The 139,684-nt window shown below is 41.1% G+C and overlaps 2 protein-coding genes and 1 pseudogene across 4 annotated transcripts; 2 read left to right on the top strand and 1 right to left on the bottom strand.

Annotated features, from left to right (window-relative positions):
- The first annotated feature begins 32,798 nt into the window (after nucleotides 1-32,798).
- On the top strand, nucleotides 32,799-43,259 carry LOC121581508 (E3 ubiquitin-protein ligase RNF152-like). Of its 3 annotated transcripts, none has more exons than XM_041897004.1 (3): nucleotides 32,799-33,100; nucleotides 33,242-33,296; nucleotides 42,310-43,259. In XM_041897004.1, exon 3 carries the CDS (start codon nucleotides 42,525-42,527, stop codon nucleotides 43,065-43,067), a length of 543 nt encoding a protein of 180 aa, XP_041752938.1. In that variant the 5' UTR covers nucleotides 32,799-33,100; nucleotides 33,242-33,296; nucleotides 42,310-42,524; the 3' UTR covers nucleotides 43,068-43,259. The 3 variants fall into 3 exon arrangements, with proteins under 3 accessions (XP_041752938.1, XP_041752939.1, XP_041752940.1); XM_041897005.1 differs by having other exon boundaries at nucleotides 33,242-33,300; XM_041897006.1 differs by lacking the exon at nucleotides 33,242-33,296.
- A 12,017-nt stretch (nucleotides 43,260-55,276) lies between these two features.
- LOC121581304 lies at nucleotides 55,277-72,618 on the bottom strand (annotated as a pseudogene).
- A 30,468-nt stretch (nucleotides 72,619-103,086) lies between these two features.
- LOC121581305 (melanocortin receptor 4-like) lies at nucleotides 103,087-104,088 on the top strand. The gene has a single exon (XM_041896841.1). It carries the CDS (start codon nucleotides 103,087-103,089, stop codon nucleotides 104,086-104,088), a length of 1,002 nt encoding a protein of 333 aa, XP_041752775.1.
- Nucleotides 104,089-139,684: the final 35,596 nt, after the last annotated feature.

Raw genomic sequence — 139,684 nt, 5'->3', positions numbered from 1 at the left:
AAGTGTGGCGCTGCGCCACGGCAGAATCATTGCCGCCACACCAAAATAAACATCCTATTTCTACCAAACATAGTTTCAATAAAGTTTTGTAAAACACATTCACTTTTCTTGGTAAATAGATCATCTGTCTGGGTTCAACACAGTTCTGAAGATTATTTACAGTGAGGGAAAAAAGTATTTGATCCCCTACTGATTTTGTACGTTTGCCCACTGACAAAGACATGATCAGTCTATAATTTGAATGGTAGGTTTATTTGAACAGTGAGAGACAGGATAACAACAAAAACATCCAGAAAAACGCATGTCAAAAATGTTATAAATTGATTTGCATTTTAATGAGGGAAATAAGTATTTGACCCCTCTGCAAAACATGACTTAGTACTTGGTGACAAAACCCTTGTTGGCAATCACAGAGGTCAGACATTTCTTGTAGTTGGCCACCAGGTTTGCACACATCTCAGGAGGGATTTTGTCCCATTCCTCTTTGCAGATCTTTTCCAAGTCATTAAGGTTTCGAGGCTGACGTTTGGCAACTCGAACCTTCAGCTCCCTCCACAGATTTCCTATGGGATTAAGGTCTGGAGACTGGCTAGGCCACTCCAGGACCTTAATGTGCTTCTTCTTGAGCCACTCCTTTGTTGCCTTGGCCGTGTGTTTTGGATCATTGTCATGCTGGAATACCCATCAACGACCCATTTTCAATGCCCTGGCTGAGGGAAGGAGGTTCTCACCTAAGATTTGACGGTACATGGCCCCGTCCATCGTCCCTTTGATGCGGTGAAGTTGTCCTGTCCCCTTAGCAGAAAAACACCCCGAAAGCATAATGTTTCCACCTCCATGTTTGACGGTGGGGATGGTGTTCTTGGGGTCATAGGCAGCATTCCTCCTCCTCCAAACACGGCAAGTTGAGTTGATGCCGAAGAGCTCGATTTTGGTCTCATCTGACCACAACACTTTCACCCAGTTCTCCTCTGAATCATTCAGATGTTCATTGGCAAACATCAGACAGGCCTGTATATGTGCTTTCTTGAGCAGGGGGACCTTGCGGGCACTGCAGGATTTCAGTCCTTCACGGCGTAGTGTGTTACCAATTGTTTTCTTGGTGACTATGGTCCCAGCTGCCTTGAGACCATTGACAAGATCCTCCTGTGTAGTTCTGGGCTGATTCCTCACCGTTGTCATGATCATTGCAACTCCACGAGGTGAGATCTTGCATGGAGCCCCAGGCTGAGGGAGATTGACAGTTATTTTGTGTTTCTTCCATTTGCGAATAATCGCACCAACTGTTGTCACCTTCTCACCAAGCTGCTTGGCGATGGTCTTATAGCCCATTCCAGCCTTGTGTGGGTCTACAATCTTGTCACTGACATCCTTGGAGAGGTCTTTGGTCTTGGCCATGGTGGAGAGTTTGGTATCTGATTGATTGATTGCTTCTGTGGACAGGTGTCTTTTATACAGGTAACAAGCTGAGATTAGGAGCACTCCCTTTAAGAGTGTGCTCCTAATCTCAGATCGTTACCGGTACAAAAGACACCTGGGAGCCAGAAATCTTTCTGATTGAGAGGGTGTCAAATACTTATTTCCCTCATTAAAATACAAATCAATTTATAACATTTTTGACATGCGTTTTTCTTGATTTTTTTGTTGTTATTCTGTCTCTCACTGTTCAAATAAACCTACCATTAACATTATAGACTGATCATTTCTCTTGTCAGTGGGCAAACGTACAAAATCAGCAGGGGATCAATTACTTTTTTCCCTCACTGTAGCTCTGTGAGCTGTGGCAGGCAGCCTGCAACTCAAGAAACACAGCAAGCCAGTAACCAGTGTGCGAGTGACCAGTGCTCGATACAGACACTCTGCGGACGCTTGACTGGTACTGTATATATATATTTGTGTACATATGTGTATATACATACAGTACCTGTCAAAAGTTTGAACACACTTACTCATTACAGGGTTTTTCTTTATTTTTTACTATTTTCTACATTGTAGAATAATAGTGAAGACATCAAAACTATGAAATAACACATATGGAATCATGTAGTAACCAAAAAAGTATTAAACAAATCAGAATATATTTTATATTTGAGATTCTTCAAATAGCCACCCTTTGCCTTGATGACAGCTTTGCACATTCTTGGCATTCTCTCAACCATCTTCATGAAGGGAGTCACCTGGAATACTTTAAGACGTGAAGGTCAGTCAATCTGAAAAATTTCAAGATCTTTGAAAGTTTTTTTCAAGTGCAGTTGCAAAAACCATCAAGCGCTATGATGAAACTGGCTCTCATGAGGACCGCCACAGGAAAGGAAGACCAAGAGTTACCTCTGCTGCAGAGGATAAGTTAATTAGAGTTACCAGCCTCAGAAATTGCAGCCCAAATAAATGCTTCACAGAGTTCAAGTAACAGACACATCTCAACATCAACTGTTAAGAGGAGACTGTGTGAATCAGGCCTTCATGGTCGAATTGCTGCAAAGAAACCACTACTAAAGGACACCAATAAGAAGAGACTTGCTTGGGCCAAGAAACACGAGCAATGGACACTGTCATATCCTCACATGGCCTCTCCTATCATTGCTACGCAGACGACACACAACTAATCTTCTCCTTTCCCCCTTCTGATAACCACGTGGCGAATCGCATCTCTGCATGTCTGGCAGACATATCAGTATGGATGACGGATCACCACCTCAAGCTGAACCTTGGCAAGACGGAGCTGCTCTTCCTCCCGGGGAAGGACTGCCCATTCCATGATCTCGCCATCACGGTTGACAACTCCGTTGTGTCCTCCTCCCAGAGTGCGAAGAGCCTTGGCGTGACCCTGGACAACACCCTGTCGTTCTCCGCTAACATCAAGGCGGTGACCCGATCCTGTAGGTTCATGCTCTACAACATTCGGAGAGTACGACCCTGCCTTACACAGGAAGCGGCACAGGTCCTAATCCAGGCACTTGTCATCTCCCGTCTGGATTACTGCAACTCGCTGTTGGCTGGGCTCCCTGCCTGTGCCATTAAACCCCTACAACTCATCCAGAATGCCGCAGCCCGTCTGGTGTTCAACCTTCCCAAGTTCTCTCACGTCACCCCGCTCCTCCGCACACTCCACTGGCTTCCAGTTGAAGCTCGCATCTGCTACAAGACCATGGTGCTTGCCTACGGAGCTGTGAGGGGAACGGCACCTCCGTACCTTCAGGCTCTGATCAGTCCCTACACTCAAACGAGGGAATTGCGTTCATCCACCTCTGGCCTGCTGGCTCCCCTACCTCTGCGGAAGCACAGTTCCCGCTCAGCCCAGTCAAAACTGTTCGCTGCTCTGGCACCCCAATGGTGGAACAAGCTCCCTCACGACGCCAGGACAGCGGAGTCACTCACCACCTTCCGGAGACATTTGAAACCCCACCTCTTTAAGGAATACCTGGGATAGGATAAATTAATCCTTCTACCCCCCCCCCCCCCCAAAAAACATTGTAAAGTGGTTATCCCACTGGCTATAAGGTGAATGCACCAATTTGTAAGTCGCTCTGGATAAGAGTGTCTGCTAAATGACGTAAATGTAAATGTAAAAATTAGACCAGCGGAAATCTGTCCTTTGGTCTGATGAGTCCAAATTGGAGATGTTTGGTTCCAACTGCCGTGTCTTTGTGAGACGCAGAGTAGGTGAACGGATGATCTCTGCATGTGTGGTTCCCACCATGAAGCATGGAGGAGGAGGAGTGATGGGCTGGGGGTGCTTTGCTGGTGACACTGTCCGTGATCTATTTAAAATTCAAGGCACACTTAACCAGCATGGCTACCACTGCATTCTGCAGCGATACGCCATCCCATCTGGTTTGGGCTTAGAGGGACTATCATTTGTTTTTCAACAGGACAATGACCCAAAACACACCTCCAGGCTGTGTAAGGGCTATTTGACCAAGAAGGAGAGTGATGGAGTGCTGCATCAGATGGCCTGGCCTCCACAATCACCCAACCTCAACCCAATTGAGATGGTTTGGGATGAGTTGGACCGCAGAGTGAAGGAAAAGCAGCCAACAAGTGCTCAGCATATGTGGGAACTCCTTCAAGACTGTTGTAAAATTATTCCAGGTGAAGCTGGTTTAGAAGGCCAAGAGTGTGCAAAGTTGTCATCAAGGCAAAGGGTGGCTACTTGGAAGAATCTCAAATATTAAATATGTTTGATTTGTTTAACACTTTTTTGGTTACTACATGATTCCACATGTGTTATTTCCTAGTTTTGATGTCTTCACTATTATTCTACAATGTAGAAAATAGTAAAAATAAAGAAAAACCCTTGAATGAGTAGGTGTGTCCAAACTTTTGACTGGTACTGCATTTTAACGGGATCTTAAAACACACCTTTATAGCTTTGCTTTTCCTTAGGGTGCTTTTTTAGTCTTTTAGTTTACAATTGTTATTCTTTTTTTTCTTGTGTAGTAAATATTTTCATAGTTTTTTCCTGTGAAGTGCATTGTGTTGCATTCATGTCTGAAATGTGCTGTATAAGAAAAGCTTGATTTGATTTGATTTATTATTCTGTTCCAGAATAAATGGGTTTTGGATTGACCCAGGTCCTTCCTCCACTGCAGCCTCCACAACAGTTTATTTAAAAAAATTGTACTAACAATATTTTCATCCAGGCTTTGTGGCTTGGAAAGGGTAGTGACTATTAATACATTCATCTAATAATCAAACAGATGGGGTTTTGGAAAAGTAGGTACTTTAGTCAAAACACCTTCATCTAGTGGATGTATAGTGTCATTAGAATGAGTAGGAAATCATTATTCAAGACAAAGGCTGGAGGATCATATTGTTTCAATGAAAGAATGAATACACGATAGAGGAGATTTGTTTTCACATGGACTTATAGCTTTTTACTTCAGAGGCAAAATTGTTGATATCCAGACAATAGAAATTAATGTATTATCAGGGAATAACCTTTGCAAAATAAGGCAATTTATATGTTATTAACTTGAGATATGAAATAAGGTGTGAAATAATTGGTATGTTAATGACATCTTAATGGGTCCACCAATGGGTCTCCTTGTTCCCACAGAACAAGGAGACCCATTGGAAAAGTTTAATAGAGTCATCATTGATTTAGTGTAAAATCAATCACAGCAGCCTATTTTCAAGTTGGCCGCCATTCATTTCAATGTGGAGGAACTGAATAGATTTTTCAAAGCCATAAATGAATAAATAATTGGTGTAATAAGACTAATAAAGACTGAACATGTGTGTTACTGCGAGGAAAATGCTAAAAGATGGCCCAGAGATGAGTTACAGCATATGTATTTAGCAAAATATTACCAGAACGTCTGCTTAATTACTATAATGTTAATGTAATAATGGTAGAAATATGACAAAACGCCGAAAATAAGGTCAGATTAAAACGGGCTTACGAGATAAGTTTTCTTCTATGAGATAATATCAGTCATTTAACATGACCTTAATCAATTATGAAGCCTTTATGTGCTTTTTTTTCAATACATAAATGATCAACAAATCACAAAATGTGACATTAGCTGATGAAGATTATTTCATAGAACAAAACGTATAACATTTCCTAAGCCTGTATTTATCAAATAAGTAATTTTCGGCGATAATAAAAAAAAAACTACAATAGGCTGTCGAACAAAGCATGGCGGAGTTAGTGCCTACAAAAAGACGCCATTACTATTTCTCTCTATAGCTGGGACAGGGAGCTGGCTGGAAGTAGTGACACCCCCTACTGGCCGTGGGCGGGGGTTAAGACCCCTCCGGGGGTTGCCCCCCCCCCACACTGGGCACTCTCCCCCCTTCTCCTTGGGGCAGGGAGCTGGCTGGATGAAGTGGCGGAGGTCGGCCCCCCCTGTTTGGGGGTCGGCTCCCGCTCCCTGGGTTCGCCCAAGCCCTCTCTGGGTGTATTTAGTGGTGCCCCTTGGTGGCCACGGGCAGGTGTCAGGCCCTCTCTCCGGCTGTCGGGCACCCTCCCTGGGTTGGCCCATCCCTCTCTGGCCGTCTCCCCCACTCTTCCTGGTGCAGAGAGCAGGGTGGATGTAGTGGTGCCGCCTGGTGGTCGAGGGCAGGGGGTCAGCCCCCTTCTCCGGGGGACGCCCCCACTCTCCCTGGATCGGCCCCAGCCCACTCTGGCCCTCTCCCTCATCTCGCTGGTGCAGGGAGCTGGCTGGATGTAGTGCACCCCCTGGTGGCCGTGGGTGGGATCGGTCCCCCTCTCCGTGTGTTGGCCCCCCTCTTCCTGGGTAGGCCCCATCCCTCTCTGGCCCTCTCCCCTGATCTCCCCTGATCTCCCTAGTGCAGGGAGCTGGCTGGATGGAGTGGCGCCCCTTGCAGCCTTGGCAGAGGGCGGAGATCGGGCACCCTCTCCGGGGGTCGGCCCCCCTTCCCTGAGTTGGCCCCACCCCTCTCCAGCCCTCTCCCCCCTTTTCCTGGTGCAGGGAGCTGGGTGGATGTAGTGACGCCCCCTGTTGGCCGTGGGCGGGGGTCGGCCCCACTCTCCGGGTGTTGGCCCACTTCTCCCTGAGTCGGCCCAATCCCTCTCTGGCCCTCTCCCCCCATAGCTCTGGGGCAGGGAGCTGGCTGGATGTAGTGGCACCCCCTGGTGGCTGCTGGCAGGGGTCGGGCAACCTCCCTGGGGAAGGGAGCTGGGTGGAAGTATTGGCTCCCCCTGGTTGCTGTAGGCGGGGATCGGCCCCCCCTCCCTTGGTCGACCTCAGCCCTCTCCCCTCATCTCCCTGGTGCAGGAAGCTGGCTGGATGTACTGGTGGCTGTGGGCGGGGGTAGGCACCCCTCTCCGGGGGTCAGACCCCCCTCCCTGGGTCAGCCTCTGCCCTCTCTGGCCCTCTCCCCCCATATCCCTGGGGAAGGGAGCTGGCTGGATGTAGTGGTGCCCCCTGGTGGCCTTGGCCAGCGGCGAGGGGTAGCCCCCCTCCCCTTCCGGGCGTTGGCCCCTGTCCCCGGGGGTTGGCCCTCCCAGTCTCTAGACAGAGTCTCTGGGTTAGAGCATTAACATCACTTGTAAATGCACGCTGGACAGGTGTAATGAACACATGTAAAAATGACCATAACAAGCGTTCTAATCACCTGTAAATGCACACTGGACAGGTGTAATGAACATGTGTAAAAATGACCATAACAAGCGTCCTAATCACCTGTGAATGCACACTGGACAACACTTCCACGTTGTCGTGCTGATGTGCTGTTTGTTGCAACTTGGCTACCTGCCAAACTTTTCGTTTTTAACTTTTAATAACCGTTTAATAAAAACTCTGCATTTAACACATTTACCAACGTCTTAGTTTTATCCTCGCTCAACTTTTTTCATTCAACTTTTTCACCCCGAACGCTTTAGTACCTGGATACCAACAACCGAGCCAGGCTACGAAGAGATCAACTCATACAACGCTCTCTATAAAACTACTAAAGGAAAGTGCTAATTTCCAGCGTATGAGTGTGACTCCAATTGTTGGCCAGTAAATGCTGTAATTGTCTGTTTTGTATCCCCCACGACTACAGACACTGGGGACACGCCTGACACAGCTCTGAGAGGCTACACTGAACAGAAACACGCAGCAGGGTCGGTGCGTAGAAAGGAACAGCCGGCGACCTTCCATTGATAACCGACACAGACATCACCCGCCCCCCCTGCGCTTCTCTCTCGCTCTCACATTCAACGAGAGACAGACCACAACACAGTTTTGCGGGGGGCTGATGGGGGTGTCCATGGCCATGGAGGGAGCATCTTAGTCCCCGGTGGAGCCGGGAAATGTTTGTTCCCTTGGACTGTCGGCGTGCAGCAGTGAAAACTCATTTGAATCTGCTGGGGACTCGCGAGCTATTAAATGTATAATATGAGACATGTTCGTTGTTGTCACGGGGAAAGGTCCGATGGATACCTTCATTTGTGAAAAATGTATTGAACTTGATGCAGCTAAAGAAAGGATTATTACTTTTCATGAAGGAATCAAAAATTTGACCAAGCGCCTTAAACTGAATAAGGATTCTATGAGACTACCGGCAACTTTAAATGCTTCCTATCAAAACATCCAAAAGGATCATAATGGGACCTTCCTGGACTATGCTCAATTTCTGCCACTGCACCCCTCTACTAGCTTGAACTAGAAAATGGCTGCTAACTGGTCGACTCCAGGTGAGCGTAAATGGATGTGGGTCGGAACCAGAAAGAAGGAGTAGAATTGTTCTCGGCGTGCCTGCCTTCTTCCCCTGCGTCTGGACTTAAGACTTTCAAATCGCTTTGAGCCCCTGCACCAGCTGTCCTCTGCCGGGGGCTTGGGTGTTCCCTCCATGGCTGTGGATGACCCTCCAGCTACCTCTCCCTGTCCTAGTCAATCAACTGCCTGGGCATAGCCTGGACCACCACCGCCCCCTCCGCTGGGCCGTGCTCTCTGGATCAGAGCTCTGTCCCTTTGGCGGTTGTGGCCTGCATGCAGCCGGCATCTCAGAAGCCCTCTTCTCAGGTGAGTTCTGTGACTCTGGCCTCGCAATCTGCTTCGAGACACGGCAGAGGCCTGATCATTCCAGCGATTGTGATAGGGAGTTCGATGGTGAGGCATATATCAGTACCTGGGGCAAAGACTTTGTGTTTTCCTGGGGCAAAAGTTCAGGATATCACCAGGTTGATTCCCGAGGCTGTGAGTCAGTCAGCGGGGGCTGATACTGTCATGGTTCATGTGGGGTCAAATTACAATATGAAGGGCAGTTCAGAACAGCTGATGATGGATTTTAAAGAACTGATTGGGTCTCTACTTGACACCTACAAACGCCTCATAATATCTGGCCCTCTGCCCTCCCTAAATCGTGGCATTGAACGGTTCAGCAGACTTTTAGCCCTCCATAACTGGCTACGAGACTATTGCAGCTCTGTGGGTGTAACATTTACCAGCCTCAGAAATTGCAGCCCAAATAAATGTCACAGACACATCTCAACATCATATGTTCAGAGGGGACTGTATGAATCAGGCCTTCATGGTCGAATTGCTGCAAAGAAACCACTACTAAAGGACACCAAAAAGAAGAAGAGACCTGATTGGGCCAAGAAACACGAGCAATGGACATTACACCGGTGGAAAAATGTCATTTGGTCTGGAGTCCAAATTGGAGATTTTTGGTTGCAACCGCCGTGTCTTTGTGAGACGCGGTGTGGGTGAACGGATGATCTCCGCATGTGTAGTTCGCACCGTAAAGTATGGAGGAGGAGTTGTTATGGTGTGGGGGTGCTTTGCTGGTGACACTGTCTGTGATTTCAAGGCACACTTAACCAGCATGGCTACCACAGCATTCTGCAGCGATACGCCATCGCATCTGGTTTGGGCTTAGTGGGACTATCATTTGTTTGTCAACAGGACAATGACCCAAAACACACCTCCAGGCTGTGTAAGGGCTATTTTACCAAGAAGGAGAGTGATGGAGTTCTGCATCAGATGACCTGGCCTCCACAATCCCCCGGCCTCAATCCAACTGAGATGGTTTGGGATGAGTTGGACGGCAGAGTGAAGGAAAAGCAGCCAACAAGTGCTCAGCATATGTGGAAACTCCTTCAAGACTGTTGGAAAAGCATTCCAGGTGAAGCTGGTTGAGAGAATGCCAAGAGTGTGCAAAGCTGTCATAAAGGCAAAGGGTGGCTATTTGAAGAATCCCAAATATAAAATATGTTTTGATTTGTTTAACACTTTTTTGGATACTACATGATTCTATGTGTGTTATTTCATAGTTTTGATGTCTTCACTATTATTCTACAATGAAGAAAATAGTAAAAATAAAGAAAAACCCTTAAATGAGTAGGTGTGTCCAAACTTTTGACTGGTACTGTATGTAGCTTAAGAAACAAGGTTCATGAAATCAATCATTTGCTAGTAACAGATGGCATTCATATTCTGACAATATCTGAAACTCACTTAGATAATACCTTTGATGATACAGTGGTAGCAATACAAGGTTATAACATTTACAAGAAAGACAGAAATGCCAATTGGTGTGGTGTTGCTGTCTATATTCAGAACCACATTCCTTTAAAGCTTAGAGAGGATCTCATGTTAAATACTGTTGAAGTAATATGGCTACAGGTTCACCTGCCTCACCTAAAGCCCATTCTGGTGGGAAGCTGCTATAGACCACCAAGTGCTAACAGTCAGTATCTGGATAACATGTGTGAAATGCTTGATAATATATTTGATATCAATAGAGAGGTATACTTTCTGGGTGATTTAAATATTGACTGGCTTTCATCAGGCTGCCCACTCAAGAAAAAGCTTCAAATTGGAACGTGTGCCTGCAACCTGGTTCAGGTTATCAATCAACCTACCAGGGTAGTTACAAACAGTACAGGAATGAAATCATCAACATGTATTGATCATATCTTTACTAATGCTGCAGAAATTTTCTTGAAAGCAGTATTCAAATCCATCGGATGTAGTGATCACAATATAGTAGCCATATCTAGGAAAACCAAAGTTCCAAAGGCTGGGCCTAATGTTGTATAAGAGGTCATACAATACGTTTTGTAGTGATTCCTATGTTGTTGATGTGAAGAATATTTGTTGGTCTGTGGTGTGTAATGACGAGCAACCAGACGCTGCACTTTACACATTTATGAAATTGCTTATCCCAGTTACTAATAAGCATGCATCCATTAAGAAAATGACTGTAAAAACTGTTAAATCCCTGTGGATGATGAGGAATTGAAAAATGGTATGGTTGAGAGGGATGAGGCAAAAGAGATGGCAAATAGGTCTGGCTGTACAACCGATTGGCAAACGTACTGCAAATTGAGAAATCATGTGACTAAACTGAATAAAAAGAAAAGGAATCTACACTATAAAACAAAGATAAATTACATAAAGAATGGTTGTAAAAAGCTTTGGAGCACCTTAAATGAAGTTTTGGGCAAAAAGGCTAACTCCACTCCATCATTCATTGAATCAGATGGCTCATTCATCACAAAACCCACTGATATTGCCAACTACTTTAATGATTTATTCATTGGCAAGATTAGCAAACTTAAGCATGACATGCCAGCAACAAATGCTGACACTACACATCCAAGTATATCTGACCAATAAATGAAAGACAAACATTGTAATTTTGAATTCCGTAAAGTAAGTGTGGAAGAGGTGAAAAAAGTATTATTGTCGATCAACAATGACAAGCCACCGGGGTCTGACAACTTGGATGTAAAATTACTGAGGATAATAGCAGATGATATTGCCACTCCTATTTGCCATATCTTCAATTTAAGCCTACTAGAAAGTGTGTGCCCTCAGGCCTGGATGGAAGCAAAGGTTATTCCCCTACCTAAGAATAGTAAAGCCCCCTTAACTGGCTCAAATAGCCGACCAATCAACCTGTTACCAACCCTTAGTAAAGTTTTGGAAAGATTGTGTTTGACCAGATAAAATGCTATCTTACAGTAAACAAATTGACAACAAACTTTCAGCATGCTTTTAGGGAAGGACATTCAACAAGCACAACACTGACACAAATGACTGATGATTGGCTGAGATAAATTCATGATCAAAAGATTGTGGGGGCTGTTTTTTTAGACCAGTGAGGCTTTTGACATTATCGATCATAGTCTGTTGCTGGAAAAACGTATGTGTTATGGCTTTACACCCCATGCTATATTGTGGATAAAGAGTTACCTGTCTAACAGAACACAGAGGGTGTTCTCTAATGGAAGCCTCTCCAACAAAATCCAGGTAGAATCAGGAATTCTGCAGGGCAGCTGTCTAGGCGCCTTACTTTTTTCATTCTTTACTAACGACATGCCACTGGCTTTGAGTAAAGCCAGTGTGTCTATGTATGCAGATGACTCAACACTATACACGTCAGCTACCACAGCGACTGAAATGACAGCAACACTTAACAAAGAGCTGCAGTTAGTTTCAAAATGGGTGGCAAGGAATAAGTTAGTCCTAAATATTTCAAAAACTAAAAGCATTGTGTTTGGGACAAATCATTTACTAAACCCTAAACCTCAACTAAATCTTGTAATGAATAATGTGGAAATTGAGCAAGTTGAGGAGACTAAAAATACTTGGAGTAACCCTAGATTGTAAACTGTCATGGTCAAAGCATATTGATACAACAGTAGCTAGAATGGGGAGAAGTCTGTCTATAATAAAGCTCTGCATTCTTAACAGCACTATCAACAAGGCAGGTCCTACAGGCCCTAGTTTTGTCGCACCTGGACCAGTGGCGGCTCCTGAAAAAATTCTCAGGAGGGGCAATTTTTCTGATGATTTAGGTGACCTACACACATTTTAAAAAAGATATGTCCAGCAACAACATGAAGACAGGGGCAGCATATAAGTCAATACCAGAAGCATTTATTGACTGATCTGGGGAGATGGATTCCAGTTTCTGTGACAGATTATAAATAATCTCTGATGCCTTTGTTATATTAGCTTTTGGTTGAATGTACTGTCGTAGTAAATATATAATGTTATAGCTTGGTCTGACTAAAATCTTGTGCATGACCCATTTTGTGTTGGGCGTTTGTTTTCAATCAATGCTGTTCCTATCCTATAACAATGGACAAAAGAGTCCTATCTTGTCAGCCTTGTCAGCAGGTGGCCAAGGACAACACCCACGCCATAGGTCTCTCAGTTCTTCCAACTCACGAGTTCTTGCTCTGAGGACACACACACACACACACACACACACACATCATCACTGATAACACACACACACACACATCATCACTGTTAAACACACACACACACACACACACACAAAAATCCCCTCTCTTTAGGCTGAACATTTGAAGACAGAGAACCCGACTCAGAGCCAATGCAACAGTGGAGGGGACCTCGCCCAACTCATCAGGACCAATCAGAAGATCAGAACTACTAGATTCAACCTACATCATTTATTGTATAAAATGTCTGCACACAATGTTTTCGGGGCTCTCTTCTCCCTAAGAGTTTGACGAACGAGTCCGTGCACGCGATTCCAGATATCTTTACCTCTGAATAAACTGCCTTTATTATACCATATCCACCCTGTCCAAAGTCTCTACTTGGTCTCAGTTCTCCGAACAGTCACAACGGTAACAAACAATTGGGGGAACTCACGGGCAGATAGTAAGGTCGCAATGACACAGAAAGCAGTTCGAATGTCGGGGTACAGAGTCGCTCTCTTACCAGGATCGCGGTCCGCTCTGACCAGGGTGAAGCCGGCCGGCTCCACTTCTCTGTCCGGGGACTCTGTCATCCAGCCAAGTCTCCCAGCTGTATTGGGATTCCGCTGCCAGCAGCGTTTTCATTATTTAGTCCGTTCGTAGCGGGTATGTACACGATCAACAAGATCAGTCCAAAACCAACCACTGGAAATCCATGGTTGGCAGAATGTTTGTAAACTAAGTCTACAAATTAAAAACATAAAATAACGCCACACTGCAGGTCGCAACAGAGACGCTGCTAGCCGCTATTGTCTTAGTTACGTTCATGGTTACGTCACGTATGACCGAAAGCGCGTAAGTGCAAGCCCACAGACACCCATAGAGAATGTATTGAAAGCTTTGAAATTTTAAAAAAATAGATTTTACATGACAGGCTATGAGAGACTTCTGGGCGATTTTCAACTTGACTGAAATCGCCCCAAAAACGGGCGGGGCCATTTGAAGCACGACTTTAGCCTGATTTGACATTTAGTGGCTGGCAGATCAGACGTGAACACTGATAACTACTGTTGCCGTGATATAATTGATTAGAAAAAAAATCCCTTCCTTTTCCCGTTTGGCAGTGCGTCGCCCATATCGCCCTATTGAACAGGCCGTCCCTGACCTGGACTACTGTTCAGTCGTGTGGTCAGGTGCCACAAAGAGGGACTTAGGAAAATTGCAATTGGCTCAGACCAGAGCAGCACAGCTGGCACTTGGATGTACACAGAGAGCTAACATTAATAATATGCATGTCAATCTCTCCTGGCTCAAAGTAGAGGAGAGATTGACTTCATCACTACTTGTATTTGTGAGAGGTATTGACATGTTCAATGCACCGAGCTGTCTGTTTGAACTACTGGCACACAGCTTGGACACCCATGCATACCCCACAAGACATGCCACCAGAGGTCTCTTCACAGTCCCCAAGTCAAGAACAGACTATGGGTGGCGCACAGTACTACATAGAGTCATGACTACACAGAACTCTATTCCACATCAAGTAACTCATGTCAGCAGTAAAATTAGATTTAAAAAACAGATACAAATACACCTTGTGGAACAGCGGGGACTGTGAAGCAACACATAGACACATGCATACAAACACACAATAACATACGCACTATACACACATGTACACGTGGATTTTGTGTTATAGATATGTGGTAGTACAGTAGAGGACTGAGGGCACACCCTTGATATGTTGTGAAATCTGTTATGAATGTATTGTAATGTTTTTTAACTGCCTTAATTTTGCAGGACCACAGGTAGAGTAGCTGCTGCCTTGGCAGCAGCTAATGGGGAGCCATAATAAATACAAATACAAATGAAGACCTGTAACACACGTTCTAATCACCTGTAAATGCACACTGGACAGGTGAAAAAAGCACGTGTACAAAAAATGACATTTGACACTTGAAAAGAGCAAGTGAAAAAATATGAATTAAGTATGAAGACGTGTTCCGGGTAAGACGATTTGAACCTTTTGGCTTTCTATAAACTAGAGGGTCGGCGTAGCGCACTGCCAGATAATGGCTAGAGATGATGAGTGTGTGTATTGTAGAGAGATGTTGGCGATACAGCACAAAATCCCAGCGGATGGTATCTGTATTACATCCAGTCAGAGGTTCCTGTCAGTCTGTCTGGATGGCAATGCTATTTCAAATCCAAATTTATTGGTCACATACACATATTTAGCAGATGTTATTGCGGGTGTAGCGAAATGCTTGTATTTATTGGACGTGTCACTAATCCTTATGAAGGACTTCCTGGCAGAAGAAGTTACTCGACCAGTCATCAGCCGATATGCCAGTTAAATAATTGCTGACATTTTGCTTGATTATAAATTGTTTAAGGTTAATATCAGTAGTGGGTAGGTGCTCAATATATATAATCAGTATCCTATAACAACGTTTATCACCAGCGCTGTTTGGCGCGATGATAACACAATCACTTTTTGATTAGACGACCAGAGTTCGAATCGCATCTTGATTCGTGAAATCTCATTCTAACTAATAATGGGCCATGCTCATTATAAATACATTGTGATTTAATTTCGGTATCAGACTAACTGTTCTTATGATTTTGTTTGCAGAGCATACAGGCTGGCAGTTTATCGCCAGTTCGCCCTATGCACACAAGGGAAAATTGGACGAGGTGAACGGCGTCTCATCACTACGTGTGTTGTTTCTTCCTAAGGCGCGCATACCCAGAAGCAAATACATTTACATAGGGTTTGAGTTAGAATAAAACCAGTTAATTTAGTAAATCTAGCCTGCTGTAATTTTTTTCAAGACATAGACCTAATGCCTGCGCCTTATGTAAAAATAGCATTAGTTTCGCTTGTCCACTATACCAACACGTTCAAGCGTAACCAGATAAACTTGCTTTGAAGATAAAACTACTTTGAACGCGTACTAACCTCGTGTCCCATGTCGCTGGAGTAGTGACTTTAACTAGCTTTGGCTGCCATCTATTGGAAAGGAATGGTAACTACACTGGGCAGCTAGTTTGCAGAGTAACAGGATACTTTAATAATATGCCATCCAGCACAGCAAACAATAAATCAATCAAACGTATTTTACAAAAGCCCTTTTTACATAAAATCAAATCAAATTTTATTTGTCACATACACGTGTTTAGCAGATGTTATTGCGGGTGTAGCGAAATGCTTGTGCTTCTAGCTCCGACAGTGCAGTAATATCTAACAAGTAATATCTAACAATTACACAACATATACCCAATACACACAAATCTAAGTAAGGAAAGGCATTTAAGAATATATACATATATGGACAAGCAACGACAGAGCGGCATGGACTAAGATACAGTAGAATATTATAGAATACAGTATATACATATGAGATGAGTAGTGCTGTAAACATTATTAAAGTGACAAGTGTTCCATTTCTTAATATGGCCAGTGATTTCAATAGGCAGCAGCAGCCTCTAATGTGCTAGTGATGGCTATTCAAAATAATAACCACAGTGGTTATAGAGGGTGTATCAGTTCAACACCTCAGGAGCAAATGTCAGTTGGCTTTTCATAGTTGAGCATTTATAGGTTGAGCGAGAGTCGAAACAGCAGGACCAGGACAAGGTAGCACATCCGTTGAAATCTGTGGAAAAACAATTCCACTCCGATTCCCTTTATGGATGGGTGTATCTTTGAATTCGCTGTTGAATGGCCTGCTCCTTCTCCATTTTCGGAACACCAGCCCGCTCCCCCAAAGTGATCGATAGTATATCTTGGCTCGCACTGTGATGATTGTGATTCTGAGCTCTCAGGTTCATACAGCGAATTATGGTCTTCACTGATCTCACTCTCCGTCAGCTCCATCGCAGCACAGGAACACTCTGGCACCCAGGGGTCAGTTTGGCATGCTGTACTAACCATTCTTTCCTGTTGGTAGAAAACAATTAAGGCATCTATTAGGCTATAGTTATATTCAAGAATCACTGCATATACTGTATATTGTCCATTTTATATCCAAAATGGCCTCAGTGATGCCAGATTGTGTCTTGAAATAAACAATAGCCTTAGAAATAACATGGATTTACATGTACCTCTTCTGCCTCCTCCTGCACAGACTCCTCCAGGACAAAAACCTTTTCAGGGATGAAGATGTCATCCTGAAAACAAACAATCGTTTTATTAAGACAACTGAACCCAAATATATCAGTTGACATTAACAAGCTACCGGTCTTGTATGATTTGTCAACACACACACACACACACACACACACACACACACACACACACACACACACACACACACACACACACACACACACACACACACACACACACACAATACAGGGACATTTATTTTTCAGCAAACATGAGCTATTTCAACTTCCATCTAGCTAAATGAGGTGTAGCTAACAAAACATTACAAAAACAAATCTGTCAGCAAAATGTATTACAGTTCTTGACGATCTGAGGTGGAAGGTAGCTACAGTAACTACCTAATAACAGGGCTACACGGATAAACTGTTTTGCAATTTTAGTTGCAGTTGAGTTGCTTGCTAACGTTATTTGCTGGGGGGTGTTACACAAAACACTAAAGACGAAATTAGCTAGTTACCTTCAACTAGAGTTGCAACAAAGTTGTCCAGTGTCTAACGCTAGCCTAGTCAACAACAGTCATGACCGGTTAACGTTACCTCAGGCTCCATTGACTAGCTCCGTTCAGTCTGGCATTTGCTTGACTCCGAAGTCAGCGATGTTGATGATGGTTGGTCGGTAACCCCTACATCATAACCCTCAAAATTTAAAATGGAGGCGCAAGCAGAGGGCTTCAACGTAGGCCTATGACTCCTTTCCATTCGGAAACTCCCGGTTGCCGCATCGAAACTGCCCTTCATTGCGAAGTCTGCCTCCGCAAAGTGCTGTCTGCAGATGAAAGATGGCGCCAGAGGGGATGGCTGCCGTTTCATGGACTCTTAACCAACCGTGCTATTTTGTGTGTTTTTTCGCATTGTTTGTAACTTATTTTGTACATAATGTTGCTGCTACCGTCTCTTATGACCGAAAAGAGCTTCTGGACATCAGAACAGTGACTACTCACCTTGAACTGGACGAATAATCTTTCTTTAGTGAGTCGGACGAGGTATTTGCTCCAGACACCCGACAGGGCCCTCATCCCTGTCATTTGCAGTAGAAAGAAAAGGAGATATCACGGAAGGAGATCGGGGTGCTTGGTAAGGAGCCGGCGACGAGTGGCTAATCTGCTTTTGCCATTGATACTATTGGCCAATTTACAATCGCTTGATAATAAAGTGGACGAACTACAGGCACCAACGGGACATTAAAAACTGTAATATCTTATGTTTCACAGAGTCGTGGCTGAACGAAGACATGAAAAGCATACAGCTGGCGGGTTATACTGTATAGGCAGGATAGAACAGCAGCCTCTAGTAAGACAAGGGGTGGCGGTCTATGTATATTTGTAAACAACAGCTGGTGCACGATATCTAAGGAAGTCTCGCCTGAGGTAGAGTATCTCATGATGAGCTGTGGACCACACTATCTACCAAGAGAGTTTTCAACTATTTTCTTCGTAGCTGTCTATTTACCACCACAAACCGATGCTGCCACTAAGACTGCACTCAATGAACTGTATACGGCCATAAGCAAACAGGAAAACGCTCATTCAGATGCAGTGCTCCTATTGGCCGGGGACTTTAATGCAGGGAAACTTGAATCTGTTTTACCTAATTTCTACCAGGATGTTAAATGTGCAACCAGAGGGAAAACAACTCTAGACCACCTTTACTCCACACAGAGAGACACGTACAAAGCTCTCCCTCGCCCTCCATTTGGCAAATCTGACCATAATTATATCCTCCTGATTCCTGCTTACAAGCAAAAACTAAAGCAGGATGCACCAGTGACTCGGTCAATAAAAAAGTGGTCAGATGAAGCAGATGCTAAGCTACAGGACTGTTTTGCTAGCACAGACTGGAATATGTTCCGGGATTCTTCCGATGGCATTGAGGAGTACACCACATCAGTCACTGGCTTCAACAATAAGTGCATCGATGATGTCGTCCCCACAGTGACTGTACATACATACCCCAACCAGAAGCCATGGATTACAGGCAACATCTGCACTGAGCTAAAGGGTAGAGCTGCCGCTTTCAAGGAGCGGGACTAACCCGGAAGCTAATAAGAAAACCTGCTAAGTCCTCCGACAAACCATCAAACAGGCAAAGCGTCAATACAGGACTAAGATCGAATCATACCACCCTGGCTCCGACGCTCGTCGCATGTGGCAGGGCTTGCAAACTATTACAGACTACAAAGGGAAGCACAGCCACGAGCTGCCCAGTGACACGAGACTACCAGACGAGCTAAATTACTTTTATGCTCGCTTCGAGGCAAGTAACACTGAAACATGCATGAGAGCATCAGCTATTCCGGACGACTATGTGATCACGCTCTCCATAGCCGATGTGAGTAAGACCTTTGAACAGGTCAACATTCACAAGGCCGCAGGGCCACACGGATTACCAGGATGTGTACTCTGAGCATGCGCTGACCAACTGGCAAGTGTCTTCACTGACATTTTCAACCTCTCCCTGTCTGAGTCTGTAATACCAGCATGTTTCAAGCAGACAACCATAGTCCCTGTGCCCAAGAACACTAAGGTAACCTGCCTAAATGACTACCGACCCGTAGCACTCACATCTGTAGCCATGAAGTGCTTTGAAAGGCTGGTCATGGCTCACATCAACACCATTATCCCAGAAACCCTAGACCCAGTCCAATTTGCATACCGCCCCAACAGATCCACAGATGATGCAATCTCTATTGCGCTCCACACTGCCCTTTCACACCTGGACAAAGGAACACCTATGTGAGAATGCTATTCATTGACTACAGCTCAGTGTTCAACAACATAGTGCCTTCAAAGCTCATCACTAAGCTATGGACCCTGGGACTAAACACCTCCCTCAGCATCTGGATCCGGGACTTCCTGACAGGCCGCCCCCAGGTGTTAAGGGTAGGTAAAAACACATCCGCCACACTGATCCTCAACACGGAGGCCCCTCAGGGGTGCGTGCTCAGTCCCCTCCTGTACTCCCTGTTCACTCATGACTGCATGGCCAGGCACGACTCCAACACCATCATTAAGTTTCCCGATGACACAACAGTGGTAGGCCTGATCACCGACAATGACGAGACAGCCTATAGGGAGGAGGTCAGAGACCTGGCCGTGTGGTGCCAGGACAACAACCTCTCCCTTAACATGATCAAGACAAAGGAGATGATTGTGGACTACAGGAAAAAGAAGAGGACCGAGCAAGCCCCCATTCTCATCGACAGGGCTGTAATGGAGCAGGTTGAGAGCTTCAAGTTCCTTGGTGTCCACATCACCAACAAACTAACATGGTCCAAGCACACCAAGACAGTCGTGAAGAGGGCACGACAAAACCTATTCCCCCTAAGGAGACTGAAAAGATTTGGCATGGGTCCTCAGATCCTCAAAAGGTTCTACAGCTGCACCATCGAGAGCATCCTGACTGGTTGCATCACTGCCTGGTATGGCAACTTCTCGGCCTCCGACCACAAGGCACTACAGAGGGTAGTGCGTACGGCTCAGTACATCACTGGGGCCAAGCTTCCTGCCATCCAGGACCTCTCTACCAGGCGGTATCAGAGGAAGGCCCTAAAAATTGTCAAAGACTCCAGCTACCCTAGTCATAGACTGTTATCTCTGCTACCGCACGGCAAGCGGTACCAGAGCGCCAAGTCTAGTCCCAAGAGGCTTCTAAACAGCTTCTACCCCCAAGCCATAAGACTCCTGAACATCTAATCAAATGGCTACCCAGACTATTTGCAATTAACACATACCACTACTTTCCCCAATGCTACACATTCCTTTGTCTAATGCCCTTCTGCACACTTCTAACACCTAGGAACCTCCCTCCTACACACTGCTGCCACATGCCCATAAGCTTGACACCTGTAACAACGTAATGTATTTGTTACAAAAGCTCTTACAGGATAACATATATAGCCTAACATCACTTTGTCGGGCAAAGACTCAACATCAAAACTTGAAAGAACAGACAATGACTCTTCTGTTTCACCCCTCACGCCACACTGTCTGCGTCGCACCAAACAACGAGCATCACAAACACCGGGAATCTTCCCCTTCAGTTGGTCAACTTTTACATTTACTGCTACCCCAGTAATCACTCCTTTCAATGGCGCCCCCTTTTCTTGAGCGCAAAACAATTCACATCTCTTGCCCCCATTCGTTTAACGCAGAGGGCCTGCTCCCTCTGATGAGCAGAAACACAAACAATTATCACAAGACCCTCACCGATTCCACAGCACCCAACTCTGTTTTCACCCACCCTGAAACCACAAATGGATCAGCCAAAAGACAAGGTTCCACCTTCTCCAAAAACTTCACTCCTACTGTCACAGACTCATCTTTATCCTGACCCTCGGTGCAATCCTCGGGCTCCAAGAACTTCACCACACCTACCACCTCTGATACTCATTCACTTCCATTTCTCCTCCTGTTTTCAGCTCACTCGACTTATACTGTCTACCATTCTTCTTTAACAAACCATCTCCCTTTTTTCCGCCATTTTTACCGGTTCAATCTCACCCTCTTCCTCCCTCTCTCTCTTAGACCTCTCTTTTCCCCTCCATTCCTCTTCTGTATTCCACATATATGTCATGAGACTCATTTGCTACAGCACCTTGCTGCAACAACTGTCAACTTTGGTTCAAAGTTTGATCAACTCATTGTGAAGTGTTACACCTTGGAAACCGCAAATATCGTCTCGTCTTCTTGATCTAAATGCCCAGTCTTTAGTCAGATGTTGTTGTTGATGTAACATAGTAAACTAAATCCGGGACACTCCAATTAGTCTGATATGTTAGGTTTCGTATAGTATGTATTAATTTGTGGATTTCCATAATCTATTTCCTATGATATGTTCCGAATTGCAATTCGTACACTATGTTATGAATAGCAATTTATACAATATGTTACGAATTTGCAAAACATATAATATGTTACGAATACCAATTTGTTGTTGCTAATGTTGGCTAGATGGCTAATGTTAGATAGGCTAGGGGTTAAGGATAGGGGAAGGGTTAGTTAACATACTAAGTAGTTGCAATGTAGCTAAAAGTAGTAAGTAGTTGCAGTTACTAATTAGCTAAAATGCTAAAGTTGTCCGTGATGAGATTCAAACACGCAACCTTTGGGTTGCTAGACATTCGCGTTATACACCCACCCATCCACCTCGACCAACCACCCTATTTTGTTTTTGCCTTTAGTAACCCTATTTCTTATGTAACCATACCAAACGTTACATATCATACTAATTTCGAGAGTCCCAGATTTCCTTTTACTATGTTACGTCTAGTTTATGAGACCAGGCTGGTTGTACAACAACATTCTAAAACTAGTTAGTTTGATCTCGTCTCATCTCATTACAAAGTTAAACTTAACTGTGTCGTTACAGGAGCTGTATGATTGATTCCAGAATATATAGGCTAAAGAGCTCGCTGTAGCTCTTCAATGATTTCAAAGTCATATATTTATTTTTATTATCCATGAGCTACAAATATTGAAGCGGCTCAGGTGTAACCTAATGGCTTAATACTGTAGGTCTATCGATTGCACATACATGAAAGAGATGTCAATATGTAGCCTAATCTAGCTATCTTATAATTAGGTTATCTCGGTTTACTTATTTTTTATGTAGTGGAGAGCCAATGGCCATGGGTAGTTGAGCCAATGGCCACCATACCCCATACAAATGATGATTATATTTTGTCAGTTTTATGCAATGTGTCATGCATATGAACTCAAGATAGTGCATTTTTTATTGTTACAGAGCAGGCATCATCATACCCCGTGTATACAGATGTAAAACAAGCAGGGGTCTAGCCCCCTTGATGTTCTTGAGAGAGCAGCCAAGGAAGTGAGAGAAAGGAAGAAGTCAATTCGAGCACCAGCAAGAGATGAAAAAAAATAGACTGAATGACAGTGAAGAGGTACTGTACATTAACAAATAAGAAAATGTATATTTACCTGTGCAAAAGAGATGCTATGCTAGAGTAGCAGAGACACGGATGACATGGAGTCTGAGCTTGCTAAACATATCAAGATTCTCACGGACCAGTTTCATTATCTTTGTAGCCTCAAATGCAGAGAACTTGCCTACAAATTGGCACATTGAAACAACCTCCCTGTTCCAGACAACTGGTCAAGAACTGGAAGGGTAAGTGACATATCTGAATGTAGGCTTGCATTTAAGATATACTATACCCACATTCCATGAGTTACACTTTGACCTACCAGCACACCATCATTTTTACATTTACATCATTTAGCAGATGCTCTTATCCAGACAGGTTATCCAGACTTATCCTAACAGTAGTGAGTGGACACATTTTCTGTACAGGTCCCACGTGGCAATCGAACCCACAACCCTGGCGTTGCAAGCACCATGCTCTACCAACTGAGCCACACCCACTTACCCCAATGCAGCTGAATTGACCTGTCCCTATGCTCAATTTACCCCACACACGGGGGAAGTTATGCCAAGAGACCACTTTTTTTGGACAAGCTACAGTATGTTTTCAAAACTGTTATGTTTACATGAATTCTGATTATTTCCAGGGATACACAACATTCTAAAATATATGTAGATATCTTTGTTAGAAAGAATACTATATTTCACTTGAAGTAGTGGTTCTGAATGTAAAAATGGCTCAGATTACCCCACTCTCCCCTATCCTTGCTTCGCTTGATATAACATTGCAAACATTTTAGGCTATTAATATTCAATTATGACGTTTTTGGCGCTAATAATGACGGTTTTGCATAATGGATCGGAAATGTAAAGTTGCTGTTACGAAGGTTCTAACGATGAACTTAGCTTTAAGATGCTTTTGGGAAACCGGACTCAGAGCGGTAAGCACAGACGTTAGCAAAGTATTTTTGACCATGTTGTCTGTTCCATCATTGTTTCCCCTAGCTGGCCAAGAACAATAATGCTTTACCTAATAACAAAGTAGACATCCTATAATGCTAGGCATCTGCAGTGAACCCTTGACTTTTTCCACATTTTGGTACGTTACAGCTTTATACTAAAATGTATGGAAAAAAAATCCTAATCAATCTACACAAAATACCCCATAATGACAAAGCGAAAACAGGTTTTTAGACATTTTTTAGTATTCAGACCCTTTGCTATGAGACTCGAAATTGAGCTCAGGTGAATCCTCTTTCCATTGATCATCCTTGAGATGTTTCTACAACTTGATTGGAGTCCACCTGTGGTAAATTCAATTGATTGGACATGATTTGGAAAGGCACACACCTGTCTATATAAGGTCCCACAGTTGACAGTGCATGTCAGAGCAAAAACCAAGCCATGATGTCAAAGGAATTGGCCGTAGAACTCAGAGACAAGATTGTGTCAAGACACATATCTGGGAAAGGGTACTCAACATTTCTGCAGCATTGAAGGTCCCCAAGAACACAGTGGCCTCCATCATTCTTAAGATTCTTAAAGACTCTTCCTAGAGCTGGCCGCCCGGCCAAACTGAGCAATCGGGGGAGAAGGGCCTTGGTCAGGAAGGTGACCAAGAACCTGATGGTCACTCTGACAGAGTTCCTCTATGGAGATTGGAGAACCTTCCAGAAGGACAACCATCTCTTCAGAACTCCACCAATCAGGCTTTTATGGTAGAGTGGCCAGACGGAAGCCACTCCTCAGTAAAAGGCACATGACAGCCCGCTTGGAGTTTGCCAAAAGGCACCTAAAGGACTCTCAAACCATGAGAAACAAGATTCTCTGGCCTGATGAAACCAAGATTGAACTCTTTGGCCTGAATGCCAAGCGTCACGTCTGGAGGAAACCTGGCACCATCCCTACGGTGAAGCATGGTGGTGGCAGCATCATGCTGTGGGGATGTCTTTCAGCAGCAGGGACTGGGAGACTAGTCAGGATCGAGAGAAAGATGAATGGAGCAAAGTACAGAGAGATCCTTGATGAAAATCTGCTCCAGAGCTCTCAGGACTTCAGACTGGGGCGAAGGTTCACCTTCCAACAGGACAACGACTCTAAGCACACAGCCAAGACAACGCAGCTGTGGCTTCGGGACAAGTCTGAATGTCCTTGAGTGGCTCAGCCAGAGCCCGGACTTGAACCTGATCGAACATCTCTGGAGAGACCTGAAAATAGCTGTACAGCGACGCTCCCCATCCAACCTGACAGAGCTTGAGAGGTTCTGCAGAGAAGAATGGGAGAAACTCCCCAAATACAGGTGTGCCAAGCTTGTAGCGTCATACCCAAGAAGACTCGAGGCTGTAATCGTTGCCAAAGGTGCTTCAACAAAGTACTGAGTAAAGGGTCTGAATACTTATATAAATGTGATATTTCCGTTTTTTTTTTTTAAATGAATGTGCAAACATTTCTAAGAACTCATTATGGGGTATTGTGTGCAGATTGATGAGGGAAATTAAAAAAAAAATCAATTTTAGAATAAGCCTGTAACGTATTTTTTTTTTGAAAAAGTAAAGGCGTGTGAATACATTCCGAATGCACTGTATGTAGCTAAGCTGTTGAGGAAAATTAACTACCCAGGATTTTTTTCTTTTGAGTATTGATGACATACTGTCCCAATATTAGCCTACTGCACAGATATATTACTATGTTATTCCCAATTTGAGCTGTCTGGCTGAGATGTAGACAGACCTAGCCCAAAAGGTAGGCTACACATGTCTTGAGTATAAGACTGTAACATGACAAATAAAATGTTGATCCAAAAACAAAAAAAAGGCTAACATGACATTTATATTGAATGACTGGAAATATGTATTATTAATTCTGCCTAATAGCCTCCTTCTCCAATGATGAAAAAAAAAATGAACTCCCTTCATCTTAAACTGAATGTATTTACCCTGGAAACATCAAAGACAATTCTGTCATAGGCTGCGTTTACACAGGCAGCCCTATTCTGAAATGTATTCCACTAATTGGTCTTTTGACCAATCACATCAGATCTTTTCACATCAGATATTCTTCAGAGCTGATCTGATTGGTCAAAAGACCAGTTAGTGAAGAAATATCAGGATTGGGATAGCTGTGTAAATGTTGTGATATATGTAAAATATGTATATGTTAATTATTTATGCATAGTCACTTTAACTCTACCCACATGTACATATTACCTCTACTACCTCAACTAGCCGGTACCCCCCTGTATATATAGCCTCCCTACTGTTATTTTATTTTACTTCTGATCTTTTTTTCTCAACACTTTTTTGTTGCTGTTGTTTTATTTTACTTTTTTATTAAAAAAAATAATGCATTGTTGGTTAAGGGCTGTAAGTAAGCATTTCACTGTAATGTAAAATAAAATTTGATTTGATTTGATTTGAAATGGTAATATCTACTTCCAGATTAGGATTGGGATTGATGGAGTTTTTTGATTTGTGGTCTATCTAGGTCAGGGATGGGTAACCAGTCCTTGGGGGCTTGATTGGTGATACACTTTTGCACCAGCTGACACACCTGACTCCAATAATCAACTTATCATGGTCTTCAGTTTAGAATGCAATTAGTTTAATCAGGTGTGATAGCTATAGGGCTGGGGGAAAGTCGTACACTTATCAGGCCCTAAGGAAGGGAGTTGCCCATCCCTGATCTAGGTCTACATCTGAGCTGGAGTCCTTCCAGAACTACATTCTCATGTATGCAGTTTGCGATCCTCCAGTCTCTGGAGAAAAAGATTTGTATGATGTAAAACCAAAAACTCATTACAATATAATACTGTTATATTTTCAACAGATGTCCACTGATAGTAATGAAATTCTATAGACAAAATACTCACCATATATTATTATATCGTTAAGATACAGGAGACTTTGTCTACGCACTGAAAACTGCAAAGGACTACACCTACACTATATATACAAAAGTATGTGGACACCCTCCATAGACAAACATTGGCAGTAGAATGGCCTTACTGAAGAGCTCAGTGACTTTCAACGTGGCACCATCATAGGTTGCCACCTTTCCAACAAGTCAGTTTGTCAAATTTCTGGCCTGCTAGAGCTGCCCCGGTCAACTGTAAGTGCTGTTATTGTGAAGTGGAAACGTCGATGAGCAGCAACGGCTCAGCCGCGAAGTGGTAGGCCACACAAGCTCACAGAACAGGACCGCCGAGTGCTGTCTGTCTTCGGTTGCAACACACCGAGTTCCAAACTGCCTCTGGAAGCAACGTCAGCATAAGAACTGTTAGTCGGGAGCTTAATGAAATGGGTTTCCATGGCCAAGCAGCCGCACACAAGCCTAAGATCAACATACACATTGCCAAGCGTTGGCTGGAGTGTTGTAAGGCTCGCTGCCATTGGACTCTGGAGCAGTGGAAACGCATTCTGTGGAGTGATGAATCACGCTTCACCATCTGGCAGTCCGATGGACGAATCTGGGTTTGGCAGATGCCAGGAGAACACCTGCTCGAATGCATAGTGCTAACTGTTAACTTTGGTGGAGGAGGAATAATGGTCTGGGGCTGTTTTTCATGGTTCGGGCTAGGCCCCTTAGTTCCAGTGAAGGGAAATCTTAATGCTACAGCATACAATGACATTCTGGACGATTATGTGCTTCCAACTTTGTGGCAACAGTTTGGGGAAGGCCCTTTCCTGTTCCAGCATGACAATGCCCCTGTGCACAAAGCGAGGTCCATACAGAAATGGTTTGTCGAGATCGGTGTGGAATAACTTGACTGGCCTGCACAGAGCCCTGACCTCAACCCCATCGAAAACCTTTGGGATGAATGGGAATGCTGACTGCGAGCCAGGCATAATCGCCCAACATCAGTGCCCGACCTCACTAATGCTCTTGTGGCTGAATGGAAGCAAGTCCCTGCAGCAATGTTCCAACATCTAGTGGAAAGCCTTCCCAGAAGAGTGGAGGCTGTAATAGCAGCAAAGGGGGACCAACTCCATATTAATGCCCATGATTTTGGAAAGATATGTTCGACGAGCAGGTGTCCACATACCTTTGGTCAAGTAGCGTACATCCCAGATCGTTATAGAGCAGTGTTGAGAAGAAAGGTCTCTCAATTGTGGCTACCAAAGAGAATGATCCTAAGATCACATGACCCAAGACTTCCTGAAGTGCCACCACCAACATTGGCTGAGCTGCTACAACTTTGTTGAGAAGTCGCCACGCAACACAGAATGCAGTTAGCACACCTGCGCTTTCTCTGTTGTCAGACTTCCCAGGAAGTCTAAAAACCTACAGAGTACTCGGAAATGTTGTTGAAAGAGGTGGGCCTACAACCAAACATATAAATCATATGTAAATAAGGGAAGTTTGTGTGGGCAACAAACTTGTGTGAGAAACAATATTTGTGCATTCTTTATCTAGCATATAGGCATCATTATTTTACTTTTAGAATTATTTACTAAACAGTACAAAACAACTCGGTCCGATTACACAGATCAGGTCAAATAAAGTCTTATTAGGGAGACAAACAAGAATACAAGGTAGTCTCTGTAACCTTCTCCAAATAACTAAAGGACAGTGTAAGGGAAATATTCTGATAAAGTACTGAACTGATATCACCCAGACTAAGGAAAAAATAAACTACTCAAAGATACAGTATAACCAAATGGAATATTTTTCATAATTGGGATCCAAATGAAGAATAAAGTACAGTGTAGTCGTGGAATGTGTTAAACTTTTATGTAAACATACAGAGCATGGTAATACATAAATGGAATAGTGCAGCAGTGAAATGGCAGCAGCTGTGGGTTGTAAGGTCATGATCATGCACGCCACAAATTACATGTAACTAACTAATTAACTAGTTCCTTGAATTTTCTTTCGCGGGTGCCTCTTCATTATCTGGATAGACACTTGTGCTTTCTAGCTAACGTTACACCAATCAAAGCAGTGGAGCATGTAGTGAAGCAAAACTTTAGTGGTCAAAAACATTCATCTTGGGGCGACGAGGGGAGCGGGTTTGCAAAATGCTATCACATCAAGCAATTATACCATTTATAAAATGGGCAGATATACATTTGTTTAATAATTTTTTATTTTATTTGTATCCAATGGATTATGAAAACTTTCTGGTAAAAGAAATGGAGGTGAAAAAACCTAAGATTTCACCCCCTATTTCAATTTGCTCCATGACTCAGGTGTCCAAGTGGACACAAGGTTGTTTGGCTCATCTCAGTTGCGAAGTGGAAGAACTTTGCAGCTGTTTCTGATTAATAAACAATGCCATGCTGGTGGGTGGTAACGTTCAAATAAAACCCAGCCCTGAAATGAAACGTAAGCTAAAAATAATTTGTATGTCATGTCATAGAAAAAGACACCAACGCATTCACACAGATTTGCACGAAGTGGGCAGTTCAGATTTGGCTCATCAAGCCCAAACACACCTTCCTAATATTGAGTTGCACCCCCTTTTGCCCTCAGAACAGCATCAATTCGTTGGGGCATGGACTCTACAAGGTGTTGAAAGCGTTCAACAGGGATGCTGACCCATGTTGACTCCAATGCTTATGAAAAACCCAGAAGCGTTGCAGTTCTTGATGCGTTCAAATCGGTGTGTCTGGGACCTACTACCATACCCCGTTCAAAGACACTTAAATATTTTGTCTTGCCCATTCACCCACTGAATGGTACACATACACAATCCATGTCTCAATTATCTCGAGGCTTAAAAATCCTTTAACCTGTCTCCTCCCCTTCATCGACACTGATTGAAGTGGATTTACTATGTGACATCAATAAGGGATCATAGCGTTCACCTGGATTCACCTGGTCAGTCTGTCATGGAAGAATCAGGTGTTCCTAATGTTTTGTACACTTTGACTAAAACGATGACTTATTGACTTAAATCGTTGTGCAATATCATGGGTAAGCTCTGGCCATCGTCTTTCATCTCGAAAAAGTTTCAACTCATTAATTAGGCTATATTGTAGTAATGTTTGGCTGTATATTATATCCAGGTATTCACAGAGCCAATGTCCAAAAATGTTTACAGGTGATTATCAACTTGGGTTGTGTACATGTTTTTTTCTGTAGGATTCCAGTTTAGAAGAGCCGCTGACCATCCAGGGGCACAGGCAGGGCTGCAGAAAGGATTGGACAGGAAGACCGACTGCAAGGAGAGGCTGGCCGAGATGAAGGTTAGTAGAAATCTTTCACCTGTGGTACTGTTTAACCGTTTCACAACATTCAAATCATATCACACAACATTTGGCTGCATTCTGTAATTTTATGTTGCTTTTTTTCTTATCATTGCAGGATAAATAACAAGAACTGTCCTTTGAAGAAAGGGGAGAGTGTCAAGGGGTGCTGAAGGTGGGTGTGGTGCATGAATCAAGCGCAGGACGCAGAAGCTCAGTCCAAAAGACTTTAGTGCAATATTCACGTAGAAAATAAGCACAATAAGCCCGAAGGCGAAATAACGGCGCACACAGGCGTCAAACAAACGGCGCACTAACATGTGCGAAAAGCCTCTCCAAAACACTGGAGGGAAGTACGTAGCTCCAACACAAAACAGAAGAGCAATCACACACAAAGACAAACACACACAACGAGAACTAAATAGGACACTAACGAGGACTAACAAGACACAGGTGTACAACATCAAGACAAAACCAAACGAACATGAAACATAGATCGGTGGCAGCTAGTACTCCGGGGACGACGACCGCCGAAGCCTGCCCAAACCAGGAGGAGGAGCAGCCTCGGCCGAAACCGTGACAGAGAGGTTCTGGAGCTGGTTGCTTCCTGTCTACCTAGAGTGATTTTTGAGTAACGGAGAGGTATCCCAGGGTCTCCAGACATTCCAGACCACGGACAACCTCGCTGGTGCACCTGCCTAAATTGCAGGGAAACTCCTGCACTTTACAACACACAACTGCTGCCATTTCACCACTGTACTATTCCATTTATTTATTACCAATATGTTTACATAAAAGTTGAACTTTCCACCACTACACTGTACTTTATTCTTCATTTGGATCCCAATTATGAAAAATATTCCATTTGGTGATATCTTTATAAATGTTTTTTTTGGTGTGATTATTATTTTTCCCTCAGTCTGGGTGATATAATTTCAGTACTTTACTAGTTCAGTAATTTATCTGAATGTTTCCCTTACGCCAGGGGTGTCAAACTCATTCCGAGGGCTTAATGTCTGCAGGTATTGGGTTTTTCCTTTCATTTAAGACAACCAGGTGAGGGAAGCTCTTTACCAATTGGTGACCTTAAATAATCAATTAAGTACAGGGGAGGAGCGAAAACCCACAGACACTCAGCCCTCTGTGGGATGAGTTTGACACGTGCCTTACTGTGCTTTTGTTATTTGGAGAAGGTTACAGGAATTAACTTGTATTTTTGTTTATCTCCCTAATAAAACTTTATTTGACCTGATCTGTGTAATCGGACCGACTTGTTTTGTACTGTATTTACACCAGGGTAGTCCATCCATCTTTCTGTATATATACCCAGCTGTAGGTCTGCTAATTTGAAGTGAAAACTGTCAAGAGTATAGATATCCAGGAAAAGAGAACAGCTTAGTAAATAATTCTAAAACCATTCCAAAAGTACAATAATGATGTCTACAGTGGCTTGCGAAAGAATTCACCCCCCTTGGCATTTTTCCTATTGCTCCAGCTCCTTCAAGTTGGATGGGTTCCGCTGGTGTACAGCAATCTTTAAGTCATACCACCGATTCTCAATTGGATTGAGGTCTGGGCTTTGACTAGGCCATTCCAAGACATTTAAATGTTTCCCCTTAAACCACTCGAGTGTTGCTTTAGCAGTATGCTTAGGGTCATTGTCCTGCTGGAAGGTGAACCTCTGTCCCAGTCTCTCTGGAAGACTGAAACAGGTTTCCCTCAAGAATTTCCCAGTATTTAGCGCCATCCATCATTCCTTCAATTCTGACCAGTTTCCCAGTCCCTGCCGATGAAAAACATCCCCACAGCATGATGCTGCCACCACCATGCTTCACTATGGGGATGGTGTTCTTGGGGTGATGAGAGGTGTTGGGTTTGCGCCAGACATAGCATTTTCCTTGATGGCCAAAAAGCCCAATTTTAGTCTCATCTGACCAGAGTACCTCCTTCCATATGTTTGGGGAGTCTCCCACATGCCTTTTGGCGAACACCAAATGTGTTTGCTTATTTTTTTCTTTATGCTATGGCTTTTTTCTGGCCACTCTTCCGTAAAGCTCAGCTCTGTGGAGTGTACGGCTTAAAGTGGTCCTATGGACAGATACTCCAATCTCCGCTGTGGAGCTTTGCAACTCCTTCAGGGTTATCTTTGGTCTCTTTGTTGCCTCTCTGATTAATGCCCTCCTTGCCTGGTCCGTGAGTTTTGGTGGGCGGCCCTCTCTTGGCAGGTTTGTTGTGGTGCCATATTCTTGAAAAAATTGTATAATGGATTTAATGGTGCTCCGTGGGAAGTTCAAAGTTTCTGATATTTTTTTATAACCCAACCCTGATCTATACTTCTCCACAACTTTGTACCTGACCTGTTTGGAGAGCTCCTTGGTCTTCATGGGGCCACTTGCTTAGTGGTGTTGCAGACTCTGGGGCCTTTCAGAACAGGTGTATATATACTGAGATCATGTGACAGACCATGTGACACTTAGATTGCACACAGGTGGACTTTATTTAACTAATTATGTGACTTCTGAAGGTAATTGGTTGCACCAGATCTTATTTAGGGGCTTCATAGCAAAGTGGGTGAATACAATGCACGCACCACTTTTCCATTATTTATTTGTTCGATTTTTTTAAACAAGTTATTTTTTTCATTTCACTTCACCAATTTTGACTATTTTGTATATGTCCATGACATGAAATCCAAATAAAAATCAATTTAAATTACAGGTTGTAATGCAACAAAATAGGAAAAACGCCAAGGGGGTTTAATACTTTTGCAAGGCACTGTATATGCTGCATAAAGAATGCACAAATATTGTTTCTCACACAAGTTTGTTGCCCACACAAACTTCCCTTATTTACATATGCTTTATATGTTTGGTTGTAGGCCCACCACTTTCAACAACATTTCTGAGTACTCTGTAGGTTTTCACACTTCCCAGGAAATCGACAATAAGGAAAGCTCAGGTCCTTCCCCGCTGAAATATGTGCTAACTGCATTCTGTGTTGCGTGGCGACTTCTCCTCAAAGTTGTAGCAGCTCAGCCAATGTTGGTGGTGGCACTTCAGGGAGTCTTGGGTCATCTGATCTCAGGATCATTCTCCTTGGTAGCCCCAATTGAGAGCCTGTTCTTCTCAACATTGTTCTCTGAAGTTCTGGGATGTATATGTAGTCTTTTGCAGTTTTCAATGCGTGGACACAGTCTTCTGTAGCTGAAAGAGAATATATGGTGAGTATTTTGTCTATAAAATTACAGAACTGTAGTGTTGACATCTGTTGAAAATATAACAGCGATAACATGTATTATATTGTAATGAGTTCTAATAATTGACATTTGGGGGTTTTACGTCATACAAATATTTTTCTCCAGAGAGTGGAGGAGGGAAAGCAAATCTCCAGAGACTGAAGAAGGGAAAGCAAACCACGTATGTATGTAGCTCTGGAAGGACTCCAGCTCAGATGTAGACCTAGATAGACAACAAATAAAAAGTCTCTATCAATCCCAATCCTAATCTGGAATACGCTTTTAGCATTTGACAACTATGGCTGTGTAAAATGCAGCCTATTACAGAATTGCCTTTGAGGATCCAACCTTTCTATGTGAGTAAAGTACATGACTGATAAAAAATGTCACGACAGACCTGAGAGAAACAGCTAATGTGTTTGTAAACTTTCCAAATGTCGACAAAACAAAATATGCTAGACAAGGTGGGATCTTTTTGTGTTGGTTAAATTCATTATGCGAGAAATGCCGGTGGAAACGCTTTTATGCACAAATATTGATATAATAACCACCATGTAGAAGTAAACTTGGAGTCATGATATTCCACTGTGTATAGACGTCAATTCAACATTTATTCAACATTGGTTCAACGTAATGTCATTGAAATGACGTGGAAACAACGATTCAACCAGTGTGTGCCCAGTGGGATGTTGTGTGGTCCTCCCACTACAACTCGGGAAAGCATGCAGTTTATTAGGCTACAGATGAAATAAGTTATGATGAACTTCACAGGGTGGTGAAAGTGCACGGTGATGAGCTTGATGCTCCTTTCCAATAAATATCGCGGGTCTAATTCTGGCGACATGATCGATGCTTGGCTGCGATTTGACAAATACAAATAATCTCGCTCTTTTGTCCATAATAATCTCATAATGTACTGTAGGCTATACCCGCACTGTATCTGCGAGATGTTGGCTAGAGCGTATGTGCCAAGACCAGAGACTGGCTCATATAACGCAATTTGTTTTGTGATAAAACCATCAGTAGGGTTGAAAATGCGATGGAAACCCATTTAACTTGTGTTTTTTATTCAGTATATGGGAATTTAACCGCAAAAGTAATTTTAATGTGCACTACGTCATCACGCAAACACTTTTATCTGCAACAAGTCAATTTGATGGAAACACATCTCTGGTGGGAAAATTTGCATATTGTTTTTATGTGGATTTTAGAATATTCGCATGAAATCTGTCACCAATTGGATAAAAACATAGCTACCCACTGGGCACAGACATCAATTGAATGTCTATTCAACATGGGTTCAACGTAATTTCATTGAAATGACATGGAAACAATGTTGATTCAACCAGTGTGTGCCCATTGGGTAGTCTTAGATTTCCAGGGTATATACATTCAGTTTAGGATGAAGGGCGTTAGTCTTTTTCTTCATCTTTGGAGAAAGAAGCTACTAGGCAGAATGTGGTGTGATGGAGGCATTTGAAATTAAACATTTAAAATGTGGATGGAAATGGGGCTTATGATCAGTGAGGTATTTTGGACTCCTAATGATGACAGCTGAATTCTTTAAACACAACACTCCACAGAAGCAAGATTTATTCACTATCGGTTGCAAAAGGCACAGCAGATTCCTTGTCTAGTAGTCCCAAGTGAGGAATTCAAATATTCCCATAAAAATGGTCATCTAAAAAGTACCCAATACTCATCCTGATAAATAAGGCTGTGAAGTAGCCTACTCACCATGTGGTAGGTAGGCATGGCTAACTGCAGACAGGACAATGAGGGAGTTCTATTAACCTGAGACGCGGTGCACTGGTCTATGGCCCATTGACGTGAACTGGCAAAAGCAGTGAGGCTCACAACCGGGAGGCAGCCCGGTTCCGAAATTAATGCACTTTTCACCCTGTGCAAACTCCTCCCACCGGGGTAACCCGGGCCAGAATCCTCTCATTGTTTTGACTGCACAGGAGATCGAGGGTGTGTGTGTAACTTGAGCAAAACAAGCAGGCTACTACAAGAATCACCCCATCAAAACAAGGACCAGATGTTCTGTAGGAATGGCTCATACTGGCTTCACAAAGTCCGGTAAGATGGTCTGCATGTCGGTTCTTTAGTTGCTGAATGTTATGTGGGTTAGTTTCAGTTTGCATGTGAAATTCCTAACATTGTTCAGTAGGCTGTCTACCTTTAAAAGTTGTCTGTTTTGTATACTCGCCTCAGTTCAAGTTCAAAGCCGATTATGTCTGCATGCTCGAATGCCAAATTTCAAAACAGCAATTGCACTGCTTTTATCAATTGAAAAAGAAGCCTACTTTTTATGGCATTCAGTGTTTACATAACCTTTAAAGTAGAGACATGCCTTTCACTTTCAACTTCATGAATTAGGCTATATAATATTAATGTGTGGCTTCGTGTAATATTTTGCTTTCAAATTACAGCTCCATTCAGGTATTCACAGAGCCATTATCAGATGATTATCAACTTAGACTTCATATTTAACCATTAGAAGTTAGTGGCAAAGCATTATCTTGCGTATTGGAAAGTCCAAGGACTTTGTCCTAGAAGGCTAAGTTGGCTAATTAAAGTTAATGTTCTTTGTGCAAACCTTAGCACTTGGGATAGGCTACTGCAGTAACTGTGGTAACCAGGTTACAGCACGGTATCCCTACTGCTGCTAGAGGGATACTTTTACTATGCTTATGTGTCTTATTTAGAGAAGCTGGTGAACTGGTTTGGTTGGTATGTCAGTACTAACTATTTTCACATGCTTTTTGGGGGGGATGGACATGCATTCTGTAACTCACGACTGCTTCTTCAACTAAAAACTTAAACCTGGACTAAGCCCATAAGATTGCCTTGTTAAAGCTGCACTGCATGTGTAACAATGTGTGTACATGTGTGCAATTGTGCAAACGCCAATATACCTTAGAAGAACCCCAGCTCTCGGAGTAGCCTCCCGTGCTCAAAAGTGCTGTCTGCGGGAAGGAAAGATGGCGGAAATGTTTGATTCTGTTGGATACTGACGGAGTGTCAGGTGAAGATGAGAGCACAGAGAGTGAGAATGAGTGGTCTACAGTGGTGAAAAAGAAAGGAAATGAGAAGTAAAGTTGTGGTGGAAAATAGGAAACCCCTAGACTAGTTTTTAGTCAGAGTGAGGGTTCTGGACCAATTCGTTTGGCATCTCCAGGAAAAACTGGGAAGCGTTGGAGGATAATGTGGCAATGGTCAGAGTCACAAGAAGTGTTCTTATTTATATTTTTTGTGAGTCTGTGGAGCAGAAGAAGCGTGCTTTACATTTCAAAAAGATATCAGTATGGAATGTTTTGTGTATTGATTTTCAAAGCAGGGTGCCTATCAAGGGGGTTATCTCTGCGGTGTTCTAATTATCATTGCAGGCTAAATTGCAAGAGCTGTCCTTTTGAAGAAAGGGGAGAGATGCTGGAGCTGGTTGCTTCCCGGCTACCTGGAGTGATTTTTTAAATCATGGAGTACCAGAGAGCTATCCCAGGGTCTCCAGACATCCCAGACCACGGATAACCTCGCTGTTGCGCCTGCCTGAATTGCACATGGAGACTCCTGCACTTTACAACATACAACTGCTACGATTTCACCACTGCACTATTCCATTTATTTATTACCAAGTACCAAAGACTTTCCATGACTACACTATACCTTATTCTTCATTTGGATCCCAATTAAGAAAAATATTCAATTTGGTGATATCTCTGTAAGTAGTTTTATTTATTTTTTTCCGGGTGATATCAATTCTGTGCTTTACCAGTTCAGTACTTTATCAGAATGTTTCCCTTACACTGTGCTTTTGTTATTTCGAGAAGATTACAGAGACTACCTTGTATTCTTGTTTATCTCCCCAATAAACATATATCTATATATATATATATATATATATATATATATATTTGACCTGATCTGTGTAATCGGACCGACTTGTTTTGTACTGTATTTACACCAGGGTAGTCCATCTGTGTTTCTGGATATCTACCCAACTGTAGGTCTGCTAATTTTAAGTGAAAACTGTCAAGAGCGTAGATATCCAGGAAAGAGAACAGTTTAGTAAATAATTCTAAAACCATTTCAAAAGTAGAAAAAGTATGCCTATATGCTAGATAAAGAATGCACAAATATTGTTTCTCACACAAGTTTATTGTTGCCCAAACAAACTTCCCTTATTTACATATGATTTATATGTTTGGTTGTAGGCCCACATCTTTCAACAACATTTCTGAGTACTCTGTAGGTTTTCACACTTCCCAGGAAGTCTGACAATGGGGAAAGCTCAGGTCCTTCCCCACTCGAAGGTGTGCTAACTGCATCCTGTCTTGCGTGGCAACGTCTCCTGGAAGTTGTAGCAGCTCAGCCAATGTTGGTGGTGGCACTTCAGGGAGTCTTGGGTCATCTGATCTCAGGATCATTCTCCTTGGAAGCCCCAATTGAGAGCCCATTCCTAACACTGCTCTCTGAAGTTCTGGGATAGTCCTTTCTGGTTTTCAATGCGTAGACACCGTCTCCTGTAGCTGAAAGATAATAATATTGGTGAGTATTTTGTCCATAGAATTTCATTACTATCAATAGCTAGGTTTTCATCCAATTTGCGACGTATTTTCATGCGAATATTCCAAAAAAGTATGCGCATTTTCCCACCAGTGGTGTTTCCACCAAATTGACTTGTTGACTTGATGGTTATTATATCAATATTTGCTAATAAAGGCGTTTCCACTGCCATTTCTCGCGTAATTTGACACAAAAACATCCCAACATGTCAAACGAACAAATTATCTGTTGCCGTTTATAAATGTGTACCGAAACATCCTGTTTCCATCCCAGTTGTCATAAAAAAATGTTATACGTTGTGACTTTACTTTAATTAAAACTGTGGATGGAAACGTGGTTAGTGCAGAATTGTAGTGTTGACATTTGTTAAATTGTAGAGTTCTTATAATGATTTTTTTGCGGTTTTACATCATGCAAATATTTTTCTCCAGAGACTGGAGAAGGGAAAGCAAACCGTGTACATGGGTATGTAGTTCTGGAAGGACTCCAGCTCAGATGTAGACCTAGATCAGGGATGGGCAACTCCTGTCCTCGGAGGCCTGATTGGTGTCACACTTTCCCCCAGCCCTATAGCTATCACACCTGATTAAATTAATTGCATTCTAAACTGAAGACCATGATTAGTTGATTATTGGAGTCAGGTGTGTCAACTGGGGCTGGGGCAAAAGCGTGTCACCAATCAAGCCCCCGAGGACTGGAGTTGCCCATCCCTGACCTAGATAGACAACAAATAAAAAAAAACTCCATCAATCCTAATCTGGAATACGATTTTACCATTTGACAAGGCTGCGTTTACAAAGGCATCCCAATTCTGATATTTTCTTTTCACTAATTAGTCAAAGGCAGAATGAAGAATGAATGTTTACAGTCATTCAATATAATGAGAGGTAGGTAGCCTAGTGGTTAAGAGCATGGGCCAGTAACCGAGAGGTTGCTGGTTCAGAACCAACTAGGTGAAAAATCTGTCTGTGCCCTTGAGCAAGGCATATAAACCCTAATTGCTCTAGGGTCGCTGTCAATAATGGCTTATCCCTGGCCGTGCCCTCACTCTCAGGAGAGTGGGCCATGCAAAAAACGAATTTCCAATTCACATGTGTGCATGCCCCGCCCACCTTAGATCTGTCTTTTTCAGCCATATATTTCCTTGTTTTTATTTTACGCTTGCGACTCTTTCATCCACTTGCTTGTGGTTATCGTTTTTTCCCGTTAACGTTGCGACCTTGGGAATTTTTGTAATGTTCTGTCAAACACACCCCGGTAATGGCTGAAATGGGCTCAATGTCTTTTGTTGCATCTATAAGAACGCTAAAGCTTCATCAGGAAATCATTTAGTACAGTTTAAATGTTTACAAATTAGATGCGCTGAAATTAAAGCATCTTCCGAAAACGAAATATAGTGACATTATGTCTGATTTTGCCCAAAAAATAAAGTATGTCTAGATGGGTGTAATCTAGAGCCAAGCATGTAGATTTTTTATCCGAGGCCTTCCTGCTATTGACACACTTGTTGAATTAGGAAACAGAACGTGACAACAACAGTAATTAATGAGGCAGTCTAGACCGCGCAGGTGAGTGCAGGTAGGCCTAGACAGAGCAAGTTTTTGGTGGTTGCAACCCTGTTCCACCCATTTATGTTAATCTATTCAAATATGCAAATACACCCTTTATTTTAACACAACATATTTTGAATTCCCACCAAAATCCCTGAACTTCAGTCATTATTTGTCTGTGCCAGTAAAATGTTTTATGTGCTATAATTCAGTCAATATCTGATGGATTTTATGAATTCAAAAAGTTTGGAGTGTCTTCATCCATTGGACAATTGTTGCATTTATTAGAATTGTTTTAAAAACCTTTTTAAAATGTTGATGACTGTTTCCACTTGTACATGTGTGAAATAGGACAAATGTAAGCACCCACCTAATTGTATTATTATTATTATTATTATTATTATTATTATTATTATTATTATTATTATTATGTCATGTTACAGTCTTATACTCAATACATGTGTAGCATACCTTTTGGGCTAGGTCTGTGTACATCTCAGCCAGCCAGCTCAAATAGGGAATAACATACTCTGTGCAGTAGGCTAATATTGGGATAGTATGTCCTCAATACTCAAAAAGTAAATCCTGGGTAGTTAATTTTCCTAAACAGCTTAGCTACATAGATGCCTAGCATTATAAGAAGTCTACTTTGTTATTAGGTAAATTCTTCTTCTTCTTGGCCAGCTAGGGGAAACAAAATAAAAAATACTTTGCTAAAGTCTGTGCTTACCGATCTGAGACCAGACGAGATCAAACTACCATAGCTAGTTTTAGAATGTTGTGTTGTAGGCTACAACAGCTCAAGAAGATGAGCAGTGTTGCCAACTATTTGTGGCACAACTGCGGTCCTCAACGTAGCATTCCCCCCCCTCTCCCGCCGCACACTCCCTTCCCTTGTGCTACTCTGCCTGTGTGTGCACCTTTGCTGTGACTTTTGTTGCACAGAAAGCTTCTCCCACTTTCGTTTGCGGCAGAATTAAGTGGGAAAAGTGGCTAAATACTACAATGGAAACCCTCGGTGTCAACACTCCCCAAAGGCAGCCTTTTACCAATAAAAGTCGCTGGAGGGGTCTGAAAACTCGCTAAATATAGTGACAAAGTCGCTAAATTGGCAACATTGAAGACAAGACTTGCAGTTGAGACAGTTTGTAGTAAAGGAGTGTCATGAAATACATGCATTAGATAAATATCGAGATGCATCCAGCTGCAGCCCCGCAGCAGCCTGTGACTAAAACTAGCATCACTAAAACCAATACTATCGCCATCTACTGGCTGTGGTTAATCCCTACCACATAGATGTGAACTCCTTTTCTTTCCTAGATTCCTTTCCTCGCTCCCTTTCCTCCATTCCTAGCTTCCTTTCCTTCTTCCTTTCCTCTCTATTGGCCGTGGTTAATCATAGGAACGGAGGAAAGGAAGTTAGGAAAGGAGGGCAAGGGAGCTAGGTAAGGAATCTATGAAAGAAAAGGAGGAAATTAAAGGGATCTAGGAAAGGATGAAAGGAGCTAGGAAAAGGAAGGAGAGGAAAGGGAAGTAAGGAAGTAAAGGAAGCTAGGAAAGGGAGATAGGAAAGGAAGCTAGGAAAGGAGAAAAATAAAGAGAGCTAGGAAAGGAGGAAAGGAAATGGAGTGAGGAAAGAAAAACAATAAGGAAAGGAAGAAAGGAAAGTGAGCTAGGAAAGGTGGAAAGGAGCTAGGAAAGGATATAATGGAAAGGGATATGGGGAGGGAGGAGAGGAGAGGAAAGGAAAGGAAAGGGGGGAAGGAAAGGAAGCTAGGAAAGGAGGAAAAGAAAGGGCGCTAGGGAAGGAGGAAAGGAAAAAGGAAAGGTAAGGAGATAAGAAAAGGGAGATAGGGAAGGAGGAAATGGAGGTAGGAAAGGAAGCTAGGAAAGGAGGAAAGAAAGCTAGTAAAGGAGGAGAGGAAATGGAGGTAGGGCAGGAAAGGAAGCCAGGAAAGGAGGAAAGAAAGCTAGTAAAGGAGGAGAGGAAATGGAGCGAGTAAAGGTGGAAAATAAAGGAGGAAAGGAAAGGGAGCAAGGAAAGGAATCTGGGAAAGAAAAGGAGGATTTCACATCTATGTGGTAGGGATTAACCACGGCCAGTAGATGGCGATAGTATTGGTTTTAGCGACAGACTGGTTTTAGTCAGAGGCTGCTGCGGGGCTGCAGCTGGATGCTTTGTAAATATCTGCAAGCTAGGCTAGCTATGTGCAGCAAAAAAGCTAGCAAGATATTATATGTAGTTAACAATGTCTTACCTTTTCAGCCGAAAATATGCAAACTCTGGGTCGATTTTGAATCCCTTCAACTCTCCACTGTGTGAACGCAAATCTGAGGTTTACTCTTGTCTTGGCCTGGGCTCTATTGCTTTCCGTTTTCGCCTGTCTGCTCTCCAAAGTTCTCTGTTTCTTTGGCATAGATAGAGGAGTAGCTGCTGCTGGGTCAGGTCGTTGGCTCCTCGCGTCTGCCATGTCTGTAAGCTAGCTATCTCCGCTAACCAAGTGTGGATATGGACTCAGCTAGCTAGCTATCATACACCTACCAGTTAAAATATCCCTGAGCTACGGAAACACGTCACTCATTATGCGCAGCACAGAATCTGATGGGAAAATCCGACAGGGAAAATGTATACCTATGAATAGAGCGGTTGTCAGGCAGGCTAGAGGCACAATATTATTACTTTTGCTTCACATTGGATGACCACTAGAGACTTACTGGAGCAGAAAAATGTTACATAATGCAGCTTTAAGAAATGTGCAGCAATGTCATGCAGGAACTTTGCCTTAGGCTGCTGAGTGATAAAGATCTAGCGGACAACATTCTTGCCAGATCAGATACAGGCTTGCTCATTTGCTATGTTTCTTTTCCTGTTTTGGTTAATGACAAAATAGGCTTCTTGTGCTTTATTCTTATAGTCACAGGGCCTTGAAGCGGACACACACACACACACACACACACACACAGAGCTCAGTGGGCAAGACATGACCAAGTAGTCTTTTTGCTTTTTCAGTATGAGTTATTTAATGAGGATTACGGAATCACACACTGACTTGACAAATGTCTTCTCTCTAATAGGGTAGATGGAGCCGGACATGGATTAAACTAAGTACTGTGACACAACAACTGTAAAGAAGAGAGGAGGAGAGACATCAAGAGCAGAAACATCTGTAAATCTCTCTGTGGATGTGTAATGGTTCCCTAATCTGCATATTCATACCGCGGGAACAACAGACTGTTTGTGGTTTGACATCTTGTGACTGTCATTGACACAACAGACCAAACTCATCATAATGGAACCTCTCTCACAACAAGACTCCATTCTAGATTGTCAGATCTCACAACAGGACTCCATGTTAGAATGTCAGATCTGTTTGAACTACTACAGTTCATGGCGTAGGCCCAAGCTCCTGGACTGCCAGCACACCTGCTGCTCAGTGTGCTTGACCCAGATGAGGATGAGCCAGAGTGATCTGCGCTGTCCCTGGTGTCGCTGTGTCACCACCCTGCCCCCAGGGGTCTCTGTCTCCCAACTCCTAGATGACCCAGACACTATGGCCATCATCTCTGTCCCATACACCCCAGAATACACACCTGTCTTCATACGGCTGCCTTGTAACGCCTGCTACCTGCCCCTAGACAACCATGAGAGGGCTACAGGGTTGGAGGAGGAACATGGGATGAGGGAGAGGGAGGAAGGTAGTTGTAAGAGCTCGTTTGGGACCAGGTTCTGCTTTGTGGTTGTTGTGGGATTTGTCCTACTCTTACTTGTGTACATTATACTGCACACCATGACCTGCAGCTCAAAACAGTTCACCATGATATCCTGTGGCTGAAAGACTTGATAATAATAAGTTATTTAGGATCTTTCTGTCTCACTCCCCAGAATTACAGGACATTGTCACAATGCCAGCATTCAGGTTATTTCTCAACCAGGAATAGTTCTGCCATACTGATGAAGGAAATGGTTGTCATACTTTGTATCAAATGATTTCTCATGTCTTTGTGCAATAAAGAGTTAAAATATTTTTTGTTAAAGTCTTCCTTTTCAACTACAGTTGATGCTGTTTGACTTTTTAGTGACATTTAATCTTTAGGTCACACACAATCAAGGCTCTAAATTAATATTGTTCATTAGTAGCACTGATTTAGTTTAACAAGTAATACTTTTTTTTCTAAAAAGATAAGTGTCAAAATTATTGGCACCCATGTTTTCAATACTTTGTGCACCCTCCCCTTGTGAGGATAATGTCACTGAGCCTTTTTCTATAATGTTTTATGAGATTGGAGAACACATTGGGAGGATCTGAGACCAATCCTCCATAGAGGGCTTGCAGTTGACGTAGATCGCCTCCTGGCGGCCATGTTGGAAGACTGCATGAATTATTCTGACAACAACAGCCAAGTTGCTACCCCAAACTGCATGATAACAGTGCCTAAAACTAGTTGATTTATCACCACAGTCATTTTCTGTGGAGTATTTGGCTGATCTAACAAGATTCCTCGCAATCATGAAACACCATTGGTGACACCAATAAGATAAGACTCAAGAACTGTCAGAAAAGCGAAGAAACCTTTTTGCCTGTCAAGACCTGAATCAAGACAGCTGTCAATACAGGGTTTGCTACAATCATTTCATCACTGGTAAATCAAGTCGATTTCGAGTTTAGTTTCATCGAGTCCCCTGTAGCTCAGTTGGTAGAGCATGGCGCTTGCAATGCCAGGGTTGTGGGTTTGTTTCCCACGGGGGGCCAGTATGAAAAATGTATGCACTCATTAACTGTAAGTCCCTCTGGATAAGAGCGTCTGTTAAATGTAGTGTACGGTTATGCTAACCATGTGTTAACAACAACACTAAGTTACCCAAAATTAGTTAGCTGGATAGCTTGTAGTCTAGTCATTAGCATGTGTCACTTGAGTTTAAAGTTTTGGGGAAGACATTTTTTTACCATAAAAATGCTCCTTTATAACATGCCTCTAGCATTGCATTTGCAGACTAATGTAAGCCTACTATTCCTAATGTGATGTGTAGATTGGATAGGGATTATGTTATGATGTTTTCATAGTGTTGTGGGAACCAGGTTAAAGTTAGTAAATAAGTGGTTCTTGGTGACGCACAGTCTGGAGGCCAAGGATTCCATTATGTCAAGGGAGATTACTGAGGTTTATCTTAGAATGATTGATGGACATGATATACTGACTTGGGGTACAAGGTAATAACATCAAAGAAGGGTGTGCCACTGATGGTTAACAGATGTTATTGAAGAAACGTGTAACAGGGACTATAAGAAGAGAGATATTTTCTTTGTCTGGTAGTTCGAAAGAGGCGAAGCACGTGCCTTTTGTTAGACGAACCCGATATCGAATATTAAATATTGGTATGAACTCTCCATCTAAGTGTTAATTATATTCTTGCATCATGAATTAATTGATACCCAAGAAACTCATCGTAACAGATGATTTAGGCTATTAATAAGCACATAGTGGCATAGGTTTATAGGCTATATCAGAGATGTTTCTTTCCTTTGTACAGGAAACATGTGGCCTTTAATAAACATTTAATGCAATTCTACTACACTTTATATGACTGGAGTGTGGAGACATTATCAGAATCTTTTTTAATACGATGGTAGTCTAGGCCTACTCTACTCTACTGACACTGGTAACAGATCAACAAAAAACGACCTTGTCTTGAAAGCAACCATATAATCTGGGCCGAAAATGGGTCCTGGCTAAAAGGGATCCAGTTTTTGTCAAATTAACGTAAAAAGTTATATTTTTGTATTTTAGCGAACCCTAACTTTTTTCAGAACCTTATCCTAATTCTCCTAACCTGCTGCATAAATTCTCCTAATCTGCTATGGAATGTCAAATATTACGTTAATTCGACAAAAGCTGGATACCTTCTAGCCAGGACCATGAAAAGGCGAGAAGCAAATTGTACAATAGGACGTCCATATAGCCTGGAGGACATTATTGTACCAAAAAACTCCAATGGTAATAACCCAATGATAATTTGATAACTTTATTCATAAGAGGAGGGAACATTTATGGACATTACAGCATAGGACAAAGGCCTCAATGGGATATGACAACCTAATGTGTTGACTATTGGTTGATCCAGCCCAACAATATATTACATCTTTATTTCACAATAAAACACTTGAATTAAACACAACCAAACACTTAAGAGCCCTGATGGTATAGGTGACCTGAAGAAGTGATATTCTAACATCAGGTGTGCTTCTCATTTGTTTATGTAATGTAAGTTCACCAGCTGACCTACATCAACACACCCATGTCAATTGGATTCCCACTATGAAGATCAGCAATGTTGCAGCAGTTTCTACTTCTACTTGGTCCTTTTCCAGATATGAAAGGAGACATCCCTCAGTTATACGAGATGGTTGTCATATGCTGTGCTTTGGACAATCTGAATGATTCTGTTGTGCCATTTAAGTAGAGAGCACCTTCACCTTGTCGTCATGACTAAAGGGTCCCCTTAAACTGTATGAATATATATAATGTAATTTAGAACTTGTAAAAGACTATCGTTTATATTATAAACACACTGTACTTTAATAATAGGCTATATTGTTGTATGGGTGAAATGAAAAGTATTTAGTTATCTCTGCTTTGCCTAGCCCCATTGAATAAAACGTATTTCTTATAGCCCAACTATTGTCTTTCTTTTACAATTTAAACACATTTAGCATAGACAATGTAATTTTTGTGGTAGTCTTAGGCAAACCATCTTCATTATCACAGTGGCACCTCCAAGTGCCACTCAGACCATCTGGGAGAAAAGTATCTGGCATTGAACTTGGTAGTAGTAGTTGTGTGTTTTAAGATAAGGATCCCATAATCTCCTGCGTCCAGACATTTCACCACCTAGATTACAAGGGTTGGATTTGCACTAAACAATTTTGTGTCAGCACAAGGCATGCACAAAATCTAGCATAATGATTAGCCTCATACATTGTCTACTGGTATCATTTTTAAATTGAGAACATATAGCTGAACAATGTAAACAATGTGTGAGTTAAGTTATTCTCTACTTCAGATGCACAATGTCAAGGGGTGCATTGCAAATGTCCATAAGGCTAATGCCATCATGCTGTAGGCCAGTGGTTCCTAACTCCGGTCCCCGAGTAACCCCAACAGTACAGTTTTATTGTAGCACCGGACAAACACACCTGATTCAACTTGTCAACAATCATTACATTTACATTTACGTCATTTAGCAAACGCTCTTATCCAGAGCGACTTACAAATTGGTGCATTCAACTTATTTTATGGGAGGGGGGTAGAAGGATTACTTTAAACTATTCCAGGTATTCCTTAAAGAAGTAGGGTTTCAAGTGTCTCCGGAAGGTGGTCAGTGACTCCGCTATCCTGGCGTCATCGGGGAGCTTGTTCCACCATTGGGGTGCCAGGGCAGTGAGTAGCTTTGACTGGGCTGAGCGGGAACTGTGCTTCCATAGAGGTAGCGCGGCTAGCAGGCCAGAGGTGGATGAACGTAGTGCCCTCGTTTGGGTGTAGGGTCTGATCAGAGCCTGAAGGTAAGGATGTGCCGTTCCCCTCACAGCTCCGTAGGCAAGCACCATGGTCTTGTAGTAGATGCAAGCCTCAACTGGAAGCCAGTGGAGTGTGCGGAGGAGCGGGGTGACATGAGAGAACTTGGGAAGGTTGAACACCAGACGGGCTGCAGCATTCTGGATAAGTTGTAGGGGTTTAATGGCACAGGCAGGGAGCCCAGCCAACAGTGAGTTGCAGTAATCCAGACGGGAGATGACAAGTGCCTGGATTAGGACCTGTGCCGCTTTCTGTGTAAGGTAGGGTCTTACTCTGCGAATGTTGTAGAGCATGAACCAGCAGGATCGGGTCACCGCTTTGATGTTAGCGGAGACTGACAGGGTGTTGTCCAGGGTCACGCCAAGGTTCTTTGCACTCTGGGAGGAGGACACAATGGAGTTGTCATCCGTGATGGCGAGATCATGGAGCAGGCAGTCCTTCCCCGGGAGGAAGAGCAGCTCCGTCTTGCTGAGGTTCAGCTTGAGGTGGTGATCCGACATCCACACTGATATGTCTGCCAGACATGCAGAGATGCGATTCGCCACCTGGTTATCAGAAGGGGGAAAGTAGAAAATTAATTGTGTGTCATCTTCGTAGCAATGATAGGAGAGACCATGTGAGGATATGACAGAGCCAAGTGACTTGGTGTATAGAGAGAATAGGAGAGGGCCTAGAACTGAGCCCTGGGGGACACCAGTGGTGAGAGCACATGGTGCAGAGACAGATTCTCGCCACGCCACCTGGTAGGAGCGGCCTGTCAGGTAGGACGCAATCCAAGAGTGAGCAGCGCCGGAGATGCCCAACTCAGAGAGGGTGGAGAAGAGGATCTGATGGTTCACAGTATAAAAGGCAGCAGATAGGTCTAGAAGGATAAGAGCAGAGGAGAGAGAGTTAGCTTTAGCAGTGCGGAGAGACTCCGTGACACAGAGAAGAGCAGTCTCAGTTGAATGACCAGTCTTGAAACCTGACTGGTTTGGATCAAGAAGGTAATTCTGTGAGAGATAGCAGGAGAGTTGGCTAGAGACGGCACACTCAAGAGTTTTGGAGAGAAAAGAAAGAAGGGATACTGGTCTGTAGTTGTTGACATCGGAGGGATCAAGTGTAGGTTTTTTGAGGAGGGGTGCAACTCTTGCTCTCTTGAAGACGGAAGGGACATGGCCAGCGGACAAGGATGAGTTGATGAGCGAGGTGAGGTAAGGGAGAAGGTCTCCGGAAATGGTCTGGAGAAGAGAGGAGGTGATAGGGTCAAGCGGGCAAGTTGTTGGGCGGTCGGCCGTCACAAGTTGCAAGATTTCATCTGGAGAGAGAGGGGAGAAAGAAGTCAAAGCATAGGGTAGGGCAGTGTGAGCAGGACCAGCGGTGTCATTTGACTTACTAAATGAGGAGCGGATGTCGTCAACCTTCTTTTCAAAATGGTTGACGAAGTCATCCACAGAGAGGGAGGAGGGAGGGGGAGGAGGAGGAGGATTCAGCAGGGAGGAGAAGGTGGCAAAGAGCTTCCTAGGGTTAGAGGCAGAGACTTGACATTTTGAGTGGTAGAAAGTGGCTTTAGCAGCAGAAACAGAGGAAGAGAATATAGAGAGGAGGGAGTGAAAAGATGACAGGTCCGCAGGGAGTCTAGTTTTCCTCTGCCCGGAGCCCTGTTCTGTGAGCTCGCAGTGAATCGTCAAGCCACGGAGCAGGAGGGGAGGACCGAGCCGGCTGGGAGGATAGGGGACATAGAGAATCAAAAGATGCAGAAAAGGAGGAGAGGAGGGTTGAGGAGGCAGAATCAGGAGATCGGAGGGAGAAGGATTTAGCAGAGGGAAGAGATGATAGGATGGAAGAGGAGAGAGTAGCGGGAGAGAGAGAGCGAAGGTTGCGACGGCACATTACCATCGGAGTAGGGGCAGAGTGAGTAGTGTTGGAGGAGAGCGAGAGAGAAAAGGATACAAAGTAGTGGTCGGAGACTTGGAGGGGAGTTGCAGTGAGATTAGTAGAAGAACAGAACAGCATCTAGTAAAGATGAGGTAAAGCATATTGCCTGCCTTGTGAGTGGGGGGGGGGGGGGGGGGAGGCAGAGAGAAATGAGTCAAAGGCAGACATAGGGAGGTGAAAGTCACCCAGAACTGTGAGGGGTGAGCCATCCTCAGGAAAGGAACTTATCAAGGCGTCAAGCTCATTGATGAACTCTCCAAGGGAACCTGGAGGGCGATAAATGATAAGGATGTTAAGCTTGAATGGGCTAGTGACTGTGACAGCATGGAATTCAAATGAGGAGATATACAGATGGGTCTGGGGGAAAAGAGAGAATGTCCACTTGGGAGAGATGAGGATTCTTGTGCCACCGCCGCGCTGACCAGATGCTCTCGGGTATGCGAGAACACATGATCAGACGAGGAAAGAGCAGTAGGAGTAGCAGTGTTTTCTGTGGTAATCCATGTTTCTGTCAGCGCCAAGAAGTCGAGGGACTGGAGGGTAGCATAGGCTGAGATGAACTCTGCCTTGTTGGCTGCAGAATGGCAGTTCCAGAGGCTGCCGGAGACCTGGAACTCCACATGGGTCGTGCGCGCAGGGACCACCAGATTAGAATGGCAGCAGCCACGCAGTGTGAAGCGTTTGTATGGCTTGTGCAGAGAGGAGAGAACAGGGATAGACAGACAAATAGTTGACAGGCTACAGAAAAGGCTACAATAATGCAAAGGAGATCGGAATGAAATTGACTAAACATCTGGGAAAGCGAGAGAGCGGGGCCTCCCTCACTTACGTTTCACTGAAACACTCAAATATAACTCTCCCAACTTCCACTTTAGACATAATAATTGTTGTAAACTACAGCAGTTCAATGTTTTCTAGGAATAGACTCTAACTTAGTTTATTCAGCTAGCTAACTTGGTACAGTATTCTTCCATGAAAACCGCCCAGGGAACCGTATCCTATGACGCCATAGCTAACTAGCATGCTAGCTTCCAATAACACGGTTTAGCACCAATACAGTTTGAGTGAGTACGTTGTCAACTTATTCAGCCAGTTAGTTAGCTAGCTAGAATAGTTAGCATATTAGCTAGCCATTGCTCTCTGTCAACGAACCAACCCCTCCTCCCATGGTATGAAACACACAGAGAGAGCCAAGCTAACGTTAACTAGTCACCCATGTCTTGAATTCCTTTTGTACGACTATGGTTACCAGTATGTAAAAATAAAATTTAAATAAATGTAGGTTATAACTTACCCTTAGTAGCTACTGTTAACTAGTTAAGTGTTAAGCTAGCTACTGAATCGATTTAGCCAGTTTGCGTCTGTCCCAACGGAGAGAAAGCGTCTCCAAACATTACAGCTAGGTCGTTCCAGCTATTGTTTAGTTAGCTATCCAGGTAGCAACAAGCTAGCTACATTTCGAGTACAGTAGCTACTAACTACCTAATGTTAACGCTTCAGATAATGAGGTTAGAAAAACAGCTGAATGGTAGGTAGCTAGCTGGCATAATTACAGGTACTCTTAAGCGTGAAATAACATTGGAAACAACTATCCACAGTTGCTAATAGTTACCAGAAGCTACCCGCTAGCTAGCTAGCCTTATTGGTCCAGGTAGTGGGTTAGCTAGCCTCATGGTTCACCGGGCTCAGCCGAATACAATACTTACCTACAATAATTACCTACAATAACTACCTAGATAAACTACCTACAATATCTAACTACAATACCTACCTACAATCTAAATACATGGTTTAAGCTTTACTCGACACCATATAAAGAAGAAGCCAAGCTTACCTCCCTCTTAAAGAAACACAACCTCTCCCCATCGCCACCTCCCGTAATCACATACATTCCCTCATCAGGCCCTAAATGAGTTGAATCAGGTATGTTTATCCGGGGCTACAACAAAATTTGTGCTGTTGGGGGTACTCAAGGACTGGAGTTGGGAACCACTGTTGTAGGCCTATGGCTCCATTGGTGTTGCATGCTATTATCAGCTGCAAAATGGGTTCACATGGCTGATATCCTGAAAAAATGGTGACAATCAAATAAAACTAATTGGAGAGCTTTTGACTGAACAAAAAGGTAATGTTCATTTGAAAATACAACACAGGAACACACAAATTAGAGAAAGATTCCCTTCCCCTCTTTATTGCAGGATTGTGATCTGTGATTAATCAACATCAACACTAGTTTATCTTGAATAATAGTAAGTTAACAAATGTTATGGTGATTTTCTGGTATTGAGAAGTTCAAGATGCAATAATTTACTTAGACATTCTGTGGAGATTTTATCAAGTATTTATTTGATCACGAGCCCGTGGGTTCATCTAACAAACGGACATAGCCTTGCCCCCTTGTCAGTTGAACTGCCCACACACACAAATCTCACATCTTTTATACTCTTGGTTACACATTTCTTCAACCACATCTGGCCATCATCAATGAGCACTACCCCTTCTATGTCATGACCTCTTACCCCCAAGCAGGACGTTCCCTCCGTACATCATTCTAATATAAACCCCACTATCTTCCTTGGACAGATTGGAATTTACTACCCCAGACTTAGTCACCCAGAACCACTTCTCTCTACTAACTTTAAACTAGTTACACACTCATGAAATGGCCCCATAAAAAAAAAAATGTCTATGGTAAGTAACAATTCATTAAATATAACATTACTTAACCCCCAACGCTTCACATAAAACTCACATAAAATCAAATGTTCATCAGTAGTATACATATATGATTAGATTCTTAACTATGCTAGATAACTGACCCATCATCTTAGACATGCTACCAAGAAAAACATCCATAGAAATAAATTGTGACCATCATGACATCATCCCCACAAATACAAAGATCCATGACCATTACTAAGTTACATGGATATTACAATATATTCAAATGAATATATCAAAATAAAATAACTTCAATCTTCTTCATCCATCTTCATACAGATGAAACCCAAGCTTGTCCCTGGTCACTTGGAGCGCTATCTGATCTACTGAGATAGTCTTCTTTCCACATCTTTAATCCTGTAAACCTCAATCCACTTTATCCATTTCCAATTTAACATTCCTCATTCAACATTATCAATGTACTCTAACCTGGAATAACATATAGATGAATAATTTATCCTTTCTCTCCTTGCATTTATACTGACTGATACATCTCTATTCATACTCCTAATACCTTCCTATATGTCTCTAATATTTCCCATAGCTTTATTTAAATTCCCAATACCTTCCTAATCTTAATGTCCAACATGTATCCCCCATATAATCACATACATTCCTTCTTTATCTACTATAATAGCATCCAATTCTATGTGATTATCCCTTACATAATCTAATGAGTAACATCTCTGACCCAATTGCTTAAAAACCCATGATTGTTAAAAGATACAATGTTCAACTCCGACTTTGTTCTCCTATTATTCCTGAAATAGATGGACATTATAACACTCTATTTTCACTCCCTGTTAAATCATTACATCCCTAAACTATTCATGCTTTAAGAATTCCACCAAAATCAGATCATATAAAAATATCATAACCCCATGATAGGAACCAATTAAGTAATTGCCTATCAACGTAGATACAGTGGTGTGGAAAAGTGTTTGCCCCCTTCCTGATTTCTTATTTGTTTGCATGTTTGTCACACTTAAATGTTTCAGATCATCAAACAAATTTAAATATTAGTCAAAGATAACACAAGTAAACACAAAATGCAGTTTTGAAATGAAGGTTGTTATTATTAAGGGAAAACAAAATCGAAACCCACATGGCCCTGTGTGAAAAAGTGATTGCCCCCTACAACCTAATAACTGGTTGGGCCACCCTTAGCAGCAACAACTGCAATCAAGCGTTTGCGATAACTTGCAATTAGTCTTTTACAGCGCTGTGGAGGAATTTTGGCCCACTCAGAATTGTTGTAATTCAGCCACATTGGAGGGTTTTCGAGCATGAACTGCCTTTTTAAGGTCATGCCCCAGCATCTCAATAGGATTCAGGTCAGAACTTTGACTAGGCCACTCCAAAGTCTTCATTTTGTTTTTCTTCAGCCATTCAGAGGTGGACTTGCTGGTGTGTTTTGGATCATTGTCCTGCTGCAGAACCCAAGTTCACTTCAGCTTGAGGTCACGAACAGATGGCCGGACATTCTTCTTCAGGACTTTTTGGTAGACAGCAGAATTCATGGTTCCATTTATCACAGCAAGTCTGCCAGGTTCTGAAGCAGCTAAACAGGCCCAGACCATCACACTACCACCACCATATTTTACTGTTGGTATGATGTTCTTTTTCTGAAATGCGGTGTTACTTTTACACCAGATGTAATGGGACACACACCTTCCAAAAAGTTCAACTTTTGTCTCGTCAGTCCACAGATTATTTTCCCAAAGGTCTTGGGGATCATCAAGATGTTTTCTGGCAAAAATGAGACGAGCCTTAATGTTATTTTTGCTCAGCAGTGGTTTTCGTCTTGGAACTCTGCCATGCAGGCCATTTTTGCCCAGTCTCTTTCTTATGGTGGAGTCATGAACACTGACCTTAACTGAGGCAAGTGAGGCCTGCAGCTCTTTGGATGTTGTTGTGGGGTCTTTTGTGACCTCTTGGATGAGTCGTCGCTGCGCTCTTGGGGTAATTTTGGTCGGCTGGCCACTCCTGGGAAGGTTCACCACTGTTCAATGTTTTCGCCATTTGTGGATAATTGCTCTCACTGTGGTTCGCTGCAGTCCCAAAGCTTTAGAAATGGTTTTATAACCTTTTCCAGACTGATGGATCTCAATTACGTTCTTTCTCATTTGTTCCTGAATTTCTTTGGATCTCGGCATGATGTCTAGCTTTTGAGGATCTTTTGGTCTACTTTACTTTGTCAGGCAGGTCCTATTTAAGTGATTACTTGATTGAGAACAGGTGTGGCAGTAATCAGGCCTGGGTGTGGCTAGAGGAATTGAACTCAGTTATGATAAACCACAGTTTAGTTGTGTTATAACAGGGGGGGGCAAACACTTTTTCACACAGGGCGATGTAGGTTTGGATTTTGTTTTCCCTTAATAATAACAACCTTCATTTCAAAACTGCATTTTGTGTTTACTTGTGTTATTTTTGACTAATATTTACATTTGTTTGATGATCTGAAACATTTAAGATTGACAAACATGCAAACAAATAACAAATCAGGAAGGGGGCAAACACTTTTTCACACCACTGTATGTACCACTCTAAACAACCATATCAATATCACCCAATGCTTCAAATGTATATAATGACTAATATGCTAATACGTTAACTCAATTAATCAACATATTCATGATTTCATTCACAATCCTCACATTAACTTCCATGTTTCAAACAGTATGATTCAACAATGTCTACTCAAAATAAATTATATAAGTGTATCCTAAGACATTACCATAATGTATCAGTGTTTTAACCCATAATATTTATATAAAACATTTCTCAATTGAACAATCAATATCTTTCATTTTGAAAATAATTTTACTAATACATACTAATGATTCACTTAAATCACTCATTCATGTTATAAATTATAACCAACCAAATTACTTAACTCAACCAAATTGAAAATGACAATTGTTATTGATTCACTTTATCCTTATCAATGAAAATTAAACCCTCAACTTTATCACCCATTACAACTGTCATAATTGACACTTATATTAACATACATTATAAACATACATAATTCTATTATGACTTTCCTCATCCTGATAATAACTACAGATCATTATCTCAATGCATTCTTAATACTATTAATTTAGCAGTGTATATACCTACTACCCAAATTAGCAAATTTAGATAAATCACATTTTATTATCAACACAGCTAAGCAACCCCTCTTTCTCCCGGCACTTTAATCTTCTGGCGTCTCTTCATTATGTTCTTCAGACCTCTGCACATTTCAAAATGACTTGCCCATGACAATGTCACCACTACAATGTCTCATTCGAGTCACCACCAACTCCACAACCTCACTGTCTTGTCCATTTGCCAACCATTATGCCCACATCATTATTTTTTTTTGCATTTGAACATATATCTCTCCATTCTCACTCAATGGTGGACTCCTTTCCCACTCCTTCAATATAAAAACATGCGATAATCCTTCGATATCTTCGATTGGTTGTTGTAGACCAGTTGCATGTAGAAGTGGTATTTTACAAAAACATCTTCAACGCCTCTGATATTCATCTTCAGCCGGTTCATCATTTTGTTACTTTTATTTATTTAGGTTCACACCATGCTAGTCCAAATTATCCCTGCCATGCATCAAGACACCATCTGTATTTATCTCACTAGAAGACAAACATAACAGTTTAATTGATTACATTTCTAATCCAATAAATCCATACAAACATTGACCATATGACAAAATATTATGTTTTAACAATTATTCATAATACCAATTTCTAATATACTTCCCATTTTCTGTTCACATCACTCTGTGTTGCATCCTTCTTGCATCGCACCAATATGGATTCAAGATTCACTGCTGCAACGAAACACAGACATAAACACAAAAACAAAAACAATGCTCCACAGTGGCAGTTCCATCTTCCTCCTCTGATTTTAACACTCCTACAGTGGGACAAATATATTCACAAATCTCTCTTCTACTGTCCCCTCCATTGAGGTAGCCAGCAACACCTAGTACTAACCACTCCTTCTAGATTCTGTCCAGCTCTTACTTCTATAGTCCTCCACTGCCACATAGTCACCCATGCACAGAAAATGCCCAGATTCTCCTTTTATGTTGGCAGAGTTGCCTTCACCTTTTTGAAAGAAAGTCTGCATAACATTGTTAGTTGAGACACAGTATGCTACTTTACACAGTCCACTTATCAATCAGTCAGGAAAAGCCTCTATTAAGAAGTGCACATTCTTGCATCTTGTTATATTCACTAGTTTCCATAGACATGCCTCCACTACATTCTACCTTATACCACAAATACACTTTCACCTAAAACATTTAATCTAACCCATAACACATTAATTACTACTGCTCATATTCTTACTACAATATGCACATGTACCAATAAATCCTCTTACCATCATTACTACCCCCTTTTCTGAACACATGAGTCATAACGTGATTCATGCTTTCAAAAACAAAACACCAACATTGCCTGAATTAAAATGACAACATTTGATAATACCTCAACTTACTTCTATCCCGTAAAGTAATCCAAGATTATTACAATTGACTAGCATTATAAACTTCTTCACAATTTTCAGTATTATAAATTACCCTCAACTCGGTAAAATAAACTATCTTAAAGTCCTCTTCTCATTGTCTTTAGAATTACCAGTGTGGGTGATAAAGTCACACTAGAAAGTCAAAACAGAGTTCAGAGGTCATTGAAATGATTCAATGAAATGTTCCATCCTATAGTATACTAAACATTGCAAACATTCAAAACATTTCATAAATGTTACTTATCCCAAGTGTACATTAAGTCATCATTACATTTCTTCTCATAAGAAATCATGTGTTTACCCAAAACTCAGTCAAAAAATAAATAAAGAATAAAACTCCATAAAGTTCACTGTGTGTGCTCCTTTAAGACTTATCACCTTTGACCTGTTGAAACCCCCCTAAAATCAAAATAACAACCCTTTATAAACATCATACTAGGTGTGTTGTGTTTTATTTGAAAAACCCAATTGAAAAACAACAAACAAAAATAGCCAGGCCTTACTTAATTTGGTAGCTTCCTTTTCCGACCTAATACTGCCTAACTTCACTAAACGGCTCCCCCTAGCCCTGGGCAACATTCCAATGAGATAAGGAAATCCCCTTTCTCCTGGAAGAGAAATTATACATTTTGTTAACATTCAATTACAATCAATAATCCAAAGATACTAAGTACACACAAAACATGATACAGATATACACAGTCCTATCTCATCAATAATCGTTTGTATCAATCTAATTCCTCATAACTACTCCATAAAAATATTATATAAAATCACTCAAAATTCCTCGAGTATACAATGATTATGTTTAATTGATTACCCTTCAGATCATATCCTCTTTAATTCTCACAATTATTATTGAACCCCTAAATCTGCTCCATGTGATCCCATATCAAATGATCCATTATTGTTTACTTGATCAACAACATAGGAAATATCTGTTTCCCCTTCTATTGTTCCTGTCACCCCTGTAAATGTCATATTTCATTCATTAGCCAATACAATCACGTACTCCGCTTAAGTAAGACATTATATTTTATCCCAGGCATCTATTTAAAAATTGTTTGATACGTTGTCTCCTACTCTCCTCTTAACATAATGCTATAGGAGACTTCCAACAATCCTGAAAAAATTAAATAAAATCCCACTCATAAGACACGAGATAATATCACGTTTCATTAAGTTCGCTACACCTTCTAATATAAACCTATAACCCATTTCTAGTAATTTAATCATTGCAACCTGTTGCATTTATGTTTTACAATAACAACCTATTGTTTACTAACTTCATAACTTACAAAAAATGTTTATTTACTCCATCAGCCTAATAGTAAAAACTATCTCCCATTGTTCAACATACCATAAACAGATTATCGTTTTTAGAAGTAATGAACTGTCTCCATAAGTCAATGTTGTTTAAACAAACTATAGAATTTAATAATAATAATTACCAATTATCAAATAACAAATAACGTTCCATATTCAACTACCTAGATATGTCCTTCATATCATCCCAATGCTTCCTACATATGTCATTATAGCCCAACTATCACTACTTCCTTTCACCCTTTTACGAAATCATGTTATTAGAACATTTTCTCCACAAAGCACTACTACCTAATAACATATTTTCATTCACCCAAATATAAATAATTATTTTAATACCAGTCTTATTAAACAATCCAATTCAACATAAATTCAACATGTCTCATCACCAAATTAACTTACTTACTTTGTAAACCCTCTACAATATCTATTATTCTCTATTGCTAACTTTCCATATAACGTTACCTCAACAGATTACAAATTATTGTAAAGTTATAGTCAAAACAAATAAAACTATTCACGATATGCAACTGTAATTACTATGTTATACTATTCGCTATGTGCTGGTAAGACAATTCCTTTCACGTAATGTTATCAATTCATCTAATAATCTAGGTCAATAGTATCAATGTAAAAGATTTGCTTTCTGTCCCTTCCTGGGCTCGAACCAGGGACCCTCTACACATATCGACAACATTTACCATCGAAACACCATTACCCATCGCTCCACAAAATCTGCGATCCTTGCACAGCACGTTAAACAACTACTTCCACGTCACATAGCAAGTTACCACTCTATACGTCACTAGTTCTCACCACTAACTAGCTAGCCCTTTCACACCAAACATTCAACCCCCTATGACATCCTTCTCCACAGCAACCATTGATCCTTGTACACCTAACATAACCCATAATGTCCCTTACAGCGCTCTCACGTTTCAGCAAGCCCCAAACGTTAACACCCGCAGACAAAAAACATGGACATTCTTCCATTTTTACTAGTAAAAAAAAAATAACATTCTCAAACAACGTTCTACATTTACCTCTATCATAGGGTTTAAAAGCTAACTTAACAACATTAACCATCAAAAATTGCTGTAGTAACGTCATGTTTGGTTCAGTTTATCATCAATCCTCCATTATTAGAATACATCAGATCTAGGTAAATATCCTTTCTAAGTAGGCTAGAAGTAACACCAAACACTTGAATTTATCCATATTATCAATATCCAATTCATTTATAGACATTACGCCACCATTCTCAATCGTTTAATCTAGAAAAACCCTTAGTCAACGGCAAAAATAAATAACTACCACGCAATCGTCTCTCTATACCTGTTTAATAAGTGAGTCTTTCTATTTGAACCAAAACACGCTACAAATCTTCCATTCAACATAACCAAACCAAATCCTCTGTAGTATCCTTTCAAGCAACACATACCATCAGTTGAATTACACTCATAAATACAGATTTTACTCTATGCCATTGAAATTACAAATAAATTCCACAAATAGCTCAATTACAATGGTTTGTCATCTTACCCTCTGATACAAAATGAAGTTCCCTCACTACGTTAGCTCTACCCTGATAATTAGTTCAATGGAAACCCTACATTAGCATTGTACTATATTATACATTACGTCTATAACCACATTACTTATGGTCAGTTTATTCCTATCACATGATCCCATAACGGTACAAACTTAGAAAACCCATATTAATTACTCTCCCACCCATGACGTACGTCTACGTTTTGGGTGAGCAAGTTTAATACAGACATGGCACTCTAATTATGATTTTCTCATTACTATTTCAACATCGTCACAACTCCATATAGAATGTTAGAAACTTCTAGGTACTCACATCAAAGAATCCCTTCGTGGTGTTTTTTAACCATTCTTAATCGACACAAATCACTTCTTCAAACATTTTACCAGCGGAACCAAAAAAATTGACTGTAATTTCCCGGACACTGCCCTGCCTGTCCAGAAAAGACAGACCTTTCTACTACTCTCTAAAATAACCTCACAATCTCCATACCTCTCCTTGATATTCTATGAATTAATTATGTTATATATTGTAACTTATCAAAACTTATATCACATTATCAAATCCATTTTTAGAACTTATTATGCAGCCTTCAGATTCAAATTACCTTCTGCTCTTTGTTCATAAGATAGCCCATGTTGTCCCATTCAATTACTTAACTTTACATTACTTTTACAAAATACTTATTCTAACTGCGGATTTGCCTGTAATAATTTCGTCATTTCCTGTCTCTCACTTCGAGTTAAATGAAGCTCTGCTTTACTCTTAATGGTGACTGTTTTTCCAGATATCGGTCTACTAAGCTGGCCATTCATTATTCCTATTAGTTCATGCAATTATTAGTAATTAAATACTTACATTAAAATCTCCACCCTGATGTTATTAAAATTTTGTTTGCTTATTTAGACTTTTGGTGCTCTAATACAACAGGTTTACTTATCTCTGCTCTGGTTCTTTCTGTCGTATGACTTATTGCTTTCTCTCTCTCCTTCCTGTTTGGAGCAACTTCACACGCCTTATTCTCTTGTTACTACAGCACTCTATCTCTCAGAAGGTTGACCCTCCTTAATTTGTACTTCTCCTCTATATTGCTCTTACTCCCGTAAAGAATTACGGCTTATTTTAATTGTAACCTTCTAGCAGGGATTTTAACATTTATCCCTAACCTCACTGAGGACTTGAACCTCGCACCTTTCTACGTTCGTCTACCAAGATGTTATCGTTGAGGACCTGAACCTCGCATCTTTCTACGTTCGTCTACCAAAGACGTTTATCACTGAGGACTTGAACCTCGCATCTTTCTACGTTTGTCTACCAAAGACGTTTACCGCTGAGGACTTGAACCTCGCACCTAATAATGTCTATCCTGTCGTCACGGGACTGACATAACCCATCTATCTTACTTTAGGACACGAATCTAACTTATCATAATAAAAGAGCCTACACCCAATGTTGTTAAAACCTACTGTACTACTTCTGTTTTGTGTTTGGTCCTTTACTCAGACCAAACCCTGTTTAGAATAATAGCACCCTATTATCGTCAAATTTAATTAACTCCTTACATCTCATTCCATAACTCAATACAACTCATCTTCCCCCTCTTAAAATATAGAATTTTAACGTTCTTACCACAGATAAGCAGAGTTTGACATAATCAAAAAAATGAAAGTCTGCTTACCTGTTAGTTCGGCTGTACACTGCATCCTGTTCTTTTAGACGGCAATCTGTTATGATGAGTTTCTGGTATTGAGTAGTTCAAGATGCAAGAATTTACTTAGACATTCTGTGGAGATTTTACCAAGTATTTATTTGATCACGAGCCCGTGGGTTCATCTAACAAACGGACATAGCCTTGCCCCCTTGTCATTTGAACTGCCCACACACACAAATCTCACATCTTTTATACTCTTGGTTACACATTTCTTCAACCACATCTGGCCATCGTCAATGAGCACTACCCCTTCTATGTCATGACCTCTTACCCCCAAGCAGGACGTTCCCTCCGTACATCATTCTAATATAAACCCCACTATCTTCCTTGGACAGAGTGGAATTTACTACCCCAGACTTAGAGTCACCCAGAACCACTTCTCTCTACTAACTTTAAACTAGTTACACACTCATATGAAATGGCCCCATATCCTCATCATATCAACAATTAAAACAAGTTTAAACAATTAACTTCAAAGAATCAACCCTATTTCATATCATTTCAAAGTGTATGAGTAAGCTAACTCATATGTAGAGGTTAGACATTTTAGTAACAAGTCGGCTATTACTCCTAAAGCATAATTTCAGGTGAACAAAAAAAAGTCAATACCAGAGTTGGCCAACCTCACTCCACTGATCCCTGATCTACTGGGTGAGCAGTCTTCCATTCCAGCCCAGCAATAGCACACTCGATTATTAATTAATTAGGTTTGATACATTGAATCAGGTGTGTTAGTGCTGGGCTGGAACAGAAAGGTGCACATGCAGCAGGTTTGGCCTGCTCCAGTTGTAATAGGTTTATACATTGTATGTGACTTTTAAACTGTATTTTTGTTCACAAAATTTGCCCACATAGGTACACATACACAAGGATGTACCCTTATTCTCTTGGGAAATTCATTAGGACCTCTTCATCTGCAGAAAGGGTTTCACGGCTCTCTATCTGAGGACAGAAAACATTACAAAGAAACGGGCTGCATTATACTAAAATTAGACAGCCCTGAATATTATGTTGCTATATCTCTCTGTCCTCAGTTTTTCTCACTAGGGACTGGATAATATTTTTATAATGTCCTCACACAAAGGTACCTGCTCTATCCAGAGTAGCCTCCTCTCCATTCTCTGAGAGCTGGAACTGCTAGCTAATCCTTTCACCCTCTTACATGGTTTTTAGCTAGCTAATTACCTAGCTACAAATGCATTTAGTTACAACGATAAATACATCAAGATAGCTAGCTAACTAGCTAATATGAAGTTATCAAGTTGGTGATATTTCATTCACTTAGCTGTAAGGGTTGGTGTGAGGTGTGACCCAGGTGCGGTGCAGGATAGACAATAGGCAAGGATGGTGAAACAAGGATCTTTACTGGTGGTCCAAAAGTCAGGATAAAAAATAACGGACTATTCACGAAAACAAATGAGGAGCACATAGGTCTCCAAAAAACAGGCTGACAGCAAACAATACTTAATACTAAATCTGACTGGAAAAACACGACACAGGGAGAACACTTCTCGAGTACCTGTAACTCCGTCACGTGATCCGACACTGATACGTACTGCTTGACATTAAAGAACTAGCAGAGAAAACTGAGCAAGGGAACACAGGGAAGTGAGGGCATAAATACACAGGTGAATCAGATAGACACAGGTGACACCAATAGGCAGATAATTAGTCCCGACTGTGAGTGAGGAGGTGCCTATGGTTGTCGGAGGATGACACCTAGTGGGTCGCTCCGGAACTGCGACCCACTCCTGTAACACTTAACTATCTATACAGTATGCAAAGTTAGCTAACTACGGTAGCGAACATTACTTTAGCAGCTCAGTTGAGTTAGCATGCACACTAAGTTTCTGTAGCAAGCTAGGATTTTTTTTTTTTACACAGACTAACATTCTGTTTTGTCTGTTTGGACTCAAGAGATAAGTATGGTTGCATTTATCTTTTTGCAGGCAGTCATGTTCTTTGATGAATGTATTTTCAATTTTAATGGTATAATATTTTCTGTATTTGATGATTGTATTTAAGTTTTGAGAAAGCAACTACATTTTGAAAACACGTAACTGTTTTGCAAAAGGCCATTGAGTTCTGTCTTGTGGACTTTAAAATCGACAACATTAAAAAATATATATATATATTTGCACGCGATTTAGAAAAACTGTTAACACTTTAATAACCCTTCAGTTAATACAATTACCAAATAACAGCATCAACTGTTGCCTACTTTTAGCATTTCTATTTTGAAATGTATGAAAATATGACATTTGAGAAATTATATATAAAAATAAAACAATGCTCATTGTCCTCTTAGATATATAGGCTACAATAATATTGTACACTAATAAAACGAATGTAGAAATAAACTGGCTTCAGTATAACACTTTCCTGATACCCTGGAATACAAATAATATGTATATATTTTTATAGAAAGGACTGTTTTACACAATAAAACATTTGAGAACAATTAGTGCGTCTAGAGATGCAGTATATTTAGGTTTCGGACAGTTATTACCTATTTTCCTCTAAATGTTTACAGTTGATCTGAGCCACAATCTGATTCATAAAGTGGTCTCAATCCTTATTCTCAATCCAGAGGTATATATCATGACCAAGATGAGCAATCTCCTCCGACAGGTAGTCCACATCCTCTGTCTGTGTGGCTGGGTTGGAGAAGACATCGGAAGAAGTTCACTTAGTCTCTGAGTGGCTGATAGCCAATCATGGTCAAACCATGCTCCATCATATTGGCTTTGATCTTTGGTGCCACCTTAGAAACCAACTTTCACACAATACCCCATAATGACGAAGCCAAAACAGGTTTTTAGACATTTTTGCAAATGTATTTTAAAATAAAAATCAGAAATACCTTATTTACATAAGTATTTAGACCCTTTGCTATGAGACTCAGAATTGAAAGGTGCATCCTGTTTCCATTGATAATCCTTGAGATGTTTCTACAACTTGATTGGAGTCCACCTGTGGTGAATTCAATTGATTGGACATGATTTGGAAAGATACACACTTGTCTATATAAGGTCCCACAGTTGACAGTGCATGTCAGAGCAAAAACCATGCCAAGAGGTCGAATGAATTTTCCGTAGAGCTATGAGACAGGATTGTGTCGAGGCACAGATCTGGGGAAGGGCACCAACACATTTCTGGAGCATTGAAGGTCCCCAAGAACACAGTGGCCTCCATCATTCTTAAATGGAAGAAGTTTGGAACCACCAAGACTCTTCCTAGAGCTGGCCGCTCGGCCAAACTGAGAAATCGGGGGAGAAGGACCTTGTTCAGGGAGGCGACCAAGAACCCGATGGTCACTGACAGAGCTCCAGAGTTCCTCTGTGGAGATGAGAGAACCTTCCAGAATGACAACCATCTCTTTAGCACTCCACCAATCAAGCCTTTATGGTAGAGTGGCCAGATGGAAGCCACTCCTCAGTAAAAGGCACATAACAGCTCACTTGGTGTTTGCCAAAAGGCACCTAAAGGACTCTCAGACCATAAAAAACAAGATTATCTGGTCTAATGAAACCAAGATTGAACTCTTTGGCCTGAATGCCAAGCATCACGTCTGGAGGAAACCTGGCATCATCCCTACGTTGAAGCATGGTGGTGTCAGCATCATGCTGTGGGGACGTTTTTCAGTGGCAAGGACTGGGAGACTAGTAAGGATCGAGGGAAAGATGAATGGAGTAAAGTACAGAGAGATCCTTGATGAAACCTGCTCCAGAGCTCTCAGAACCTCAGACTGGGGCAAAGGTTCACCTTCCAACAGGACAACAACCACTTAGCACACAGCTAAGACAATGCAGGAGTGGCTTCGGGACAAGTCTCTGAATGTCCTTGAGTGGCCTAGCCAGAGCCCGGACTGGAACCCGATCGAACATCTCTGGAGAGACCTGAAAATAGCTGTCCAGCGACACTCCCCATCCAACCTGACAGAGCTTGAGAAGAATGGGAGAAACTCCCCAAATACAGGTGTGCCAAGCTTGTAGCGTCATACCCAAGAAGACTTGAGGCTGTAATCTCTGCCAAAGGTGCTTGAACAAAGTACTGAGTGAAGGGTCTGAATACTTATGTAAATGTGTTATTTCAGTTTTTTTTATTTTGTATGAATTTGCACAAATTTCAAGTAATGTCATTATGGGGTATTGTGTGTAGATTGATGAGAAACAAATTATATTTAATCAATTTTAGAATAAGGCTGTAACATAACAAAATGTGGAAAAAGTCAAGGGGTCTGCATACTTTCCAAATGCACAGTAAATAATAAAATAAATAAAAATATATAAATGTGTCAGGGTGGGTGTCAAATGTGTGTTATTTACCAGTTGATGAATAAAATAATAAAGTCCATGTGAGTATGTTACATACCTTGGCCTTCCACATGAGCCAGCGTTAGAAGACATCAACATGCCTTCCACATTGAATGGTCTTGTCTCCGGTGTCATAATAGGTGTCATAGTTATTGTCAGTTTGGAAGAGGTATTCAGCACACATCTGATTGCAGTCTTATTACATTGGGTGTATGTGTTTGTGTGTGTGTGTGTGTGTGTGTGTGTGTGTGTGTGTGTGTGTGTGTGTGTGTGTGTGTGTGTGTGTGTGTGTGTGTGTGTGTGTGTGTGTGTGTGTGTGTGTGTGTGTGTGTGTGTGTGTGTGTGTGTGTGTGTGTGCGTGAGTGAGTGTGTATGTGTCCATGATTTCGTGTGTGGGTGTGCTCGTGTGCAAATTGTAAAACAGTAGTTCAGGATTAAATGTAATAGTGGCCATTGATTTTTTAAGATTCATAGCAATAGACTACTCACCCTTTTCTTCACCAGTATGGCTGAGAAGTGCAGCGGAGCACCCATCATTTTATGAGGGTTCCATTTCACAGACCAGGCTCTATAATTTAGAAAAATTAAAATAGACCTGCATGTAAGAACAAATCAAGGCATTTGCTTTTGAGGGTCAATTCCATGTACATGTTATTGACACTGGCTATACAGTACAGTGAAATCCAGCCATCTATGATCTTCTGTGAAAGTATTAAATTATGTTTTGTCCTCAAGTCTCTGTTCTCTTTGGTTACTGTACGGTTCAGTCCCTTTTAGTTTCACGCAGTTCCTCTTGGACATCAACAGTCCTCCGCCCCAGGCTGCCTGTTAAGAAATAAAGAGAGTCTGTAAATAGAATCTTATATCTAAGATATAAAATATGTAAAGATAACAAAATCTTATGGGAACGCTTTCCCGGACACAAATTATGTCTAGTACTGGACTAAAAAGGATGTCTAATTGAATTATATTTTTTGTCCAGGATAAGGCTTAATCTGTGTCTAGTAAACAATGATTTATAGATAGATGCTGTAAGGTAAATACATCAACATGCAGCCATAGTCCATGGCTCTCACAGATGCCTACGATGGCATTGAAAATATCAAAGGCTCAGTATGTACACAGTGGTGCCTGCCGTGGCATTGAAGTAGAATTGGACACAACCCTGGAGAGAGAGAGAGAGAGAGAGAGAGAGAGAGAGAGAGAGAGAGAGAGAGAGAGAGAGAGAGAGAGAGAGAGAGAGAGAGAGAGAGAGAGAGAGAGAGAGAGAGAGATGACAGGAATCATGATGAGTGTGTTGACCTGTTCCTGTCAAATAGTCCCTGCCAACGCACTGGAGCTCTAGTAGCTAATTTTATACACCAGACAATGTTGTTGACTTGAAAACAGAAATTCTGATTTGAGCGAATTCTTTTGGGGGTATCTGTTTCTTTCTTATTTAAATAAATCCTTCCCTGGCTGAAAATATATGCAAATTCCATTTAAAAAAAACTCTATCCCTCAGTTTGGCAAGAGTAGACTCATTCAACCATTACCTGATCTTTGGCAGTTATGATACTGGATTTCAATTCTGCAGGGATCATCTTTCCCATTGAATAAAAAGAAAACGGCATCACTCAACTAGCTCTGATGATATTGTCAACATTCACGATCAACAAATGCAAATCACTCTGCCCTTCTTGCTCGCCGGTCATCACATTTCACCACCACACCATTTTCACTCCCTAGACCAAGGACAGCTGCAGATTTCTTGACTGAATAATGACTCTAGGGGAGGGGGAAAAAGTATTTGTCAGTACATGTTTATAGATAATATAAGCATGGTCTAAAGTGGATACTAGTAATGCGTACATTTGCTAAGGTGAAGAGGATTAGTCTGGGCAAAGCCGTCAAGCCTTTTGTCTTCACTTCAGGGAATAAGTGGTATCTGGCCAGAAGTACACTGTACAGATTGGACATGGTCCCTTCTGAGTAAATACATACATATTACAGATGGATATCTCAATAAGAGATTATCATGATCTTATAATTGCATTTAACTTTATAACAACAAAACAATATAGCCAATATTAGGAGGACAAAATGAGCAAATTCAATGGAAGTAACAAGGATAAATGTATCACAGTGTAAGTTTGCCAACGGCTACATTGTTTATCTAGTAGAAAGAGGAGGATTGATAGTAAGGTGAGAATGTAGCTAACACTGTCCCTGCACAGAAAACACAGTAACACTTTACTTGACATCCAGTGTCATAACACGGTATGACCCGGTCATAACCATGTCGTAATATGTCATAACAGCTGAAATAACTTGTAATAACTTGTCATAATATGGTCATAACACATATATGTTTACACCCATTGTGACATACACTTCCAGTCAAAACTTTGGACACACCTTCACATTCAAGGGTTTTTCTTTATTTTTTATTTTTTTTTTACATTGTAGAATAATAGTGAAGACATCAAAACTATGATATAACACATATGAAATCATGTAGTAACCAAAAAAGTGTTAAACAAATCAAAATATGTTTAAATAAATTTATATTTGAGATTCTTCAAATAGCCACCCTTTGCCTTGATGACAGCTTTGCACACTCTTGGCATTCTCTCAACCAGCTTCATGAGGTAGTCACTTGGAATCCATTTCAATTAACAGGTGTGCCTTCTTAAAAGTCAATTTGCAGAATTAATGTATTTGAGCCAATCAGTTTTGTTGTGACAAGGTGGGGGGTATACAGAAGATAGCCCTATTTGGTAAAAGACCAAGTCCATACTATGGCAAGAACAGCTCAAATAAGCAAAGATAAATGACAGTTTCTTTAAGACATGAAAGTCAGCAGAACTTTGAAAGTTTCTTCAAGTGCAGTCGCAAAAACCATCAAGCGCTATGATGAAACTGCCTCTCATGAGGACCACCACAGGAATGGAAGACCCAGAGTTACCTCTGCTGCAGAGGATAAGTTCAGTAGGGTTACCAGCCTCAAAAATTGCAGCCAAAATAAATGCTTCACAGAGTTCAAGTCACAGACACATCTCAACATCAACTGTTCAGAGGGGACTATGTGAATCAGGCCTTCATGGTCGAATTGCTGCAAAGAAACCACTACTAAAGGACACCAATGAGAAGAAGAGACCTGCTTGGGCCAAGGAACACAAGCAATGGACATTAGACCGGTGGAAATGTATCCTTTGGTCTGGAGTACAAATTTGAGATTTTTGGTTCCAACCTCTGCGTCTTTGTGAGACGCAGTGTGGGTGAACGGATGATCTGCATGTGTAGTTCCCACCGTAAAGCATGGAGGAGGAGGTGTTATGGTGTGGGGGTGCTTTGCTGGTGACAATTAACCAGCATGGCTACCACAGCATTCTGCAGCGATACGCCATCCCATCTGGTTTGGGCTTAGTGGGACTATAATTAGTTTTTCAACAGGACAATGGCCCAACACACCTCCAGAATGTGTAAGGGCTATTTTACCAAGAAGGAGAGTGATGGAGTGCTGCATCAGATGACCTGGCCTCCACAATCCCCCGACCTCAACCCAATTGAGATGGTTTGGGATGAGTCGGACCGCAGAGTGAAGGAAAATCAGCCAACAAGTGCTAAGCATATGTGGGAACTTCTTCAAGACTGTTGGAAAAGCATTCCAGGTGAAGCATTCCTGTAGCTCAGTTGTTAGAGCATGGCGCTTGCAACGCCTGGGTTGTGGGTTCGTTTCCCACGGGGGGCCAGTATGAAAATGTATGCACTCACTAAATGTAAGTCGCTCTGGATAAGAGCGTCTGCTAAATGACAAAGAAAAAGCTGGTTGAGAGAATGCCAAGAGTGTGCAAAGCTGTCATCATGGCAAAGGGTGGCTATTTGAAGAATCTCAAATATAAAATATGTTTAACACTTTTTTGGTTGCTACATGATTCCATAGGTGTTATTTCATAGTTTTGATTTCTTCACTATTATTCTACAATGTAGAAAATAGTAAAAATAAAGAAAAACTCTTAAATGAGTAGGTGTGTCCAAACTTTTGACTGGTACTGTATATTGTGTTACTTTATGTCTGGTTATGACACCTACATAAGAGTGTCAAAACCCACATTTATTCAAATTCTTTTTTTCCCTGCCAAGAAGTTTCCTTTCGTTTGAAAGTTTGTTTCTTAAATCCTTTGTTGTTGTTGTAATGGATTCTTTATAGTCATGTTTTTTTCATCATATTTTAAATAACTTGTAGAAAATAGTAGTGCACTATATAGGGAAAGGGTGCCATTTGGGACGTAGACCTTGAGTGCATTATAACTGATGAATAGGCTAGCAGCAATGGCTCTCATCAGCCTCAGAATGCAGCTTTTGTTGGGCTGGCTTTACGTTTGCTGTAGATCCAGCTGAAGTCCTTGAGTCAGAAAATGCCTTCAGAAAATATTCACACCCCTTGACTTTTTCCAAATGTTTTTGCGTTACAGCCTGAATTTAATTGTATTGAGATTTTGTGTCACTGGCCTACTGTTTTTAGAATTTTTTGGAAATTAATTTTTAAAAAGTCAATAATTATTCAACCCTTTGTTATGGCAAAGCTAAATAAGTTCATTAGTAAAAATGTGCTTAACAAGTCACATAGTAAATTGCATGGACTCACTCTGTGTGCAATAATCATGTTTAAAATGATTGTTGAATGACTACCTTATCTCTGTACCCCACACATACAATTATCTATAATGCCCCTCAGTCAAGCAGTGAATTTTAAACACAGATTCAACCACAAAGTCCAGGGAGGTTTTCCAATGCCTTGCAAAGAAGGGCACCTATTGGTAGATCAGCCTGGTCTCATAGACTACACATAACATAGTTAATGTACACTACTGGTCAAATGTTTGGACACACCTACTCATTCAAGGGATTTTCTTTATTTTCGATTATTTTCTACATTGTAGAATAATACTGAAGACATCAAAACTATGAAATAACACATATGGAATCATGTAGTAACCAAAAAAGTGTTAAACAAATCAAAATACAAATCAATACTAGCCTAAATCACAGAGTGAAAATAATTAAGCCTGTACAGAACAAAAATATTCCAAAACATGCATCCTGTTTACAATAAGGCACTAAAGAAAAATGTGGCAAAGAAATTAACTTTATGTCCTGAATACAAAGTGTTATGTTTTGGGCAAATCCAACACAACACAACACTGAATACCACTCTTCATATTTTCAAGCATGTTGTTGGCTGCATCATGTTATGGGTATGCTTGTCATTGGCAAAGACATGGGAGTTTTTTAGGACACAAATAAACAAAATAGAGCTAAGCATACCCATAACATACCTAGGAAAACCTGGTTCAGTCTGCTTTCCAACAGACACTGGGAGACAAATTCACCTTTCAGCAGGACAATAACCTAAAACACAAGGCCAAATATACACTGGAGTTGCTTACCAAGACAACATTGGATTTTCCTGAGTGGTCTAGTTACAGTTTTGACTTAAATCGGCTTTAAAATCTATGGCAAGACTTAAAAATAATTGTCTTTCAATGATCAACAACCAACTTCACAGAGCTTGAAGAATTTTAAAAAGAATAATTTGCAAATATTGTACAATTAAGGTGTGCAAAGCTCTTGGAGACTCACAGCTGTAATCGCTGCAAAAGGTGATTCTATCATGTATTGGGGTGTGAATACTTAGAGCCATGGTGCGCGTCGCCAGCCCGGCCCGGCCTGTTCCTGCCCCTCGCACCAAGCCTGTGGTGCGCGTCGCCAGCCCGGTCCGGCCTGTTCCTGCTCCCCGCACCAAGCCAGTGGTGCGCGTCGCCAGCCCAGTCCGGCCTGTTCCTGCTCCCCGCACCAAGCCAGTGGTGCGCGTCGCCAGCCCGGTCCGGCCTGTTCCTGCTCCCCGCACCAAGCCAGTGGTGCGCGTCGTCAGCCCGGTCTGGCCCGTTCCTGCTCCCCGCACCAAGCCAGTGGTGCGCGTCGCCAGCCCGTTCCGGCCCGTTCCTGCTCCCCGCACCAAGCCAGTGGTGCGCGTCGTCAGCCCGGTCCGTTCCTGCTCCCCGCACCAAGCCAGTGGTGCGCGTCGTCAGCCCGGTCCGGCCCATGCCTGCTCCCCGCACCAAGCCTGTGGTGCGCGTCGTCAGTCCGGCACAGCCCGTGCCTGTTTCACCGGTGCCTGGTCAGGTACCGGTCAGCTGCTCCACACCGGAGCCTAAGCAATCCGCTCCACCGATGTCCAGTCCAGCTCCAGCCAGCGGGACCAGACCAGGGGCGCTACGGGGGGTTAGTTAGAGGGTGGTGGTCACGCCCGGAGCCGGATCCGCCTCCGAGGCGGAATACCCACCCGGCCCCTCCCCTGTTGGGTTTAGTTGGCACGGTCGCAGTCCGCGCCTTTGGGGGGTACTGTCACGCCCTGGCTCTGGGGACTTTTATATGTTGAGCCAGGGTGTTAGTTTCTATGTGTTAGTTTCTGGGTGTTAGGTTCTATGTTTCGTTTTCTATGTTCTTGTTCTAGTTTATGTGTTTCTATGTTGGCCGGGGTGGTTCCCAATTAGAGACAGCTGTGGCTCGTTGTCTCTGATTGGGAACCATACTTAGGCAGCATGTTGTGCACTTGTCTTTTGTGGGATCTTGTTCCGTGTAGGTTTGTGTTTATGACCGAGGACTTCACGTTTCGTTTTGTTGTTTTGTTATTGTTAATAGTACTCAATAAAAGATGTACGCATTTCATGCTGCGCCTTGGTCCACTCATTACGACGATCGTGACAGTAGATGGGTGAGAAAAATACATATATTTAATCCATTTTGAATTCAGGTGTAAAACAACAAAATGTGGAATAATTCAAGGGATATGAATACTTTCTGAAGGCACTGTAGGTGTTATCACTTGTCTGTGGAGCATTGATATTGTCAGAGGAGCTTCTCTGTTTACTCTCTGCCAAAACCTGCCCACCTGGTTTAGTATTTGCTATGATGCTTTCTGTAACAAATAAACCCAGAGTGCATGATGATCCAATATTGACATGTCTATATTGTCATGAGGAATTCTTAGAATTTTTAGATTTAAATTCATGCAAAGGCCTGTAAAGTAAAGACTGGAGACTGAAGATTGAAGATTGAAGGAAAGTGTAGTAGTCAAGTGGGGCATGAGGGCAGGGTGGGAAGAAGCATAATAGTAATTTATTGTAATCCGCATAAGTTTCTAATGTTACCTGTATATTCATCTATTGAAACCATGTAAGCAACAGTAGACTCAGGCAATGTCATCATGAGCAAAGTTTTGTGTGTAACCCAGTCTGCCCGTTTGAAGGATCATAATGTAACCAAGGGCCAGATCAGAGAAATAAGCAGACTGCAAAGAGATGGTGAGACCGGCCTGGAGGGACGATAGTGTGTCTGCAGTTATACAAAGAAAACACAAGTAATTGGAACACATTAAACCAACTTAGTAGTCTGACTTGTTCTTCATCTCGACTCAACAATGTCAAGCAAATACAGAGTTCACAACAAGATCAAAATGAGTCCAAAATGTTGTGCAAGTAGATGGATATGCTACAAATAAATTGTCTTGCTCATTGATATCATAAATGAGAAACCTGAAAAAATGTGCAGAACAAATTAACATATGCACATATAGTATGCAAAATATGTAATTATGACACAATTGACATAACCCTATAGAGACACATCAAAATAATTGATATCATGCTCATTTGACTCTTACCAGGCAGCTGCAAGTAATCCATAATGAGCCCACATATGATTGAGTTCTGGGAGCTATGTTTGTCCTGTATCTGCTCATCCATGAGATGCACCTGGCATGGTTCTGTTGATTATATAACCCCCTGGAGGGACTAGGTGTGGTGTCCGGCGTATTATGACACAAGGGTTTTCAATCACTAGCCACCACATCAATTCATTATTGTCTATTTGGTCCTTTGTTGTCCTTTTGTGTCTAATGATTTGGCTCAAAATATGTTTGTGTGTGCTACTCAACCTGTATACAGTACTCTGAAGTGTTGTGAATCTTTCTCTTTTTTTTGGTCTGAGGACACCATTTTATTATTCTATTCAAACTGGCAACTGAGTTCATATGACAGCAAAATAATTGTTATTGCTTTGTGATAATGCATGTTTAATAAATATAGCGGGGCGTTTCTTTCTTGATACAGATTCCTTTGTCTGAGTAAAACAATGTGTAACTCTTGGAATGTTGGTAATCTAGATTCTCATCTAAGAAGAGCATTACTTGTATACAAGGCACTACAACGCGTTAGTCTATTGTTAAAAGCCATAAAACTCACTTGGAGATAGGAAGAGCAATGTATTTAGAAAGAGAATATACTGTCATATCTAAATATATGGCTCTGGAGGCTCTGTATGTTTTCTCCACCGAATACATATAAGAGTCTTATCAGGTCAGAAAAGGAGATAGAAAACCTAAAGTGGCCTCCATGTAATAATAAAGGTAAGACCAATAAACCCTTTGAAAAGCTATTCTTCCACCACTTCTTTGGTGATATATTACCATTGATGTTGTAGCCATGTATAACTTCTAAGGGCTCTATTCAATCTGTATCGCTGAAGCCGATTGAGCCGACATATGCAGCGTTTACCGTGAATGCAATCTCCGCTTCTGGAACATTGCCTTTAAATTTCAATTGGGCTTTAGTGCTGAACTACTGAGATACGAATTGAATCGAGCACATAACACAGAAACTAAGTTCACCCCTGTATCAAAACAAAGCAGAGAGTCACTGACAGAGCATGAACGAGTAAAATATCAGAGGAAAAACAAGGATTCTAAAAATAGGGATATTTCTATGCACATGAATGAATGGGTGCTGCTGATGGATTATATGAGTCCCCTGAAATGATCAACTGTGGATGGTTTAGCAGATTCTTGGAAAGATGTAAACTGCCCACATCGCCCTGCAGCCATGGCAACTGACTGGAACGATGGAGGTTTTCCGTGTTAACCCTTTAACTGTTTTCTAAACCGGCTGGTAGAGCATGTTTTGACAGTGGATACGAAAAAAAAGTTCACTTGAACTTGATTGGTCAACTCCCCCAGCCCTCTTGCATCAATTTACATAATTTGTATCCTTTTGGATTGAGTGTTGTGGCAATCTAACTTTGCCCAATCAGAGGGCTGTATGAAAACTCAAAATCAGTCACCAAAGATATGGGAGAAAAGACAGGAATTCAGTTGGTGATGGGTAAATATTGCACCATTCCTGTTAGTAGAGACCTTGAAGAGTAGGTGTAAATAAATAGTTAAACATTTGTAAAAAGGCTAAAAAGTAAGCATTTTGTACAAATGTGCTGAACCAGGTGGTTGATTAGTTAATATAAGGTACTATAAAGTTTGAAATTGTCATTAAAATTGAATGGTTGACAACACAATATAATGCAACATAAATTATTTAAACAGCATTTCATGAATTAAAAAATTATTCCTATAATAGTAATAAAAAAAGGTAGTCTGAATATGTGTGAAACATGGTGGAAAAACCTGGATCATTTCAAATTTAAGAGACCTGTTTTAGGGGACATTGTACTATACACCCCCTGAAAACACATTCATTTCAATGTAATTGAATATTCATGTTAGGACACACGTTTTGCTTTGTTCAAATTTGTTCAAATTTGACATCTGTCCTCATTTAACAATGCTTACCTTCCTATAAAAGCCATTGAAGCATATCTAAAGTAATTTATGTAATATTGTTGAGATGAGTAAAAATGCTATTCAAATTGCCATTCTACCATGGCATTGCCTGTATGATCCTCTTGACTTCTCAACCGCCTGGTAGGGCACTGTAATTTCCAAAATAAACATCAAGATGGAAAATGTATTTGAGTTGTAGTAGGATTTTAAGAACAGACTGAAGCTATCCCTGAAAAATACATACATTTAACAAAATACATAAATGTGTTGCTGAGTGATACTGAGTGATGCTTTGTGTACGTGAAGCCATACTCTCTATTAGAAACCCACTTAAGGTGGCCTTGGATGACGCCTAGTACATCCTGTTACAGTTACGTAATACTGCAAACCAACCTGACCTCTACAACAATTGACATAAGACTGTTTGCAACATGTTCTCACAAATGCACATTGATTCCTGATGTCTTTTAGGACCAAGACTTATGGTTAAAAATACTATACTTTTGTGTCTAGCAGTATTTAGGCCTTGTCGAATGTCTCTTCTCTTTTCCCATTTCCATACATTCAAAATAATTTTAGGTGATACAATCATTTTTATGATAGTAATATGCCTGCCTCACATCAGAATACCTCCAATGGGATCGAAAGTTGTTACAAAGCTGTCAGCAAACACTGAATGAAGGATTGAAAGAAGATTATATGTAATCTAACCTTGAGCTTCCTGAATTTCAAGTATTGCATACTGTCTTATCCCATTCATACCAAGATGAAAACTGCCATCTTTAGCATGCAGTCTTCTTTTACCGCCTTTTTATCTGTGAGGTATTGCCAGTAACAAGCCTGTACTTTTATTTCCGCCAACCTAGGTAGTCATCAATGCAGTATTATGTTTAAAAGTCCCATCAACGCCTCAGTATAAAATGTCACCTTTCATCTTACTGGCTTTGGCACGCATTAAATCATGAATATTATATTGTTGTCCGACATCAAACGTGTCCTTGTCATTATGAAAAAGTATAAACACAAAAACGTCAGTCTGCATGACATCGCAGCAATTCATATATGGAAATGAACAGCTTGATTTGTTTTTACTCCTTGTCTAGGATATAAGTGCAGGAGCACAATCTGGAGGGCAAGGTTGCAGCTGGGTGGGTCAAAAATAAATGGGAAAATCTCAAACAAAAATGTAAAGTAAGCATATTGAATCTTGTAATGTCAATTTAATTCACCACAGTGTACATTTGAGTAAGGAGTGCAATAATCATACAATACTAATGTGGTTCATGACAAATGTGGCCATACTCGTGATTGGAAAAAACTGAAGTGTTTTAATCCTTAAGAGTCTATTGACGTACCTGTGCATCAATCTAAGTAACATAATAAAAGTATCCCCATAAAAATCTGTGTTTAAGCTAGGGATATAATTTTTTTTGCATTGGCTGCTTCTCAATCCACCGTATCCATCTATGTCGGCCGTCTGCATCTGCGGCGGAAGGTGGCCGAGCTACAGCGGTTTGGCCTACAACGGTTATGACCACTCTATGGAATGGGGAGACTCTGACGAACACGATGGTGTTCTACATTTTACAACACCCACAATTGTCACGGGACATAATCCATACAAATGAATGGACGTATGGAGGTAGATTTGTGCCCCAAAAAATAAGGGGTTAAATGTGTACCCCAAAATATATATTTCCAGAGCTTTCATATATCTCCTAGATATGACAAACACTTCAAAACCTTAATGCTTATGATTTATTTTTTGACTGACTTTTTTTTGCCATTTATGAATGTCTTATTCAATGCATTTCTATGGGCTATAGTAGTAAAGGACAAATTCTATATTTTATATATATATATATATTTTGCATGACACAGAGTAACCCCAGAATTGGAAAGATGTAATATCATTTGTTTTAAAGTGTTTGTGAGGAATGGTCAGCTGATTCATAAAGGAAACTACAGCCATGATTGACAGAGTATTCCAATCAGTGTAGGTGCTATGAGTAATCGGTCTGTATGCCAATTTGTCCAGGATTTGAAGTGTCCCCAAACAGGAGTAAGCACAGAGAGAGGAGAAACCTCTGCTGCCTCCTGGAAATGGTACGCTAAAATGGACGAGGCGATAGGCGACAGGCCCTCCATTACACCGCCTGTCGTCCTCGCAGGTGCAGAGGGGGAGAGAGGAGCTGATTCCAAAGCAGACGAGAGAGTTGGAGTGGGTCAGTCTGCTGAAAGATATGCAGGACAGAGATGAGAGATTGACCAACCAAAGAGATGAAAAAAGGGAGCAAGATGCACTGCAGAGAGAAGGAACAGAGAGAGGAGAAAAGGAAGAGAACCGGAAGAGGGAGGACAGGAGAGAGGAGTAGAACCTAAAGAGAGATCAGAGGAAATAATGAGTTCAAGCAGTGGCGGGAGGAAAAAAAACAGGCAGAGAGATAATGATAACAAGCGCAGGGAGGAAGACAACAGAATGAGGGAAGATAGGCTTCCTAAGGTCCTAGAGGCTTTTTCCGGAATGCACAAATAGTGGAAATATTATTTTTAATCAAAGATGGTTCTTGTCTGTTGACTTTCAACTCTAGATCTATTTACTGCTTTTCTGTTTGTTACTCGACTGGTGACGCAACTTGAAGGGATCTGCCACATTGAGACTTGGGACTTGAAACATGACCAGTTTGACTTGCGACTTCACTTGGGACTTGGACCTCATGACTTCTTTTAGATTTGAATTTGTTTAACATTCGTCCCATTATTTAGATTAACAAATTGTAATGGTTGTGTTAATGACGCATACAAGTTAAAAGATTAAAAGTTGACATTGAGTGAGTGGTTTTGTTTATTCTGGTAAGAAATTAGTATTAAGATAGCAAACAAGAGAATTACAAAATCAACAATAAGATAAAGAACACAAATAACAACAAAGTACTGTGGGTGTGAGTGTGTTTGTGATGTCATGGGTCATCATGGCTTAGTATCAACTACTGACAAGGGTTGAAGTAGTTGTGATCGAGCAGTCCTGGGATGGGTGCGGGCATGAGGTCAATGTTACGACCTGGCTCATAGTTCGAAACAAAGGGAGACCACGCATGACTTAACTGTAAAAAGGAATACATTTATTATACTAAATAATGGATACAAAAATGTAACAAGCTGTGGACGTCTGTAGGATCAGTAGTGTATGCAGTGTGTGGATGAGTGGAGAGGGTGTTGTATGGTGAAAACAGACCAAAAAAAACAAAAGGTGGTGGAAACCAGCCTGCCAGTCAGGGAAGAGTGAAAAAAAAGTGTTGGCTGATGTGGCCAGCCTTTATAGCCTGAAGGCCAAGCCTGCCCAGGTACGCCACATCAGCTGACGATCCTCCCAGCTCTGCCCACTGGCCTCCTGCAACAAGCAGACTACCAAACAGGAGATCCCAACAGACAGAGTGGGAGGGACGTCACATGATCTGTGTACACCACAAGAGGTTCCACCTGATCCATCGTACACATCAAAATGTTGGAGCCCAAATAAGCGCTTCCTTCTGTAACACAGAATAATTGAGCTGGTGCGAATTAAAGTTCTTAGAGAAGTAACTAATTGTATTGTCCACCATCAGGACATCTGCCTGCAACAGAACAGCGCCAACACCTACATTACTAGCATCTACATCGAGTATGAATGGATCATTCCGAGGGGCAACAAGCACTGGGGCAGAACACAAGAGTCTTTACATTCTCGAACGCAGCTTGACATCTGTCCGACCAACTTTACTTCACCTAAGCCTTAAGTAAGTCGGTCAGGGGTGCTACCACTGGGGAGAAGTTCTTACAGAAGCTTCGATAATAACCAACCATACCGAGAAAGCGCATAAGCTAATTAGTCATGGGAAGCGGACACTGCTCAACAGCTTCAACTTTGGCATGCACTGGGCGAACCACACCCTGATCGACCACTTTGCCCAGAAAAGTGACCATTACCTTAGCAAACTCATATTTGGCCAGATTAACTGTCAGACGCACCCAAGCCAACCTATCAAACAGTGCTTGTATATATTGGACATTCTGAGACGAGGTATCTCTATAAGTGACCACGTCATCCAAGTACACCGCACATCTGTCCAGACCAGAGACAACACGGTTCATGAGGTGCTGAAATGTTGCAGGTGCATTATGCAAACCAAAATGCATAACTTTATAAGAATACAGTCCAGAAGTTGTGATGAAAGCACTAATCTCCCTTGCTCTAGGAGACAAGAGGACCTGCCAGTACCTTTTTAGAAGATCGAACGTACTCATACATTTTGCAGAACCCACTTGATCAACACAATCCTCCATACGAGAAAGAGGAAAGGAATCAGGCTTTGTAATGTTAACTTTACGATAGTCTGGGCATGGCCTAAAAGATGCATCAGGCTTCTTGACTAACAAGGTGAAGCCCAACGAACAAGAATGTTCAGCAATATCGTTTTCCAACATGTACTTGACTTCTGCATCTAAGTGCTTGCCCTTGTCAGGAGAAACACTGTAGAAGGGCTGCCTTATTGGCTGAGCATCTCCAACATCCTCAATGAGATGAGTACGAGAGGGCATATAAAAAACAGCGCAGGATAACTTTCAATGAGTTCAACCAACTCAGTAAGTTTACCATCATCCAAATGCTCAACAGAGCATGCAAATTCCCCAATGCTTCAGCCTTGGCCTTGTAAAACACCATCATCAGGAGCTGAACTCTCCTCCTCATACAATGTACGAAGCGAAAAGGAGTCTAGGGCAACTGAGATTGCAGATATATATTTTTAAATAGTTATATATATAGAGAGAGTTGACAGCATTGGAAATGCTTTTGGCGGTTAATCTGCTTCTGTTTTGTGGGTGGCATTGTGTGCTGTTTTCGATGGATGGGTCCTGGCCTCTCGGGGCCCTAGGGATCCGGAGGGACGTGGGTGGGATGCCGATCACTGGGATGACAACTCAACTTGGGATGGGGAGGGGCTTTAGGGGAGGAATTAGTGGAGAACAATTGAAGGGTTACTTAGTAGCAATGCAACTATCATGGTACAGCTATATGGACACTCAATCATTACGGTATTTTTGATTGGTACATTTACAAACATATATAATGATAAATAGACTTGAAACTTGTATCTCATTATGGTGTATGGTGAAATAAGTATAGACAGTTATAATTGTACTGGTTTAGCTGATAATAACAAAAGAAGAACAATATTTACATTGCTCAAAGAGAAGGAATATAATATCTATTGTTTACAGGAAACTCATTCAACAATTCTAGATGAAGTTGCGTGGAAAAAGGAATGGGGGGGCAAAATATACTTCTCCCATGGGCAAAGAAATTCAAAAGGGGTGATGATATTAATTAATAGTAATTTCGATCCGAATCTGCAAATTGTCCAAATAGATACGCAAGGTAGATGGATTATTTTAAATATGTTATTGGACCATAAACAGATATGGCTCATTAACCTTTACGGACCAAATAATGATGGTCCACACTTCTTTTACAATATATATGTAATAAATTATCAACCCTGCAAGCAATTCAAGACAAAATTATTATGGTGGGGGATTATAATACTGTTTTAAATAGCTCAATGGACCGTAAAGGAAATCACACCACAAACAATCACCCACATGCTCTTAAGGAAATCGTGAATGTCATGGATACATTAGAACTAGTAGATATATGGAGGCTTAAATATCCTGATCTAGTGAGATATACATGGCGGAGACTCAATCAAGCTAGTCGTCTTGATTTCTTTCTTATCTCATTCTCGTTGGCAACAAAAGTTTAAAAAGTGTTGATAGGGGACATAATGTGGTCGGACCATCATATAATTGGCATATACAGTGGGGAAAAAAAGTATTTAGTCAGCCACCAATTGTGCAAGTTCTCCCACTTAAAAAGATGAGAGAGGCCTGTAATTTTCATCATAGGTACACGTCAACTATGACAGACAAATTGAGATTTTTTTTTCCAGAAAATCACATTGTAGGATTTTTTATGAATTTATTTGCAAATTATGGTGGAAAATAAGTATTTGGTCACCTACAAACAAGCAAGATTTCTGGCTCTCACAGACCTGTAACTTCTTCTTTAAGAGGCTCCTCTGTCCTCCACTCGTTACCTGTATTAATGGCACCTGTTTGAACTTGTTATCAGTATAAAAGACACCTGTCCACAACCTCAAACAGTCACACTCCAAACTCCACTATGGCCAAGACCAAAGAGCTGTCAAAGGACACCAGAAACAAAATTGTAGACCTGCACCAGGCTGGGAAGACTGAATCTGCAATAGGTAAGCAGCTTGGTTTGAAGAAATCAACTGTGGGAGCAATTATTAGGAAATGGAAGACATACAAGACCACTGATAATCTCCCTCGATCTGGGGGCTCCACGCAAGATCTCACCCCGTGGGGTCAAAATGATCACAAGAACGGTGAGCAAAAAATCCCAGAACCACACGGGGGGACCTAGTGAATGACCTGCAGAGAGCTGGGACCAAAGTAACAAAGCCTACCATCAGTAACACACTACGCCGCCAGGGACTCAAATCCTGCAGTGCCAGACGTGTCCCCCTGCTTAAGCCAGTACATGTCCAGGCCCGTCTGAAGTTTGCTAGAGTGCATTTGGATGATCCAGAAGAGGATTGGGAGAATGTCATATGGTCAGATGAAACTTTTTGGTAAAAACTCAACTCGTCGTGTTTGGAGGACAAAGAATGCTGAGTTGCATCCAAAGAACACCATACCTACTGTGAAGCATGGGGGTGGAAACATCATGCTTTGGGGCTGTTTTTCTGCAAAGGGACCAGGACGACTGATCCGTGTAAAGGAAAGAATGAATGGGGCCATGTATCGTGAGATTTTGAGTGAAAACCTCCTTCCATCAGCAAGGGCATTGAAGATGAAACGTGGCTGGGTCTTTCAGCATGACAATGATCCCAAACACACCGCCCGGGCAACGAAGGAGTGGCTTCGTAAGAAGCATTTCAAGGTCCTGGAGTGGCCTAGCCAGTCTCCAGATCTCAACCCCATAGAAAATCTTTGGAGGGAGTTGAAAGTCTGTGTTTCCCAGCGACAGCCCCAAATATCTCTGCTCTAGAGGAGATCTGCATGGAGGAATGGGCCAAAATACCAGCAACAGTGTGTGAAAACCTTGTGAAGACTTACAGAAAAAGTTTGACCTGTGTCATTGCCAACAAAGGGTATATAAAAAAGTATTGAGAAACTTTTGTTATTGACCAAATACTTATTTTCCACCATGATTTGCAAATAAATTCATAAAAAATCCTACAATGTGATTTTTTGGAGAAAAAAAATCTCAATATGTCTGTCATAGTTGACGTGTACCTATGATGAAAATGACAGGCCTCTCTCGTCTTTTTAAGTGGGAGAACTTGCACAATTGGTGGCTGACTAAATACTTTTTTCCCCACTGTACCAGTCGAGGTATACCAAACCTTTTTTGATATACTAAGAGGACCGTTATTAGCATGTTTTAACCACTCCTATGTAAATGGTAGATTATCTGACAATCAAGAAGAAGGTCTGATCTCATTATTCCTGAAACAGGATACAAGTGGAAAATATAAAGATCCAGTCCATTAAAAAAATTGGAGGCCCCTTACACTTCAGTGTTGTGATGCAAAAATTATAGCAAAATGTATAGCGCATAGAATTAAAAAGGTATTGTCGGATATTATTCATTCTATTCAGACAGTTTTTTTATATGGAAGATACATTGGAGATAATATAAGGCAAGTATTGGAAACAATAGAACACTATGTAAAATCTGGGAAACCAGGCCTGCTATTCATAGCAGACTTCGAAAAGGCATTGTAGTGTCGAGAAAACGATGCTAATTATGCGGTGAGAACAAGGAAATCCGCTGAAACTGTCCTCGATTAGAATTATTTATTACATTTGAAGATCTCAGCGCCAATTTACAGACATCTGCAGACATCTGGAGAATAACCTGACCCAATCTCTAAATATGTTATTCTGCCCTCCTTTGTCCCAAACCATAGTATATATATCCTATGTAACCTGATATGGGTGTTTTCCCCTACAGACCAATCCCAGGACTCCACCTAACATACTTCCTCTGTTTTAGGGTGCCCCTATAGAACTACTCTCCAGATGCTTCCCTTAAGCTGAGTCAACATCCTCTAAGACCATTTGCAACCATTAGCAAAGTCATAAATTGTTCAGATACCACATATTTCCCCCCTTCGAGACTAACTAAGTCTCGAAAACAAAAAGAATAGGATTATGACAAATAACAATTTCTCTTATTGAGTATCTTTAACAATAAACCACATTTTATGGAGTGTAAATACATTTCTATGAAATATGAACAAATCTTTATGGAGTGTGAGAGCGAAAAACCTGTCTGGCAGCTTTCTTTCCAAATATCCATCAATCAATCAAGACAGTAAAATTCTCTCACGGCCCCTCTGCCCCAGGCAACCACTTAAGTACTCCAGATCAATTCATAAATCTGTATCAATGCATTTTAAACTATGATGCAATTAAATACACATGAAAGCCTCAGCAAACAAAATACAATCAAAAATGTCCACATTCAGGCTGGTTGACCCATCGGACCCTCCTGTGGATTCTCTCTATCCCTGCCTAGACCCAATATCCCTAAGCATCAACATAATAAACAAAAACATCTGAGATCCCCACATGTACCCAATAACAGCAAATATCATTCTTCAAAAATTAATACAGAAAGAATATGACACAAATTATGTATTATACATGCAAATATGTCTATATATCATTGCAGACACTGGAATGTAGTCCACTACACTTCATCTCCTCAGCAGTGTCGACTTCCAATGCAACGTCGATGATGGAATCTGTACATTTCCACACCTTCCTTGTTCCACTTCCTCCAGTCCATTCATATTGTCCCTTCATATTGTCCATGTTTGAGTATTTGAATCCCCTCTACACATTCCCCCATATGCTTCTGGAAGAAAAGAAAAGACCAAACAGTATCTTTTGCAAAACAACACATTCAAATTAAAACATCAATATCAACTAAAAATGATATATAAAATTATATATAAAATTAATCACATTCCATTTCCCCCCTTTGATTCATCACAAAATACTAACTATCACACTAATATTTAGAAACATGTGAAAAATTCAAAATTGATATCTATCCATCAATACTCCTTTGAGTCTTGACAGAAGGTTAAACCCTCTTATCATTTCATTTGCAAAACCCTTCAAAGTATAGGTAATATTATCTATTTGATCTTCAAAAATGTTACACCATACCATGGAAAAAGTCCCCACTTCTCTCCTAGACTTATCCTCCAATGGTAGGCTTCAAGACTATTAAACTTCTCTCTTTCAGAATCAGATTTATCTGTTTCCCCGTGCTTCCCCTCTTTTAATTTTAAAACCTCATATGGAAGCTTCAACATCGACATGTAACAACATCCTTTCCATCCATAGGGTAAGAATATATTCTTTCTCACCACAAACCCCAGATGTTTCTAAAATTCCCAATAGTCATATTACCATGCAAAAACTCTCTTCTTACTAACTTCAACATAAAAAGTTACATTATATTTCTCATTACTAACCTTATGTTCATGCTTACCCCAAATTATCATATAATCATCACCATCTGATATTCCCCTAAACATCCCCTTTCCATCATGTTTTATTTCAACAAAAACAGCTTTTAGTCCTCACTGGTTTCACCTCCAATGCTTCATGAAGCGCCGTTAACTGGTTTTCCTTCCTATCTAACAAATTCACATAGGTTAATTCATTTAACCAATAACACTTAAACCTAGGCCTAAACAAATGCTTCCACAACTACATTATTATCTCTGTTAATGATTGTTGCTGATACAACATCCATTATAAAGCATAAGATTTACACATACTTGATAGAGGTTGAGCTACCTTCACTAAGATTTAACCCCATAATCCTGGTGCTGGAATTCTCAACAGACATTGACCCTCACGATTCCTCACTGATCTTACAGAATGAGGTAACTGCTTGAACCAAAGATTCCTACCTGCCCATCCATCTTTAATTTGCAAAACAGAAGAATCAAATCCATGCCTTCCATTTAGTTTCTCTCTTTCCTAACGAGCATTATTGATCAGATATATCTTCTTGTCTTCCATCAAAATCAAAGAACTCATCCTGTACCTCCATGATAGTATTCTCCCTGATCTTCCCCTCTAACATTACTCAAAATAAGTTAGCAATCACTCATAACCCTCTTCCACTTCATATTGTTGTACAAAATATACTTCCTTTTACTAGGTGAAACAGCTTCTACTTCTGGTCCTCATAACCACACTTCTTCTCCATAATTATCTCTCCACATGACTCTAAATTTCCCTTCACCACTGTTCTCTCTCTCTTACTAACATTGAAGCTGAGCTGACTGTCCTAGAGTTCCTTCAACCTTAGTTTTCTTAACTTTTTAGTCTGACTTTTTCCCCAAATTTTTCAAAAACCATTTCACTGATTTATCCACAAATTCCTTTCCCACTAATTTTAAGAATATTTGATCGGGAAGTCCCCACCTGCTTATGACTTCTTTACACAAAAACTTGGCAAACGATTGAGCATCTTTTAGCTTAGTTTGACATCTTATGCACCTCTTGGTGTAGGAATGTAACCAAGAATAACAGTCACCCCCTGTAAACATTATTTTTCAGACAGATTGTCCACCTACCTATGACATAGTCAATCTATTCAAGCAAATATGATTCCCAAAAACCCTACTCTGTGATCTTTCTCCTAACCTCCCCCTTGCAACATTAGCTAACCCCTAGCTTCCTAAATCATCAGACCTAATAGGTCTAGAGGCGCTACTATCAACCCCTCATGGTTTCTCCAAAGACAACAAACATTCTTACTCTGAGGATTTTTTATTGTCTTCAAAACACCCGCTTTTGAAAGTCCTTCAATTTATGGTTCAATCCCTTGGATTGCTTCATCTTTCAATGGATACTGATTCTTCCAAGGAGGTCTGGCTCCTCGTCGAAGTTCAACTTTCACCTCAATTGGGCTGATTTCACAAGTCCAATATCGGTACTACTTTGATACCACAAACATTCTTGAACTTTTTTCAACATCTCCTCTTTATTATATTCTTAATTCATCTTCACACTGCAAATAGATTAATGTGTCATCTGTACAGCTTATGACTCTCCTTGTCCTTGAGCCACAATCATTATTTTCAGAAATCGCTGATATTCACTCCTCCAAATCCCCCAATTCTCTTTCATCAGTACAAAAACAGCTTTCTCTGCTTCTGTCATCATTTCTCCTATTTGCTTCTGCTCATAGCCTTCAGAAACCAACTAGGTCACATGTGGCACACTCTTCTCAATCTCAAATTCTTTATCCAGATAATCATCTATGTTTATCTTCATAGCTGCTCCTTGTGGTCCTAAAATTATTCAACATAAGCTGAGTTGAACTTTCTTTAATTGATGACTCAACCATTCCTCTGAGTTCAATCGGACAGCATTCTTGAAATACTTGAGCTGAATTTAAATGGATATTCCAGAAGCCTCGCATATCTTAGCCTGCTTCAAAAAATCTTCACTAAGATTTCCAATCCAGAATACTGTAGACGAATCCATCTCTGTCATCATCAACAATTGGTAAACCTTTTCCTTTGGCACTTCTACCAGACAGCCGTCTTGTGTACATCCTATTGTACAGTTCAACTTCCACAATGCATCGCTTCCCAACAATGCAATAGGTGTATGTTCTGATACCAGTATGGGTATTGTAATTTTCTAATTTTCATAGCAGAGCTCAATTGGTTCCTTAAGAGTAATCAACTGTTTCACTCCCTCAAATCCCTATCCTAATTAGTTGATTGGACATAGTGAGATGTGTAACCTCTTCAGGCTGAACACAGATAAAAGCCGTTCCGCTATCCACCATCACTTCCAATGGTCGGTTGTTTATTTTCACCTCAATTGTTGGATCTTTTTCCCCTAACTGGTGCTACCAGCTGACACCCCCCTTTCGGATCTTCTAGGCACCCCTAGAATCCTTGCTCCTTGCCCCTATAACGGTTCACCTGTCCTCCAGATGATCTTCACTTGCCCCTGTATCTTCCCTCTTGTGTTTCCTTCTGGCCCATTACACTCACAGCAAAGTGACCAACCTGTCCACAATCATAACACACTTCTGAAGATTGCTGGAAGTATGGCTTAAATCTTCCTCCTCTTCCTCTTTCTAAGTCTTCCCGTCCTCTTCCTCTCCAATTCTGTGTCAGTCCAGAGACTGGCTATGGATATGAAACAACTGGTACCGCTACTGGTGGCTGGTACAACTGCATTTGACCTGGTTCGGTTGAAGCTGTGGCAGTGATTGTTGATTTGGTGCACACTGATTCTTCATAACCAAAGCTTATTTCTTCTCCTTCTTATTCTCCCCCCAGTTGTATTTCATTAAGTTTTCTGAGAGTTTCTTGGTCCTGTTCTTTCTGGTTGTGTTCCTTTTTCCTGTACAGATCCACTTGATGGGCTATATCATCTCTATAGACACATTTTGTCATGCTTCCAAGTCCAACCACCCCTGCCAGTTTGCTCCTTACTGGTGAGGGCAGTCCCATCTGCAGTTTAGCTCTCAAAATTGACTGCTCAATTTGACTCACATCTGGATCATTTCCAGTAATATTTCTCCACACTTGATGAACTCTTGACACATAGGCTCTCGGATTTTCTTGTTGTCCTAGTGGGTCAATCAGAATATTGTCAGGATGCACATTTGTTGGAGACGTATCTTTCAGTGCTCTCCACAGCCGATTTCTACTTGCAGCCAACAATTCAGGATCATTCACTGCAGTCCCCACATATCTATTAAGTCCAGCTCTCTGAAATATTTATTCCATATCTGGAATCCCAAGGAGATTAGCCAAAAGTCTCTTAATGTCTCCTATGACAGACTGTGTTCCCACCATAATTTCTTCCAATTTTGAAATCCAAGGATATGCTCCATCTTGAAGAGTAGGCAACTTCTCAAGTATATCTGACATATCGGTATTCTTCAAAGGCTTATATTATAGGTTCTGTCCTCTAAATATCATCTGGCATCATCTTCTTACTTGTGCTCTCTTTCCTTTGCCTCAATGTATACTTCTTCTCCAATTCTTGGGATCCTTTTCTCAGCAGTTTTTTCTTCTCTGTATCTTCAGCTTCTTGAGTTGTTCTTCCAGTTTTCTTAATTCTTCTAAATTATTTCCCTTATCCAGGCATGATACACATCGGTCTATATCTCTTTCTATTTATTCTGTGCTAATCTTTGTAGGATAAAATCCTCTTTAACATAAAGCACCTTTAATCTCCAAATCTTCATCGCTTTCTCCATCTTCACTTTCATCAGAGATCAAATCTCTTCCTTCTTCTTTCATCTCCCAACTTCCTTCTGATCACAGAGTCATATCCACCCATGATCTCTTCTCAATCACTCTGATCATCATCATCATCATCATCATGTTCCATCCTCCTGAACCTCCATCCACCCTTAGTTTCCAGACATCTCGTTTTCTTCTTACTTTTGGAGTTTGGATTAATCTTTATGGTCGTTTTTGCTTTTCCTCTCTCTATTATTAAATCACTTTCATCATGTTGATGACGTCAGGGTTAAGAGTCCCTTCCACTAGCCATAGTTGTTCAATGTCACGCCAACGTTTATTCCCTTTCCAGATAACCTTGCAATACCATTAACTAGAGGATTACTATTTTCTACTACATCAACAGGAGTAATTACTTTCATAGTTTTGATGTCCTTTTTCCCCCTTGTAACAACTCTCTTATATTCCTTTATTGTGAATTATTTTGTTATTTTAGACTACAGTGGGGAAAAAAAGTATTTAGTCAGCCACCAATTGTGCAAGTTCTCCCACTTAAAAAGATGAGAGAGGCCTGTAATTTTCATCATAGGTACACGTCAACTATGACAGACAAATTGAGAAAAAAAATGCAGAAAATCACATTGTAGGATTTTTAATGAATTTATTTGCAAATTATGGTGGAAAATAAGTATTTGGTCACCTACAAACAAGCAAGATTTCTGGCTCTCACAGACCTGTAACTTCTTCTTTAAGAGGCTCATCTGTCCTCCACTCGTTACCTGTATTAATGGCACCTGTTTGAACTTGTTATCAGTATAAAAGACACCTGTCCACAACCTCAAACAGTCACACTCCAAACTCCAAACAGTTGACACTCCAAAGAGCTGTCAAAGGACACCAGAAACAAAATTGTAGACCTGCACCAGGCTGGGAAGACTGAATCTGCAATAGGTAAGCAGCTTGGTTTGAAGAAATCTACTGTGGGAGCAATTATTAGGAAATGGAAGACATACAAGACCACTGATAATCTCCCTCGATCTGGGGCTCCACGCAAGATCTCACCCCGTGGGGTCAAAATGATCACAAGAACGGTGAGCAAAAATCCCAGAACCAAAGTACAAAGTAACAAAGTATTGAGTAACTTTTGTTATTGACCAAATACTTATTTTCCACCATAATTTGCAAATAAATTCATAAAAAATCATACAATGTGATTTTCTTGATTTTTTTTTCTCATTTTGTCTGTCATTGTTGACGTGTACCTATGATGAAAATTACAGGCCTCTCTCATCTTTTTAAGTGGGAGAACTTGCACAATTGGTGGCTGACTAAATACTTTTTTTCCCCACTGTATGTAGCTTATGTTTCCTCCCTTTTATTCTCTCTTTTTTCTCCCAAATTAATTAATTAATTAATCAATTAATTCATCAATTTATTCATCACTTTACTTATTTGTATCAATTTATTTTATTTTATTTTATTTTACCAAATTATTGATTAGTGGCAATCTTACCACATCCAATCAGGAAAGTAAATGAAAGTAGTCAACTTCAGAGCAATCCAAAAAAAGAAAGACCTCTAATCCTGCAACCTCTAATCCTGCAACACTACAGCACTCACAACCCAATTGCTTAATAAGCACCCAATTACCTTAATTTTACAGAATAATGTCAGTGCTCGATTTCCCCACTCAATTCTAATCAAACCCACTCATGCACAAAAACTCCAAAATGCTATTCTTAATTACATCAATTGATCAGTCTGTTGCCAAGTCCCTGTCAAATTGTCACAACATGAAATTTGCTAGGCACCCAAAATATCCTCTATGGGAAGGTAAGTTTTGTGAATAGAACAGTACTAGCCTTGATTTTACTTGATCCGTTGCAACACACTCTGTCGCGTTATGCACTCGTCAGCACCTCCTCTCTCTCTCTGTCTCCTCCTTCTTATCGTCTCTCATATCACAGAAGAACAAAGAACAGACAATAATTTAGTATTTTATGCACTCACTGGGTATTTCAACCATTCAATACCCCTCTGTTCACATTCGCTCTAAGAAATAAGCAAACAGCTTAACTCAGGAATAGTATAAATAGCTCAATAACATTTTATTTAATTAATTTATTTAATTTTTATTTATTTTTTATCCGTCAACATATCTCTCCTTTATCAATTCAATAGATCTCAATCAAATAGTTTCATCATTAAGCAACAGCCGATTTAACAAACAGACTACTTTATTAGTGTGTAAATCTCCCCCTTCTTCTCTGTCTGCTCTGAGTCTGCATCTCCCAGCAGCTCAGTGCAGGCAGGGGAGTTGCACATTTGCTCTACGTAACTCTAAACTCATAAAATCACACGCATGCGTAGTTCATTCACCAATGCGATTTCAGAGTGGAAGGAGCGCCCAAGCAGCTCTCTCCAAGCTAAACAACAGAAAGTAGACAGACCAACTGTACCTCCGTTCTTTCCCCCAACAGACAAACAGTAACACTTAACAGAACTCACAAACCAACACAAAACATAGAACACAAATCCTACTCTCTTCCACACACACACACACACAGTTTAAGAGGCTTATTCCCGTTCCTACGACCCCTAAGCATGCTACTTGTCACACCCTGGCTCTGGGACTCTATATGTTGAGCCAGGGTGTGTTCATTCTATGTGGTTTATTTCTATGTTGGGGGTTCTGGTTTGTTGTTTTCTATGTTTGCCTTAGTGACTCCCAATCAGAGGCAACGAGTGTCAGCTGTTGGCTGGTTGTCTCTGATTGGGAGCCATATTTAACTGTCTGTTTTTCACTTTGTGTTTGTGGGTTTTGTTCCGTGTTCGGTCATTGTCACCGTGGACGTTACGAGTCGTTTGTTGTTTTGGTCGTGCTTTATTTAATAAAGTAAACATGTTCATTCATCACGCTGCGCATTGGTCTCTCCCTGACGATCGTGACACTACTACCATCGCGCCATTTTTCCTTTGTTCCTAAATTTCTGCTACCTCGAGTTCGCGGATATTCAATGAGCGGTTACATCAAACATATACTTCGTCAACTATAAGTTGAGCGGTAACTTGCAATCGAATGTATATACCACAACTCCAGTCCCCGGGACTGACCTAAACCCGCTTTTAGGATTTTCGGCCCATCCTAATGATCGCCTCGTTTGAGGGCTTACCATAGATTCGCGATGTCCTAATTTGTATACATTTTCCTTGGCCTTATTCCTTCATTGTATTCTTTTTGAATTTTATTCAAGCAAAATATCCCTATAGACACTCCCCCCTGTTTGCGTTGTTACCAGCGCAAACAAATTTTGAAATTTAGAACGGACTCTTATCCCACAGCAAATAACAGCAAAGCACGTTCTTAACGGTGCATTCATTCAACGTACACACACACAGACACACGAACTGACCAGTGCCCAAAGTGGTGAGAAAACTCACCCTTATCTGCCGGACTCTGGAGCGAGAGTCAGCTCGGCGCCCATGAATGGAACGCTGAGGAAAGACGCAACACGACCCAAATACCTCGTCGCCATTAATGTAGTGTCGGGAAAACGATGCTAATTATGCTGTGAGAACAAGGAAATCCGCTGACACTGTCCTCGATTATAATTATTTATTACATTTGAAGATCTCAGCACCAATTTACAGACATCTGCAGACATCTGGAGAATAACCTGACCCAATCTCTAAATATGTTATTCTGCCCTCCTTTGTCCCAAACCATAGTATATATATCCTATGTAACCTGATATGGGTGTTTTCCCCTACAGACCAATCCCAGGACTCCACCTAACAGACTTCCTCTGTTTTATGGTGCCCCTATAGAACTACTCTCCAGATGCTTCCCTTAAGCTGAGTCAACATCCTCTAAGACCATTTGCAACCATTAGCAAAGTCATAAATTGTTCAGATACCACAGCATTTGATAAAGTACGACTGGGGTTTATATATACATGCCTGGAGCATTTCAATTTTGGAGAATCTCTTATAAAATGGGTCAAAATCATGTATAGTAACCCTAGGTGTAAAATAGTAAATAATGTCTATTTCTCAGAAAGTTTTAAACTGTCAAGAGGAGTGAAACAAGGTTGTCCACTATCGGCATATCTATTTATTGTGGCCATCGAGATGTTAGCTGTTAAAATCAGATCCAACAATAATATCAAGGGATTAGAAATCCAGGGCTTAAAAACAAAGGTGTCATTGTATGCTGATGATTCATGTTTTCTTTTAAATCCACAACTAGAATCCCTCCACAGCCTCATAGAGGATCTAGATACATTTTCTAACCACTCTGGATTACAACCAAATTATGACAAATGTACTATATTACGAATTGGATCACTAAAAAATACAATTTTTACATTACCATGTAGTTTACCAATAGAATGGTCTGATGGTGATGTGGATATACTCGGAATACATATCCCAAAGGAAATAAATGATCTCACTTCAATAAATATTAATAGAAAGTTATGTCAATTTGTGGAAAAATCACCCTGATTAACTCTTTAGTATTATCCCAGTTTACCTATTTGCTTATGGTTTGCCTACGCCTAGCGAACAGTTTTTTAAATTATATGAGAAAAAAATATTCCATTTTATTTGGAACGGCAAGCCAGACAAAATTAAACGGGCCTATTTATATAATGAATATGAATTCGGAGGACAGAAATTATTAAATATTAAAGCATTAGTCCTATCACTAAAAGCTTCAGTCATACAAAAGTTATACTTAAATCCGAACTGGTTCTCTAGCAAATTAGTTAGATTGTCTCAACCAATGTTCAAGAATGGCCTTTTCCCCTTTATTCAGATTACAACCACTCACTTTCAGTTATTTGAAAAGGAAATAATCTCCCAAATATCACTATTTCTAAAACAAGCCATAAATTGATTGCAATTTCAATTTAATCCTCCAGAAATGACAGAACAAATAATAAACTTTTTTTTGGACAAAATTTTAAACAAAGGTATAATCTTCGTAAATGATATCATCGGTAGGACTGGTGGAGTTATGTCGCACATTCAGCTAACAAAAACATATGGAAATGTCTGCTCTACCCAAAATTACAACCAAATAATTGCAGCCTTACCGTAAAAATGGAAGAGGAAAGTGGAAGTGGGAGAAAGTAAGGAACATGTCTGTCATTAAAGAACATAATTGTTTAAGGAAAACTGTGATAAATAAAAAAGTATATCAGTTTCATTTAAGGACTAAAGGATTGACAGCCGTCCCATATAGATTGCAAAATAGTCGGGAAGAGATTTTTGACGTACCGATCCCATGGCATAGTGTTTATGAACTGATACGCAAAACGACACCGGATTCAAAAATTAGAATCTTTCAATTTAAATTATTATATACAATTCTTGCTACCAATATAATGATATTTATATGGGGGATACAATCTTCCCAGCTCTGCAGATTTTGCTGCGAAGAGACAGAATCATTAGATCATTTGTTTTGGTACTGTCCTTTTGTAGCTTGTTTTCGGACACAGGTCCAGGAATGGCTAAAGGATTGCAATATTTACCTGGAGCTAACCTTGCAGATAGCATTACTGGGTGATCTGAAAAGTCATAGTCAATCGATCAATAACATAATAATACTTTTAGCAAAAAATGTTTATTTTCAATTCACAATCTGTAGAAACAATGAGATTAGAAAGGTTCAGAACTTTTGTAAGACATCACAGTACAGTTTAAATATATATGGCAAATAGAAATTATATATGGATGGTGTTAGGAGATAGATGCGAGGTGTTGAATGGAATTGAAGGATGGGACTAATAACAATTAACTACAAATAATAACAAGATAACTAATAATGTAAGCATACTGTGTCCATAATAAGTATATAGGTTGTAGGTTGGGAGCTTTTGTGAAAGAGCACAGTTAGAAAGATATGGCATATAGAAGCAAACCAGATGGACATCATGAAAATGATCGGAGAGGTTGAGAGTAGAAGAAGTTCAGGAGATAAAACAAACAAAATATAATTATTGTAAAATTGACTGTGTCCATAAAATGTACATAGTAAGTATAAGCTGGAAGTAGAGGCCTAAGCATTGTTGTTCACTAGTTTACTCCAAGTAGGGAAAGGGTGGCGGGTTGGAAAGTAATATAGGGGAATATTTAAAAAATAAGAAAAAGAGAAGAAAAAGAAAAAAAGAAAAAAAAGAACTGAGATTGCAGAAAGGGCAGAACTCTAAGTGAACTATCACCTGACTTAACAGCAGTCGATGCCAAGGAACGAGAGTAGTAAAGGTTTCAACAAACTCACATGAAAGTTGGGTGGCCTTCCTGCACTTAGGAGTTGCAACCAGATAGCTCTGTTCAGACACTTTGCGCATCACTGTGAATAGACCAGTGAACTTAGCCTAAATAGAAGAACCTACACTAGGTAACAGAGCTAAAACCTGGTCACCAGGGCTAAATTGTCTACGTTCAGACTGAGGGTCATAAATATGCTTTATCTTTACTTGTGCACTTTCCAGTTTCTCTTTTGCCATTTCACCAGCAGAGAACAGTCTATCAAGAAAACCCCTGACATAATCAAGTACATTTTGTGGTGGCTCTACTGTTCCCCAGCTGTTCTGCAACACAGCCAAAGGGCCACGCACTGCATGTCCAAAATCCAGATCATTTGGACTAAATCCTATACTCTCCTGGACAACTTCTCTAGCTGCCAACAGTAACCATGGCAAACCTTCTTCCCAATCACAATCACACTCTAGCTCTGTACAGTATGCACACAGTAGAGACTTCAGAGTTTGATGAAAACACTAACTCACCCTGACACTGTCCATGATAGGCAGAGGACTGGTTATGCTTGATACAAAGCTGCTGTAGCACTTGTGCAAACATGTGAGGTACAATTAGAGCCTTGGTCACTCTGAATGACCTTAGGATTGCCAAATACAGAGATGAACTGAGATAAAGCCTTCACAACAGACTTAATAGTTACTGTGAGTAGAGGATAAGCAGCAGGGTACCTGGTTACTTGGCACATCACTAAGCAAATAGCTACTGCCATAATTAGAGCGGGGCAAAGGACCGACACAGTCAATGATCAAATGTTCAAAAGGCTGCCCAATGGCAGGAATAGGATACAGAGGAGCAGGTTTAATTGACTGATTTGGCTTACCAGTCAACTGGGATGTGTGACATGTTTTAATATAAGCAGAGATGTCAAGTTTCAACCTTGGCCAGAAAAAATAACACTAAATATAGTAATACGTTTTTCTAACTCCCAAATGTCCAGCAACATTATCATGGGAGGTTTGAAGCACTGTCTGGTGAAACATAGAGGGCACTACAATCTGCATGATAGGATCACCTACAAAGTTTTCCCCATGAGGCACCCACCTGCGAACTAGCATACTGTTTTGAAGCAAGTAATCTTGTGCAGAGCTTTCTATCCCATCAGCTGGCAACACTGTCAAACAGCTACTTCAAAGAGGGGTCATCCTGATGTTCCTTCACCAAGTCATCACGAGAAACAGACAAGAGATGCGCAGGCAAAGGTGAGTCAAACGGTTCTGTAACAGACAGAACTTTGTTCAGTTACTGACATCACACGGCTCATGTGTCACGGCACAAGCTGGATAGATAACTGGACTATCTGGAGAGTTCTGACTCCTCAGGAGCACGGAGAACAGGGGTTTGCTGTGTAACCACACCCCAGCCCAGTACACCGGCCAACTGGTTACCCAGAATGAGATCAATACCCTCAACTGGTAGATGAGGATGCACACCAACACAAACCTTTCCTTTCACAAAATCTGAGTCAAGTTGCAATGTATGCACAAGAACAGGAAAAACAAACATCCCAATCCCACGAAATGAGCATAGAATCACCTGTATCTGACTAAGAAGAGAATGGCCATATGGATTATTCCACAGAGCCTGTGTCTCACAAGATTTTGATTGGAACTTTCTCATCACGTCCTACCAGGGATATATAACCCTCAGAACTATATGCAGCCCTGTCAGAAGCACTAGCTTTTCCAAAAGGTTCTGCATGCGTCTCAAGCTTAGATACAGTACTTCGACTAAGTGACATAGCTAGGCCAGAAAACTGTACTTTTGAGTTGCCACCAGATTTTTTTATTTTGCTTTAAGGACATTCATCTTTCCAGTGTCCCTTACCTTGACAGTAGTTACAAACTCTTTAGATAATTTCTACAATCAACCTCAGGAAAACATTGATCTGCTCCCAACCTTGAAAACTTTTGGCGAGGGAAGAAGTACTCTTTATGGGCAGAATAAGTACTCTTCATGGGCAGTTTCAGTATGACTACCAGGATAAAAAAAAGCTTTAGAAGCCACATTTGTTTAAGCAAGTCAGCCATGTTTTGTTTTTTTAAGGGCAGTAAATGAGGCTGAATGAATTGTTTCGCTGCCAGACATGGCTCCGCTGATAGCCAGGTGTAAGATGTTGGGACTGCTGTTGGGACAGCTTTATGTATGCCCTAACAGTTTGTGGGCACCGTTTGTCACCGTTATAGTGCAATTAATGTATTGTTTAGTGTTGTGGCTTTGCTGGCATGCATCCCACATTATATTTCTGCCACACCAAGATTTACATGCTAAAACCTCCACTGCTCATGATCCAATATTGTAGTATTCAGCAATCTGTGCCATCTGCTCTTTAGTGCATATAGATGAAATGATAAAGGTAAAACCTAATACACATGATTGATACTTTGTAATCCAGATGCATGCTTGAATAGTGAATATAGTCAATGCAGTGTGTAACTGTTCTGTAATGTGTGTATGAATATTTTTTTTAAAGAAAGTGTCTGAGTCACGCCACCAATATAACAGGATATGAGACAGAGGCCCCACCTAGAGAAGTGCACGTAGCCCCTGTAAGGAAACTATGTGTGGTACTTGGACTTTGGAAGATGGTGGTGGCGTGACACCGAAAGATGTTAATCATGTACATATAAGGGAGTAACTGTGTATGTTGTATAAACAATTGATTCTGTGTAAAAGGAGAGCTCAGAGTCAGGGAAGGCAGTTGCTCCATGGACCAGCTCGGCTTTGTTGCGCTTTAATAAAGTCAATTTCCGAATTCACAAGCTCAGGTTTCTTGAGAGATACTTCTGAGTTAAATATTTCTACCACATGCACTGCTCCAAAAAGTGCTTCAGATGGGCAATCAAACTTGTCTACATTACTAGCCATGATAAATTCAACTAAATTACCAATATAGACTGAAAAAGACAAATGCCTACACAACTAGTGTTGGTACATAGTGTACACTGATAATGTGAAGGACAACCAAGACAAAATGGAACCTCCCCCTATTCTAACTAGTACACTTATCTGACTATCTAATCTCAACCCTAGTCTTCATGCAGAGACTGGCAGGGGGTATTTATGCACTGGTTCCATCGGAAACAGAAAGGCAACCGGAAAAACAGTGACTGATCTGAACCAAGGAAGTGCTCCCAAGGCAATTTATCACAAATTGGCTCTACCCGGTCTCCACCACACTAGAGAGAAATCAAAATGACTGACCTCCTTTTGAGATCAAGTCACTGAAACCTACAAGGGGATAGTTGGTTCCTACCAACTGAAGTGGCTATCCTTACCAAATAGATGTAACATGTACCAGCACCTAAAACCCCAATGATTAGGAAAACCCTCCCCTAACCTGGACGACGCTCGGCCAATTGTGCGTCGCCCTATGGGTCTCCCGATCACGGCCGGTTGTGACACAGCCCGGGATCGAACCCAGGTCTGTAGTGACGCCTCTAGCATTGCGATGCAGTGCCTTAAACGTGGCGCAGCGGTCTAAGTAGTAGTGAATTGTAAGTAGTAGGATTTTAAGGTGAAATCTTTTTTTCAACTTTTTTTTAGAAGAAACAGTTACAGAAATATATATATTTTTGCTTTAACTGAAGCTATCCCTGAAAAATTCATACATTTTACAAAATACGTAAATGTGTTGCTGAGTGATACTGAGTGATGCTTGGTGTACTTGAAGCCATACTCTATTAGAAATCCACTTAAGCTGGCCTTGGATGACGTCTACATTTTTTACATTTTTAGTCATTAAGCAGACGCTCTTATCCAGAGCGACTTACAGTTAGTGAGTGCATACATCATTTTTTATACTGGCCCCCCGTGCATCCTGTTACAGTTACGTAATACTGGAAACCAACCTCTACAACAATTGACATAAGACTGTTTGCAACATGTTCTCACAAACGCACATTGATTCTTATGTCTTTTAGGACCAAGAGAGAGTAATTCTGATTGATTAAAAATACTATACTTTTGTGTCTAGCGGTGTTTAGGCCTTGTCGAATGTGACTCTTCTCTTTTCCCCATTTCCATAAATTCAAGATAAGTTGAGGTGATACAATCCTTATGATAGTAATATGCCTGCCTCACATCAGAATACCTCGAATGGGATCGAAAGTTGTTAGCAAACACTCAATGAAGGATTGAAAGAAGATTATATGTAATTTAACCTTGAGCTTCCTGAATTTAAAGTATTTATATTTATTTATATTTTGTATTTTTTTGCATTTCAAGTATTACATACTGTTTTATCCCATTCATACCAAGATGAAAACCAGTCTTCTGTAGCTGCGGAAAACCGTCAACAGGGCCTGGTCGTTCCAGCCAGTTGACGCAGCCACCGTCTGGAAATCCAGAGCGTACTCCGACGCTGTCCTGGACCCCTGGCGTAGACGGAGGAGATGCTCACCTCCCTCTCTGCCCTATGTTGGGTGGTCGAAGACGGCACGGAATAGTTGGGTGAAGCACTCATAGGACTGCACTTCTGGACCATCCGTCTCCCAGATGGCGTGCACCCACTCCAGAGGCCGGCCTGTCAGCACAGAGATCACCAAGGAAACCTTGTCCCTCTCGGAGGCCGTCTCGGCATGACGGGCAAGGTGGAGGTCACACTGCAGGAGAATCCCCCTACTGTGAGCTCGGGTGCCGTCAAACCAATCCGGGAGGCGCAGGTGGACGTTGCTGATCAGACCTGGTGATGTAGATGGTGGTGGGGTGGCTGGAACAACCGCGGGGAATTGGGAAGGTGGTGGTGTAGCCTGCAGTTGGCGTACGGCCCGGAGCACCTCGTCCATGGCAGTCCCGAGGTGCTCCAGGCACGAGTCATGGTGGCAGCGCTTCACTCTTACAGCGGAGAGGTCGGGATGCCAGCAGTAGGTTCGGCAGCAGCTAGAAGGCCGACGACGCCGAACGCCTGAGCAGGACAGGAGGTGGAGCCAAAGCGAAGGCTGGTGTGACACGTAGGCAACTTTGTATTCACCATGATAGGAAAACATTACAAGATAACTATTTACAAAATATGGCGAGCAAAAAATGTAATAAAATCTATGTTTATTGGTCAAGTGTTACTTGCTAACTCTCCTCAACAAAGCAGTACAATATCAATATCAATCAATAATGAAATGTCAAATCCAAAATCCAAAAATGAGTAGTAATAAAAAGTAGAAGAAAAAATATAGTAATAAAAACTAGTTATGAGAAGTATGTTATAATAGAATATACAGTATGCGTTATAAAATGTGTTATGTCATGGTGACTGTTATATACAAGTAGGGGTGTGCCAACATGGCAATACTCATATTTGTAATCGTATCCATAAATTGACAGTTGGTAGTTGATAGTCGGATCGGATGATACTCGTGATCGTGTTTTAAAATGCCTAAATACACTACATGACCAAAGGTATGTGGACACATGCTCGTCGAACATCTCATTCCAAAATCATGGGCATTAATATGGAGTTGGTCCCCCCTTTGCTTCTATAACAGCCTCCACTCTTCTGGGATGGCTTTCCACTAGATGTTGGAACATTGCTGTGGGGACTTTCTTCAATTCAGCCACAAGAGCATTAGTGAGGTCGGGCACTGATGTTGGGCGATTAGGCCTGGCTCGCAATCGACATTCCAACGTGTCAAATTAATCAATCTAATTGATGGTTTTATCAATATTCGCAATGTGAGTCTTGATTTTAAGGTGTTTTGAAAAGCATTCACAGAGGTGATTTAAATGTATCAATAAAATGTAGGAACTGTATCCTAACTACCACTATGTTCAAGCAATAAGCTTTACTGGAAATCCTCTTGTAACCTACTCATTAATCCCCAGCTGTTGAATATATCACATTGTTATGCAGCCTCCCCATCTGTCCTAAGATGAATCACACCTCTGACTCAGTCAGAGCCTTCCAGCGCTTTGGGCTAGCTCCCTGGCTCGATTACACCTCTTGATGTCTGACACATACACAGTCATGGACACACGCACACATACATACACACGTGTGTGGCAAAAGTTAGGAGATACAGTATCTAATCAATGGAAGATGGAATTAAAATTACGGAATTAAGTTAAAGGCTACAACGACCAAGAGCCAACAGGTAGACTGCTAATGTACTTAATATTTTGAATGTTGTTATTATTTGTAACTGTAGGATTAGAAATTGCATGGACTGCAGCCTCAACTAGGCTAGCTACCTAACGTTAGTTAGCTTAACTAGCTTCTCCCGGTTTGATACAGTCAATACAGGTACTACGTAATCATATTTGATGATAAATAAACTAGCAATGGCAGCTATTAGTCTACTTTACCGCGAGTCGATTTGGTTGGTTGCTGTCTCTCCCTCCCTGTTCCCTGTGTCACTCACTCACAGTATGGCCCCTCCCCCGCCTTCTAGAGCAGCTCCTCTCTCTCCATCTCTCTTTATCAGCTCCGGTTAAAAAGTAGCTTAAAAAATAACTTTTCTGCTGCTTCCCTTACTCGGATCGGATGGGTCTGGATCCGACCAAGCCTATACGGAACGGGTCTAGTTGTCCTCGGGTCCGTTTGGAACGGGTCTCTATATTTTAAAAATGTATTTATGCATATCGGGTTGGGTGGGAAAGACCCAGGTACATTTTGGAACGGGACCAACTTTTTGGACCTGTGAAGACCTCTAGATGGAAGGTCTCTCAACAGGCAAAGTCACGTGCTAACAAGGCTCAATTAGCTCGTGTCCACACTTTCAACAGTAGGCACCTATAAAGATCAAATGACTGAGCAAATAATTTAATATCCAAGTGGTCACGTGATCACTGATATAAGAATATACAAGGCAGACTGATCTTGCAGGTTAGATGATTATTGAGTCATTGTTACAGGATATTCTTAACGTCAAATCATTGTCTGGAACGTGTATTGAAAAACTGAGCTGAGCCACAAAAGGATCACTTTGGCTAATAATGTGTGTTCTATCCAGCCTTTTGAATGAATCTGGCACTGTCTCACACTGGCATTGGCTTGAATGATTAGCCAATAGTCTGTACACACAGAGATGGCCAAAGTCCCTCGTCAGTCAGTCCCCTGTCGTACAGTCACACTATTGGAGGATAGATCCGCTCCAAGTGTCAGTGAGCCAATCAATTAGTCAGCTTGTGAGCTACTGTCTGTAAAAGAGCCAATGAAGCTGCAGGTGTTCCAAAAGCTTGTGTCAGAGAACTGGTATGAGCCAACTCTTTGATTTGTACTTATTGACAGAACAGGTGTCATCTTTTCTAGTTTAAAAATAAATACAAATAATTTGAATGGGAATACTTCAAAGCAGTGGTCACCAACCGATCGACCGCAATCATTTGGTCGATCTCCAAAACAACCATGATAAAGCCTTGCATTCCTATTTTATTTTTTTGTAGATTTTTTGGACACTGTTGGCGTTAGGTGCACTTGATTCAGCAGCCATAGCGGCGGGAAGGCAAAGTGTTCCCATTTTGAACCATTTGCATACCCGGCATGCCCAGAGAGCAAATCAAGTGCACCTATTGGCCTACAGCTGGCCAATCAGATAGCTCAGATCACTACGTCTGCACAGTTTCCTCGAGCCATAGGCTGTAATAAGAAGCCCTGCGCGCACATCAAGTGGTCCTCTGTAGCTCAGCTGGTAGAGCACGGTGCTTGTAACGCCAGGGTAGTGGGTTTGATCCCCGGGACCACCCATACACAACAACAACAAAAAAATGTATGCACGCATGACTGTAAGTCGCTTTGGATAAAAGCGTCTGCTAAATGGCATTATATTATATACTGTGAGATTTCACAACTTTTAAAACCTTGACTAGAGAGAGACACTGTTTTTATAAGTTCATGTTTAAATTGTTATTCACCACCGTCAACACTTTAAGAAATAAAATGTGCGTTCTCCCTACTTCCACCTACGCTACAAACAGCACTGCAGCTGCAATGAATGAGTATAGCAAAGTGTTTCGATAAGCTTTCATTGTTATTAGTGCTGAAGTGAGGTGCAGCAGGGCAGGGCTAGTAATACCTCTCTCCTTTTGTCTGACCAAGAACATCCTCCAGATGTGATGCCCACCCTTGTAAACACCCTCATTGGCTGAGAGACAGGGAGGAGTTAAGGATGAGAGTGCTGCAGGGTGTCTGGAGGAAAAGTGAGAATTATTCTGCTAAGTGAAGCTCTGGCTGGCTGTGTGTGCTTTAATACCTTTTCCTTCAGTTAGTGTCTCAAACTCTCTGGACTCAGCCACTCACTCACTCACTCACTCACTCACTCACTCACTCACTCACTCACTCACTCACTCACTCACTCACTCACTCACTCACTCACAGACACACACACTCCTTTAATATATCTCCATCTATCTCTCACACTCTCTGCCTCCCTCTCTCTCTCTCTCTCTCTCTCTCTCTCTCTCTCTCTCTCTCTCTCTCTTTCTGTCTCTCTCGCTCTCGCTCTCTCTCTCTCTGACTTTCTCTTTCTCTCTCCACTCTCTCGCTCTCGCTTACCCCTCTGTTTCTCTGCCCTGCTCTCTCCTCCTCTTTCTCTATCTCGGATACCTCTCTGGCTGAAAGTGTGGTAAATAGATGGCAGTGTGAGGCCAGAGGATGATGAGGCTTTCCTGCCAGCGGAGGCAGAGCCAGAGGTAGAGTCAAACGGCCACCTGCGGTCACGGATCGGACTACCTCCCAGTGTCTCAGACTATATACTTCACTGCCCAGTGTCTGCTTGGCACCCGAAGCTGAAGCGCTTTAAGTAAGCAGCTCCTCATTAGGCACAGAAACTCTCTGGACATATTAAGGGAATAATGAAGAATGAAGTGTGCTGAAGAGTACTGACTGAAGAGATCCTACAAAAACAATGAATGACACGCACCAGCATCACCATGGATCATTCCACCTACGGAACCACAGCTCTGGAGCTCTGCCTCTCAGCCATCAGCAGCCCCAGGCTTTGGCAGAGAGACACCATGGTTTGTCTGGGTGTTACGAGCAGCTGCTCATCTCCACTGAGGTCTTCCTCACGCTGGGCATCGTCAGCCTGCTGGAAAACATCCTGGTTATTGCCGCCATCGTCAAGAACAAGAACCTGCACTCTCCCATGTACTTCTTCATCTGTTCCCTGGCCGTGGCTGACATGCTGGTCAGCGTCTCCAATGCCACTGAGACCATTGTCATGGCGATGATCACTGATGGCAACCTGGGGATCGGCGGTGGCATGATCAAGAGCATGGACAACGTGTTTGACTCCATGATCTGTAGTTCCCTGCTGGCGTCTATCTGGAGCCTGCTGGCCATCGCTGTGGACCGTTACGTGACAATCTTCTACGCGCTGCGCTACCACAACATCATGACCGTGCGCCGAGCCGCCGCCATCATCACCAGCATCTGGACCTTCTGCACCGTGTCGGGCGTCCTCTTCATCGTCTACTCAGAGAGCACTACCGTCCTCATCTGCCTCATCATCATGTTCTTCAGCATGCTGGTGCTCATGGCCTCGCTGTATGTCCACATGTTCATGCTGGCGCGCCTGCACATGAAGAGGATCGCTGCTCTGCCGAGCAACGGCCCCATCTTTCAGGCAGCCAACATGAAGGGGGCCATCACCCTCACCATCCTCCTGGGGGTGTTCATAGTGTGCTGGGCGCCCTTCTTCCTCCACCTCATCCTCATGATCTCCTGCCCCAGGAACCCCTACTGCATGTGCTTCATGTCTCACTTCAACATGTACCTCATTCTCATCATGTGTAACTCTGTCATCGACCCGCTAATCTACGGCTTCAGGAGCCAGGAGATGAGGAAGACCTTCAAGGAGATCTTCTGCTGCTGGTATGGTCTTGCCTCTCTGTGTGTCTCTGTGTGAAATTCCCAGCAGATACTGAACCTTTTGGAGATACTGTATGTGAACTGTTCAGGGACAATGTGAACAGTTTCAAAGAAACCGTATTATAATATCTGTAAATAAGGACAACTTTTTGTTTTGCCTTATGATCCAAATAACAATTGCAAAATAGTTGAACATGACTCATGTTGATAGATTTCTCTCACTACCACACAAACTATTGAGTCAACACATGTAATGGCTATCATTACATAGAGAGGTTTGGGAATAGTTTTTTGCTTGTCTTTATCAAGGATGCCAATCATTTTGATTCCTATCTTTTTGAGGAAAAACATGTATTACTTATTAAAACGAATAGTTTTTTTTTTATATAAATAGTAAGCTATATTGTATGCAAAAAAATTGGAAATTATGTTATTTTACATTAAAACAATTTATACAAATACAATATTTTGTTTAACAAGTAATACCCGTGCTTTCAGTACCTTTCAATAGCTCACCTTGTGAGGATAATGGCACTGAGCCTTTTTCTATAATGTTCTATGAGATTGGAGAATGCATTGGTTGGATATTAGACCATTCCTCCATACAGAATCCTTTCAGATCATTGATATCCTTCGCCTGTCCGGAGACTGAGATGGCCATTGCAAAATGTTGATTTAGCGGTCAATTAACCATTTCTTTGTGGAGTCTGATGTGTGTTTGGGGTTATTGTCTTGCTGGAAGATCCACTTACAGCCAAATGTCAGCCTCCTGTCAGAAGCAACCAGGTTGTTGGATACAATTTTCTGGTACTGGGTAAAGTTCATGATGCTCTTGACCTTAGCAAGGGCCCCACGACCAGTGGAAGCGAAATAGCCCCATAACATCAAAGATCCACCACCACAACATTTTAGAGTAGGTATGTTTTTTTTTATCTGCATGTAAAAGCCTGGAGTTTGCTAAACGGCATTGACGCTTGGATTGGAACTAGTGCTATGGTCAGATGACAGGAAAATAGAGCTCTTTGGCCACTCACACCAGTGGTGGGTTTGGCGTAAAAAAGAGGAATCATATATAGAAAAGAACCCCATACCTACTGTAAAACATGGTGGTGGATCTTTGATGTTATGGGGCTATTTTGACTCATATCATTTTGAGAAAAACATTTATTACTTGTTAAACAAAATCTCTTTCCTTTTTTTCAATTGTATTAGTATAAAAGCATATCTTTTTCAAAATAATTGGGCATACAATATAGCTCAGTATTTGTATTATTTATTTTATACAGTCTTTATTCCTCATCTTTATCAATGGTGCCAATCTTTTTTATTATTATATTTTTGAGAAAAACATTTATTACTTGTTAAAGATGCACTATGCAGAAATCGCTCCGCCATTTCACTGTTGTTAAAATTCAAATAGTTTGCCTAATTTCAGTTTGTGACAAAACAAGCAAGTATAGTGTAGAGAATCATTGTAGCATCTAAACCGCTGTGAAATATATATTTTTCAATTGTATTAGTATAAAAGCATATAATTTTCAAAATAATTGAGCATACAATATAGCTCAGTATTTGTATTATTTATTTTATACAGTCTTTTTTGCTCGCCTTTATCAAGGGTGACAATCATTTTGGACCTGACTGTATATGTGATAAAAAAAGGAACTAATCCTACTGCTATACAGAGCCAAGGAAGTGAATGAATAAATAAAATACTTGGCTATCTGCTAAAAGACAAGGGGAGAGCAATACAATATTGTTTCATTGATATGTGCAAGTAAAATGCATCAGTGTACTTTCAATTAATATAATATAATATACCATTTAGCAGACGCTTTTATCCAAAGCAACTTACAGTCATGTGTGCATATATTTTTACGTATGGGTGGTCCCGGGGATCAAACCCACTACCCTGGCGTTACAAGTGCCATGCTCTACCAATTGAGCTACAGAGGACCACAATTAAGTAGCCTTTGCACGTCATTCAGGATAAACATTTTCCAGATATGTCATTTCCAGATGTGGTTTCCTTGTTCTTAATGATGTGAATAGAATATTATGTTAGATGAGTCATGTAGATATGTGATTTAACTTTTTCGTGAGGAAGCTTCTGTGGATATATTTTGGTGATGATTAGCCTATTCATTCCTTGTGGAACATTCTGCCTTCAATGTTTACTATGACTCTAGGCTAAGAGTGCCAATCTTGACTAAACATTGCCAGTGGATGTGATTACGTATCGCTTTTTTCTTCCTATTTAGTGTGAAATTAAATGAAACTATGTGTTTTAAGGTTTTTAACGTTTTGAGGTTGCAAGTGAAATCTTCTGAACGTTTTGAGGTTGCAAGTTAAATCTAACCAAGATTTCTACTTGTTCCCAAGTTTTAAGTTGCTTGCTAGTAACCATAGCATGGTTGCAAGGGAAACTAACACTTGATAGAAATATACAATTCACAATGTTTTTTTATATTTCATTTCACTTGCTGGAATGGGTTTAAAACTGGAACTGCAGAGCATTGGTCTAGTAGGCTAGTTCCTATTTTCAAACAACAGTTAGCTCTACTGGGAATGATACAGCAAGGGATACAAATGTCATGCTGATCTGTTGCTATTGATTTTGGTTATTTAGTTGGTTCCTTGTATTGACAATAACATACTTCACTGAAAGCTCCTACGGAGTCAGGCAGCCAGCTCTGTTCTAGTTATCAGCCAGGATAAATGAACAGGTGGATCTTGACATAATTATCTTTGGAACAGGAGTTGAAAGTAACAGTGTCTATTGATTATGTGGAGTTAAGCACTGGAAAGACGAAGTTGCCCATCCTCAGTCTCTTATTAGCAGAAGAGTCTATGATAGGTTTTTCCATCAATCCATTAGCCTGATTTAATTAAATTATTATTCTGTCTTTTATTAATGTATTTATTTGTCTCCCCTATATACAAATATCTGACTCTGAAATAAACGAAACTAAAAATGTGACTTTGGCTCTAATTAGGCTTCTATTAGTGCAGTAGTGTGATGCCACCTCAGTTTTATTTTCAGTTTCAACAACAGCTGCCAGACGGCAAAATATAAAATGAGAAAATTGGGGAAGGTGGATGTCAGTAAGAAAGGTTTTCAAAGGCAGAGAACAATGATGATGCTCTCTCTCTCTCTCTTTGATGTCACCTACCATACCCAGCAGCCTTCAGGTTTATTAGAAAAGGTTACATAACTTTAATGCTTGAAGGTCGCTGACTCATCTATGTAGGTTCTCACAGACCTCTGTTCTGTTGGGCCTGCTTCCTCTGTTTCTTTACAATTCACACATTTACAATTACCAGATCACCTTGGATCTCACAATCCATGTTTGCACTTAAAGGGGCAATCTGCAGTTCAAACAACAACAAAGCTGTCACCCTACCACGGTTTTTGGTAAACAGCTACGGGATGGGGCTGGAGAAATGTAACCACTCTCAGATTCATAGACAGCACTATGGATGCAAGGACTGAACATCCATGGGTGTATAGTTTTAACCATGTTTTGAGTCTATAGTGTTTAGTTTTTTTTAACAATTACATTGTTTACAAACAATGGATTTTGGGTTCTTATGGCCTGCAACAGTTAAACTAAGCTCATAAGGCATTTTAAGTTATATTCCTCAAGAATCAATGGGTTCTTAATGTTTTGTACACTATGTACAAAACATTAAGAACACCTTCCTAATATTGAGTTGCAACCCCCCTCCACCCCCTCCCCTTTTGCCCTCAGAACAGCCTCAATTAATCAGGGCATGGACTCTACAAGGTGTCGAAAGCGTTCCACAAGGATGCTGGCCCATGTTGACTGCAATGCTTCCCACAGTTGTGTCAAGTTGGCTGGATGTCCTTTGGGTGGTGGACCATTCTTGATACACACTGGAAACTGTTTAGTGTGAAAAACCCAGCAGCGTTGCAGTTCTTTATACAAACTGGTGTGCCTGGCACCTACTACCATACCCTGTTCAAAGGCACTTGAATCTTTTGTCTTGCCCATTCACCCTCTGAATGGCACACATACACAATCCATGTATGTACACAATCTCCTCCCCTTCGTCTACACTGATTGAAGTGGATTTAACAAGTGACATCAATAAAGGATCATAGCTTTCACCTGGATTCACCTGGTCAGTCTAGGTCATGGAAAGAGCAGGTGTTCCTAATGTTTTGTACAATCAGTGTACAGTCCAAAAACGTATGTAGCAATCGCAGATTGCCCCTTTAACTAGTTTTCATGTTTCACTGACTCCACTCTCCAGGCAGTACATCCCTAGTAAAAAAAATCCTATAGGATTAGTGATTTTTCCAATAGAATCTTATAGAATTCTCACAATCCTATAGGATTTTGTGACACCTCTATCAGAATCCTATTGGAATCCTATTGTACTACTTTTTTCCTATTGGACATCAAAAGTAATCCAATTGGATCCTATAAAGGCTTTTGATAAGTCTTGTAGGATTTTGTCACCCCAATCAGAATCTTATTAAAAACAAAAAAATCTTAATTGAACCCAATAAATGATAGTTTGTTGTCATAAGTTCCAGTACAATACAATAACATTAATGACAACATTTTATATGATCAGAAACAACAGTTCTATATTAATTTCTGTTTTATTCACCTGTAAGAAAGCCTGTCCCTTTAAGAGTGACTGATGACATCATATCTAGCACTAGTAGGTGTGGTGAAGTTCTCGGAGCCCGAGGTTTGCACCGAGGGTCAGGATAAAGATGAGTCTGTGAGAGTAGGAATTACGTTTTTGGAAAAAGTGGACCCTTGCCTTTTGGCTGATACATTGGTGGTTTCAGGGTGGGTGAAAACAGAGTTGGGTGCTGTGAAATCGGTGAGGGTAACCAGAAGTGGTCTAGTGATAATTGTTTGTGTTTCTGCTGGTCAGAGGGAGCAGGCGCTCCGTGTTAAACGAATGGGGGCAAGAAATGTGAATTGTTTTGTTCTCAAGAAAAGGGCGCCATTGAAAGGCGTGATTACTGGGGTAGCGGTAAATGTGAAAGCTGACCAACTGAAGGGGAAGATTCCCGGTGTTTGTGATGCTCGTCGTTTGGTGCGACGCAGACAGTGTGGCGTGAGTGGTGAAACAGAAGAGTCATTGTCTGTTCTTTTGAGATTTGATGTTGAGTCTTTGCCCGACAAAGTGATGTTAGGATATATAAGTTATCTGGTATGAGCTTTTGTGCCAAATACATTACGTTGTTACAGGTGTCAAGCTTGTGGGCATGTGGCAGCAGTGTGTAGGAGGGAGGTTCCTAGGTGAGAAGTGTGCAGAAGGGCATGAGACAAATGAATGTGTAGCATTCGGGAAAGTAGTGGTATGTGTTAATTTTAGGGGTGCCCATGGGGCTGGGGATCCAAAATATCCGGTGCGAGAGAGGCAGGTTGAGGTTTCCAGGGTTAGAGTAGTGCAGAAGTTGTCATATGCTGAGACAGTGAAGAAAGTAGAGGAAGATGGGTCAAGGGGGAGGGATCCGGAGAGGAATGGTGTGAGTAGTAGATCTGTACCAGTACAGAGGGACAAACCAACAAGTGATATATATATATACAGAAGATAGTCTTATTTGGTAAAAGACCAAGTCCTAATTATGGCAAGAACAGCTCAAATAAGCAAAGAGAAATGACAGTCCATCATTACTTTAAGACATGAAGGTCAGTCAATACGGAACATTTCAAGAACTTTGAAAGTTTCTTCAAGTGCAGTCGCAAAAACCATCAAGCGCTATGATGAAACTGGCTCTCATGAGGACCGACACAGGAATGGAAGACCCAGAGTTACCTCTGCTGCAGAGGATAAGTTCAGTAGAGTTACCAGCCTCCGAAATTGCAGCCCAAATAAATGCTTGACAGAGTTCAAGTCACAGACAGATCTCAACATCAACTGTGCAGAGGGGACTGTGTGAATCAGGCCTTCATGGTCGAATTGCTGCAAAGAAACCACTACTATAGGACACCAATAATAAGAAGAGACCTGCTTGGGCAAAGAAACACGAGCAATGGACATTAGACCGGTGGTAATTTGTCCTTTGGTCTGGAGTCCAAATTTGAGATTTTTGGTTCCAACCGCTGTGTCTTTGTGAGATGCAGTGTGGGTGAACGGATGATCTCCGCATGTGTAGTTCCCACCGTAAAACATGAAGGAGGAGGTGTTATGGTGTGGGGGTGCTTTGCTGGTGACACTGTCTGTGATTTACAGTTAACCAGCATGGCTACCACAGCATTCTGCAGCGATACGTCATCCCATCTGGTTTGGGCTAGTGGGACTATCATTTGTTTTTCAACAGGACATTGACCCAATACACTTCCAGGCTGTGTAAGGGCTATTTTACAACGAAGGAGAGTGATGGAGTGCTGCATCAGATGACCTGGCATCCACAATCCCCCAACCTCAACCCAATTGGGATGGTTTGGGATGAGTCGGACCGCAGAGTGAAGGAAAAGCAGCCAACAAGTGCTCAGCATATGTGGGAACTCCTTCAAGACTGTTGGAAAAGCATTCCAGGTGAAGCTGGTTGAGAGAATGCTAAGAGTGTCCAAAGCTGTCATCAAGGCAAATGATGGCTTTTTGAAGAATCTCAAATATAAAATATATTTTGATTTGTTTAACACTTTTTTGGTTACTACATGATTACGTATGTGTTATTTCATAGTTTTGATGTTTTCACTATTATTCTACAATGTAGAAAATAGTAAAAATAAAGAAAAACCCTTGAATGAGTAGGTGTGTCCAAACTTTTGACTGGTACTGGAACTTATTTGGGTTTGCGAGACTTAACATCAGAAGAGTTACAAGGTTTGTTAAGTGGTGGAGTCCCATCCCTTCAGGCTGTTGGCCTGAAGTAGGAATAAATAGATTTAAATAGTGGAGTATGGTAGTTTATTATTATTATTATTGTTATTGTTGTTGTTTAGATGTTAGGGTATTTTTTGTATTTTTATTTTTTTTAAGCAAAGTATAAGGGAGTTATACCTCAGTCTAGTAGGTGCCGGTAATGCAACATTTATTGGATGCCAACCGCCGTTAAACCTCATCAAAGAAGAAGAAGAAGCATATCTAGCACTAACTCCCAAGTTCAGCTCAGCACCTTTGGCTGTGCAGAGAATCTCTGGTTTTCTAACATTATTATTCTAACTGTTTTATCCTTCACTGTGAATGCAAGAACTGTGAGTACAGTATTTGTTTCCTTATGTTTCCTGACGAAGTTGTCAATGTTTTAGTCATATTTTCATCATTGTACAGTATTTTATGCACTCGTTTTTATGCTAACTAAGAAACGTCTGTTAGCCACATTTTGCCTGTCAGCTGACTAGCTAGCTAAGTTGTAGCCATTTGTATCTCTTTTTTTTGTCACTGTATTGTTATAGCAGATGATAAATGTTTATCTTGCTTGTTATTGCTACATATATGTGCCTTATTATAGGCAAGACAAATCCGTTTTCATGATTCTTGGTAGATCATCAAAATAAATAAATCACATCACATTTTTGGACTCATTCAGCAGTTTTTTAAAACCTAATTAAGTAGAATACTATTGGAAATTAATGTTGAAAGTTCCATTTATATTCCTAAAACATACTGTAAGTTGGAAATGATGCGGTTGCTGCTTCCCATTCACAATAACTTTTGATAAATATCCCAATGTCAAAACACAGTTTTGAAGTGTCCAAATCAATAATCAATAAACTGTTTGTGATATATTGAAAACCTTAACATGAAATGTACTACATACACATACACAGTGGCGGCTCCTGAAAAAATTCTCAGGGGGGGGCAATTTTTCTGATGATTTAGGTGACCTACACACATTTAAAAAAAAGATATGTCCAGCAACAACATGAAGACAGGGGCAGCATATAAGTCAATACCAGAAGCATTTATTGACTGATCTGGGGAGATGGATTCCAGTTTCTGTGACAGATTATAAATAATCTCTGATGCCTTTGTTATATTAGCTTTTGGTTGAATGTACACAACGGTAACAAACAATTGGGGGAACTCATGGGGCAGATAGTAAGGTCGCAGTGACACAGAAAGCAGTTCAATGTCGGGGGTACAGAGTCGCTCTCTTACCAGGATCGATTTTCCCTGTGACTGTCAGATCGCGGTCCGCTTCTGACCAGGGTGAAGCCGGCCGGCTCCACTTCTCTGTCCGGGACTCTGTCATCCAGCCAAGTCTCAGTAAATGCCAGCAAACAGGCCTCCCGATATTCGTGTTGGAAGCGCAGATTCGCTGACAACTCATCCGCTTTCCCCTCAGTGACTGGGCATTAATCAGCAAGGTGGTGGGTAAGGGAAGTTTGTTCTTAATTTTTTTTAAAGTCGTTGTCTGATTCCCCCGCGTTTTCCACGTTTGCATTTGGGTTTGTAATCCACTCGCAGACAATCAGGTATTAGATGGGCCATTGGGATATCCATCGCGTTCGTATTTGAGTTGCATTGTAGTAAAAACTCCCTGCTGTTTTGGACTCCGCTGCCAGCAGCGTTTTCATTATTTAGTCCGTTCGTAGCGGGTATGTACACGATCAACAAGGTCAGTCCAAAACCCACCACTGGAAATCCATGGTTGGCAGAATGTTTGTAAACTAAGTGTACAAATTAAAAACATAAAATAACGCCACTAAGTGTACAAATTAAAAACATAATATAACGCCACACTGCAGGTCGCAACAGAGACGCTGCTACCCGCTATTTTCTTAGTTACGTTCATGGTTACGTTACGTATGACGAAAGCGCGTAAGTGCAAGCCCTCAGAAACCCATAGAGATTGTATTGAAAGCTCTGAAATTTGAAAAAAATAGATTTTACATGGGAGTCTATGACAGACTTCTGGGCGATTTTCAACCTGACTGAAATCGCCCCAAAAGGGGGGGGGCATTTGAAGCACGACTTTAGCCTGATTGGACATTTAGTGGCAGTCAGATCAGATTAGAACACTGATAACTACTGTTGCCGTGATATAATTGATTAGAAAAAAAATCCCTTCCTTTTCCCGTTTGGCAGTGCGTCGCCCATATCGCCCTATTGAACACACCGCCCCTGCACATACATGTGCCACAATAGTAATCATATCACTTTTTTTAACAAGCACCTTATAAACTGCATATGCACCAAAAACCCTGTTGTTTTAACAAGTGGCAATTAATCACTCATATTGATTAGGGGGGAAATCAGGTTGTATGCGCTGTTGAAACTAACACAACTCAAAAACCACATGGAAACTGGAAATATTGTTTACATCACTCGTTAGAGGACAACCTGCCGAAGACAAGTTACATTTTGGAGTGATGCATTTTGATTTGGGGGTCACCAAAACTAAAAGAGAAACGCAACACTTATTTGTCAATCACTCATATTGATATCACGTTGAAATCAATAGAATGAGAGGGGGGAGTCGGGTTGCACATCCTGTTCAAACTAACCTTACTAAAAAAAACACACGGAATCTGGGAATGATGTGTATATCACTGGTTAGAGGACAACTTGTAGAAGACAGCCAGCTACATTTTGGATTGTTGCGTTTTGATTTGTGGGTCGCCAAAACGGAAAGGTAAACGCAACACTATTTTGTACCTCTTAGATGTTAAGTTTTGGGGCCCTGCGTGGTTCTGGTACCAGTTCCGACCATCATTTTCGCTTATAAATCGATCTGTGGGCACCATCGATCGAAATGGCTTGCATTGAGCGGTAAGCCCTGATTCTCACGGACACAGGAGTATGTCTCTTTGGCCTGTGTGAAGCAGGATGTGAAATCTGACACTACTTGAAGCTGGGATGTCCTACCATTTCATTCGCTCTTGATCAAGAGAGACCTTTAGAAAATATAAACATTTTCTCTAACACTAAACATACAAATATGTATTTTACAGTTATAAGGAAGGTGAAATCTTATAGTTAGTCATTTTATATTTTGATTATACTATATTTAGAAAGCATATAAGTCATGTCAAGCCTTATTCAGACAGTTTTGCTGTATAGGAACTACATCATATAAAATATTTCATATTTTCATCATATTTGTACTGTGTACTTGACCTTGTGTCCTCAAAAGTGACCATCTCAGCAATTTATAAAAATTTTTTACCAGAAAGGTGAGATTTTAACCTTTCTTGGTGATAGATTAATTTGTATCTTAAGAATAATGACTAAAGGATTTCACCCCAAATACAGTATAAATGTGTGAGGTGTGATGATAGCATCCGTATAGAATAGACCTGGCCTTCGACGTTAAGGCTATAAACAGGCCGGTGATGAATCTTATGAACGATAAAGACGTTAACGAGATTGAAAAAGCATTTAAATCCGAACTGCAACGAGAAGGTCAGTAATTTTTATTCATGGATTTTGGTGTGATTATTTGAACTTGTATGAGAATAATAATTATTGTGAAGGGCAGAGAATAGTTACCAAAATCTCACAAGAGAATTATGAAAGAAGGAAGAAGGGTCCGGAATTGACTCTGGGTAGATAGCTATTACCAAAATAAACTAGTTAATATTGAGATTGTATGAGATACAGTCTTTACAATATAAACAGGAAGGGGGATAATTATAGTCGTGTGAGATAGATACATTAAACAAGTCGAGAGTAATAAACAGCTGGGGATTTGCTCTAACTCTGTCTATTTCATAAAACTGGAGCAGTTACGACCTCTTGGTTACGGATAGTGTTAGTAAAAATCGTATAAGGTTGTATAATTGTGAGACCTAATGATCCATCGAAATACGTGATAATTGTTTCAAGGGAGGGACTAAAATATGTCACGTGAGAAAAAATGGTTGTCCCATCTGTTTCATAAAACTGGTGTCTTAAAAAACTCTGGGTTACGGGTTGAATAATTCTAATGGTTTATTACAAAAGCAGATCATAACATTTTTCAAAAGTCGCACCATTAATAAGTCCCAAAGGAAATAATTATTGATTGAATTATTACTAAACGGGGGGATTTCTTATTTTGCTACCATGGGAAATAAATATTCTAAAGAGGTCCGAGAATTAACGGGGGATGAAAGATATAGCATTATGTTAAGGGGATCGAATAAATATGTTTTATGGATCCATTTGGGAGAAGAGGTATGGATTTATTGGGCATCTCGATGTGGAGAAATTAGAGGCTAAACTGTGGAACGGATTTGAAGAAACAGCGAGGGGAGGGGCTAGACACAGCGAGAGTATGGCTTTTGGAGAGTCAGGAAAGACTAGAGAATTTTGCTAGAGAGTGTAAGGCCCCGTGTAAATACTGTAACAAAACAGGTCATAACTATCGCGACTGCAGAGCTAAGGGAAAGGGCAATGTCCGGGAAATGACAGTCTATTTTTTGGTTCCACGGGTAAAATGTTTGAAGAAGTGATTTGTGTCGATTAAGAATTGGCTAAAAACACCACGAAGCGATTATTTGAGAGGTATCTATACATTTCTAACGATATATACGTATGAACTTTCTCACCCAAAGTAGAGAATATTAACATTTGCATTTTTGGTCATTTAGCAGACGCTCTTGTCCGGAGCGACTTGCAGGAGCAATTGGGGTTGGGTGCCTTGCTCGGGGGCACATCGGCAGATTTTTCGCCTGGTCGGCTCGGGGATTGGAACCGGCGACCTCTCGGTTGCTGACATGGTGCTCTTGGTTATTGGGCTACCTGCCGCCCCATATGAGTTTAAGGTTGTGCCGTTGGTTGATTATGTGATAAGGTTTAATGGGTAATCGGACCATAACTAATGTGGTTATAGAAGTAATGTATAAATAGTAGAGAGCCAATAGAGGGTTCCATGAACTATTATGTTTTGTTGGGCATTTTAATAGCATAAGGTGAAATATGTGTGTATGAGTGAATTCAACGGCTGGTATGAATGGTAACCGGATACTACTGAGTATTTGGTTTGTTGATGTTGAATCGAAGATTTGTAGTGTGGTTGGGGTTAAATAGAAAGACTCACTTATTTAATAGGGAATGGGTGTAGGGATTAGAGAGTTTTTACGTGTATTAAACGTTGAATTAGATAGCTTTAGAAGTATTCTAGATAGGTCTATGAAAATATGTTACAAGTACGAATGACATTATTTCCTAAGAAGGAATATGATTAGGGAAGGTCCCCGCACCTCCCCCGTTGTGTAGGAAGGAGCAGGGGGGGGAGGGGTGAGAGACAGTACATAGTTCAGATGATAGGAATATAATTAAATGTATGCTTATCAACGTTATCAAGTATTTGTTTTATTAATTAGGGCCGAATCAGAGAGAACAGTTAAAGAAATTGAACAGCGAACTGAAATGGCGATAGAGCTGTGAAAATTGAGTTGAGGACAAAGGAGAATAATTTATTGCTCTGGTTAGCGGGAAAAAATAGAGACAGTCCAGCGAGTTAGATTGAGCTGTAAGATTTCAAGTAGAGGTCTATATACTTGACTGGAAGGAAGTGCTTTGATAAATTCAAATGGTTATTACTTTATTGTATAGGTTGGGTAACACCAGTGGTGTATGAAAATAAGTGGTGAATTCTAAAACGATAATTTGGTTTCGTTACGTGAACAATGGGATATCGTTTTTACTATTAGGATGATGGATTGAATAAACATTGGTTATAAGTATGAAGTTATTAAACAATAGGTTTATATTTTAAAAACATCAATGCAACAGGTTGCAATGATTAAATGAATAGAAAGGGGTTATAGGGTTTTATTAGAAGGTGTAGTGAACTTAATGAAACGTGGTATTATATAGTGTCTTCCAGGATTGATGGAAGTCTCCTATAGCATTATGTTAAGGGGATGCCTGGGATAAAATATAATGTCTTACTTACACGGAGTATGTGATTGTATTGGCTAATGAATGAAATATGACATTTACAGGGGCGAAAGGATCAATAGAAGGGGAGACAGATTTTCCTATGTGTTGGTAACAAAATTGATAATGGATCATTTGAGATGAGATCACATGGAGCAGATTTAGGGGTTCAATAATCATTGTGAGATTAGTTATGAGGAATTAGATTGATACAAACGATTATTGATGAGTTAGGACTGGGGATATCTGTATCATGTTTTGTGTGTGCTTACCATCTTTAGATTACTGAGGGTAATTGAAGGTTGACAAAATGTATAACCAGGAGAAAGAGATTAGTTTATGTCATTGGAATGTTGCCAAGGGCTAGGGGGAGCAGTAGTGAAGTTAGGCAGTATTTAGGTCATAAAAGGGAGCTACCAAATTAAGTGGGGCCTGGCTATCTTTGATTGTTGTTTTTCAATTGGGTTTTTCAAATAAAAAACAACACACCTAGTATGATGATTATAAAGCGTTGTTATGTTGAATTTAGGGGATTTTCAACAGTTCATAGGTGGTGTTTACTATGCTGTGGGATGGAACGGTTTGTTAGGTGATATTTGAAACATTAAAATAACAGAAGAGGGAGAGAGCTTTCCCTGAATGAAAGATATCTGTTGCTAGTCAATTGTACTAATCTTGGATTACTTTTACGGGATAGAAGTAAGTTGAGATATTATCAAATGTTGTCATTTACATTTCATTTTTATTATGCTTTAATAAACAACAAGTTGGTATTTGAAACTAAATTAATGCAATGAGCTGCAGTAATCAGAGGAAGGCACAATCTAATGCGAAACAGCTATTGCCTAGATCATTGATTTAGTAATAAGATCAGGAAGATATGAATAATAGGAAGCTGGATAGGATAATTTAAGATAGGGACTAGCTGTCCAGAAATAGATGAAGAATTATGAGCTTTTTGGGAATGATAGACTGCTGTAAAGCTTGGGTACTCCATTATGTACTGCATACTGGTAAATGAAGTAATCTTATCTATGGGAAGGCAATGGCAGCCCATGGTAAAATCATTTGGAACTCTGAGGAGGAAGAACAATTTATGAAGAGAAAAAAGTTGCTCACTTCCCAAACAGTCTTAGGTTTTCCTACATATAACAGGGATTTTACCCAAATGGTAGAGAGTAAAGAGGGATATATGACATTGGTCGTGATTTAAAGATGGTGATGAGGGAGTATTTTTTTGTGGGCCATTAGATATAACTGGGTTAATCACGAACATAGAGTTTTTATTCTTTGTTGCTAGGCAGAAGACTTAGGTGACCTAGGGTCGAAGTGCTTGCTCTTACTTCAATCCATGGCTGTCTTTTGTCTCTCTTCAAACATTATGAAGGGAGCGGCACCAGGGTTGAGCAGAGTTCAGGCTAAAACCTGTCTCTCCTTTGCTATCTTCTTGATTGATTACAGCATGAAGGGGGGGGGGTTGTGTTAGGTTTGAAAGATTTAAGTATGGACCTGTCATGTCCAACCATCAGTCTTCAGGTCAAGCCCGGGAGAGCCGTGGTAGAACAGAGTTTGAACTAAACATGAGTGTTTTTACAAGATAAGAGATTGATTGATTGGATTACTATTGATTCTGAACTGAATGAAAGTTGAATTTAGTTGCCATAAAAGACAAAGGAAGTGGGAGGAGCAATAAAGAAGCATGGGACAGTCTCAAAAATAAATAAGGGATGGCAATTGGATGATAAATTACCAATATTACCTAAGTGATTGTTTAGGTAGGTGGTAATATTGACACATGAGCAGAACCATGTGTCAAGAGGGGGGAATAGGCTAGTGGTAGGATTAAATAATATACGAAGGAGAGGACAAAATACTTTTATAAAAATAAAAATAAAATTTAGATACAGTCTAGAAAGAGAATACTGATGTGAGCGGTATGCCAGAGGTTTTGTGCCCCACAGGTGAACTAAAGGAGAAGGTGACCCACTCTATCTAACCATGTGACTGGTGAGCATCCAGTCCCTAAAGAAGAAAGACTGGAAGCAGGTCTGTTGGGAAAGGCCCTATCAGGTTATATTGGTCACTGCCTTTGCCTTTAGAATAGCATAAAGAGCAACCTGGGTCCACGTTACCCACTCCAAAAAGGTAAGAACACATACAAGCACCACTGAACACACGCAGAGTTAGAGAGAAGAACTGGACCAATAGGGTCTGGGGATCACCTCTGTTAACGAAGATCTCCTACCCCGACCTATCATCACTGTAGTGTGTTCTCAGGGTGTGAGTATGGGGTGTTACCAAGCAGAAAGACTGAGGACAGGAGAGGGTTGGCGGTTTTTGGGAATAGGGGTAACTTGAGCTGCATCACCTAGGTTCACTTTAACTCCTGGCGAATACCAGTGTTACAGACATAGAAATGACACCCGTAACTTGGGTGATTTTGATGGCTGTAAGGAGATAATTCATGTGACTGATTTAGATAGGGGAGGGGGGAAAAACATTATGAACCTTAACATCCCTCTGACTGATGTGTGGTGGGCATGTACTAACAAAGGGAGCATTCGACAGACATTACCAGAAGGATGGGTGGGTACTTGTGCCCCAGTATTGTTGGTCCAACCTGTAAGAATTAGTCATCAAAGACCAGTGACAGGAAGAATAATCAGGAGGAGAAGAAATATAGGTCAGGAAGGAAATAACCCAATTTGGATAGATGGTATAGGCATCCCCAGGGGTGTTCCAGACGAATACAAAGCTATGAATCAATTATGGGAGGGTTTTACCACAAAATTTTTCTGGTGGGTGACAATAAACAAGAATGTGGATTGGATAAATTATATCTATTACGACCAACAACGATTTATTGGCGGGACTAGGGATGCAGTAAAAGGGATTTCTGAAATTATGCGCCATCCCACTCATGACTTAGTAAAAGAGGTTGGCTCTAGATCAGGCAGAAAGGGCCAATGTCTATAGAATGATAAGCCATTGTAGCACATTTATCCCTAACAACACCACACTGGATGGGACAGTCACCAGAGTTCTTGCAGAATTAACTGCACTAAGTAAAGAATGAGCTGAGAACTCAGAAGTTAGTACATCGTGGATAGGGTGGTTTGATGAAATGTTTGGTAAATGGAAAACCATAGCAGCCACCATCTTAGGGGCGGTCAGTGTTTGTATGGGTATTCTTGTATTATGTGGTTGTTGTCTTGTTCCCTGTGTCCGAGGATTGGTGAGTAAGGCGTTGGTGAAATGCAGTATCTCAACAATGATGAGAGATGGACCGACTCCGGACTCTGACCAGGGGAATGTGAAAAACGATCCTCCAGGCTTGGTGGATGACGAGGATTTTGACCCTGAAAGATCGCCATTGAAAGCATTCCAGGGTGAAGGGGACTAAGAAACGGTTTATAGGTGGGCGGAGCAAAGTGCCTTTGTGTGTCAAGGGATATAAAAGCTGTATGTATGTTTTTTGGCGCCAGAGCTCTCCATGATTAAAAATACAGATTATTCTTGCTGGTTGCGGACCTTTGTTTAATTCATGATTAAACCAGAGAATTTACACCCTCTGGGAATTATTCAGAGCATTAAGTTTGATTAATTAGAGATAGAAATTCTCGTGACACTTGGAGTATGCAGCATTACTAGTTATTGGTTATGGCCCTCTCATGAAATAATTACTTTTGGGAATTACATTTGATGACATTTAGTTACATTTAACTGGTTTTGAATCACTCATATCTGTATCAGTTTGAAATCAATAGGGCAGGGGCAAACGTTTGGGGTGTATGCACTGTTTAAACTGATAGTGTTCAAAGGACAAACTAAATCTGATAATAATTTTCATATCACTGCTTCGAAGAGAATTTGGTGAAGACAGTCATCTAAATTCTAGAATGTCGGATGGAAGTTTTGGGAGGCTGCCGAATCGGGGAAGGAAACAAATCAGTTGCTTTGTTATTTAACTTCAACGACTCATGACACGTCATAGGATATCAACTGTGACAAGAGGTGGCTGTTATTTGAGTGATAGTTTGACTCTCAAATCCATGTATAGGTGTGAGGTCAGCGACTTTTATAAAGAGAGCACCCCGAATTTTCCCTGCCATTTGAGTTTGAAAATGATAGTAGAATTCTAAGTCCTAAGACCACCAGCGCATATGACAAAATCAACGATACAAAACCAATGATATTGATCTGTTTTAAGCAACTGATTTTGTGTCCTTGTGATCACTATAAACATTTACACTAACATCTCTAATCTGAGTTTAAAATGATGCGCAATTACCCTCAATTCGATACGGTCAAAACATGAGGTTGTGTAATGTAGTAGCACATACTGTCCAAATAAATCAACATTTCAATTTAGGCTGATTCTGTACACATATATTCCTCACTAGTTCAACCATTTATGCACTCACTAACTGTAAGTCGCTCTGGATAAGAGCGTCTGCTAAATGACTAAAATGTAACATTTACAGAGTAAAAAAATGCTCTTAATGTGCAATTTAACCGGGCGCTCTAGAAAGAGCTCCCATAGTGACTGTGCAGCAGCCCGATCATTCGCCCTGCCTACTTATTATAACCTGTCAAGCCCTAGTATTGATATTATTCTATTCATTGTTATTTCAGAACACATTGTATGGACACTACAATTAAATAAATACAGCTTTATTGGACAATCTCACAGGTAAATATGAATGTTTATGTTAAACTGCAATCAAGATTAAAGACCAGTAAACTGAGGAACAGCCTCTCTCTTGTGTCTCTGGAGCACAAGCTTCATATCCTTGCCTACTCACACCAGTGATAATTCTCTGAGGTTCTCAACCTCTTCAACACACCATAACAATATGAGAGTGATTCAAGGCTGCACAAACATTTGCAGTATGACCAATAGAAGAATCCTGTCCGATTTTGGAACAAGTCCTATTGAACTCCTATGGGATTCTACCCTATAAGATAGGTCCTATCCTATAGGACAGGTTTCAAAATCTGATAGGATTTTCTATTCATTTTTTTTTATTGGAATCCTATAGGATTTTTTGACTAGAGACTTCTTTGCAGGCATCACTAGAACGTATCCACCGGGTTGGTCATTTATGCTCATCCAAATGTCATGTGGATGGTGAAGCTTTCCTGATCCCATCCATGGCAGCTAAGACATGCCGGTCAGAGGGAAGGGAAGGTGTCAAGATCCAATAGCCTTGGTTGGGGCATCAGTAATCTGAGCACACAGGTCCATCTCAATACTCGGTCCAACACCATCATTTACAATGCACAGGAAGGACCTGGGATACAGCTCTGCATACAGAATACAGGTCTGCGTCCCGTGGAAGGAGGAATCAAGGTTTTCTGTGGTGGACACAGTGTGAAGGAAGGATTGATATGGTGGGAAATGAGAATGAATCCCTCTTTGTGTAGGTTCATCGCAATGGCTGAAGTTGTTGAAGTGGTCTTGACGCCACACAAAGAATACCATAGTCAGAGCCATATACAGTATATACAGCTCTGAACATGGTGTAGCATTTTTCATACGACACTTGTTGTGTCAATAAGTCTGTGGTTCAAACCAGTTCAATAATTCACATTGAGTCATCATATAGCAGATATTGTGTACTGAATGTTATTGATGTGTAGAATAGGCTACATAATGTTGTGGTATAAATTAATATTGAAATGGTGAGCTGCAATCCAAAAAATCCTGATGATGTTTTGAGGAGCATCAATGTCCGCTTAATTGGAGATTTCGTATGCATGAAGATATTGTATGCAAAGCCATGAGTCATGAAGATTATAATTGGACAATTTATCAAGGGTGTAAACAAAAATGCATCCATTCTGTTCAAAAGAACATGGTCAATATCAAAACAGGAGAGAAAACAACCCCATTGAGAGTCTATTATACTCACGGAAAATGTAATAGATTTCCTTACAGCATCTATAGCCTACTCCCATCTTTCCTTGGAAGACGATCAAAATGGTAACAATATTATGGAGAGCATCTGTAAGAATTAGATAAGAATAACATTACAATGAAGTATCATATGTTAATGTACAAACATGAATAGCTATTCTTGTATACTCAAAATGACAGTGCAGTAGTTGGGACAAATTGTACTCTGCATTGACAAGCAAGGCATTGAAGTTGTGTCATAACATGCAATAGCTTTGACTGACTCAGAGACAAATCTATTCATAAAGATTTACAAACATTGAGATGAAGATGTCAAAGCACAGCACAGAGTTGCTAAGCAACTGGCCATGGGAGCAAACAAACTGGAGTGGGTGTGGTAGGATAGGATCTAATCACAATCATTTGCTGATTTGATGTACAAAAACCCAGGGGCACAACTTTCACTGGGGACGGGGGGGACATGCCCCCCAGTTTTATCATTGGAATGTGATACAAAACGAGGCAACGGTGTGCTTTAGGACCATGCGGACGCCTCGGAGCGGTCGGGTAGGCAGTTTGGAGTGTTTATCCGACTGTCCCCCCCCACTTCTAAAACCAAAGTTGTGCCCCTGCAAAAACCTAATAAAAAGATTAAAAGTGGTCAGCTAAGGTCATCACTGCTTCCTCAGATTTGATTAAATGAGGGAAAGGATTTGTGAGTAATGAGCAAAAGGAGATTGATATGGGCACAATAATTATATTTATTTGATGAATAATTCCTACAGATACAGTTGAGCATTTATCAGTGCCATCACTGCATTTGGTCTAGAAATGGCTCCATAGTCATCAAACGTTCACTTTGTGAATTCTGCCTGCATCCAACATTGTCAGGACCGGTCAAGAAATTGGCAAACACAATCAATTAAACACAAATGATGAAAACTGACATGTCGATGACTGAGTTCAGCACATAAAGAAAGTTAATAAGTCCTCATTAAATTGTACTGTATCTGATTAGACAACAATAATGTCAGGTAAACATATATTTTTGATACACCTGCCTACCTGAGTAAAACTTAGACAGTGAAGCAGGTAGACATGCTATTTTGATTTTCAACCATTCAACTCATACTTTAAAGCCTTTCAAATAACCTAGTACCTGCGTGTCACCACAGGTACATTTGCAAATAAGAAATACCATCTTCAGGCTGAATCCCCTAACACCAGTGGATGATTTATGGGTCTAAGTCAGAGTTACGCGATGGATGCATCTCAAATTATGATGTGTCCTATCATCACAGTGATTTGTATCATGATGCCTTGGGCAGGTTGTCCTCTGGTGTGGTCTCATACTTCTTAGGGACTGTACGTTATTTATAATGAGGGATACCTGGAGAAAACCGGACCTTTCTGAAATGAAAATGGATAGCCCTCCCTTCAGTAAAATATATTTTTACCCGACCCTCCCTTATACCCAAAATAATAATTAAAGCAAATTGGATAGCAGAGAACATGCCTACCATTTACCTTCACTCCTAGGACAGACCAGAGCCTTAGATATGCAGTTTTAGAAACTGTTCTTCGTTTTGTAAGCATTACATGGCAAAGTAGCCAGAAGGTTGTGGATTCGCAGACCTCCGCGGATAAGGGTAGGGGTGAAAAGAGATCCATTATAATAACATCACTGCATTAATCTATCATCTTATTTGTGGTCCGAGAAAATATAACCTTTTATAAAAGCATTTCATGCAATTCTACGTCATTTTATATGACTGGAGACAAGCATAATCTTTCTTAATACAACAACAAAGCATGACAACGAATGAGCGCATGCTGCAGCACCAGAGACGTTTTGATTTCTATACAGGCTATTGTTGAAAAAGAAGATAGACAACTTTAGCACTGTTCCAAACTTAGACTATCAACTGTAAAAATGTAGCGCAAAAAAACAAGTTACTGAAGTATCTGAACATCAATGAATTCGAGCAGCCACATACAGTGGGGAGAACAAGTATTTGATACACTGCCGATTTTGCAGGTTTTCCTACTTACAAAGCATGTAGAGGTCTGTAATTTTTATCATAGGTACACTTCAACTGTGAGAGACGGAATCTAAAACAAAAATCCAGAAAATCACATTGTATGAGTTTTAAGTAATTAATTTGCATTTTATTGCATGACTTAAGTATTTGATCACCAACCAACCAGTAAGAATTCCGGCTCTCACAGACTTGTTAGTTTTTCTTTAAGAAGCCCTCCTGTTCTCCACTCATTACCTGTATTAACTTCACCTGTTTGAACTCGTTACCTGTATAAAAGACACCTGTCCACACACTCAATCAAACAGACTCCAACCTCTCCACAATGGCCAAGACCAGAGAGCTGTGTAAGGACATCAGGGATAACATTGTAGACCTGCACAAGGCTGGGATGGGCTACAGGACAATAGGCAAGCAGCTTGGTGAGAAGGCAACAACTGTTGGCGCAATTATTAGAAAATGGAAGAAGTTCAAGATGACGGTCAATCACCCTCGGTCTGGGGCTCCATGCAAGATCTCACCTCGTGGGGCATCAATGATCATGAGGAAGGTGAGGGATCAGCCCAGAACTACACGGCAGGACCTGGTCAATGACCTGAAGAGAGCTGGGACCACAGTCTCAAAGAAAACCATTAGTAACATACTACGCCGTTATGGATTAAAATCCTGCAGTGCAAAAAAGGTCCCCCTGCTCAAGCCAGCGCATGTCCAGGCCCATCTGAAGTTTGCCAATGACCCTCTGGATGATCCAGAGGAGGAATGGGAGAAGGTCATGTGGTCTGATGAGACAAAAATATAGCTTTTTGGTCTAAACTCCACTCGCCGTGTTTGGAGGAAGAAGAAGGATGAGTACAACCCTTAAGAACACCATCCCAACCGTGAAGCATGGAGGTGGAAACATCATTCTTTGGGGATGCTTTTCTGCAAAGGGGACAGGACGACTGCACTGTATTGAGGGGAGGATGAATGGGGCCATGTATCCCGAGATCTTGGCCAACAACCTCCTTCCCTCAGTAAGAGCATTGAAGATGGGTCGTGGCTGGGTCTTCCAGCATGACAATGACCCGAAACACACAGCCAGGGCAACTAAGGAGTGGCTCCGTAAGAAGCATCTCAAGGTCCTGGAGTGGCCTAGCCAGTCTCCAGACCTGAACCCAATAGAAAATCTTTGGAGGGAGCTGAATGTCCGTATTGCCCAGCGACAGCCCCAAAACCTGAAGGATCTGGAGAAGGTCTGTATGGAGGAGTGGGCCAAAATCCCTGCTGCAGTATGTGCAAACCTGGTCAAGACCTACAGGAAACATATGATCTTTGTAATTGCAAACAAAGGTTTCTGTACCAAATATTAAGTTTTGCTTTTCTGATGTATCAAATACTTATGTCATGCAATAAAATGCAAATTAATTACTTAAAAATCATACAATGTGATTTTCTGGATTTTTGTTTTAGATTCCGTCTCTCACAGTTGAAGTGTACATATGATAAAAATTACAGACCTCTACATGCTTTGTAAGTAGGAAAACCTGCAAAATTGGCAGTGTATCAAATACTTGTTCTCCCCACTGTATCATCAGGTAGGCCTTTATGCACTTAAAAAAAAAAATTTTGGGGAAACTATCATTTTCTAATTTATTCTATTTTATTCCATGATATTGTTGTTACAAAATAGATTTGTGTTGACTGTGATTAATTTAGTGCTAGGCTAAATTAACAAACTAGGCATACATAGCTCACTGCTGTCACGCCCTGACTCTAGGGACTTGTATTTGTTGAGTCAGGGTGTGTATTTTCTGTACTGGGTTTGTCTATGTTAGTTTCTAGATCGTTTAGATCTATTTTGGCCAGGGTGGTTCCCAATCAGAGGCAGCTGTAGCTCGTTGTCTCTGATTGGGGACCATACTTAGGTAGCCTGTTGGCACTAGTGGGGTGTGGGATCTTGTTCCGTGTGAGGTATGTTATTTGTCTACCTTGGACGTCACGTTTCGTTTGTTGTTTTGTCGTGTGTTTAGTCGTCAATAAACATGATTGCATATCACGCTGCGCTTTGGTCCGTCTCATCCGTAAACGATCGTGACAACTGCATGATCCTCAAACTAAAGACTGGCCAAACAAGTGTTTCTAAAAGTGAATTCAAAGGCACTGTAGAATGACTGTATACAGTGCCTTCAGAACGTATTCACACCATTTGACTTTTTCCACATTTTGTTGTGTTACAGCCTGAATTTAAAATGGATTAAACTGAGCTTTTTTTGTCACTGGCCTAAACACAATACACCATAATGTCAAATTAATTAAAAATGAAAAGCTGAAATGTCTTGAGTCAATAAGTATTCAACCCTTTTGTTATGGCAAGCCTAATTAAGTCGAGGAGTAAAAATGTGCTTAACAAGTCACATAATAAGTTGCATGGACCCACACATACAATGATCTGTAAGGTCCCTCAACCAAGCAGTGAATTTCAAACACAGATTCAACCACAAAAACCAGAGAGGTGTTCTAATGCCTCGCAAATAAGGGCACCTATTGGTAGAAAAAAGCAGACATTGAATATCCCTTTGAGCATGGTGAAATTATGAATTACACTTTGGATGGTGCATCAATACACCCAGTCACAAAGATACAGGTGTCCATCCTAACTCAGTTGCCGGAGAGGAAGGAAACTGCTCAGGGATTTCACAATGAGGCCAATGGTGACTTTAAAACAGTTACAGAGTTTAATGGCTTTAATAGGAGAAAACTGAGGATGGATCAATAACATTGTAGTAACTCCACAATACCAACCTAATTGACAGAGGGAAAAGAAAGAAGCGTGTACATAAAACAAAACATTCCAAAGCATGCATCCTGTTTGCAACAAGGCAGTAAAGTAATACTGTAAAAAATGTGGCAAAGCAATTAACTTTTTGTCCTGAATACAAAGTGTTATGGGGCAAATCCAATTCAACACATTACTGAGTACCACTCTCCATATTTTCAAGCATAGTGGTGGCTGCATCATGTTATGGGTATGCTTGTAATCGTTAAGGACTGGGGAGTTTTTCAGGTTTAAAAAAAACGGAATGGAGCTAAGCACAGGCAGTTGCTTACTGTCTTCTTGCTTACCAAGAAGACAGTGAATGTTCCTGAGTGGCCGAGTTACAGTTTTGACTTAAATCGACTTGAGAATCTATGGCAATTAGACAGAGCTTGAAGAATTAAAAAAATAATAATGGGCAAATGATGCACAATCCAGGTGTAGAAAGCTCTTAGAGATTTACCCATAAAGACTCACAGCTGTAATCGCTGCCAAAGGTGCTTCTACAAAGTATTGACTCTGGGGTGTGAATACTTCTGTAAATGAGATCTTTCCGTATTTCATTTTCAATAAATTAGCAACAAAAATGTGTGTAGATGGGTGAAAAAAACAAACAATGTAATCAATTTTTAATACAGGCTGTAACAACAAAATGTGGAATAAGTCCAGGGGTATGAATACTTTCTGAAGGCACTGTAGCCTAATAAGGCATTCTTTCCCCACATTATTATTTAATTCTAAGTAATTCTATATATTTTATTTTATACAGCCTAAATGCGAAATGTATAGCCATGTTGTTGAGCGCTCCTGCCAGCGTGTCACTAATGCTTCACAATTGATTTCTTAAATGGCAGGCTATAGCCTTGAAATAAGAATAATATAGCCTAAATAATTCATTTTAGTTCCTTCTTAGGCTACCTGGCTTGTTCCTGACTGATTTAGAGTTAGTATGTTGTTTAATAGCCTGTTGAAATGTCGAACATCAATTTATAGTGACAGAATCACACATTACTTCCCAAGCAAAGTAAATGTTTTGTCTCCTCAGCTATAGAAGGTTGTAGCACAGCCTCTGAATGTCATAGAGACAAACCAAAGATATCCCATATGCATCGGAGTCACATCTTTCCCCGGCATTTTACAGATTGCTTCTAGCATAAAGCATTGCGGACTAAAGCGTCGTTATAGATCGCTTTATATAATCAGGTCCATTAAGCTAATAAGGGGTAGGCCTATACTTTTAGCCATTTTCTTTAACAAAAGCTAAAATACCCTCACATACCCCCTCAATAGCGGAGCACATGGTCTCTTGGGCTAGAACAAACTGTGTCTATATGCGTCAAGACCATTTTTTTTCACAGTCACATCTTTGACATATGCCTAAAGCTTTTGTCTTGCTCTCTACATCTCACAAAAAGCAAATTGACGGCTATCAACAATAAAAACCTGTTTGCTACATGTCCAGTGTTCCTTCAGTAAGCTACAACATGTCCCATGTTCTTCGAATAAGTAAGATGGCTGTTTTCCAGGGAGGGTGAGTGGCACTGACCAGTGACGGAAAAAGTACCCAAATGTCATAAAAGTAAAGATACCTTAATAGAAAATGACTCAAGTAAAAGTACCCCAGTAGAATACTACTTGAGTAAAAGTCTAAAACTATTTGGTTTTACATATACTTAAGTATCAAAAGTAAATGTAATTGCTAAAATACACTTAAGTATCAAAAGTAAAAGTAAAAGTGTAAATCATTTCAAATTCCTTATATTAAGCAAACCAGACAGCACAATTTTCTTGTTTTTGATTTATTTATGGATAGCCAAGGGTACACTCCAACACTCAGACATCATTAACAAACGAAGCATGTGTGTTTAGTGAGTCCGCCAGATCAGAGGCTGTAGGAATGACCAGAGATATTCTCTTGATAAGTGCATGAATTGGACCATTTTCCTGTACTGCTAAGCATTCAAAATGTAACGAGTACTTTTGGGTGTCAGGGAAAATGTGCGGAGTAAAAAGTACAGGAATAGGAATGTAGTGATGTAAAAGTTGTCAAAAATATAAATAGTAAAGTACAGATACCCCAAAAAACTACTTGAGTAGTACTTTATGCTTAAGTATTTTACACCACTGGCGCTGACATACTTGGAGACGGTGACAACTTACTGCTAATGTGGTGGGGCAGCTCTGAGTAGTCACAGGTCAGCCCCGCCTGGTGCACCTTAATCATCACCACCACCATCCCAGAGGGAGACAAAGGGAGACAAAATCACAGGTCAGACCCTGCTGTTGCACATTCATCATCATCAACATAATCATCATCACCCCTATTGGAGAGGGAGAAGCACCAGGAAGGGAGAGAATAGTATGAGCCATCCAAATAATGAAAGCCAGCTTTTTATCAGCATTGTGCCTTTAAGAGTAAAAGGTTGGAAAGAGGAAGCAAAATGAAACCCTTTTAGCTGTTAATGACAGGCTATATATAGAGATTGACGTTTTCATCATTAGTGCTACATTATGTTCTTCCTCATCCCATTTTCCTTCCTTTCCTGGAAATAAATTGAATGAGCAATTCAAAACACCAATGGTGATGACTATATCGGTGAAAAAAGCAGTCCATTTACAAGTTTGTAGTCCCGGGCCTCGTTATGATTGTGCAGGCTACCCACTAGCTTGACCAGAGATTTCATACTAAAAAACAACAGAGATACGAATAAAACCTTAGAAAACAAGTATGAGTTATAGATTTTCCACCATCAGATCCTCCTCTCCACCCTCTCCGAGTTGGGCATCTCCGGCGCTGCTCACTCTTGGATTGCGTCCTACCTGAGAGGTCGCTCCTACCAGGTGGCTTGGCGAGAATCTGTCTCCGCACCACGTGCTCTCACCACTGGTGTCCCCCAGGGCTCAGTTCTAGGCCCTCTCCTATTCTCTCTATACACCAAGTCACTTGGCTCTGTCATATCCTCACATGGTCTCTCCTATCATTTCTACGCAGACGACACACAATTAATCTTCTGATAACCAGGTGGCGAATCGCATCTCTGCATGTCTGGTAGACATATCAGTGTGGATGTCGGATCACCACCTCAAGCTGAACCTCGGCAAGATGGAGCTGATCTTCCTCCCGGAGAAGGACTGCCCGTTCCATGATCTCGCCATCACGGTTGACAACTCCATTGTTTCCTCCTCCCAGAGTGCAAAGAACCTTGGCGTGACCCTGGACAACACCCTGTCGTTCTCCGCTAACATCAAAGCGGTGACCCGATCCTGCAGGTTCATGCTCTACAACATTCGCAGAGTACGACCCTACCTTACACAGAAAGCGGCACAGGTCCTAATCCAGGCACTTGTCATCTCCCGTCTGGATTACTGCAACTCGCTGTTGGCTGGGCTCCCTGCCTGTGCCATTAAACCCCTACAATTTATCCAGAACGCTGCAGCCCGTCTGGTGTTCAACCTTCCCAAGTTCTCTCATGTCACCCCGCTCCTCCGCACACTCCACTGGCTTCCAGTTGAAGCTCGCATCTACTACAAAACCATGGTGCTTGCCTACGGAGCTGTGAGGGGAACGGCACCTCCTTACCTTCAGGCTCTGATCAGACCCTAAACCCAAACGAGGGCACTACGTTCATCCACCTCTGGCCTGCTAGCCCCCCTACCTCTACGGAAGCACAGTTGCTGCTCAGCCCAGTCAAAACTATTCGCTGCTCTGGCACCCCAATGGTGGAACAAGCTCCCCCACGACGCCAGGACAGCGGAGTCACTGACCACCTTCCGGAGACACTTGAAACCCTACCTCTGTAAGGAATACCTGGAATAGTATAAAAGTAATCCTTCTACCCACCCCCCCATTAAAAATAAATAAAATAGGGTGGTTGTCCCACTGGCTATCATAAGTTGAATGCACCAATTTGTAAGTCGCTCTGGATAAGAGTGTCTGCTAAATGACGTAAATGTAAAAATGTAAATGAACATCACCTCCACAACAAGGAGGCACCCTACAGTCCCATGCCTGTATCTCTTTAACTAAAATGATAACCTTATGACAGCCAAATCTAATTCAGACTGTGAGCAGCCAGGTCACCTGTGATACAAGTCAGTATTTCATGTCCATCCATGTCTGAGGACGTCAGGAAATGACGTGGAAACCGGCCACTCGGGGCAACAGTGAGCGCTGTTACCTTCAAGTAGGTTTTGGTTTTGCCAGGGTGCTGTGTATGGGGATGGCAGATGGGTGTAAGCATCTGCCTCTGATTACAAAGGTTGCAAATTCTAATCCATCGATAAAGTAGTTTTTTATATTTTTGTTTTAAGCCTATCCTAAACCTTAACTCTTACCGTAACCATTTGGAGTTAATGCCTGAACTTCACCCTAACCTTCAAAATTTGGAGTTAATGCTTAAACTTAACCTTAAACACTTCTAAATTTGACGTTTGGAACAACTTCGAAATTTGACGTTTGAGAAACATGGATGAACATCTAATTCTGACATGAGACTATGAGAGCTGTTAGCAACGAGAGGCAGACAACAGAGAGGTGATCAACCCCCAAGGAAAACTTGATTACACACAAAATGTATAATATCTGTTCATGGTAGGAAAAGCAGAGATATAAATATCACAATAAGTAGATCTCAATCTAATCTCTCCCTAGTTCTGATATGGTGCTGGTATTATATGATTGACCAGTGCTGAGAGAAGGGTTCTTAAGAATAAAGGGTTCCGACTGAAGATTAGGCCTAGCTGGGGTGATGCAGCAGTTTCTGCCTGGCAGCTAGAGCAGATTGATCCAGGGTTTGCAACAGAGTTACTGTAAGGCAGGTATAGATTTACCCTTTCCATGGTTGGCAGCCCAGCGCCTGACAATCTCCTTACTATCATCCTCCACCAGGTCTGCAAACGCTGCCTCCAGATCCTCCAGCTGCCGGATACGTCTCTCCACACACTGTCAACTCCTCAAGAAAATAACACAACATGACACAGTTGTAGTGTACAGTAGAAGACACTTTCGGAAAAGGCAGTATCTCTTATCTCATCTGGGTCTTCACTAGGTTTAATGAAGCTGTATAGATAGCTCCTGTAGAATACTGTACTCCTCTTATGGTATACAGAGGAGGGGGACTAAAACTGATGGCGTCAAATCATGACATGATTGCCAAGGAAAAACCAACATGTCTAAACATCTTAAAACACTTCAGCTGATACTAAGTAAGATATCTGCTACATCTCAGCAGTATAGGCTTCCTTGAGAAGGCTAAGCCTCTCGTTTCCAACAGTTACAGATCATTGCCTTTACCTGTGTATACATCTCCTTGAAGGGATTCTTACAAGAGAAAAAAAATCAAGGTCGATGTCAAGTATGTATGGATCAGTTTGTTTGATAATGGAGAGAAGGCTGTTCACAGCGTAGGTCGTTGAGACCTCAATGTCAGTCTTTGAACAAGGCTGTTTGCAAGGCTCCTTTTCATCTTCTTTGTTGTTGCCATTCCTGCTGCAGCTGCTCCCTGAGGTTCTACTGCCACCTGGTGGCTGAACTCTTTCAGTACAGCTACTAGATCTGCTCTCAGGCTTGGAAGCTGAAGCAGAGGAGGATTGAGCGTCATTCACATCCCCAGCTCCCTTTTTCTTTGTCCTGGGTCTTTTGGCAGAGCTCTTCCCAATGTTACTCTCCCTGTCTTTCCTCTGGCAACGCTACACAGGGTTCACTCGGACAACACTCTGTCCCAGAGGTTTAGGATTCTCCAGAGGATTCTGAGAAACATATACGCTAGGCCGTCACTTAAAAGGTAATCGTCCTTACTTGTAACTCTGAAACAAAAGAAAAGAAAGGAGAATAAGAAACGTCTTTGGGTCAAACCACACCTTTCTGTATAAGGCATCCACAAAGTCAGGATTTGCAAAGAAAACCAGTGTCGACTCAGGTGGGTTAATGACCTGATGGTGGTTGTCTTTTCCCACAGATCTGCTGTGCCCAGTAGGGATGGAACCATGCCATGTGAGACACATGCCCAGCATATACGATGGGCATGATCCAGTTCTTAATGCTCAGCTCATTGCAAACAGAGAACAATACATGATCAGTGAGTGAATGCATGTAATGTATCTGCAAATCAGTGTCGGTCGGTGCTGTTTAAGATGAGGGAGGATGATTCTTTTTTTCATTCATATTCCATTCACCCAGCTCAATGTAACATCGACAGGTTCAAGCTACTACATGCTACTCTAATTTTCCCTGTACCCATCATGAGGTTGCTACAACCTAGCCTATGAATGAACGTTTACAACTTAGAGCATGATAACTTTACTCATTGTAAATATAATTCCTTCTCGCAAATATCTACGCGCTCTCCTCCTCTCACCTTTTCCCTTCGCTTGTGGACTTCAGTGCACAACACATCAGCTGTCTGTGACCAGGCGAAAACCTTTCCAAGCCAAACCTTCACATCATGACCGCTAACCGCTACACATAGCGTACATCATTATCATGTCATAGTCAACTAGAACTACTAGAACGAACGCGTTAGTAAACCTACTACAATCATGCAGTACAGTGTACAGTCAGAAAGCAGTTTAGCAGTTACACAAGCTTAACTTGACTAGGAAGAGTTCCAGTGTTGGATAGCCATAGCCAGCTAGCTAACATATCATCCCTCTCTGTTTGAGTAGGCTAAACTAGCTAGCTGCATAAGCAAAAGATTACCTTGACTTGGAAGAGTTACAGTGTTGAATAGCCACATAGCCAGCTAGCTAACATAGCATCCCTCTCTGTTTGAGTAGGCTAAACTAGCTAGCTGCATTTGCTAGCTAAGTGAAAATAAAAAGAAATACAACCAGCTCTCTCTCTCTCTCTGTCTCTCTGTCTCTCTGTCTCTGTCTCTGTCTCTCTCTCTCTCTCTCTCTCTCTCTCTCTCTCTCTCTCTCTCTCTCTCTCTCTCTCTCTCTCTCTCTCTCTCTCTCTCTCTCTCTCTCTCTCTCTCTCTCTCTCTCTCTCTCTCTCTCTCTCTCTCTCTCTCTCTCTCTCCTTTGTGCCCTTGATCAAGGCACTTAACCCCCACAAAGTAGAACTGTACTGTTAGTCACATGTTGTTAACATGTGGTCAACCCTCCATCTGGAGAGCTCCTGGGTGTGCAAGCTTGGCTTTTGATCCAGTCCTGAAACACCCAAGTCTGCTTATCAAATCAAATCAAATTTGTGTTGGTAACATACACATATTTAGCAGGTGTTATTGCGGGTGTAGTGAAATGCTTGTGTTCCTAGCTCCAACAGTGCAGTAGTATCTAACAATTCACAACAATATACACAAATCTAAAAGTAAAATAATGGAATTAAGAAATATATAAATATTAGGACGATCAATGTCGGAGTGGCATTGACTAAAATACAGTAGAATAGAATACAGTGTATACATATTAAATGAGTAAAGCAGTATGTAAACATTATTAAAGTGACTCATGTTCCATTATTAAAGTGACCAGTGATCCCATGTCTATGTACAGTTGAAGCCGGAAGTTTACATACACCTTAGCCAAATACATTTAAACTCAGTTTTTCACAATTCCTGACATTTAATCCTAGTAAAAATTCCCTGTCTTAGGTCAGTTAGGATCACAACTTTATTTTAAGAAATGTGAAATGTCTGAATAATAGTAGAGAGAATGATTTATTTAAGCTTTTATTTCTTTCATCACATTCCCAGTGGGTCAGAAGTTTACATACACTCAATTAGTATTTGGTAACATTGCTTAAAAAATGGTTTAACTTTCGGGTAGCCTTCCACAAGCTTCCCACAATAAGTTGGGTGAATTTTGGCCCATTCCTCCTGACAGAGCTGGTGTAACTGAGTCAGGTTTGTAGGCCTCATTGCTCGCACACGCTTTTTCAGTTCTGCCCACAAATGTTCTATAGGATTGAGGTCAGGGCTTTGTGATGGCCACTCCAATACCTTGGCTTTGTTGTCCTTAAGCCATTTTGCCACAACTTTGGAAGTATGCTTGGGGTCATTGTCCATTTGGAAGACCCATTTGCGACCAAGCTTTAACTTCCTGACTGATGTCTTGAGATGTTGCTTCAATATATCCACATAATTTTCCTTCCTCATGATGCCATCTATTTTGTGAAGTGCACCAGTCCCTCCTGCAGCAAAGCACCCCCACAGCATGATGCTACCACCCCCATGCTTCACGGTTGGGATGGTGTTCTTCGGCTTGCAAGTTACCCCCTTTTTCCTCCAAACATAACGATGGTCATTATGGCCAAACAGTTCTATTTTTGTTTCATCAGACCAGAGGACATTTCTCCAAAAGGTACGATCTTTGTCCCCATGTGCAGTTGCAAACCGTAGTCTGGCTTTTTTATGGCGGTTTTGGAGCAGTGGCTTCTTCCTTGCTGAGCGGCCTTTCAGGTTATGGCGACATAGGACTCGTTTTACTGTGGATATAGATACTTTTGTATCTGTTTCCTCCAGCATCTTCACAAGGTCCTTTGCTGTTGTTCTTGGATTGATTTGCAATTTTCGCACCAAAGTACGTTCATCTCTAGGAGACAGAATACGTCTCCTTCCTGAGCGGTATGATGGCTGCGTGGTCCCATGGTGTTTATACTTGCGTATTATTGTTTGTACAGATGAACGTGGTACCTTCAGGCGTTTGGAAATTGCTCCAAAGGATGAACCAGACTTGTGGAGGTCAAAAAATAAATTTGGAGGTCTTGGCTGATTTCTTTTGATTTTCCCATGATGTCAAGCAAAGAGGCATTGAGTTTGAAGGTAGGCCTTGAAATATATCCACAGGTACACCTTCAATTGACTCAAATGATGTCAATTAGCCTATCAGAAGCTTCTAAAGCCATGACATCATTTTCTGGAATTTTCCAAGCTGTTTAAAGGCACAGTCACAGTGGGTTTTTCCTGTTCTTTGTGCTATAGCTATTGTATGTTACTCATCCTTCCAGCTCTCGCACTGCCTGTCAAAAAGGTGGCTGGCTTTAGTTTATTGAAGTCTGGGAGTTTCAATGCTCTGCCCCAAGTTTAAGGTGCTGCAGAGTGATCTTTTGTTGAATTATTCCTCATGTTAGTTGCCTTCTCAATCTGAATGTATTTTTAAGTCCACCCGAATGTGATACAAGAAGAAGGTAGATAAACTTTGATGCAGTGTTATTCATCTATACTGTAAGCTGCACACGTGCCATTTGGAATGTATATCTCTCTCTGTGCTCCTCAGGAGACACTGACCACTCTCATTTGGGAATTTTAGTTTAGAGTTTGTCAGGGCCTTGTTAAATAAATGATACCGGTCTGATGGATTTCTATGTTCTTCACCAAAGCTCTCTGTCCCTTTTCCCCTTCAGCCTTTTTCCCCTTCACTTTCTCTGCGTCTCTCTCACTGTGCAGTGTGCACACTCACTGTATTCTATTCTGTATGCTGTATGTTTGTGCAATTCTCTCTCTCTCTCTCTCTCTCTCTCTCTCTCTCTCTCTCTCTCTCTCTCTCTCTCTCTCTCTCTCTCTCTCTCTCTCTCTCTCTCTCTCTTTCAATGTCTTAAATATGTTTTAAATTCTTCTTTTAAAGTTAGATATAAAAAAAAGTCTAAACCCCCACATGTTATTACCAGGGCCAGATTAATGCAGGGGCTTACCGGGGCTGAAGCCCCTGGGCCCAGGCCCGTGGGGGGCCCAAGGGGCAGCAATATGTATTTATTTTGACAAAATAATAATAATACAATTATTAAGGAAATATACACTGGGTATATTATATATACAGTATATATTATATTCGTAGTATATGTTTTTTCACTGCGACCACAGGAAGACCCAGGAGCCCGCTTGTAGACAGCCTGCTGCCGCTCTGCTAATCATCAGATGAGGAGAGGAGGTAGGGGGCCCACATGGGTAACTGGGGGGCCCTGACTTGGTTGGGTAACTGAGTCATAAAATGTTTAACATTTAATGCATAATAAATAAATGTGACTGGTCAATTGTGATTTCTTAATCTGGCCCTGGTTCTTACTGCCTCATCTCATATCAGTGATGTATTCATCATCACCCTCCTTTTGTTTTTCTCTGTCTCAAAGTTCTAAATAGAGCAACTCAGCCAGTGATGTGTATGGTTCATATGGCTCATCCCACACAGCCAGTGCATCTGCCATGGACCATTTGGCTGGCTGATTGGTTATGGCTTCAAAGCCCAGTCCGCTGGAGGTGAGTGGGTGGCTGGGTAAGTGGAGGCTGCCTGCTTCTCTCTAATGTTGAGAATAAGGAAGTGGTGGGGGTAGACTAACTTAACAAGAAGGACTGATTTGATTTGCCTGAAATTCCCTCCACTCCAATCAGTGCCTCCTGGCTATCTCCTTTCTTTTTACCTCGTCAACCGACCTGTCAGATTTTCCTTAGATTTTATTCTCTCCTTTGCCATGATTCTCTGTGAGTGCTCAGTCAGACCCAGTTATATGGTTATAAAATATACTGAACAAATATATAAACGCAACGTGTAAAGTATTGGTCCCATGTTTTATGAGCTAAAATAAAAGATCCCAGACATTTTCCATACGCACAAAAAGCTTATTTAGCTCAAATTTTGTGCACAAATTTGTTTACATTCCTGTAAGTGAGCATTTCTCCTTTGCCAAGATAATCCATCCACCTGACAGGTGTGGCGTATCAAGAAGCTGGTTAAACAGCATGATCATTACACAGGCACACAATGCCACAGACATCTCAAGTTTTGAGGGAGTGTGCAATTGGCATGCTGACTACAGGAATGTCCACCAGAGCTGTTACCAGATAATTGAATGTTCATTCCTTTACCATAAGCCGCCTCCAGTGTTGTTTTAGAGAATTTAAGCAGTATGTCCAACCAGCCTCACATGGCGTTGTGTGGGCGAGCGGTTTGCTGATCTCAACGTTGTGAACAGCGTGCCCCATGGTGGCGGTGGGGTCATAGTATGGGCAGGCATAAGCTACGGACAATGAACACAATTGCGTTTTAGCGATGGCAATTTGAATGCACAGAGATACCGTGACGAGATTCTGAGGCCCATTGTCGTGCCATTCATCCGCCGCCGTTACCTTATGTTTCAGCATGATAATGCACGGCCCCATGTCGCAAGGATCTGTACACAATTCCTGGAAGCTGAAAAAGTCCCAGTTCCATGGCCTGCACCCCATTGAACATGTTTGGATGCTCTGGATCGACGTGTACGACAGCATGTTCCAGTTTCCGCCAATATCCAGCAACTTTGCACAGCCATTGAAGAGGAGTGGGACAACATTCCACAGGCAACAATCAACAGCCTGATCAACTCTATGCGAAGGAGATGTGTCGCGCTGCATGAGTCAAATGGTGGTCACACCAGATACTGACTGGTTTTCTGATCCACACCCCTACAGTTTTTTTAAAGGTATCTGTGACCAACATCTGTATCCCAGTCATGTGAAATACATAGATTAGGGCCTAATGTCCTAATATGAACTGTAACTCAGTAAAATCTTTGAAATTGTTGCATGTTGCGTTTTATAGTTTTGTTCAGTATATTCATTCTGATATATTCGACTTCAGGAAATCCTTATAACAAAAATAATCTGGTTGAGACTCTTGCATGCTTAATTAAGTATCTTCTTATTCAGACATTAAGAACTTCCCAGTGGATTTTGACAGTTCTTCGAATGACTGTTGGACTTTGCTACCTTGTTCTTTGCAAGTGAGGTTTTATTTCTAGCAGAAGTATTTGGGAATCACACAATTCAGCCGCTTATCTGAACAAGCCTTTCTGGCACTTATCACAAGCACATATCATTTCTGCATTATGTAGGCAGGCACACTAGTGTAAATACTGTAAACAACATCGCAAAAGGAAAAACATTTCCATGATTCCAATGATGCAAATTATGTATTTCCTTGCCAACTGCTATAACATATATTTGCACACTTACACATCACATACACGAGTGTGTCGTGTATAGGTCTACAGTCGTGGTCAAAAGTTTTGAGAATGACACAAGTATTGGTCTTCACAAAGTTTGCTGCTTCAGTGTTTTTAGATATTTTTGTCAGATGTTACTATGGTATACTGAAGTATAATTACAAGCATTCCAAAAGT

The sequence above is a fragment of the Coregonus clupeaformis genome, chromosome 14 (genome assembly GCF_020615455.1).
Source record: "Coregonus clupeaformis isolate EN_2021a chromosome 14, ASM2061545v1, whole genome shotgun sequence".
In the NCBI taxonomy this organism is placed as follows: domain Eukaryota; kingdom Metazoa; phylum Chordata; class Actinopteri; order Salmoniformes; family Salmonidae; genus Coregonus; species Coregonus clupeaformis.
Note: the sequence above shows the minus strand (reverse complement) of the source record. Positions and strands in the feature narration are given on the sequence as shown.

What these genes read in the sequence shown, in the direction of transcription:
- LOC121581508 (XM_041897006.1), top strand. Translation starts at nt 42,525, where the DNA reads ATGGAACCTCTCTCACAACAAGACTCCATTCTAGATTGTCAGATCTCA.
- LOC121581305 (XM_041896841.1), top strand. Translation starts at nt 103,087, where the DNA reads ATGAATGACACGCACCAGCATCACCATGGATCATTCCACCTACGGAAC.